Here is a 143,561-nt window from a genome sequence, read left to right as displayed (position 1 = left end):
GTAACCTCCACGAGGGGCCATCTGGCTGGAATTTAAAGCAGCGCTGTGGTGGAGCTAGAGATTTGGTGCGGTGGGGAGCAGAGAAGAGTCAACACTGGAGTTACCCCTCAAGCTGACACTGCAGGGAGGACAGACCTTTCGCCTGGGAGCTCTTTTGGGCAGGGACCAGCATTTTGTGTTGTTTGTACAGCACCGAGCATACTGGGACCCTGGCAGCCCTGGCTGGCCCTAGCATGCTTTGCTTCCCCTGCAGCCTAGCCACAGGCAGACGGGGGGGGAGGGGTCAGCAATACTGACACTGCAGCAGCCAGCTAGCTGTGGTACCCTCGAGCACCAGGCACTGTGCGTGGAACCATGGCTGCTGCCCTACTCACACTGGAAGGTTTGGTGCTGGTCCTTGCTGAGATAGGTGTTGAGATAGACGGGAGGGGATACGCAGGGTGTCTCCTACTGAGACGGCGGTGGGGAGTGGGCAGTGAAAGCTGTGTCTCTGCTTGAGCTCTCTTTCTCCAGCTGCGTGACTCTGAGCTCTCTCCTACGTATCTCCCTGGGGCCCATTCCTGGCTCTGCCACAAACTCCCTGTGTGACCCTAGGCAAGTCACTTAATCTCTCTGGGTCTCAATACCCCATCTGTAGAGGGAGGATTACATCCTCCCTCCCTCCCACCATTTGTCCATCTGTCCACATGGCCTGGAAGCTGTTTGGGGCAGGGACTGTCTCGCTAAGTGTCTGTGATCTGGGGCCTGTCAGTGCTGCTGCAATACAAATAAAGGTTCTGTCCAGCTGGGGACAAGTGCATGATAACTGCCCTGAGTATCTTCTGTGTTCAAACCACTGCCCAGGCATGAGCTAACTCCTCATTCCCTCCTGGGGCACAGGTGGGTGCATCTCACCAGCCCAATTATACATATGGGGAAGGTGAGTCAGAGAGGTGCTGGGACTCACCCAATCGCCCAGCTCTTCTGAGGCTGATTGCTTTGGGTCTTCACTAAAATAACCTTCTACCCCACGTTTTGGGATGTTTTGATATGAGAACATTCACCAGTTATTCTGCTCAGTGCAGAAGCTAATTTCTCCATTCATGCCGCATGAATGTCATCAGAGGCCCTGTAGAACGACCAGCACCTGGAGGGGAATGAACTGCAGGTCTGTAATGGTTTTATCAGGCTGTTATTGATTAGTGATTCCCATGAAGAGTGGATCTGAGTGATGCAAATGTACTGTTCACTGAGAGCACATTAGCAGATGCTTGTAATTTACCACCTATTTCTTTTTTCCGCAAATGAATATTTTTAAAATTCTCAAGCATTTGATATTAATGCTGGAATTCGCTTGTTTTGTTTCCGTTACAATAGTAACCAGCTGATTTTCAGCAAAGGAACAGATGGTTCCTGCTACTCAGCCTCAGTCAGAGTCCCTCATATTGCCTGTTATGACCTCACCAGCATGGTTCGGCACCCCACTAACCACAAGGTCACCTCTCAACAAACATCTTTGTTTCCTGACATGACGAGTTCAGCGCATTTCCTGTGACTCATTAAGTTTTATCCTCAAGGGAGCAGTGACACCAGAATCCTTTCAATGCTGCAGTGAAAGCCACTTGCTGCAATCTCACATCACTGGAATATTCTCTCTGGTCTATGTGTATTGACCTTAGATGGTATAATGATGGGCCGACTGCACAAAGAACCACGCCAGTTCCCTTTGTGGTGGCCATGTGTTGTTCTTCCCCGTTGCCTTTGCTACTGTCTGACACGCCATGTCCTTGCTGTGTTGCCGGGAGGGGTGCAGTAGCGGATACCTGCCCAAAGACCCCTCTCACGCTGCCTCTGGGAGTGCTGCCCTGGCTGAGAGAAAGGTGAGGTCAAGAGAGCTGGTCTCCAGCCCAGCGAGGGCTTTAAAAGTCTGCAGCCAGGCACTTTGGGGGAGCCAGCACAGGGCACAGAGCCTGGGGGGCTGGGTTTGCTTCGCTCTTTGCTGCTGCCCATGTGGTGCATGCTGGGATAACTGCAGCTTCCTTCAGATTTTCAGGCTCAAACGGTTATTGGCTCCATTGGCTTCTAAGCCCAGCTGGACGAATTGCCTTAGCCTCATCTGAGAGATCTGCAACAGTCCCACTTCGCTGGGCTCCCTAGAAAGTCTTTGCATCTCATTCCCCTGGAATTTCAAATACTTAACAATCATCCCTATTCCTGAAGCCTAACTGTGGCATGAGGAAGGACATGATTCATGTGTTAATAGCACCAGGAACCCAATCTATGTGTTTCTTGTGTGCTGTCCCCTATAAATCTCCTTTCCAGAGCACAGCACTGGCTCCCGGAGATGTTTGCTGCTACCTGCTCACTGCACACACTTCCCATCACTGCATGGTCTCCACCCTGCCACCAGGGAAGCTGGGGAGAGCAGCAGCTGCAGTTCCGCAGTGCAGTGATACTTGTAGATGCTGCATGGGAAATTTTCCCTGGAAGACAAGAAATCCCGCTAACATATGGGTCTTAACAGACACTGGGGAAACGTTATGTGCTAACTACTTATGCTAACCAATCTGTCACAGCTTGTATTTAGCTGGGACACTCTGCTCACCTTTCCCAGCCCTGAGGAAGCGTGCTGGGTGGCCCGAAAGCTCGTCTCTCTCCCCAACAGAAGCTAGTCCAGTTAAAGATGTTCCCTCTCCCACTTTGTCAGTTAATAATAGGCTGCCCATGGCATAATATTGCTCCTGGGCTTGCTTTAACGTTCACCAGAAGCTCTTGACACCCCCCGAGCATAAAAGCAGCAGGGGTCTGGGCTGGGGACACTGCCTGAAGGAGGCAGGGAAGTGGCTTCCGCCCGTTTCCAGGGGTTTGGCACCCACTTAAATCATGGAGGGTCTTGGCAAATGCAGAGGATAAATGTGAGTTCGGTAGCAATGGTGTCACAGGGGAGCCACTGTCTCCTCTGTGAGCATGGATCCAAGCCCGGCTAAGGGACACGGAGACCGCTTGTGAGGAGGCTTTCACAAGGCAGCTCAAGGGTTAGGACAGCTCTCCAACATGGAGGGAGCCGGGTTAGACCAGGAAGCAGAAGAGGAGGAACCAAACTGACCTCAGTCTACTCTCCTAGGCTCAGAGGAAAGTCAGTGTTGGTCCAGAAGAGCCCCTGGCAGCACAGTTCCCTCCCCCTGTGCTCCTGAGCATCATGGTTTTGCTCTGTCCTTAGTTGCCCTTGTCTAATCTGGTGTAGGTGGCATTTTGGAGGATGCATGTGAGGATCACAGCACAATCTGTACAGCTGTTTCTAAGGGCCTGAACGCAGAGCATGAGGCTTGAACGCACCTTCACTCTGAATTTTGTTCCTCGCTGACCAGCCTGTTCTGACCCAAACACAGCAGGCTGATCTTCCCTGTCCTTTGCATTTGATGAAACTCACTCTATGAAAGTTGCCCGGCCTATTACAGCCTCTTGCTTCATTTCATCTCCTGCTTTAAATTGAACAGCTCAAAAACTCCCCGCCACAAGGCTATCACTGCACTGAAAGACTGCTGGATAATGTGTTACAATGTGTTGTGCTGAAATATGAAACAGATAACAAGATGGGCTATAATTTCTGTCTCCAGTATTCTCTGTTTTGTTTGCACATCCCAGGCAGCAGCTCCTGGAGACTCAGTTGTCTGAGTCACCAGAGCCTGGAATTAATGGGAAGAAATTTTCTCCCATTTGAGATAAATTCTGAGCCTTTCTGTGCATATAAAGATACTGGGCTGATGAGGAGTTGTGAATACAAGATGGACTGAGGCTCCCAGATGCTCCATGTGGGCCATCTCTGATTGCACCCTGGCACTTTTTTTCTACACTTACTATGTGGTTTGAATGTTCAGCTGTGAAGCAGCATGAAAACATCCTAGCTGGGAGCAGAGACAGGGGCAAGTGTGAGGGGGAAACCCTTTTGAGACCTTCTCCTGAAGCCAGAACATAGGAATCATAGGAATGTCAGACTGGAAGGGATCTCAAGCCTTTAGCAAGTCCAGCTCCCTGTGCTGAGGCAGGACCAAGTAAACCTAGACTGTCCTTGACAAGTGTTTGTCCAAACTGTTCTTCAAAATCTCCAGTGATGGGGATTCCACAGCCTCCCTTGGAAGCCTGTTCCAGAGCTTAACTACCCTTGTGGTTAGAAAGTTTTTCCTAATCTCTAACCAAAATCTCCTTTTCTGCAGATTAAGCCCATTACTTCTTGTCCTGCCTTCAGTGACATGGAGAACAACTGATCACCGTTCTCTTTCTAACAGCCCTTAACATAGCTGAAGACTGTTATCAGGTCTCCCCATAGCCTTCTTTTCTCAAGATAAAACATGCCCAGGTTTTTAACCTTTCTTTATTGGTCAGGTTTTCTAAACCTTTCATCCTCTTTGTTGCTTTCCTCTGGACTCTCTTTGATTTGTCCACATCTTCCTAAAGCATGACACCCAGAACTGGACACAGAACTGCAGCTGCAGCCTCTCCTGTGCCAAGTGGAGTGGGACAATGACCTCCCGTGTCTTACAGACAACAATCCTGTTAATATACCCCGGAATGATATTAGCCTTTCTTACACGTGCATCACCTTGTTGACTCATATTCAATTTGTGATCCACTCTCACCCCCGGATCCTATTCAGCAGTACTAACACCTCGCCAGTTATTCCCTGTTGTCTAGTTGTGCATTTGATTTTTCCTTCCTCAGTGAAGTACTTCACCCTTGTCTTTATCAAAGTTCAGTTTGTTGAATTTAGAATAATTCTACAATTTGTCAAGGTTGTTTTGAAATTTAATCCTGCCCTCCAAAGTGCTTTCAACGCCTCCCAGCTTGATGTCATCTGCAGATTTGATAAGTGTACTCCATTATCCAAGTACTTAATGAAAATATGGAATAGTACTGGACCCAGGACTGACCCCTGCAAGACAGTGAACCATATAACTACTCTGGGAATATAGTCTTTCAACCATTGTGCACCCACCTTGCAGAAATTTAATTTAGACCACATTCCTCTAGTTTGGTTATGAAATGAGATTATCATACCTGGCAAATTATAACATTTTTGCAGATACCTTTCACGGCATATCTGGCATAACTCATTGCAATTTTACAATATTGGTATTCAAAATATCCTAAAGCGTCACACCTTCTCTCCTGGGAGCCAGTTTTCTGCTCTTCTGATTCCCAGATTCCACAGATGCCTGCTCATGAAGAGGGGATGTGGCACATATCTGTCCTGAAAGCTTCCCTGTTGAGGGATGCTACAGGCAGAGAAGGGGGTCTAGCTTCCCACTGATCATCACACCTTTCCCAGCAGGGAGTGGTGGAAAGTGGAACAGGTTTGGAGATGTTCCAGCCTCTGCTGTAGAGGCTGAGGGTCGCCATCTGTCAACAGTGCTGCTAGTCAGCATCCTTCTCTGAGAGGTGCACAGGGCCAGGAATGTCATGACAAGCAACAGCTGTCTGACTTCCTTGAAAAGGAATCCACCCACACAACTGCCGACCTGGTCCTCACCAAGCAGGATCCTCTGGGCTATTCGTCTCCGCAGCAGGGTATATGGGTGAGACGTGAGAGCTGCTGGCACTGGGAAGATGTCCACTTAAACTCAAATGCAAGCCAGCAAGGAGCCTCAGGATCCCAGATCAAAGCACACTGTGCAGAGAAGTCTGCTAACGACATGGGTACGGTTTCACCATTTACATGCAGAAGGAGAAGAAAACCACCTTTTTCTAAGCCATGCAGCACAGTGGCCTAAGGGTCTGTGGTGTGCATACTAATTGCAGCGTGGCTTTCATCTGCAGGAGTAACCATGCCATGCCATGCCATGCCATGCTCTGCGAGCCAGTAGGGTTGTGCCAATTGACAAAGGAGGGAAGTTTGCAACCACAGTTGATCCAGCAGGGACATTAGTTTAGACAGCAACCAGCCATGGCATTAAATGCAGAGCCATGATAGTAAGTGTGTCTGTGTCTCTGTGCATGGAAGATATGACTTGACTGGTGTGTCAGTAGTACCAGGGTTCATGCCTTTGTTTCTGGTAGAATAATCTAAGCTACCTACCTGCTTGCAGTGTGCCCAGCTCTGTCGTTTCCCCTCTGCTACTGCAGCTTTGGCTCAAACAGCCACCTGCCAAACAGGATGGTAACTGCGCATTGCTGGGATTAGCCGTATTACAGCAGATGAAGGGGCCTTGCTCACCGCAGGGGTGCCTCCTCGTGGCCTTGCATGCTGTAATGGCTCCCCCAGCATTGGCTGCCCTTACTGATGGTCGCTCCATCACTGTGGTCTCTCTTCCCATAACTCAGCTCTCCGGCTAGATCGTGATTTAGTCCAGCCCTGTTGGGGTAACAAAAAGTCCAGAATTAAACAGTCCATTGTCCTCACAAGAGGGTCTTTGCCCCCCAATTCTCGGCCCCTGGTTCTCACGCCTTTGCCTCAGGGCTTTCCAATGTCCTTGTCCCCTCCTCCAGACTCATGCCACCTTGCCAGGGGCTGGTGGCCCTCCCACTATACCAGGTTGCAACCCAGGGACCCCGTGGCCAGCAGCCAGGTTAGCCCATTCAGGGCCTTTGTAGTCTACATAGCCCATCCAGTAGCTGTGCTCAGTGCTGTACAAACACCTTGTCAGGCCTTAGGCAGACAAGACAGACAGGGTGGGAGGGAAAAGAGAGGCCCAGAGTGGGGATGTGACAGGCCAAGTTCACCCAGCTGGGAACAGAAGCCAGGCTTGTCCAGTGTCCTGCCTCTCTCAGCTTAATGCATGTGGTGTGCTGAGAGCGAATGGACGTGACAAAGGGCCCCCACCTGGGAGGAGGCACCTGCTCTTTGAAGGAGATGTGCCCTGAGCTGCTGGAGGTAGCTCTGTTCCTCCTACTGTCATTAGCTCTGGCTGGAGAGAATGGTGCTGCTGCAGCTCCTGGAGGAACTTGCATTTACCAAGCTCAAAGTGCAGAAAGTTATTCTGACTGCAACCGCTGCTTCCCTGAGGGTGAGCCAGGTCAAGACAGCAGAGGTGGGTTGGGAGTCAGCAGTGTCTCTTCTCCCAAAGGTCAGGCAGCCAGGCACCTGTTGCCAATGCCCTGTGTGTGACCTGAATAACAGTGGGCAATTTCCCAGTGCAGCTGGGCTCTCCAAATCCCCTTCCCTGCCATGGAGCACAGATGAAAGTGGAAGCTCCAGGCTCCAAATGTCCCCAGCTGCAGGGAACTCTCAGACTCCTCCAGAGCCTGGTGCACCCAGCTGTGCTGGAGCCACAATCCTCCTTGCCCTGCAGTGTTAATTAAGCTGGGAAAGGTCAGGGATTTATAATTCATGACAGACTGCTCAAAGGAATTTCTCCAGCACAACAGTTGGGTCCCCCCAGTTTAAGGGAAGCGTTTTCATGCTCCTGCAGTTCTTGGGGCTGACTTTTTGCAAATAACATTGTTGGGGAAATCAGAGTGATGCAGAACATCAGCAGGGTCCTGGGACCAGGGCCGGCTCTAGCAATTTCGGCGCCCCAAGCACGGTGGCACGCCGCGGGGGGCGATCTGCCGCTCGCCGGTCCTGCTGCTCCAGTGGACCTCCTGCAGGCGTTCTGCGGAGGGTCCGATGGTCCCGCACTTCGGTGGAGCTCTCACAGGTGTGTCTGCGGGAGGTTCACTGGAGCCGTGGGACCAGCGGACCGTTCGCAGAAACGCCTGCGGCAGGTCTACCGAAGCTGCAGGACCAGCGGACCATCCGCAGAAATGCCTGCAGAAGGTCCACCGGAGCCACCTGCCACCCTCCCGGCAACCGGCAGAGCGCCCCCTGCAGCGTGCCGCCCCAAGCACCCACTTGGCGCTCTGTGGCCTGGAGCCAGCCCTGCCTGGGACTCCACTCCAGAAGAGCTGGGGGCCATATGGGGAAGGGAGAATATTTCTCTTCTGTTGCTCTCAGGGCCGGAGCAACCATATAGGCGACCTAGGTAGTCGCCTAGGGCGCTGGGATTTGGGGGGCGCCATTTTCTACGGCAGCGACCGCGGCGGCCGGATCTTCGGCCGCCCCGGTCGCCACCGTCATTTAGGCAGAGGGAGCTGGCGCAGGGGAGTGCTGGGAGGGCCGCCTAAAGCAAGTAAGGGCGGGAGGGCGGCATGCAGGGGAACTCTCCACCCCAGCTCACCCCTGCCTTGCCTCCTCCCCGAGCACACTGTCACTGCTTCACTTCTCCCGCCTCCCAGGCTTGCAGTGCCTAAGCTGATTGGTGCCGCAGGACTGGGAGGCGGGAGAAGTGAAGCAGCGACGGTGTGCTCAGGACGCTCGTGCTCGTGCGTGGAGCAAGGGCGGGGCGGTGCCTCAGGTGGGGGGGTGGGGAGCTGCCGCAAGTGGGTCACCTCAGGGCGGAGGGGGGGAGCTGAAATGGGGGAGGGGGAGAGGGAGAGGCTTCTCAGGGCGGGGGCGTGGGCGGGGGCACGCAAGGTGGAAATTTTCCTAGGGCATGAAACATCCTTGCTCCGGCCCTGGTTGCTCTCGCTACTGCACTGCGAAACGTCTGCTCAGCTGAAGAGCTGCCTGACAACGGGGAGTTGGCCTGGGTGTGGGGGCCAAATGGTCACTGTCTGTGGCATGCTCCCCCTTTGCCTAGCAGGGCTTGTGAATGCCATCTCTGGGGTGTGTTCCTGGGGGCATGAAAGCGATGAGCCAGGCTGGGGGGGAGTCATAGGTCCCAAGCTGGGGTGCAGGAAGAGGAGCTGGCTTTTCTTGAGGTATGATGCAGGTGGGATCCATGTTTCTAGGCTGCTATTTTATGGCTCGGGTGTGCTGTGGGGCATCAAGCACAAGGCCGAAGGCCTTCCATGGCCTAAGGAAAGTCACCGCTGAGTCAGGCGCTGTGCTTCTTCTCCAGGGCACGTGCCAAGGCTGGAGATGGCTGGGCCTCCGGCAGAGCTGGCAGTGACACCAGCCCTCTCTGGCATGGTCTCTCTACAGGGTGAGACATTTAGTTCCTGGGACCAGAAAGGTGGATTGATTGCTGCAGCCACTGCAGAGCCTGGGCATTCCGGTCCTGCTGTGAGACCTTCCTCTTGGATACATGTCCCCTGTTCTACTGGAATGACATTACAACAGATGTTGTCCCCATCTCAGTGCTTCCTAACACTTACCCAAACAGGGCCCTCAGCATCAGGGGAGAGAAGTAGCATAAGGGGCCATGGAGTTGTATAAGGACCTGCTGCACCACTACAGCCTTGCCATTGGCCAGGACGCACGTTCTCACTGTGGTCTGACAGAGCCTGGAGGCAGAGCTTGAAGCAGGTGTCCCTGCTACAGTGCCTTCGGGTTCCCCCTGCTCCCTGTGATCCTGTAGGGCGTGTTGAAATAAAGTGAGTCACTTGAGCAAAGAAATCCTTGAGGAAGAGGCTTAGTGATTCCTCAACCTACTTCCAGAGTACGTGCATCCTGCCTTCAAATCTCTCTCTTGCCCTGTAGTCTCCTTGGGGCATGGTCCTGCTTCGTTCTGTGGCTTGTACAGCCCCATGCATGTTGTTGTGCTTTGCAAACATAACATGAGGAGATTATCATTCAGGCAGAAGCATCTGCAGTCCCCCAGGCTTTCCCATTGTGGCACTGGCTAGTGAGAGCAGAGACCCCAAATGTTTCCAACTGTGGAGTAAATCTGCTTTTTCCTGCGCCCCCGGCATATAATACTGGAATGAGCTGGAAAGTGGCTCTAATTTCACTTTTCCAAAGGACAATAGAACGTAGCTACAGCAAACTTCCTTACCATGCAAAGGGCACTGAACACTTTAAATAGGATTATCCATGAGCTCAAAGTAAATGGGTACCAGGGAGGAGTAAAACCCCATGTCCGTCCTACAGGAGGCTCAACTAACCAAAAAAGCTTTGCACAGCAAGTTGTCGCTCTTCTGGGTTGACTTATGGAGAACTGGCTCTGCAGATTCTCCCTGTCAGTCATATGAGCAGAGCCAGTTGTACATATAAGGGAAATGTGCATGGCAGATAAATATGAACATTGAATATTTCCCCCATGGTTGGTTGATGCTTGTGACGTGATGTTTCCCAGGGAGGACATGGACTGGCCCTGAGTTCTCAGAGATGGGACATGTGACGGGGGTAGATGGCTAGGGATATCTGCTACCTCCAAGAGGCAGGATGTCTCTTCCAGGAAGGGACAAGACTGTGCAGTCCTGGGGAGAACAGGTAACAAGACTCTCTAGGAGGTTTCCGAATCAAGAGCACCAAAGTCTCACGATGGCAGGGAGACGCTGAGGTGAGATGAGATGTCATAAGAACTCTCGTGATGCTGGCAAAGTGCTGCTCTCTGCACTGTGTTCTCCTGGCCTGTCTGCAATGTCTCTTTAGGCTGCAAATTCTGGGGGCCATCCTTGGCTGGACAGTGCCCAGCACAGTGTGGCCCAGTGCTTCCAGTTGCTACCGCAGTTCAAACAATCCTCATCGCCTGAGATGTTGAGTGCTCTCGGATTGTGTCGCCAGCACTGGCACCACCATCACCCTGGAGAGTGGCAAGGTGCTTCCTTAAAAGCTACTAAAACTACTTGTTCCTGAACTGAACAAGGAATCTCGGAGAGTTCCTAAAGCCGCACAAGGGTCTTTTGTTCTGAACTTTTTAGGAGAAGACATTGCACCAGCCGTGAGGTGACAGGTATTGAACTAAAGCTGCAGATTGGGGATAGTGGTTCCCTGGGAAGGTGGGAAGCTGTCAGGGTCTCTCTCTTCTCTCTCTGGCTCTTCCCATCCTCCTCCTGCATTGGCATTTTGGAAAATTGTGCCAAGTTAAGATCTGCTGGTTTTATATTGGACATGGAAGGCAGCTCCAAGACTGCATGCTCTTTAGCTGAGCTGCAGAGCTAGGGTTTCTGGTGCTCTATGCATACTGCCAACTATACGCCCATTTGCTAAAGATTTAAGATCAATTTGTTCCAGAAGATTTATGATCTTTTAAAAAAAAGTTACACTCTAGACTGCAAAGGGCAAACTAGATCAGGGCCAAAGGTCAACAAGATGCAGGGCCAATCCCATGGGGTGTCAAGCGCCCTCAGTTCCTGGGGTGTACATTGTAGAGTTTGGTCTTTTTAAAGCCAGAATCATGTTTTGTTTTGGATCTGTGGCATCATTGGTGCCATAAGCTTCCTAGCTGTCTAGGGAAAGAGATGGAATTTTGTTTTACCAGCAAAACCAAGAGCCTCACTGTCTTATTGTGCCAGATGTTTAAGACAAACCTGTAACATTGACATAGGGCTGGATCTATCGCCTCTACTCAGGCAGGGTTCCTAGTGATGGCCTCTGTGGGAGGTACATCTATCCCTTTATGTGAGCAGCAGAAGATTGACTAAACTAACCTAGGTCAGCTTGTGAAGGGATCTGTCTTTATGCCATAGGAGAAAAAATTAAACTTTTGGACTTCCCTTTATTTTGATATTTTATAGTTAGAAGCTTTGTTCATTCAAGAGTCTTAAACCATCACACAATAAAAGAATGCATGGGCTTAGAAACTTCTTATTTCTCTAAATATCACCGAAGCATTTAACATGTATTGTAGAATATATGTGTCACGGAGTCACCGGGCGATGCTCTGGAACTGCACCCCACCAAGACAGTCAGGACTTTGGGGAACCTCCTCTCCCTTGGAGCAGACTTGTTCAGGGCAAGAAGCTCACACAGCTTCACCTCCTGGGTCTCTCCTTGGAGCATTCAGCATCCTCTGCCCCTCCTGCGCTTCCCACAGCGAGTCCACCCCAGCGGGGTCCTGGGGAAGCCACTGGGTTCTGCACCCCCACTTTGCAATCAGACGTGACTCTCAGCCAGCCAGTAAAACAGAGGTTTATTCGATGACAGGAACAGGGTCTAAAACAGAGCTTGTAGATACAGCAAACTGGACCCCTCGGCTGGGTCCATTCTGGGGGGCAGTGAGCCAGACCCTCAGGTCCTCCACCCTCGACCTCAGCCAGCTCCAGACTAACAACCGCTCCCAGCCCCTCCTCTCTCCTCAGCCCCTTTCCCGGGCCAGGAGGTCACCTGATCCCTTTGTCTCCAACACCTTCAGCTGGCACCTTTGCAGGGGAGGGGCCCAGGCCATCAGTTGCTAGGAGACAGAGTGTCAGGCATTTAGGTGCACTGGCCCTTTGCTCTGCCAGATACTTAAGAACTGCCATGGGGACACTGAGGCACCAATACAGTATTCAGAGAAAACATTAAGAACTTTCCCAGTTCGTCACAATATGAGATATATGGGAACATCAAATTCCTTTTAAATTACAAGTGAAATGGATTGATGGAAATGTATTGCTGCATATGTGAGACATACTGCTTCTGATTTAATAGAGACTACAGCATAAAATTCACTATGTGTCATTTACACCAGCTAAATTAACATAATACTGTCACAAAAACTCTAAGTGCTGGATATGTGCTGTAATGTGCCTGCTAAACCAGGAGATGTGAGCTTGGCCAGTTCTGACTCATTATGCAGAAAAGATTAAAGAAAGAAGGATTGAATCTATTGCTGGGGAAGTGTTAGTTCTGATATTATTGTAGCCATTATTGGTGCTGTGCCTGGAAATGGAGTTCCTGGTTATATGGAAATATTACTGCATGTTTCATTACTTGCAGATTGTTCTGATATGACCTGGAAGAAAAATGATGGGGCAAGTTTGCCATCCTGCTGAAGTGAGGAAAAACACATAATTTTGTCAATGTGGACAAAAACGTTGTTGTTGTGATGTTCTTGGTCCAGATTTCCATTATCAGACAGTGCCAAAGACATGCGTTTGACCCCCAGAACCTTAAGGTACTAGGTGCCTATTGCCTTGCACACTAATAAAATATACTAATTTCAAAGAGACGAGGTATGTGAGGGGAATATCATTTATTGAACTAACTTCTGTTGGTGGAAGGTACAAGCTTTCAAGCTTCACAGAGCTCTTCCTTAGGTCTGGGAAATGAAACTACAGTGCCTTAGCACATACAGGTTGGGCAGATTGTTACGCATAAGGGCAAACACATTGTAGGAGACCACTTAAAATGAGGTGGACAATTGAGAGTTGGATTGGTAAGCAGAAGAGATTTACACATGCTGTAGGACAAGTGGGTAATTAAGAGTTAGCAAGCAGTGGTGTATGTTACAAATTGTTGTAATGAACCATAAAACCAGAGGATCTGTTGTGTTCATGTTTTTTAGTGTCTAGAAGAGTTATGAATTTAAGTTTCCAGGCTTGCTTTTAGTATTACTCAGATTCAGACTTTAAGATTGTGCCAGATTCCTTTTAGGATGAGGACTGAGAGATCAGCTATAGAGTGATCACTTTGTGAAAAATGTTCACCCACAGGTGATAGGGTGTTTTTGTCTTTTTATTATTTTTCTGTGAGAGTTCATTTGAGACTGTGTGGTTTCACCCACAGAGTTGTTTGATGCACTGGATGAGGTGTACCATCTGTTGTGATTGGCATATGTAGGACCCATGGAGCTCTGTGAAGCTTGAAAGCTTGTACCTTCCACCATGTAGGACTTGTGGATCTTGGAAGGTGTGTTATGGGGGTATTGATCACCGTAGCAGTGGAGATATGTCTGCAGCTTTTGGCTCTGTTGTTCAGGCAGGGTCTAGCAGTCTGGATCTGTTCTGGCAGGGTTTGGTGCCGCTTTGAGTTGGTGGGTCTGGTCTGTGAGGAGCTTGCTTCTGGTGATGAGCATGGTGAAGTTGGAGGGCTGTTTGAAGGCCAAAAGAGGGGGTTCAGGAAAGATTTCTTTCAGGATGTGGTCCCCATAGAGAATGGGTTATAATTGTTTCATTATCCCTGTACAATAAGTGTGGGAGGATAAGTTATAACTAGGGGTGTGCAGTCTGTGTTCCCCCCAATCCCCATGTTAAAGCAGGTTCTACCACGGTATTTGGGTGGCCTGTTCTGGGGTCATTTAAATAAACTCAAAGCTATCAGCAGCCTCCTGAATCAACATCCTGCTACAGCAACTGACAATAAAGTCTCATGTTTGGGGAAGAATTAGGCAAAATTCTGCAGTCATTCTCCTGCATGCAGCTCCAGCACCTGCAACGTGGGAGGATAAGACTGGAAAATGACGAGCTGTAATCTAGTTAAAGCCAGCGGCAGCCCTAGCCTGAGACTGGGGCCTGAATAAAGGGCCTGGAGAAGTACATAGCAGGAGGAGCTATTCTGGCTTTTGAAAACAGAATTCACTGCCTGGACTGAGAGTCTGTGCTAAGTGATAAGCAAGATCTTGTGTACATGCTTCTCTCTCCAGATGGGGATTAACCCCCTCTGAGCAGGCCTCAAATGTAGACAATTTCTTCTTTGCTCTCTGTGCTAGTGTGTTTGCAGAGGAAGGAGCCACAGGAGCTGTAAGTTTATAACAGTCACGCAACACAGACAGTACCCATTAAGTGCGCATTGTAAGAATCCAGTCTGTTGCTTTAATGAGTGCTTCAGGGAAATTTACAATTACTTAGAAGAAAATTGATTTGTCGTCCCCAAAGCAGACTTCCCAGGTTCAAGGAGAGGGGGTCTAATGAGACACTGCTGGATTTGCAGTTTTGTCATTTCATCTTTTAAATGAGTAGGTGACTGTTTCCTGCCCTATGCCTGTTTAAAGTTATGATTATTTATTTCCACTAAGCTTCCTCCTTTTCAACCCATATTACTTATCGCTTGCTCTTTACTTGTGCTATCCACGCAAGCTGCAGTGCCACCTTTATCACAGTCACTGCAGACAACTTCCTATTTATGGAGAATTTTAATTTTAATATTCTTTCTTCTTATGCATTCACATAATTATACAGCATTTTTATGTAGCAATACAAAATGTACAAGTCTCTCTCTGGGTAGTTTTATCACCTAGCCTCTTAAATCAGACATTTTTGCTACACTGCATTCCAGGAATTATGAAAATTCAGGAATGAAGATAAAGTATTGTTGTGACACAATCATGTACAGTGAAGTAATACAGTAAAACGATAGGAGCTAGGGCCTGGGCATTCACTGAGCAACAGCCTCGCTGCAGGCCAGCACTCCTTGAACTCTTTTGTGGTGAATGAGCAATGGACGAACTCTGCTCTGATTCCGGAAAGCATTCCCATTCAGGAGCGCATTTGTACTTGAAGTCTGTGGGGATTAAGTTCATGCTTCAGGTTGAGCATGTGCCCAGAACTGGGCACCTCTCTGGTGGGGAGAGGAGCCCCAGGGCATTAGACAAGGATTTGACAGCTTCAGATTCCAGGCCATTGAGATTTAGGGGTCCCAAAATGTCAGGATGTAATGATCCATGATTCCTCTGCAGCTCGGGGTCCCAGGCTGTGGCCCTGCAGCCCCCCAATTAACCCAGACTTGGTTGTTGATGTTCTGGAGGCAGGTTGAGGGGTGTGGCCAGCTGTGGAGGGCAGCAGGAGGTGCTCTGACAGTCCTAGAGGCCAGCCACGAAGTCATAGTGCTGAGCAAGGCCTGAGAAGTTCAGCCAACAAACAAGAGGGAAGCGGTTCCAGACAGGACTCTTGGGCTAAATGCCATGAAATAAGTGGCTTGTGTGCTACCCATGCCCCTCCTGTGAGGACACGGACTGAGACAGTGCGCCGCACCAAGTGTTTTCCAGGCCGAGAAGCAGATTGACAGGAGCCCAGATGAGCGATTGCAGCTGTCTCTCGGCTCTTTTACTGGTGTCTCTAAAAAAGCTCTTTGCAGGTCTGGACTATTTATTTCATATACTAACTTTTTGTCAAGCAAAAGATACAGTGGTGCCTCCTAAATGCAAATGCCTTAGTCTAGTTTGTCTCCAATGACCCCTAATTACCTCCCTTTCCTTCTCTCCTGTGGCACTGAGGGACCCTGAGTCTGATTTCCTTTGCATTTTGCCTCGTGCTTTGATCTTCACAGTTTCCTAGGGAGTACATGTTGCTGCATAGAAGAGCGACATTCCTAGGGGTCTCTGAATGGCCAGTGAGAGCTAGGTACCCTGGCAACTCAAGTAGACAGCAAACTGCGAACATGTGGCAGGTCACAAATCCTCCAAATACCTAACAATTCACTCTGCTTTCCCCCTCTCTAAATGGTCATATATCAGCTGCTAAATGAAGACAGATTGTCTCACAATTTGAGGTTTAATCAACTCAATAAAGCAGGCAAAGTGCAGGTAACTTTGAGAACTGCAATATCTCTATTAGAAACATTCAGAGGAGAATAAATCTTTTTTAGACAACAGCTTGTCCTGTTTAAATGCAGATATGAAATGTAGACCATGCTCCAAACTGGGTAATTTATTTATTTATAATTTTCTTAGAAGAAAAATGATTTGTATGTTTAAAAATATATTGTTATGGCAAGTGGTGGTGGTCCTGTTGCACAGTTTTCCAAGTTCCCTTTCATACTACGTGAGCAAATGCTCTGTCTTAGGAAGACATGCTGTGGTGTTGTTAGTTCTGGGTTTGTCGTGGATCCACAGGGTCTGGTCTATGCTCCAGCCTGTAACTAGTCACGTGAGAGTGACCCCTCTAATGTGCCAGGCCCCCCCAAAAACCCACATATTTCCACAGGAGCAGGCCTGTTGCCTCCTAGACTTGCAAACTGGGCCTTTGGGCACCAGCAATCCAAGCCAGACTCCTACAGAAGCTTGTACTGGGTCCCTTCCAGGCACACTGAGTATTCGCAGCAGCATAAATTAACAATCGACTTGTTTGCGAGGCTGGAATCTCACTGGCTGGCACTTGTGTTGCTAATTACCGCTGGAGAAGGGGCGGGGGGCTCTGCTCCTCAGCCGCGTGGATTTGAGGCTGGAGTTGGTACTGAGATGAGCCGTGAGCTGAAGAGTCTCTGTGACCCCAGCTCTCCCTCCCTCCCCCAGCGCTGGCTGGAAGACACTCTGTCCAGACTGGCTGGTGGCTCTGGGGCTGCGGGTTGTCTGTGGGAACGGGGGATTTGGATCTTCCTGTGCTGCTCACGCAAGGCCAGACGGTCTGTGCAGAGGGCGAGGTGCTGAGCTCATATTCTGGGTTTATGTGTGAGCAACCCATGGGCACTGAACCCCCTGACCCCCAGGTGCTGCGTGTCCCATCCCCCACTCCCGCGCTGCTCTAGCGCTTGGGGTCTCCTGCGCTTGCCTCTCTGGGCTTGAGTCCCAGATGCCCCACTCATGCTCATTCAGCCTGCTGGTGCTCCCCACTCTGCACAAGCTGGGACCCCGTGCGCCGAGCAATCACTGCTCAGGGCAGGGCAGACCCAGAGCCAGCCACTCAGAAGGGGCTTGGGGAAGCTTTATCCTTTCTTTGCTACGGGCCTGGTTTAGGGTTGGGGAGTTGCTCTGAATACAAAGCAGCGCTAGGGGGACTCGTGAGAGAGCATGCACATGTCAGTGCCGGTGCTGGGCCTCTGAGCTAAGAGAGTGGAAGTGAAGCTGCCCAAAGTGAGTGGGGGCAGAACTAGACTCCAGGGAAGGACGAAGCAGAATCTTTGTCCCCTTTATAAAGGTCCTGCCCTGGGGATGCATTCAGCTCCCTTCGCCCCTGGAGCTCCAGTTCCCAGGGCTCTGCATGCCAACGGAGCTCCAGTGCAAACCTGCTGGGGCACAGTCGCACAAGGCTGGAGTGCCACACCATCACTTGAGGGTGACTCCCAGTTCATCCTTCACAGCAGTGCTGCTCCCTGGCACCCCAGCAGCTGGAGGAATTCGGAGGCAGGTGATTTGTGCAGAGCCTGGGAGAGGTGAGGGTGACCATGCTGGAAGGGACAGAAAAATCCCAGCATAGCAGCAACAAACCCAAACACACAGACCTGAAGCCCCCTCAGTAGTGCCCTGGTTGTGTGTCTGTGACCCCTGGGTCTCCTGCCCCCAGAACCTTTCTGCTGGACAGGGACATGCCTGGCCCCCAGGGATGCTGTGGTGTCGACAGTCCCAGCAGCAGCAGCTTGACCTGCCATCTGGGCACTTACATCCCCCATGGGCAAGATGGCACAATTGAGGGGTTGTTTTGGGTTCATCAGTCCCCCTCCAGTCTGTGGTCTAGAGAATGGCACAGCACGTAGCTGGGGCTCAGGAGACCAAGGCTCTATCCCCAGCTCTGTGGCAGGCGTGCTAAGTGAGCTGAGGCAAGTCACGTCACTGCCCCATGACTCAGTTTCCCCATCTGTCCAATGGAGAGAATGCTAATCCCCCTCTTTGTAAAGCACCTGGAGAGCCCCGGCTGCAAAGTGCTTTCAGACAAGTGTGCAGGGCTAGATTTCTGGATCTGGTGCAGCACGGTGCTTGGGCTCTCAGCGGGTATGGGGGCTGGGATGCTGCTGCCTCCTTACGCTCTCTCTGCTGTGCCTGAGATCAGTGTGGGGAGGTTGAAATGCCCCTCAGATATTCAGTGCTGACCTGCACGGTGATCAAGCTCCTTCACATTTGAGCCTGAGTCACCTGCGTGCATTCAGTATGCGTGCTAGGCAGCTGCATTCACTCTGTTTGCTGAAGTTTTGCTGCTTTAATTCTACCCAAATCAGAGATTAAGACTTCAGCGCTGTCATTTGAATGAACATTGGCATTTGAGCAGCCTACCCTTGCAGCGGAGCAGCCAGGGCTCAACACAACCAAGCCACTAGAGAGAGAACAGTCACGTACTGTGATGCTGAGAGCAGCGAGCCCTGAGCATGGGCCTGGGAGACAGGAACCCTCGGGATCTAATGTGTGGCTGACACTGGTTCTTGGATTGGACACATGAGGACCTGCATGCCAGAAGTGCTGAGTACCCACTACTCCAGTTGTGGTCAGAGTCAGACCCTTGCCTCTGCTGCAGATTTCCAGCCGTACAGTGAGAACTGGGTCATCTGTGCCCTACCTCCTGGGAGCCAGGAGAACAAACTAGTTCATGTCTGTGAAACATCTGGAGACAAGAGCTAAGTCATGTTACTGAATCTCTTTTTATTCCCATCCTTTTAGAGTGAGGCTTGAATGTGTTGCTGATTTAGCCCTGGATCTTGGTCCCACCCCTGTGCAGAAAGCGGGTGCATGTTGTTCCTCCACTGATTATTACCCAATATCTTTATTTAGTCTCCTTGGAGGTGATTTTCCAGGGCACAAACGTTCCCCATGTCCCTTGACTTTCAAGCTGTCATGTGCCATGAGTGCCCAGGCCCATGGGAAGCTAATGAGGCACTTAATGGCCCTGGGTGCCTTTTAGAATCTCCCTCTTTTTCCTATCTTCCCAGTCACCTTCCTGTCCAAGGACAGAGTCTAGCTCCATGGGCTCCAGCCTGCTTGGAGCCCTCAGCACTTCTATCACACAGATAATAAATGCTGCTAATCAGCGAGGAAGGCTGGAGTTTTGCCACTATCAGCTCCACGGGGCACCAGCAGAAATTCTGAAATAGAGAAGAAGGGAGATTTCTAGCCTAAATAAATGAATGGTGCTGAATTCCCTTTTGGAAGGACAGCATCCCAGACAGCGAGTGACTGAGTCAATGAGGTCAAGGCATTTCAGTTATTCCTTTGATGGTTAATTGGAGCTCTAGAAGTCCTCTTGGAAGCCTGTGCTTTCGACAGCCATTGCTGAGTATCGCTGATTAATAACCTGGGTGTGGCTCCTTTCTCCTTTGCTGAACACGTGATTCATCAGAATGTGTCCCCAGCACCTTTCCTTGGAAAGTGTTTTCTCCCCCAGATTGGTGCCCTGAGCAGTGGAAAGATTTCTATGTTGACCCAGGATCTGCCAGCCCCATTCTGCATCAAAGGATACAATATTCACCATGCTGCCTGCTGGCCATGGACATGTCAAATTAATTTACTCTTCCGTCCAGTTACAGCCAATCTAATCCTCCTCCAGATACATGCAGAGCTGGCATTCTTTTAATGTCTGAGCAGAGCCTGGATGTGTCAGGCCGCCTTATTTGCTGCTGGCTATTGGAAACTAGGGTCTGTGGAGAAGAATTCAATAATGTTACTGCTGGAGCTGGAGATGTGGTCACTCTGCTCCCCTGCAGTAAGCTATCCCGATCTTGCCTTGCCTGTGTGAGGAACACAGCGACTGGCCTCCCATGGAGGAATATCGCCATGTATCTGTCTGAGACAATGATTCGGCAGCGCCCCATTGTAGGCAGTGGAACAACGTACTTGGATTGACACCTGCTGAAGGTCTACCCCTTGATCGGTTATTGAATGAGCTGCTGCTTCCTTGAGAAATGATCGTCCTGCTCTGTTGAAACCAAACCTATTGTTATGTATTCTCGGAGTTCAGTAAAAGTCATTTTTGCTGCAGTGTGTTTCTGACAGGGACGGGATTGGTGGCGCAGACCTGAGATGGGCAGCATAGTGTTCTCCATGGGGAGGTTACCCGTTGTGGCAGAGCTCTGACCTTGCTCCCATGGGTCCTGCGCTTCTAGGAGGTTTATGCTAGCCTCAGTGGCTCACTGTGACCCTCCACGTAGCCCTTCTCTCTCTAGGACCAGGGTTACAGTCTACTGAGTTCTTTTCATCATAGGCCTGCAAGGAGGTTGGTGAGAGAACTCCCACAGTCTCTGTTCAGCCTCCTGTCCTGACAGGGGCCTGACTTCCCCTCCCAGGAGATATTCTTGTAGTGGTGGGTTGGGGGGAACCCGGGCCCGCCCTCTACTCCGGGTTCCGGCCCAGGGACCCTAATGGTAGCAGTTGTTGGCAGCCAACCTTTCACTGCCAGAGTTGCTACATTTCCCTGGGCCACTTCCCCACAGCTCTCCTGCTTCTCCCTTCTTCACCCTTACCTTAGGGCTCTTTTAATGATGGTCTGAGGGTGTCTTCAGTAACCAGCCCTTCAGCCGCACTTCCTCGCCTCTGGCTCCTCCCTGTCTGACTGAAGTGAGCCCTTTTTATAGTATCAGCAGGGCCTTAATTAGAGTCAGGTGGTCACATTAACTGAATGGCCTCACCTGACTCTTTGCAGGTTAATTAGAGTCAGGTGTTCTCAGCATTGAGAGCTCTGGTCAGTCAGGGAACAGAAAACTGTTAACCTAGTGGCCAGTATATCTGCCTTCTGCTATTCTGCTGTACCCAACTGGCCTGGGTCTATCACACCACATAGTTGGCAGTGCCTGATGAGAATGCCTGTGCAGTGACAGAGACTATCCTCTGGTTGGCTGGGGTGACTGGGCAGAGGATAAGGCATTTCTGTTTGGCCAGTCCCTGAGTCCATCTCCTCAATAACTATGTGCCAGCAATTGCCCCCTCTGCTTCCCTTCTTGCACCAACTTTTCTCTCCTTAATTAAATGGTTTGATATTGGGGCAGTTCCCTGGCACTGAACTGCCGTGGTGATGGGCAGCAGACCAAAACCTTTCCCCCACTCTGCTAGCGGTACCTCCCCCAGCTCAGGTTTAGCCAGGGGTTCTTAAACTGGGGGTCATGATCCCTCAGGGGGTCATGAGGTTATTACAGGGAGGGTTGTGAGCTGTCAGCTTCCCCGCCAACACCACTTTGCATCCAGCATTTATAATAATGTTAAATGTAAAAAAAAATGTTTTTTTTAATTTATAGGTAGGGGTCGCACTCAGGAGCTTGCTTTGTGAAAGGGGCTGCCGGTACAAAAGTTTGAGAACCACTGGGTTAAGCTCATGCCAGGCTGCTGAAGACTCTGTGACATCAAAGGTGCTGAAATGAACACATGACTTTTTCTCAGCTCTTTGGCCCCTGTGATCCATAGGCTGCCTGCTTGAATGCGTCCTTCCAGTGCTCAGCCTGAAGCTGAAGTTAACAGCGGGCCAGCTGCCACTCTCCATGGTGCAGAATGTCAGACTGGCAGAAAGATGGTAAGAAACATTTTTACACAGGGAACTTTTCCAGCACTGGTCCTGGTTTTGGTCAATCCTACACTACAGCCATTTCCATGGAAACAGGAATTTGCATCCCGCAAACCGAGCCTAACAAGGGTTGCAGACAACAAAGGTAGAAATGTGAGCAGCTGTAACTCCTGCATCTGCTCCAAGATTCAGTGGGTGGCTGGACTAGTGGGTGGAAGCTGGCAAATTGCCAGACTGTGCTGTGTCTGTGGGGCCTGCAAGCCATGCCCAGGTGCATGAAATCTCTTTTGCATTTCCTCGTGGTTGGCAGTCGAAAGGCTGCAGTCTGGCAGAATGAAGTGTTGTCATGTGGGGTCTATTCTGGTGCCCAAGCTGCTCTGTGGAACAGACATTCGTGGTGTTTTGTGGATGGATGGAGAGCTCTGCCTACAGACTGGCACCTTCGCATGTACAGATTTTTAGAGAAATTCCTTTTCCATCTTGGCTAAAGTCAGTGAATGAAATACGGCTGCGCTGGATTGTACAACTGACTATAGCTAAGTGATGCATAGCATTAGTGGTGGCTTCAAGTGCCATTCCTTCGCTCAGCTTGATTCTGATCTCACATGACGGGTCTTACACAAACTCCATTGACTTCAGTGTGGCTACTCCTGATTTACACAGTCAGAATCAGGTCTGGCCTCTCTCTCTGTCTTCCCATCATATGTGGACATCCTGGAGAAGTAATAACTCCTAGTCTGGGTGCATCTTTGCTGGTATTGATTAATTTTCACTTGCTTACACTAGGCCCAAAATTTGGCCCACCATTGTGTGCTAGGACTATTCATGGTGTATTTGGTTCTGGTATCACTCGCAGTGGGCTAGGCGCTTTCCAAGCAGAAAGGAAAGTGCAAGACCCTGCCTCAAAGAGTTCACAGTCTAATAGACATACACACAAAGAACGCGGGGAAGGGCGCAACAGGCATGTGACCAAGGTGGCAGTTGCCACATTAGGTGTTTTTTAAAAAAAATTTTTTTCACAGAGATTATGCCCAAGTACACTCAGCCATAGTCATGGGATCATGATAAGGCTGACGGTGTCACAACAATAACGCAGACAGTGGGTCTATTCCGAGTTTTCCCAGCACTTTGCAAGGATAGGACGTATCAGTGTCCCCATCGGAGAGAGGGGAAATGAGGCACAGAGAAGCTGAGTGGCTTGCCCCAGGTCAGCCAGACAGTGGCGGAATCCTCTCTCCCTCTAAAGAAGGCACATACAATGCCACGAGAACATGTACACTATTGCATAGTTAATACAATGGACCCCAAAGGTAGGAACCTCAATTCAGTAACGTTTATCTTAACTCCCTAAAGTCTGGTCAGGCTAGTGCAAACATTGTCAATCCCTCGCCCTGCTTGCCGGGCTCGGGGCATTCTGCTCTGACTGCTTCTGGCCACTGTCAGAGACAGGAGGTTGGGCTAGATGGACTTGGGGGGCAGTCTGGCCTGACAGTTTCTACGTTCCTAACCCTGGGATGGAAATAAACCCCAGACCTGAGCGCGTGGCTGACGGGGTTTGAAATCTTTCCTAGGGCTCACCAGGGCTTGCTGGGACTGGGCAATGGGGACATGCAATACAACTCCGGGCTTCCCAAAGGAATTGTTATGTCTGGAAATTGCTCCCAGCGTGATGCAGTGCTTGGATCAGAGGCTCTGGCTTCATCACTTCTTGCAAATGCAACTCCTGAAAGCTGCTCTGGCAAACTTCCATTAGAGATAGTTTAAAAATGTTCCTATTCCTTTGAAAGTTGGCAGTGAGGCTTCCAAAGAGTTTACTCTGGATGTATGTTCTGGGAGGTGAACAGCCAGGAGTGGAGTTGCTGCCTTCCCAGCTCTTCTAGTCCTGTCAAGTCAAGGAGTTCATGATCTGAATTCAGATCTCTCAATGACAATACTGTTATGTGGCCACCAACCTGCCAGGAATAGAGATGTGCATGCCACTAAATGCTGGTGAATGGTCACCCAAGGAATGTTCTCATCAGTAAACTTTTCATACATACTGAAGCTTGTCTTTTCATCTCCTGCGGGGGCAGGTGAGGGCAGAGGATCTGATGGTAAATCTGTCCTAGGTGCTTCCAAGGAGAAGTCACCTTAAATAAAATGATGCCAGATTTACTTAGGCGTGACCTTTTCTTCAAGGGGAAATGAAGATGACTATTGATTATGTGGTGGAATCTTCTTCCTTAGAGGTTTTTAAGGTCAGGCTTGACAAAGCCCTGGCTGGGATGATTTAGTTGGGGATTGGTCCTGCTTTGAGCAGGGGGTTTGATTAGATGACCTCCTGAGGTCCCTTCCAACTCTGATATTCTATGATTCTCTGTATATTAGTAAAACACAGGCATTTTAACTGAACTGGCACAAAGCCAGAGCCCAGTTCTTTTTGAAGGATATCATGCAACTGAACATGGAGTTTATCGTAAATCCTCTCTTTATGGGAGGGATGGACAGAGGCAGGGTGTGAGCCCAGAAAATGCTTTTTGCTTGGAATCTGACATGTTCCTATCTGCTTGGGTGCTGCTCTCCCCATGGGCTCCCAGGATGGGTGGGAGACCCCACAGGGAACATAGGGCCATAGAGGGAATGGATGCTGGGGTGCGGGGAGCATTAAACACTACGGTGACAGTGAGGTTGCTGTCTTGTGAAGCAGCTGTTTGTGCTGGGATATGCGGGTTAGGTAGGGGAGTAGAATAGAGGTGAGCCTGCATGGAAGCTGGAATTCCCAAGGTACCTGCCTTTCAGGTGAGTTCTCCTGCCTATAGTGACCCCGGTGAGGCGATCACTAAGTGAGATGATTACGTTTGAGTGAGAGAATTATTTTGAATGTTGCTTTGTGCTCATAGGAGAGATCTTCGCACATGGGGCCATGCTAAATGCTAGAGACCAGCTAGCTGGAGATGGATTCTCAATCTCTCACACACCCCCCCCCCCCCCCACACCTGCTGATCTTCTCTGCTGTGCTGAACATTTTGTAGTGTGAGGTCCAAATGCTCCCCTCTGGGGTGCGTTAGCTCCATCCTCCTGTGTGCCCTACCTGGTGCAATTACCCATATCTGCTGGATGAAATATGGGAGGTGCAGATGGACCAGATCTGCCTGGCTACCCAACAATGTGAAGAGACACCTGTGCCTGAGCAAGTGCCCAGGTTTGCTGCGTGGTGCTACGGCTGGTCGTTCAGCACCATGGACAAAGCTCAAGGCAGGAAGGAAAGCTGGGAAGTCTCAAACCCAGCAGAGAGGGGAGAGAACAGTGACAACAAACTACCCATTGGGGCAATACGGTGGAGGGTCAGGCCTCAGTCTGAACACTTTGGCCCTTGTCAGTTTTCTTAGCCGTCTTTGAGGAAAACCCTCTCTAATCTTACTTACAAATAACATAGAGGCACAGGCATTGCCCGGCTAGCCAGGGAGTTATCCAGCTCACCTTCTCTGAAGCAGCTGAAAAACAGGAAGGGGGAAGAATCCTCAGTTAGATAAATGTGGAATAACTTGCCCATGGGCCACCTTTCGGCCTACCTCTGACCATTTGTGGCTCGCATATGCCCTGGAGCAGGGAGGGTTTATAGCCCTTGTACACTTGTATAAGGTCTCACATAACTCTGGATATTTTGATTAGCCATAGAAATGTCTAATCTTTTTCTGAATCCTACTCTCCTCTTGGCTGTAGGTTTATCTAGTGGCAATGTGTTCCATAGGTTATTTGTCCTTTGTGCACAAAAGAATTTCCTTCAATGAGTTTTAAGTTAGCTGCCTTTCACATTCATCCCTAACCCCCTTCTCCTTGTGCTGTGAGAGTGGGCAAGCAGCAGTGCCTGTGTAAACATGCATGACTCACTGCTGTGGCGCCTCCTGCTGGTTGTCTCAGGGAATTAGTTCTTCCAGCCTCCAGAACACCCTCTGCAGGCTGGTGTCTCGCCACCACTGCTGGCCCCCGTGTCCCTCCCAGGATCCCAGTGCCCCTTTAACTGGGTGCTGCCCTCTGGCAGTACCACCACAGTCTGGGTCTAGCCCCTCCCAGGGGAACCCTCACCCACTTTCCCCACTTCACCTCAGTCTTCATCTAGCCCCCATTCACTGGGGCAGACTGCAGTATAAGCCACTCATCACAGGCAAAGAGGATTGGACCTGCTGCTTCTGGCTACCCGTGGGCTGCCCCTGCAATCCAGTACCTAACAGGCCTTACCGGGTATGGAGCTTTCCTAGGCCCAAGCTCCCGGCTTCCTTGGCCTTTCCCCAGCCCTGTTCCACTCCAGATACCTGGTTAACCTCCCTGCAGCCAGGCCCTTCTCTCTCTGAATGCAAAGAGAGACTGTTGAGCTCCTGGCTCCCAGCCTCTTATATAGGGCCAGCTGAGGCCTGATTGGGGCGTGGACCAGCTGCGACTGCTTCCCCAATCAGCCTGGTATCTGCTTTCCCTGCCACAGCCCTCTCCCAGGGCTGTTTTAAGCTCTTCAGGGCAGGAGCGGGGTCACCACCCCGCTACAGCCTGGCTCACCATCTCTCTCCCACTCACTATTTGGTATGCTTTCATCACATGCCATTTTCTCCCCTTCTCACTGATCTATCCTAAAATTTCCCAAATCTTTTCAGTTGATCTTTCTCTGGAAGTTTCTCCAGGCCCATAATCATTTTCATCACCCATCTTTGAATCCCTTCTATTTCTGCTGTATCTTCTTAAAGACAGAACTGAACACAGCATCAGAGGTGAGGGCATCCCATCCACTTAGCTATATTGGCGTTCTAATGCCCATATTATTGTATCCCATTCTTCATGCAGCAAATATTCTCTTTGCTCATGTGACTATTGCTGCATTTTGAGTAGAAGTTTTCACTGAAATGTGGCCTTGAACCAGGTAATGCAGGGCCGAAGCAGAACTGCTGATTACCTCGCCTCACATGTTAGTGGAGCTGTGTGCGGGCGTGAGTTTAATGGTGGAGTTAACACCTGAGACATCAATGGAATCATTGGCTAAAACCTCCTGCTGCTCTGGAAACATTTACTGCCACTGGAGAAAGTCAGAGGACTTGCCACACTCTGCTCCTCCTGACTTATAGTGGCTGAGGGAGACTCACAAACCAAGGTTTACAATTGGTATTTAGTAATAAAGTAATAATCTATCTTCCATGTTCTGACAGCCATGTTTTATTGGCTGTAGAGAAAAGTGGTACCTTGGTAAAACAAATTATGCTGCAATACTGGTAATGGCTGCTGGCTGCGAGAGAGGCAGATGAAATGAGACCATAAAAGAAGTAGCTTGGCAATATGTGTTCAGAACAAGGGAACTATTAGTGTGTTGCATTAATATTTATGTAAAGCTGGCTTGGTCCTTCTGAGGGCCGCACATCAACCTTTGGGCCTTTTACAGCCTCATGGAAGCAGGGTGTAGACCCAGAAGAGGCCCAGGCTGATTTGATTAGTTCAATTAAAGAATTTAAATTGCTCGGAACTAACCCACTTTCCCTGTTCTCCAGGAAGCAGACCTGGGACTGGGTAACTGACCTGCTGCCACAGTCTGCCAAAACTCTCATTCCCAAATGACTCTGGCCAGTCGATCCTTCAAGTGTCCCTCTGCCTCTGGAATGTCGTGGGGGGAGCCAAAGTACCTTTTGGGTAATACTTTTTTCAGGGCACAGACCTGAATTGTGTGTGCACTCATTGAGCCAAAGCACTAAGGGCTGAATAGCCTTCTCTCCCCATACTAGGGAGTGGATCTGGGCAGAGGGGCCTCCCTCACCGCTCTGGCCTTTCCAGCTGCAGCAGTTCCGCGCCTGCTGTGCAGAGGAAATAAATGAGATATTTATCTGCAAACAGCACATCTAACCAGTTGCTCACAGCACAATCCAGATGCTGTCACTTTGGGCTACAGCTGTTAGGAGTATATTAAGCATCTTTTTTCCCCTGTCGGTTTTTACGTTGCCACAAGCCACAGTGTCCAAGCAGAGGAGACGCTGGAATAGAAAGAGAACAGCTCTCACTGAAATCAATATGGAGAGGGCAGACAGTGGGTGACCAGGCGAGAACATTCCCCAGCATGGCGGTTGGGGGCATGTCATTTCCTTTGTGTGTTTAGCATTGTTTTGTGTAGTAAGTGGAGCCTTCATAAGGCCTTCGTAAGCTGCCAGCACAAGGGACCCAGCTCCCTGTGATCCTTCCTTCTGTAAAAGGCTCCTGCACAGACAGGTCTTGGACTTTTCCACCTGTGGTCAGTGGGAAAAGATTAGCCCCTTGTGTATGTACCCAGCGAAGAGGGTGAATCCTGGCTTGAAGTGCAAAACTCAACCATGAGCAGTGCTTCCATGACAAGAGGTGTTTAATTCCATTCCATTGTTCCCAGGGAATAGCACCAGAGACTTACACTCCATTCTGGCCTGCTGTGCCTTGGGAATCAGAGAAACATCACTCTCTGTCTGCTCTCCACCGCAACCCCAGCCCGGAGCAGAGAACAGGGATGCTGATTTAGACACTCTGTTTTACCATGTTAGCTTGGACTCCAACTTCCACTGCATCTACTGGATCGAGACTCTTTCCTGGCTTCAAGCTCTGGGGCTAGTGTGACAAATGCAATAATTTCCTCCCCCTTGCTGAGTGCTGGAATTAAGTGAGGATGTTGGTTTCACCTCTGTTTTGAGTCAGATAGGGGTGATCCCAGCACATCTGCATAGCCAAGTGATATCTGTTGGTGCACAGAAATACATGTTCCGTTTATACCCAGATGGCACATTGATGTTGCCAAAGGACCCAGATCAGAGTAGTTTTTCACTGTCAGAAGCTATGAATCATTTTGGAGCCATTTCCAATTATCATATAAATGGAGAGAATAAACAATATTACAACACTAGTGAGAACTGGCATAAGCAAATCCTGCTATACCCTCTCCAGACTCCGTTAGTTTAGAAATTCAATTTCAAAAAAATCATAATTCAAAGGCAAACAAAATGTGATGTTTTTCTGAAGAAGCTAAGTGCCAAGGTGGACAAGCGTACATCATGAATGGCTTCCCACGTAGGACACAATTCTTTTCCCACATTGGTGACCAGACCCCTTACACATAAAGTGTACTGACTCATACCGAACACAGCTCGCACCATTGTGTCCTGTGAACAACATAGCATGGCATTAGATCAATTGGAAGTGTATTGTATGGTGATGGGACTCATAAGAGTGAAATACACACAGGAAAGAAACTCCCTGCCATTCCCCATGTTTGTACTCTCTGGAACCTGGAGAACTGTGACTCTGTGGCACTTGGAATGGGCAGTGGTGCCCGTGTGGTGTCTAGAGCATCTCAGAGAAGGACGTTGCTTACCCTTTTGCTAAGGTTATCTCTGACTCATTGGTGTGCCCCAGGCGTCTTTTCCCAGTCTCCCTAGCCCTTTGGGTCTTTGCTCTGATGCATGAGTCATGCTTTGTCCTGCCACTTTGTACTCCGGACCTGTTTGGTCAAAGGCCTGTTACATATAATCAAGCATAGCAGGGGAGCTCAGAGCCTCAAGAGACAGTACTGGGGGCTGAGTCAGTGGTGGTGCCATATGCAGCTTTCTGGGTAAGAGGAGATGATCCCCAGTCAACTGAGAGTGCCAGCTGCCAGCAGCATGCTCGTTAAAATTGCTCATTCATTAATATTCAAAACATAAAGACTCACTGGTTGGGGTGAGGGAGAACAACTGTGCCAATTGTTTCTGATGGATTTTGTATCTAGTGCTCTATTTTTCCTCAATTGTTTATAGAGATGTAGATTGCAAGATATAGATGTCAATGAACTCAAGGTACAAGAACTGGCTTTGACTGCCACAATGTACGATCTCTGATTCTCTGTTGCCCATATACTCTTTCAAACGTTCATTATAATGATTTGTGCTTTGGTTTTCATGTATTACTTTAAGGAAGAAAAACTCCAGTCCTTCTGTGAGCCTGTTCTCTCTGACAGCATTATGAATATGGCTGTCTTTAATCTTGGTTGCTGGGGATTGTGCGCAGCCCTATATCCAATGCAAATTACATCCAGAGCTTTCTGTTCATTAGTTCACCTTTCGGTCCTGTCTGAAGGGATTATTTACAAACGATCTGAAGATCTGCATTGTTGCATACAAAGCATTTCTCTAGGTTACCCAGGTCTACTAGGCAGTTTTCACCTTATGTTTTAGAGACTTGTTAAATCCTCAAGTCTGAGCTCAGCTGGACTAGCTGGAGATGCAGTGTGAGCGTGGACACTTCTGTTTAGTGATCCCTAAACATAACATTGAGCCACTTGGCAATAAAGGGGTGAGAAAGAGGTGCTGTGCTCCCCCAAATGCTGTGAGGACATCTGCGTGGAGATGCTTGCCAGAGCTGGGAGCGCTGCAGGGCAAGGGCAGACATCTGCTGGGCATATAGGTCGGATCAGGGAGGGAGTCTGAGATCGCGCCGTGGTTCCTGCCTGGGGGAGATGGAGGCACCAGGCACCTTCACTGGTCACTTCGAGGAATGGAAGTTTGGCCGTGGAGAGCCCGTCTGGATTCTGCTCTAGTGACAATAAAGGCCTGCAGGAGTTTGTGGGCATAGACAGCATCTCTAGATGCTCTTCCTTGGGGGGGAGGGATAGCTCAGTGGTTTGAGCATTGGCCTGCTAAACCCAGGGTTGTGAGTTCAATCCTTGAGAGGGCCATTTAGGGAACTGGGGTAAAAATCTGTGTGGGGATTGGTCCTGCTTTGAGCAGGGAGTTGGACTAGATGATCTCCTGAGGTCCCTTCCAACTCTGATAGTCTATGATTCCTGGTCTCAAAGGAAAGTCTGGATGTCTCTTTCAGAGAGGAGTTTTGGTGTTCTTGCTGCCTTCAGCCCTTGCACACAGCCAGAGACAGACTGGATCCTGGAGGCAGCAGAGAAAGAGTTGGGATAGATGCAGAGGTGAGCTAGGGATGCAGAGGTTTGGAAGAAGAAGACAGGATCTTCCAGTGTTTTCACCAAGCAGCTGATTCTCACTTGCTCACATGGACACAACCTCTCCTTTCCCAGAAACAAACTGAGAAAAGGACGACTGTGACCCTCATGCCTTTCAGTAAGAAGGGCCCCAATTGGCTTGGGCTGCTTTTCGCTCTTCACAAGAGGAGATTATATATACCTGATTGTTTGGACAGAGTCTGCCACTCTGTGTGCATTTCCCAGACCTTTGACTAAGGCATAGTCTGCCTCTCTTCCCTGCTCCTCAACTGCACAGGAGTTCATGAATTGCAGAAGACGTAACTTAAGGCTGGATCCTGCAGCTCTTGTTTAAAATGTCTTAAACCCTCCATCTGCAGAGCAGAATCTAGCCCTAGGCCTAAAACCCTAGATCTGGATCATTGCTGACAAGGCCAACAGTTGCACATGTTCCATCTCTGCCCTGCCGAGCAGCTCCAGGATATTACGTGTTTAGATCTAATCAGCCTGGAGAGTGTGTTGTTCTCCTGGAAGCCCAGGAGGATGTTCCCCAACCCTTGACCTAATTACTTGTCTGCATGATGCTCCCGATTCTGGAGTTGCTAGCACTAATAACTGACGCAAAGGCCACAGACCCTGGAGCACTGAGAGTAGAAGGTGCCAGCCCACTAATGGAAAGAGGTCAAATGTATAGAAGAAGCTGTTGACTCAGAAGAGAGAGACAAGAGGCGCTCATGGAAAGGGATCAAGTACTGAGTGCAGTTTGGTTATAACCAGTATATACCGTCTCTTGTTTCCTTCTTTTACAGCCAGCTCTGTGGTCACACATCTACACTCTGTCCACTGCAGCCCAGCTGATGGCACAGCCAGTAAAGAAAACCAAGCTTGTGTTTTTGAAAACCTGGAGGGCTGAGTCTGGCATGCCCTGGGGGCATAGCTGTGCATTGAGGGGAGACAGCTCTGAGCCACAGACTTGCATTCATCCCCCTGCGATGTGCGTGTGTGTCTTGTGGAGGCTTTAAAGGCCAGCAAGCCCCTGGCTGTTTGCAATGGAGAACCTCCTTCCAAGCTCCGGTCGCACCCTGCATTTTTCTCAATCACAGACCAGGAGAACAGAAAGCAGGTTGCAGTTGTTCTGAACCTTTCCTGACACAGTGTATTTAGTTTCACTTTCTTGACCCTCTTCACTTACACCAGTGTAAACACAGGAATATGCCTTCTCCTATGGGAGGCAGCAATACTCCCCCCCCTGCCCCCTCTCCCATGCAGCATTGAGAGCATCTCGTGCCGAGTGGGCAGCCCTGCTGGGAGAGAACTTTATTATTAATGTCCTGGCATTGTGGGGAGCCTAAAGCCCCTAATCAGGGTCAGGCCCCCTGTGCTTTGGGCTGTACAACTCGCCTAACAAAACGAGAGGTCCTGCCCTAAAGATCGTCTAGTCTAACTAATGCCGGGATGCAAACAATGGGGAGGGGCACTTGGGCAGCAGGCGCAGGCGGTGGCTTGGTTACATGGACAAGCTCTGTGGATAATTTGCAGTTTTCAACATGCAGATAAAGACGGGGTTTAGTGAGGCTGTTATGTAAACTTTAATGCAAATTACACGAGTCTTATGCTCCTGGCAAATTGCCAGTGTGGCTTCCAGTGTTGCAAAGTTTGGGCTCCCTGCCTGGTTTGCAGAGTCCTGTGCGCTCTATACGAGACTCTAGCAGGTTGCTGGTGCTGATAATGTTTTATCTTACCCTTATGCATGGCAAACTATTCCTGAAATGTCTCTGATCCTGGGCATATTCCTGGCTCTGCCGGCCAGGGTGGGGGAACTCATTAGAAGAGTCTGTGTGTGGCTAGCCACAGGACACTGCCTTTCAATAAACAGATTCAATCATGTTGTCATAGCAACTGGAATTTTGACCTAAGAAGTGCTTGGTGTCTTGCTCCATGCGGTTCACTAGCTGCTGAGCTCCATACCGCACAGTCATGGGAGCCTGCGCACAGGCAGGATGGTTGGAACACTGTATCACGTTGCCATGGTGAAACGGTAACTCTCGCACGGTTAGAATTGTACACACAGTGTCGCCTGTTTTAGATGTGTCGCAAGGAACAATGCGCCTGTGACAATCCTGAGCACAGAATGTGAACCTCAGAGCCAGTGTCACTGACAGCACTCGACTGGCACATGCACCTCAGTCTGGGGCAGTTGTCACTCACTGCCGTTACAGAACCAGCACAGCATGTCTTGGAGGGAGTCGTTAACCTGCCGTTCTAGGGATTTATTGTGCATTTTAATGCACTTGGTTATGCTCTGTGGCTGTCTGACTGATTTGTATGTGTCCTTTCACTCTGGGTATCTCGTTAACTCCCTGATGGCATTTCTGATGTATGAAATAGTTGGGCATCTCTCCCAAAAGTGGCTCTTGAATTGGGAAGTAATAGGTTGTTTTTATACATAACTAAATATTTGGAACCTCTTCCAGGGGTTTGCAGATATACCTCTACTCTGCTATAACGCGACCCGATATAACACGGGTTCGCGTATAGTGTGGTAGCAGCGGGACTCTGGCAGCGATTTAAAGGGTCCGGGGATCCGGCTGCTGCGGGGAGCCCTGGGCCCTTTAAATCATCGCTGGAGCCCTGCTGCCACTACCCCGATATAACGAGGTTTCAGTTAGAACGGAGTAGGGATTTTTGGCTCCCCACGACCGCGTTATAGCGGGGTAGAGGTGTACCACCTTTTCTGTGACAAGCAAGGATTTTTCTAGGCCTGGGAAGGCACAGTCCACAGCGCTGGACTCTTCCTGCCCTTTTTTTATGGGGTCCCACAGCAAATAGCTCTGGTAGCAGTTGTCTCTGAACTCACTGTCCATGTCCCTGAGACAGAAGGTGAGAGAAGTTAGAGAAAGAAATGGCCACATCCAGTGTTCTATTCAGCCCAGTGAAAAAATACAATAAATATTCCAAGTGACAGAGCTTCCCTCAGAGTAGGGGCGCCCCTCAACCTGGGGTCATGACCTCCAGCAGCATCACAAAGAAGGCAGGGGATTGTGACCACCCTGCTCTCCCTTCACTGCTGGGTGGGGATGTGATGCAGTAGGGACTCTCTGTGTGGGGAGTGGGAGAGCAGGGGAGGACTTTAGGGGATGGAAGATGCCAGGGCCTGTAACCTGAGCTAGGTAAGGGAGGGGAAAGGTCAACACCTGTCACGGAGTGTGGGGGAGTCCGGCCCTGCACCCCTCTTCCTGGGACCCACAGTGACTCTTAGCCAGCCAGTAAAACAGAAGGTTTATTGGACAACAGGAACACAGGTTACAGCAGGGCTTGCAGGCACAGTCAGGACCCCTCCACCGAGTCCTTCTGGGCTTTCAGGGTGCTTGGATCCTAGCTAGGGTACCCTGAATTCCACCCACACAGCCCCAAGCCCAAACACAAACTGCTTCCCTCCTGCCACTCCCTTCCTTTGTCCTCCTTCCCGGGCAAAGGTGTTGACCTTTCCCCTCCCTTACCTAGCTCAGGTTACAGGCTCTGGCATCGTCCATCCCCTAAAGTCCTCCCCTGCTCTCCCATTCCCCACACAGACAGTACCTACTGCATCACACCTTTGCCCAGGAAGGAGGACAAAGGAAGGGAGTGGCAGGAGGGAAGCAGTTTGTGTTTGGGCTTGGGGCTGTGTGGGTGGAATTCAGGGTATCCTAGCGAGGATCCAAGCACCCTGAAAGCCCAGAAGGACTCGGTGGAGGGGTCCAGACTGTGCCTGCAAGCTCTGCTGTAACCTGTGTTCCTGTTGTCCAATAAACCTTCTGTTTACTGGCTGGCTGAGAGTCACTGTGGGTCCCAGGAAGAGGGGTGCAGGGCCGGACTCCCCCACACTCCGTGACAACTGGTGGCAGCGGTGGGATATACTGCACCCCGTGGACGGTGCTTCCTGCAGTAAGTGACTGGGGAGCAGTAAAACGAAGGGGCGATTAACCCCTGGGAATGTGTGCCCAATGAGAAGGACTTTGCAGTAACAGGGTCCCCCGGGGGATTGCAGCGAGTGGTCCCAGGGGCGAAGGAGTCTACAGCTTGACCCTGGCAGAGAGGTGGTGACCTCACGAAGGGCTGGTGCACTAGGGGTCCCCCTGGAAACTGTGGGGAGCGGCGAGCACCCCGGCCTGTGAGTGGTCAGCAGGAAGATATATGCCAAGCGGCGCAAGTGCGACCTGCTGGAGCTATGCAAGCAGAGGGGGTTGCGCCCAGGGAGGCTCAGGAAGGACCAGCTGATTGCCCAGCTGGAGCAGGGAGACCGCATGAATGAACGGAGCCCTGTCTCTGAGGGAAGCAGCTGGGCAGATGCAGCGCAGGCACCAGTGTCTGTCCCCGCTGGGAGTGGTCAGCCGGCGGACGAGGGCTTCCCGAAACCACCCCCTTCCTAGGCGTAGGAGAAGGGCGGGGAGGAACCCAGTGTATACCGAGGGCACCGTGACACCCCCGGCCAGCAGGGGAGCCTCCCGGCGAAGCTCACCCCCCAGCAGGGGATCCTCCCGGCAACGCTCAGCATCCGTGGAGCGGAGGCGGCTGGAATATGAAAGGGAGCTGAGACGGGAAGAGCTCGAGTTAAAGAGGCAAGAGCTGGAGGAGAAGGCGAAACAGCGTAAACATAAGGAAAACCAGCGCCAGCGTGAGTGGGAGGAGAAGGAGAAACAGCGTAAACATGAGCTGGACCTGGCCCGGCTGAGGAGCAGTGAGGCTCCGGCTGCGGTGAGTGAGGGGGGACCCAAGCCTACAAAGAGCTTTGATAAGCACTTGCTGCCCCAGCGTAAGGAGGGGGAGGACATAGATACCTTCCTGACGGCCTTTGAGAATGCCTGCGAGCTGCACAGGGTTGACCCTGCAGACAGGATCGCAGTTCTCACCCCCTTACTGGACTCCACAGCCGTGGAGGTGTACAGCCGACTGTAAGGGGCGGAGGCAGGGGACTACGAACTGTTCAAACAGGCCCTGCTCCGCAAGTTTGGGCTGACTCCTGAGATGTACCGGAAAAAGTTCCGGAGCCAGCGTAAAACCCGTGAGGTCACATACCTACAACTGGTCAACCGGGCGCAGAGGTATGCCCGCAAGTGGACAGCTGGGGCCCAAACTAAAGAGGACCTGCTTGACCTATTCATACTGGAGCACCTGTACGAGCAGTGCCCGTCCGACCTGAGGCTGTGGTTGATGGACCAGAAGCCGGAGAACCCGGAGCATGCAGGCCAGCTGGCCGACCAATTTGTGGACAGTCGGGCAGGGGATGGCAGGGAGGAGTCTCGAAGGAGCAGGCCTGCCTCAGCGCAGAGAGAGAGTCATCATGGGACCTCCCAAAGGGGGCCTATGGAGAACCCTCCCCAAAAGGGGAACATCCAGCGGCAGGTCCCTCCGACCCACTCAAGGGGACCCACGAGATATGGGCTGCTATCGCTGTGGCCAACGAGGTCACATACGGGCCCAGTGCCCCAAGCTCAGGGACAGACCAAGCAGATCCAACCCGCAGAGGATGGACTGGGTAAAAACCCACTCGGAGAAGGGGCTACCTTCCCAGGAAAGGGGGGCTGGCAACATACCACCTGTGGATGCTCCAGGCTCCGGGTTTTTGGTTTACCGGGTGGGCACGGGGCTGCCCCTCCGGAAAGAGTGCATTGTTTCCCTGGAAGTGGATGGGAGGAAGGTCACTGGGTACTGGGACACGGGCGCAGAGGTGACGCTGGCCTGGCCCGAGGTGGTGGCCTCAGATCGGATGGTGCCCGACACCTACCTGACCCTGATGGGCGTGGGCGGGACCATATTCAAGGTACCCGTGGCAAGAGTACACCTGAAATGGGGGGCCAAGGAGGGCCCCAAGGATGTGGGGGTACACCAATATTTGCCCACTGACGTGTTAATGGGAGGGGACCTTGAGGACTGGCCTAGTAACACCCAGAGTGCCCTGATCGTGACTCGTAGTCAGAGTCGGCAAATGGCACTGCTCCCGACAACGGGGAAGGTACTCGACCTGAGGTGCAGGACCCTAACTCAGGGAGCGGGGAACGCCCAGGGGCACGGTGCAGAGAGGCTGCGGCTTCAGACCCAGCCCGCAAGAGAGAGCCGGTCCCCATCCCTGTCCCAGCTGCTGAGTTCCAGGCTGAGTTGCAGAAAGATCCCTCCTTGCGGAAGCACAGGGACCGGGCTGACCTTAGTGCGGTACAGACCATGAGGAGAGGTTGCAAGGAGAGGTTCCTGTGGGAGAAAGGGTTCCTGTACTGAGAATGGGCTCCCCCAGGGGAAGTAGAGTCATGGGGGATCAGGAGGCAGCTGGTGGTTCCCCAGAAGTTCCATCACAAGCTGTTGTACCTGGCCCATGACATCCCTCTCGCAGGGCACCAGGGAATCTGGCGCACCAGGCAGAGGCTGCTACAGAACTTTTACTGGCCTGGGGTCTTTACCCATGTCTAACAGTACTGCCAATCCTGTGACCCCTGCCAGAGAGTGGGGAAGGCCCAGGACAAGGGGAAAGCGGCTTTGAGGCCTTTACCCATCATAGAAGAACCTTTCCAGAAGGTGGCCATGGACATAGTGGGACCCCTCAGCAAGACGACCCGGTCAGGGAAGAAATACATCCTGGTGGTGGTGGATTTTGCCACTCGCTACCCCGAGGCGGTGGCCTTGTCCTCTATCGAAGCAGACACAGTGGCAGATGCGCTGCTGACAATTTTCAGCCGGGTGGGGTTCCCCAAGGAGGTCTTAATGGACCAGGGGTCCAACTTCATGTCGGCCCTGCTCCGGTCCTTATGGCAGAAATGTGGGGTCCAGCACAACTGGGCCTCAGCGTATCACTCCCAGTCCAACGGGCTGGTAGAAAGGTTCAACGGGACGCTGAAGATGATGTTAAAAACATTTATGAACCAGCACCCGCAAGATTGGGACAAGTACTTACCTCACCTGCTGTTTGCGTACAGGGAGGTACCCCAGGAATCTACCGGGTTTTCACCTTTCGAACTGTTGTATGGAAGGCGGGTGAGGGGGCCCCTAGACCTGATAAGGGACGAATGGGAGGGGAAGGCCGCTCCCGAGGGAGAGTCAGTGGTGGAGTATGTCCTGACCTTCCGGGAAAGACTGGCCGAGCTCATGGGCCTGGCCAGGGAGAATCTGGCCCGAGCCCAGAGGAGGCAGAAGGTCTGGTATGACCGCACGGCACGAGCCCGTGCCTTCGCCACCGGGGATCAGGTGATGGTTCTCATCCCCGTGAGGAGAAACAAACTCCAGGCCGCCTGGGAAGGGCCCTTCAAGGTTATCAAGCAACTGAATGAGGTAAACTATGTGGTGGAGCTGTCAAACCGGGCACATCACCGTCGGGTGTACCATGTGAACATGATGAAACCATACTATGACAGGGGGAATGTGGTGTTGGCCGTGTGTGGACATTGGGAGGGGCAGGGAGATGACCCCTTAGTAGATCTTTTCCCTGGGACAAAAGCTGGTTCCCCCATGGAGGCGATTCCCCTCTCTGATCAACTGACCCCGGGCCAGCACGCTGAGATCAGAGGGGTGCTGCATCTGTACCGACAGCTGTTTTCCAACCAGCCTGGACGCACTAATTTGACTGTCCACCGGGTGGAGACCGGGTCACATCCCCCTATAAGATGCTCCCCTTTTTGGGTCACTGGTAAAACTGCCCAGGATCTTGAAAGAGAGGTCAGGGACATGCTGGCTTTGGGGGTGATCCAGCCGTCTTCCAGCCCTTGGGCCTCGCCAGTGGTGCTAGTTCCCAAGAAGGATGGGTCAATCCGGTTCTGTGTGGACTATCGAAAGCTCAGTGCCATCACCGTATCTGATGCCTACCCTATACCCAGGCCTGATGAGCTCCTAGACAAGCTGGGAGGTGCTCGGTACCTCACCACTATGGATCTTACCAAAGGCTACTGGCAAGTGCCGCTGGACGCAGATGCCAGGCTGAAATCGGCCTTTATCTCCCCTCTGGGGCTCTATGAGTTTCTGACCCTGCCCTTCGGCCTCAAGGGAGCGCCGGCCACCTTCCAGCGCCTGGTAGATCAGCTACTGCGGGGGATGGAGAATTTTGCCGTGGCCTATATTGACGACATCTGCATCTTCAGCCAGACCTGGGAGGACCACATGTCCCAGGTTAAACAAGTCCTAGACCGACTCCGAAAGGCTGGGTTAACAGTAAAGGCTGAGAAGTGCAAGGTGGGGATGGCTGAAGTATCTTACCTGGGCCATCGGGTGGGGAGCGGCTGCCTGAAGCCGGAACCAGCCAAGGTGGAGGTGATCAGAGACTGGCCTGCTCCCCAAACCAAAAAGCAGGCCCAGGCCTTTATTGGGATGGCGGGGTACTATCGAAGGTTCGTGCCCCACTTTAGTGCCATAGCCGGCCCCATCACTGAACTGTGCAAAAAGGGGAAGCCAGACAAGGTGATCTGGACTGAGCAGTGCCAGGAGGCTTTCCGGGCGCTGAAGGAGGCTCTGGTTAGTGGCCCAGTTCTGGCAAACCCAGATTTTGACAAACCCTTTATGGTGTTCACTGATGCCTCAGACATGGGACTGGGGGCAGTGTTAATGCAGGAGGATGAAAAGGGGGAGAGACACCCCATCATGTACCTGAGTAAGAAGCTGCTACCCCGGGAACAAAGCTACGCGGCCATCGCGAAGGAATGCCTGGCCATGGTGTGGGCCCTTAAAAAGCTAGAGCCATATCTCTTTGGGCGACACTTCACCGTGTACAACGACCACTCTCCCCTGACCTGGCTGCACCAGATGAAAGGAGCCAACGCCAAGCTCCTGAGGTGGAGCCTGCTCCTGCAGGACTATGACATGGACGTGGTTCATGTGAAGGGAAGTGCCAACCTGACAGCGGATGCGTTGTCCCGGAGAGGGGGCCCTGAACTTCCCCAGGTCACTGGGCAGAGTGACCCCGCTCAGTTCAGTCTCGAAGGGGGGAGAGATGTGATGCAGTAGGGACTGTCTGTGTGGGGAGTGGGAGAGCAGGGGAGGACTTTAGGGGATGGACGATGCCAGGGCCTGTAACCTGAGCTACATAAGGGAGGGGAAAGGTCAACACCTTTGCCCGGGAAGGAGGACAAAGGAAGGGAGTGGCAGGAGGGAAGCAGTTTGAGTTTGGGCTTGGGGCCGTGTGGGTGGAATTCAGGGTATCCTAGCTAGGATCCAAGCACCCTGAAAGCCCAGAAGGACTCGGTGGAGGGGTCCTGACTGTGCCTGCAAGCTCTGCTGTAACCTGTGTTCCTGTTGTCCAATAAACCTTCTGTTTTACTGGCTGGCTGAGAGTCACTGTGGGTCCCAGGAAGAGGGGTGCAGGGCTGGACTCCCCACACTCCGTGAGAGGGGACTTCTGGCTAGATGCAGGGGGGTGGTTCCCAGGTTACAGTATGGAAAAGAGTGAGAACTACTGACTGACCACTCTACAGTCTAGATCTCACCATCAGGGGAGTCTAACCTCCTGGTCAGTGTCACTGTTATTGATCAGGGAGATGAGAGCATGAAGGCCAGTTTAAAGTATTATTATCTAGGGCTGTTGCATGTGTTACAGGATCTTGAGGCCTTGGCTAAACAACAAGCTGCATTGTTTTAACTAATGGTGTGATTTTTAACTGATTTTAGTTAATCTGAAGCAAACCAATGTGGACACTCTTATTTCAGATTAAATCAGGTATATTTCAGTTTAAGTATTTAAGAATTATTCCACCCTAGCTATGCTAGGCAACCCATGTTGGTCCATCTGCAGTGCCATTTGGCAAAACAGTGACAGTTTGTCCTGTGCCCCCAGGAGTGGGCGTTGAAGGCCCGGATAGTTGGCTACAACGTGTCTTTTAGTTTGCTCTGTGTGAGGAAACACAGCTGCAAAGGTGCTTGACGCTTTGTGTGGGCATTTGCGGAGCCCTGAGCTGAAGCTTACGTTGTGGTGTTGCTCGGAGAGCTGCAGCAAGTGATTATTGGACAGGACAAGAACAGTGGCATGGATCCCCACACACTTCCTATTCCGCTGTGAGATGGACGCTTAGCACAGCAGCCAGCTTAACTCTGCTTTTCTCTCCAGCACCTTCATTTATATTTGCACTAGCTGCTCCTCTCCAGAAGCAGCAAGAAATGATTCCACTGAGGATAATTGTAATTACCCCATTATGTGATCTGCTTCTTTGCTCATGCCTTACAAATGTGTTTTCTATTAAACAGAGTAGCTCTGTCATGCTGCATGACCTATCTGTTAAACTGCAATAGGCATCCAAAAGTGACACCATCATACATTAAAAAAATAATCTAATTACACAACATAACAACGGCTGCACTCCCTATCACTGTCCATAGCCTGGTACATTAGCACTGGCACAAGCCAGTAAATAAAACCTGTTTCTTTCTGAGTATTGCTCTCTGCAATTGGAAGCAGTGTGTAGCACACTCCCTGCTTTCCGCTATTTTTGGTGACAAGCTGTTCCTGGCTGGAGGATTCCAACGCTCATTTTTCTGCACAGAAGCTCTTAGGCTTGGATTTGAGCTATGCACCTGGGCAGGGGAAATGTCTCCTCACATGCTGAGAAAGAAAGTGCAGCAAGTAAGAGGTTAAAAAAATGCTCTGGGCTGCAGCTTTAAAATGTAACATGGAAGGCATCAAACTGAATTTGGTAGGAGGTTCCTTGTCTGGCACGCGCCTTGGCAGCACAGAGCTATCTGATCTCAGAGGCAATCAGACAATCAGGCACTGGCTGGATTGCAGGAAGCTGCCCTCCGGCAGTCAAGTCCTAACTCTGAGAGGGACTCAGATCCCTGACATCTCAGGGACAGTGAGCAGCCAGGCACAGCACAGGAGCACCAGGGGGCAGAGTGGGTGGTGGTGTGTTTCTGGAGATAAATACATTCTTTCCCTAGTTTGGTTTTCCTAGACAGTCAGCTAGGGGGAGTGAAGGATGCAGTTTGGGAGATGAGTGCCGCCAAGGAGGACAGCCGGTGTCAGAAGGCAGTTCGGATTGTCACCGACCTGTGCCGGAAGAAAAGCCTGCCCAGCCTGGATTTGGACACCTGCAGGGGGTTCCTCCTCCTGCCTTCAGACCAGAGCCTGAGTATCTCGGAGCCAGGTACAGTAATCCCTGCCCTGCAGGGCAGAGCTCTTCCCGTAGGTAAGAGAGCTACTGAACACCAAGAGCCAAGGCAGACTGGCATAGGAGGTGACTTCTCCAAAGGAACTGGAGTTGGCACAGACGAGTAGCTAGCAGCACTGATAATCCCCTTGCCAGGAGCTGAGGGGCTGGGTCTCTGTCCAGAATTTATCTCCATCTCTGTGTATATGTTGCCATTGACCCCCATCCCATAGTTCTGCTGTCATGTTTTGTCTGGAAATTCCAAGTAACCTGTTGCAAGTTGGAAGTTCTGGAGCTAGCAGCTGCAAGGACAGCTAGAGTGGGACTTGAGAGGGAGGGGATGTTACGAATGCAAATAACAGTGGGACAATCCTGCTGCAGAGAAGTCTTGTCTGTTAAAGTTTCTGTGAAAGTCCCATGTTGTACTGACAGGTTAGATACCTGTAGTAAACACAGCAGTGGTTTCAATGACCAGAGTAGCCTGAAGTGTTTGTCCATATCTCCATTTAAGGACAGAAAGGGCTTGAATCAATTTGTTTAACTAATAAGGCGTTTAATAGACTTTTCTGTATCTGTTTGCTAGCAAAAGCAAATCAGTTGTAGTTTCACATCTGTCCCCAGTTCTTCCTTGCCAGCCGGCTAACACTAGAGGGACACACGGGCATTTCAGAGACTAACTGAGTTTGGGTGCTGCAGCAGCAAAGGGGTATTTCACTCTTTAAGAGAGGTAAATTTCCTGCATCTCTCTGCCTATCAGCTGGTTATTCCAGGGGCTTCTAGATTAAATGAATCCTTGCACCCTACCTCCGCAGATGGGGCAGATCAACCAGGCAATCTCTTTTAAGGTTATAATGCCATATTTTAGCACTGTCCTTTTTTGGAATGCGGCAGGTTGCCCACAAAGTGCAGAATCTGTATTCAGCAATATCTGTCAGCTGCTGAGAGTCTTTTAACATCTTTAAAGATAACGTTCTGCCATCACCAGTACTCAGCCTGCGCAGATTGTGTTAGGCAGTTCTCACAGACCTCTTAGGCCAGATTCATTCAGTCCAGTGGCTGATCCCTGGGAGGGGTAAGTATTTTGCTACATTGTTTCTTGTTCTTTTAAACAATTCATCTTATTTAAAAGCATCACTATTGTTATTATTTAACAGTTACATGGTGGTGGTGCCTGGGTCCCCATTGCATCCCAGAGCATCTCAAATCCTGCCAGCCTTGCAGGCTGGTCCTGGTGCTGTGCTCAGAACAGGCTGGCAGGGCAGTCATTGTAGCCTTTGTAACGGAGCCTTTTGTGTTCAACACAACCCGTGCAAGGCACCAGCGTACATGGCAGTGGAGAGTCGCGTGCTATCGCCTGTCTCCCGCTTTGCGTGGGTTCACGGTGCATGCCATGTGCAATAGCTCTGCCAGATATCATATCTGTCTACATCTTTCTGCTGCCCACAGCACTACACTGTTAGCATGCCAGTTGGAACTGATGTCTCTATTTCACTACTCCTTATTGGAGTTTCTGTGTATTTGTAGAGCATAGTATTAGGGATTGTTGGCTTAAAACAAGCCCAAGGCTAAACCTGCACTGAAGGGGTGAAGTGAGTCTGTTAGGAGGTGGACAGGGTAACATTTCCCTAGTTTTGGCCAAAGTGGAATTCCTGGAGTCTCACCCAGCCCGTGACACTTGTGGTGTCTCCAAGCAGAGCGGCACTGGGAAGTCCTAGAGAATGCTATTCCCACAAGCATTTCCACACCCAGGAGCCCTGGTTCAGAGACTGTTAGCGTGTGGACAGTTCTCTAACTCCACTTGGCACTTGGGATCCTTTGAGATTAGCCCAGCATTAATTTTCTCAATTTGAGCTGCAGAGTCTGAGGACTGATACTGGTCTCTGCCAAGAGAGGGCCTGTATCTCCCTGCTGGAGCAGGGCAGCATAGAGCTAATGGATCCTTCTGCCCCAGGCAAGGTAACACATCTGTGTCCACAGGGCAGTGCAATGAGTGGGCTTAGGGCTCTCGGAATTGGCTCTCAACAGTAGGAGATGCTGGGGTGGGTGTGTACAGAAGAAGGGAACCCTGCAGAGGCTGCAGGAGGATGGTGCCACCACCTTCCACTCAGCTGCTCCTCCTCCACTTCCTACTGCAGTCAGCACCCTCCCCATGTGCATAGGAGCAGAGTTTGTGCTGGCTCTGTGCCCTGCACTGGGCTGATCCTATCTGCGCATCTTAAGCAAGGCAGCCGTGCTGCATTGGAGTCTCTATCCATTAAGTGTGTGTCTATCTGTCGGTCGACCTACTGTTGTTTTGGGCTACGTACCTGTATGTTAATTCTAGTCACTAATGTTACAGTGGCACATAGCTACCTAGTGTTTATCCATCAGCCATTTAAAACCCTATTGGTCCACACACACACAGGGAGAACTGCAGGCAGTTTTTCCTTGCTGTGGCCTGTCCCATTTTAACCATTCGCAGCATTATACCCTTTGAGGGTTCAGAACTCTGTCGGATAATCACTGCAGTGTTCCTAGCTCAGAGTGGAGCTACATCCTGTATGTGAACCTGGCTATGGGAGAGGATCATGCTGAGCAGATTGAAACATAAGCAGAGGGCATGTCAATAGCTGATTCCACTGCTCTGCTTGCTGGTCCCTGTGTGGGGCAAGCCAGGGCCATGTGTATGCCTACACAGCACTCAGCACACTGATCAGTGCCCAGCTCAGCTGGTAGTGCTAATTCTAGAATGTCTGACTGCAGAACTTCTCTAGCCCAGTAAACGAGCATATTTGCATATTGAACTGAGTACAAGCAGCTGCAATCTGTCTGGGGCCTTCACTTTGATAAGAAACTTCTCCCAACTACTATTATTTATTATTTGTGGTATGCCTCAGTGCCTCTCTGAACTGTCATAGTTGCCTGCTACGCATTTTGCGTTAGAGACGTTTGCTAAGCAAATGTGTTGGCAGCCACCTGGAATATTGGCTCAGATCTGGTCACATCTCCTGCATGAGGATGGAGCACAAGGCAAAAGGGTCCAGAGGTGGGCAATGAAAATGCTGTGTGCAGGGACAGTGCTGTATGAGGAGATGCTGAAAGAAGAGATTGTGCAGGTCAGAAGGAAGATGAATGGGGGGCCATTAGTGAGGTGTTTACACCAAGGAATGGTGTAGAGGAGGTAAACTGGGCCCTTCTGTTTACTCTCTCTCATTATGCAAGGACAAGGAACACTCAGTGAAAAGATAACATTTGCTGGAATGACGTATGTTTTTACACAATATTTAACATTCTCCTGTGGAACTCCCCACTGCAAGGTGTCACTGAAGCCAAGGGTTTGGGAAGATTAAAAATGGATTAGACATTTATATGGGTAATGAGAAAATCCAGTTCCATTAGAGAGGATCAAATGTTTATAGGGGATATTAACCTTCCTGATTCGAGGCACTAACTGACGAGGGGTTAGGGACATGCTGCCGCATAATAGGCTATTCCATTAGGGGTGCTGGCTGCTGTTGGAGGGAGGATACTGAGCTAACTGGATGCCTGGTTGGACTTTTGGGTTCTAGATGCTCTTGTTTACGTGTTGCACTTGGAACACACAGCCCCTCTCCAGTGTACGCCCCATGAACTTAGATATTTAGCCCATCACTGACTTGGGGAATGGTAGTTCTGCTTATTCTGCACCACATAGGGTGACCAGATGACAAAGGTGAAATATCAGAATGTGGGGGGAGCGCAAAAAAAAAATAGCTGCCAGAAGGCCCCCCCCTCCGCACCAGCTCACCTTGTCTCCACCTCCCCCTGTAGGGGAAGGTGCCCAGCTGGTGCAATCCCGCCCACTCAGACAGCAGCATTTCAGGAAGGCGGCAGCTATGCCCTGCAGCACAGAGCACCTGGGATTAGGAAGTGAGCGGCTGGGGCATGCTCACCCTGCAGCCACTGTGACCCCACCGAGTTGCCCTGCGCGTGGGACGAGTCTGTCCCCAGGTACAAGAACGGCCTGTAGCGCCAACCCACCCGTGGCCCGTCCCTGCGCTGCGGCCCCGGGGGGTTCAGGGCAGGGCACATGGTACGCGCAACAGCTGGGCAAAGGGGCCGGGGGACACGGGAGCCCTCAAGGAACGGGGGCTGCCAGCCACCCTAGAGGAGGGGGCCGGTGGGCGGCAGCTCTGCCCCTCAGGTGTGGGGTCTGGACGCGGCACTGGCGGCTGTGACGAACTGGGAATGTTCCTAATGTTTGCTCTGAATACTGTGTTGGTGCCTCAGTGTCCCCATGGCAGTTCTTAAGTATCTGGCAGAGCAAAGGGCCAGTGCACCTAAATGCCTGACACTCTGTCTCCTAGCAACTGATGGCCTGGGCCCCTCCCCTGCAAAGGTGCCAGCTGAAGGTGTTGGAGACAAAGGGATCAGGTGACCTCCTGGCCCGGGAAAGGGGCTGAGGAGAGAGGAGGGGCTGGGAGGGGTTGTTAGTCTGGAGCTGGCTGGGGTTAAGGGTGGAGGGCAGACCTGGGGGTTTGGCTCACTGCCCCCCCAGAATGGACCCAGCCGAGGGGTCCGGTTCGCTGTATCTACAAGCTCTGTTTTAGACCCTGTTCCTGTCATCGAATAAACCTCTGTTTTACCGGCTGGCTAAGAGTCACGTCTGACTGCAAAGTGGGGGTGCAGGACCCGGTGGCTTCCCCAGGACCCCGCTGGGGTGGACTCGCTGTGGGAAGCGCACGGAGGGGCAGAGGATGCTGAATGCTCCAAGGAGAGACCCAGGAGGTGAAGCTGTGTGAGCTTCTTGCCCTGAACAAGTCTGCTCCAAGGGAGAGGAGGCTCCCCAAAGTCCTGACTGGCTTGGTGGGGAGCAGTTCCAGAGCATCGCCCGGTGACTCCGTGACAGCGGCCCTGCCAGGAGCCCCATGGCCTCTCCCACCTTCACGCGGCTCAGGACACTGGACGAACAAGCAATTTTGTCCTCCCCAAATCCCCTCCCACCCCCTCTCTCCAGCGCTTGCACTGCCATACAGCTGATCAGCGCAAGCCTGGGAGGGAGGAGGAATGCGGTGTGCTTGGGGAAGAGGTGGGGCCAGGACGGGGATTTGGGGAGGGGTCCAATGGGGCAGTGAGGGGGTGAGGATGGGGCGGGGCCAGGGCAGGGATTTGGGGAGAGATTCAAAGGGAGAAGGAGGGGGCAGAGTAGGGGCATGGGGGGGTGGGACGCGAGGCCCTCTGGGCTCCACCTGTGCACCGGAGCGAGGGCAAAATTGCTTGTTTGTCCAGTGTCCTGACCGAACATCGGTCGGGACGCGGGACAAACAAGCAAATATCGGGACAGTCCCGATAAAATCAGGATGTCTGGTCACCCTAGCACTACATAGGGTCATCCAGCACCAAACAGACTGAGCCAGACAATCTTGTGTGAAGAGTCAGATCCAAGCCCCAAGCAAAAACCTGCAGTTTGTATGGTAAAGACGATAAAGCCTTGAGTATAATTATAACGGTTGATGCAGTAAAGGAAAGGCAGCAGCTGTAGGACTTTTCTTTTGCATTACCTGTTGCCACCGAGGCAAGACTGACTCTTTCTCTAATCACAACGTCTCTGGAGCCATTTCTCTATCAGAGTGTGATAGTTTGGGTCAATCTGTTAACCAGGGAATAAATCAAGCAGTGTGTGCAGTTTATGGATCTGTTTATCTATCAGACTTTGATTTGCTGAGTGCCCATCACCGATGTTTAACTGCAGTCTGCACCTTTTGCGTAGACTCGAGAAAGAAAACTAAACTAACGCTAGAAGGCTAGGAGGCATGGCTGTTCTGCATAGTTGCTCCTGTTTGTCACCAGACCTGTAGGAAACAGTGGATTTTGGGATGGGCTTTCATAAGCCAATGGAGAGCAGTGTGTGCTGGACAAAACTGCAGTTACACAGCAAATGGCCAGCCTATACTAACCCTGTTCAACGGCCGCTGGTTGCCCTGGTCAGTGTCTAAAACTGTGAAGGCATAAACCTTTGCCAAACAGCTCATGAGCTGGAATAAAATCGAGGATAAGCTGAGCAGGTTTTTATGCAGGTATCCTTTGCTAAAGTGCTTTGGGGGGTGTGCAAAAGGTGCTACAGTATATAAAAGCAGACGTTGTTCCATTGTATGCACTTAGGGTTATATATCAGCTATTTCTCCCCTAGCCAAAGTGCACAGGTAAATGCTGCTGCAGCGTGTTCCCAGTCTATTCTGCAGTGTTGTTTACACAGCAAAGACGTGCTGCAGGCTCAGGCTGGTTAATACTGCAAACAGATCATGAAGTCAGCTAGAAAAATCAGGGAACTGAATGGGAATTTAGCAGGGGAGAGCATCACTTTGCTTTGCCTGCCTCAAATCCCCCCTGCAGCTCCATCTGGAAATCCTGCTTCCCTTCAAGTCTGAAGCTGTTGTGCAGTGGTGCTGTGAGCTGTTAAACAGCTTATTTTGCTCCACCCCAGGGGTAGCTGCATTTAATGCTGGCAGAAGTGAACTCTGAAATATCAGTTCATCTTTATCATGACACTTGGATACTGCAGTAATAGGCACCTTAGCTGATGGATAGATGGGTTACCTATCTCACTGTGGCAGTGTGAGGCTCAAAGTTAGCAGAGCACTTTTTGATACTGGGGAACAGGCCCCAGAGAAGTGCAGAATATCGATTGTTGTTTGTTTGTGTGGCTCTGGAGTCAGGATTGATGCCCGTTGTGCTGAGTGCTGGACAGGCGTGCAGTGAGAGAGAGTCCCCATACTGAAAAGCGTCCTGAGAATTGTGCCCTCTCCACAAGACTGGAAGTGACAATGTTTAATAGAAACAGAAGAGCAAATGCAGTGTGGCGGGGTTTTACTTCTGCCCATCGTCACACTGGCTGAGCTGGGGATCTGGGAAGCCATAATAGGTCTGTCAGCTAAGACATCAACTCTCCAGGTTCTGCCATACTGATGCCTGAAGTGCCCTTTATTATTATTGTTTGTTTGTATTAGTCGTGTCTAGGAGTCGTGCTTCTCCAGAGCTGGCTGGAAGTTCCCTGCCAGTAAGAAGGCAGGAGAGCTAAGCCCGGGGTGCATTTCTCATCAGGTGAGTGGCTGTAGGCTAAAGCTTCCTCATACCTGCCTTGGAGTGCAGCTTTCCATGGGGAAGGGTGTCTCATTCCTAGCCCGCTTCTTCTGTGCCGCAGCGAAATGGACTGTCCAGCTGAGAGAAAGGGAGGTTCTAGGGGCTCTTTGCTGCAGGCGGGGGTGCCTTATATTGTAGAAGCACAATGCCCCGCCTTCCTTTGGGCTGGTGTCTCGCAGTGTCGTGAGCTCTGACCAATCAGCACTCACTCCCACTGTGACATTGCTCCCTGAAGTGCCCTCCTGCAGGGGGCCATGCGCACAAGCAGGATGGCCCTGGGGTGAGGCGGATTTGGAGGCTGTTCTGTGGGCACCTGTGTCAATACAGTATCTCACACTCAGGCTGTTCCCATCAGCGGCTCCAACGTGCTTCTAGTCAGATTCCCCGTGACATGGCTGGTGTGAAGTGTGACATGCCGCTCACCACACATGCAAAGCCCATCACAGGAGAGCAGATGTGCCATGCAGCAGGCAGGCCACGTAGCTCTCCACAAAGCCTGTCAATGGCCAGCTGAACTGCAGCCAGACATGAGCGTGTGAGACTGGGGGTACATTTCACCCAGGGGGGCACTTGCCTTCCCCCCCCCAAGCCTCCTCCGGGAACTGCTCTGCCAGGGTTTGTCTGCAGAGGACATGCACCCTTGGTTTGCTTGGCCTTTAGGTGCCCTCTCATGCTTTGTGTGACAGAGCCCAGGGGCCGGCTAGCCTCTCTACGCTGTCCCTCCAGCTTTATGCTGCTTTCATGCCATTCACCCCAGGGAGTGACAGAGCTCTGCTGGCATTAGACTGGAGAAATGCAGCTGGGACTGGGCCCCAGGTTTTTTACCTAGAGGGCATGCTGTGAGCCCCCTGGGGTCCCACTACTGGGGACGGGGGTATGCGTGGGGGCGCATGTAGTTCGTGATGCTGTGGCTCCATTGTGTAGCCTGATCCCATGACATGTTTGAGGTGTGTTGGCTTGTGTCAAGAGCAGGCAGTGTTGGGTGCTGTTACATTAAATTGAAATCCCCCTCTGTAAGCTACACCCTCTGTTTGCCTTTCACAGTGTCACAACCAGAGCTGAAAAGACCTGCCTGTGCCACACCAGTGCCACCCACCCCAGACATCTAGGATCGCTCAGTCGCCTGCTTTCTTGCCAGTAAAAGCAGCTGTGCGCTGGTGTCTGATGCATTTGGTGCAGCAGCTCCCACAGCAACCTGGGGACACTGGTTGGTTAGAATACCAGCTGCTGAATGTAGATTGCGTACCTGCCCCGAGGCAGCTAACGAGCCCCTCCTGGGGGGTTAGTGTGTGCAGAAATGGCCCTGCCACAATGCAGTCTGAGCAGTGCTCCAGAATTGGTCTGTGGGAAATCAGGGTTCCTTGCCCTCTCATTGCTCTCAGCAGCTGAGCAAGCTGCTCTTGGACTGAAAGGTAGATTCTGTGCTGACAATAAGTTTTTATTGATTTATGGTTTATTACTACATCTCTTTTTGCAACCTAGACGCATCGCATGATGCTGTAATTGCGACAATGAACTGCATTGTCGCAACTACAGCATAGTGGGCCTGATCCTGTGTGGTGCTGCACACCTGCAGTTTAGCATCTTTCAGGAGCTCTGCAGTGCCCTGAGGTGCTGCGCCTTAGTGGCACAGACTCAGGTTGTAAAACCCCAGTTGTTATATCTGTCTGTCTCTTAGTCACTGTGGACAATACCACCATCCTGCCTGGTGTTCAGGCCTGTAACCTGGGCAGCATCTTCCACTCAGATCTCTCTGGATCCTCACCTCCAGGTTATGTCTAAATCTTGCTGATTCTTCCTGCATAGACACAGCCTTTCCTATCCACCCTCCTAGCCAGAAGTCTTGTCATCATCTTGAGTACTACAACATCCTCTTCTCTGGCCTTGACAAATGTGCCCTGACACCTTTCCTAACCATCAGAATGCTGCTGCAAAGGCCATTTTCCTAGCCTGTCACTTTGGCCACATCACCCTTCTCTTGTTATCCGTCCACTGGCTCCTCCTTCTCTGTCACATCGCTGCTGTCTTCCCTTGCGAGGCTTTTCACTGCCTATTCCCACCCTACTGATCTCTCCAGACCTGGGCTGCCACCTCCTACCATGTTGGCAGCCTCCGTCACCCACCTGTTCAATAACATTCAAGTAAGCACCTTTGTGCTTTCTCTCATGCTGTCCCCCACCGGCTCCCATAAACACCAGCAAAACTAAGGAATTCCTTCAAAGCACCCCTTAAAACTCTCTTTGGAGTGAAGCATTGATACCACTGCCTGTCATGCTGACTAATACTGTGTCCCTGATCCGTTGTGCTCCCCCATCAGGCTGTGGCTTGTTTGATACTTAGATTGTTTTGTTCAGTGTTTGTATAGCACTGAGCACAACTGGGGCCTGCTCCATAGCTGGGCTCCAGGACACCACAGTAACACAAATAATAACAACAACTCTACTTCTCTGTCAGCATTTCTCAAGGGCCAGGGCTCTGGTACTCAGAGGGGAGAATCACAGTGAGCTCTCTCCAAAAGAAACCCCAACTCCTTCCTTTAGTGTATCTCTCCTGTCCGGTGCCTGGAGGCAGCAGGTCTGACCTGAGGGAAGAGCAGAATTCAGCTAGTAGTCTGACCAATGTGTTTGAAATTTCCCAGTCTGTGAAGTTGGTGGGTGCTGACTTGGGTCTTTTTGCTTGGTGGCTGACACTCTGGAGGTTCCACTGGCTTTATTGCCTGAAGACAAAAAATTCCTTCTGTAAAATGAGCAGAAGCCCTTGGGGGAGAAGAGCACAGGAATCAGTATAGAGTCAAAAGTGCAAAGTGAAATCCAGTGATTGATCACACAGACACCCCCAGCAGTGGCCAAAGACAAATGCCCTGGAGTTGTGGGGTAGATCCAAGTGCCCAGGTTCTGGGCCACTGCTTAGAGATACTGCAGCATTGTGTGACATCTGAGAGACTGGGCAAAAGCCAGTGTGTGAGAAAGTGTGTGTGTGGGGGGGGGGGGGGAGTCAGTAGGGTCTTGGGAAGCAGGAATCTGCAGTGGCAGGTTCCCAGTTCATTTAACTGAACCATCCATCAGAAGGAAAAGACCTAGTTAGGTCACAGCCATCCTACCCGTCCCAGGGGCCAGTGGAGAATTCAGAGTCCTCATTGTCAGCTGTACAACATGTTATTTTTTTGTAGCATGAAAACGAGCTCCTCTGGCTGGCCGCAGACAACGAGTTTCCTTCAGAGTCTGACAGAAATCAGCTGGTCTGCAGAATTAGGCTGCCCCTCGGGGCTGAATTAAGTTACTGACTCACTCCTAATGTCCTGGGGGAGCAAGGCCCAGAGGCCTGGGGCATTCTGGCAGCAGGGCCATCCACTGGAAGGCAGGGTAATCAATTAGTCATGGGCAGACAATCTGAATGGATGTGGTGGGTCAGAAGGGGTGTGAGAGACAAGCGAGGTATTGAGAGCGTCAGTCCAAGGCAGGATGAGAATTATAAAATGGATCCAATACTGGACAGAGACTCAGTGGAATAAAATGGGAAATAGGTACTATGCTAGTGACTTAGAGGCTGGCAGGAGGGTGTTCCTGTGGGAAAAACATTGTCTGGTGGTTAGAGAGCTGAGACTCCTGGGTTCTGTGTCAGGCTGTGAGAGGGAATCTGGTGTAATAGTTAGAGAAGCTGGCTGGGAACCAGGACTCTGGGCTGTGGTCCCAGCTGTGGCACTGAGGCAGGGTGTGACCCTGTGTAAACCAATTAGCTGCTCTTTTGCCTCAGTTTACACATATGTTAAATGCATCCCTCCTCTTGGGGCAGCACTGCAGCTTAAGGACTGAATGATTGCAAGGTGCTGTTGAGATGTTCCCAGTTAAGTCCCCACCACAAGTGCTGGGTGCTAGTCTCAGTAAAGCACACAGAACTTGCCTCAAAACTCACTTCTTCCATGCACCCACTCCCGCTGACTCACTGCCGTTAAAATGCTTCCCCACTCCCTGGGATACCAGTGTGGAGAGAGGAGGAAGGAAATGGCAGGCTGGGCAAACTGTAAAAACAAGGAAAACAGAAGGCCCTAGGCTAAGCTCCCAGTTCCTGGCACATGTCATCTGTCCATGTAGGCCTGGTTCTGTTTACCTGTAGCCCTGTGTGTAGTCCTCGGGGGTGCCCCGTGCAAGCTCCATGGCAGGCAGCAGGCCTTGGACAGTGGGGAACACCCTGTTGGCACTTAACAGACGCTCATAAACAGTAACTATTATAAACACTCGCACGTGAATGTCTCTGCTCTGTGGCTGGTCCCTGCATATAGACGTGCGAGTGCGTCTTCATGCACTACAGCTCTCCGCATTGCATAGATTTTGCTGGGCACAGACGTTGCTTGGCTTTTTCCATGGAAAATTTGCCTTTGAAATTTGTTGGGAAAAAAATTCCGCTTGAGATGGTTCACGTGGCAGGGAGACCTGATGGGAAAGCTGCATAGAATTGTGACGTCACTCCTTGCTGACGTTGTGCAGCTACAAGCAGCAGCTCTGAATGTGCAGATGTGTGAATTAAATTAGTGCGCTGGGCATAATGGATTCATTCGAATCATCGTTAAAAATGTATTTTAAACAAAGACATTAATACAGTAGCATGCCATGCCATGCCATGCGAGTCCTAATCCTCCGAAGCAAAGATATTCCTTGCTTACACTTCCACCGCCAGTGGCCACGCAGGTGAGGAGGAGCGTGCAGGGGCAAAGAACAGACAGGGGAGACACAGGGACAGACACCTACTTTAGCTACACATTGTGTAACACGCTTGTAAGAACGTATGTTGCATTCCCCTTTAGTGGCTGGTCCACATATAGAATAAGAGCCTACTGCTAGCTGATGGAGTTATTCCTTTAGTTCAAATAATAGAGGACTCTCTTTTGATGTTGAAGGTTCCAGGTTCAAATGTAGGGTGTATAACATTTGCAGGTTACATCTTTAATCAAACGATATTAAAAGAATATTAAACCTACAAAACCAGAGACATGCAGATAGAGACAATAATTGAATCATCTATTCACACGTGAATGTTTGTATTTGTATGTGTACCTATATATGTAGCTATATTTGTGTAGTGTGTTTGCACATGTAAATAACATGCACACACAGAGCCTTGTGGCGTGCGTGTGTTGGTAACATCCCTCGGCACAGATGTGGGTTTAGGTTTAGTTGATTGTTGTTGGTTGAATCACTCCTGAAGCTGTACAGTGAGACTGATCATTTTTGTAGACTTTTTTGTGTACCTCGGAGCCTATTCCAGTACAGCTGCAGTAGCCTCATACATAGTCAGGAATCAGAATCTAAAACTCCATAGAAACAGCCAGCCAGATCTCTGCCACTGTTAATTGTATGTGTGGAGTGGGCTGCGGAAGGTGGCGAGGAACTGGGCTCAGGAACAGAAGCCTGGTTGGTAAGTCCATACTTCCAAAGTTGCTTTCTTAATTTTGGTTGCCTTTCTAAATGTAATGCTAACCCTTCCTCTGCATTAGCACAGTTTGCCTCAGCGATTTTGTTTCTGAAACATTTTCTTTTGCTTTCAGATGTTTTGCCTAGATTGTGTTGAGACCAAGCATGTGCTTTTAACTACTTCAAATCAGAGCAAATCCTTTCTATCCTCTTCTCCATTGTTGGGCAAAATGAAACCGGGAAGCTAGTGATTTTCTGTTGCAGATGTTTGTTTGTGCTTGACATCTTTTGCTTGTTAAACTAGTCTCAGTGTAGTATGCTGCACTTTCATGCTGGCTCTGCACACATTCCAACATGTGTGTATGTATCAGTGAGAGATACATAAACATCAACAAAACCAGGGGTAGATTTCATTGCCTGCCACAATTCTTCATTTAACTTTATAGCTTAACCCCTACTTGCTTTTTTAGCCTTGCTCATTTTCTCACTGTTCACATATTTGGTGGAACTGAATCTTTTCCCTGAGAAACCCTTGTTTTCTTCTTACATTTGTTGGCAGCTTTCCTTGTCCAGTTTGATATTTTCCCTCTTCCTTCTTGTCAGAGGCAATGACTGGTGCTCTTTCTACCTGGGAATTGTGTAAACACAAGACTTGCCTGCAATAGATGTCATCATTTCACTTTGATGAACTCACTAATCTAATAGTCACTACTAATGAATATCAGTTGTTCAGGAGGAGATATGAATCCGCTCGGCACCATGCAGTGTCTTTAATTAGACTTACACTTTGCAAAATGGCATCAGAGTGGGGCTGAGGAGGGGGGAGATTTGGAGCTGTTGTGAATGAAATTGTAGACAGGGGATGCAAAGAGGAAGTTACTCTCTGAGGAGTGCTAAGCATTTGGAAGCTGTGGATGCTAATTAGGGCCACCTTGAAATTTAGTTCAATTTGTTATAGTACAGTATGCTAGTGTTTGACAACATATGAGGAAACTGTGCAGCGAAGACTACAGGCAGGTTGCCAGGAACTCAGTTCTTTACATACCCACCGGAAACATCATTAGGACAGAAAATCTAGGTCCTGTCTGAGTAGTAATTGCATAGAAATTCCAGTGTCCTGATGCCTTCTGTACTGTAAATCATCGTTCTGATTTTCCATCCATGTTTGCAGCTGATGCAAGGAAATGTATTTACTATTGAAACACAGTCTTAGGTCAACACCTCCAAATCCCACTTGAATGCACCTTTCTATGTGCAGTGTAGTTTGTCTGTCGGCTGTGGGCAAGCATCTGCCCGAGAATCATCTGGCCGAAGTGCTCAATCTGGTCTCTGGTTAAAAGGTTTATTTTGCTGGGATGTTACAGTGCATGGCACAGAGCCACACAGCTAATTAGAAAATGCAAAGGAAGCTTAGCATCTGCCTATAAATCTCCAGGATCAGACGGTCCTGCCTGCATGAGCTGCTGCTGTGTAGTACATTCTAGGGGTTAAAGAGCTCCGCCTTTGCTACAAGCTAATAAAAACAACAGCAGCATCTAACAACAGGAGCCAGCTGTGCAGAGCAGGAGTGGAGAGTTCCCGATCCCTCAGCTGAGCCTGAAGTCAGCTCCTGAGCCTCTCTACCAAAGAGAGATGGTTTCCATAATTGCTGCTGGGTGATGCTGGGTGTCCAGAGCAGGGAGCTGGGGTCAGGAGAAGCCCTGGCCCTTGCACAGAGTTCGGCTGGGGTATCCTTCCCTGCAGCCTGCAAAGAGGCTTTGTCAGTCACATGCTGGGGTGAGTCTTAGCGTAATCCACACAGCTCCTGGGCGGGGTGTTCTGTCCCATCTAGTGACACCACGACCACTTAGAGAGAGACAAAATGAGTCTGCTCTATAGCCTTAGCTAAGAGCCGGTTGGCTTTTAGCTCATGCAGTCGAGGCTCATACACTAAGCTCCAGAGGTCCCTGGTTCAATCCCGCCTGCTGATGACTGGGGTCTGTTGGCGTTACATTAGCACACAGCCACAGCTAGTGCCGTTAGGGAGTCAGGTCTGATAATCAAGAGTGGGACTTCAGTGGTGACCTAAATCCACCTGGAGCCAAACTGCCCCACGCCAGGGGAGGCACTGAGAGCAGAAACAGCCACTTGTACTTTGGAGCTTTGCCAAGAGAGGGCACTCTTAGCACGTACTTCCAGCTTTGCCCGTCTCAGAGGGGAGGCTTGAGCAGGCTGCCTCTCGGCTCAGCAGCAGGGCAGAACAGTTCAGGTGACATGTATTGCCCTCCCAATGTGCTGTTCTGTCCAAGCCAGAGCATTTAGCAGAGTGGCAGTGGTTTTGAACTACCTTTCAATGGGAAGATTTCTAAGGTCCTGGGCTCTGGTCACTTCTGGGGGGAGAGAGAGAAAAACTCTGCTTCCCACAAACTTGTGAGGTTTTGAAATCTTTCCATTCCAATGTGGAACAAAAGCAAAATCTTTTGAGCATTTTTACAGAACAGGCACTTTTGGATCCACACGGTCAGATCTATCTATCTATCTATCTATCTATCTATCTACCGAGACCGTGTGGATCGGATCCAAAAGTGCTCATCCTGCAAAAATGCTCGAAAGGTTTTGTTTTTGTTCCACATTGGAATGCAAAGAGATTTCAAAACCTCACAAGTTTGTGTGAAGCAGAATTGTTCTCTGGCACCTCTACTCAGGTCCCAGCGGCCTGGGCAAAGGGACATGGTGTGCACGGATTATTTAGCCTTCACTCAGGGGACACCACTGTGTCTGTCTCCTCTTTATCCCAGCAGAGTTCACAGTCCAAAGGGCCTCTGGCCTTCCCAAGGGAGTGAGCCTGCTAACAGACATGGGGCATTTTGTGGGAGGAAGGTTGTGAGGTTCAGTTGCAGCTAATTAACATGAGCCAGGGACAGAGCAGCAGTCCTGTGTATTCAGTATTACTGAATCATTTACAGACGTTGCTACAGCACATTATGATAAAATGCCAAGGGGTTAGCACACAGCCCCCTACTATAATTATACTCTGCATGGCTTGTTATAGCTTATTAGATTGGCACCTGTTAGGCATAAAGCACTGACAACTGTTACTACTACATTTATAACCCTCTGGAGAGCAGCTGATTAAGACAAAACAGCCTAAATCACTGAGGAATTGTGTTCTCCCTGGATGCGGGAAGAAGAGTTTTTTACCTTCCATTTTTTATATTGGAAAATATATTTTGGAGCTTCACTTAACTAGAGTTGCTTCTACCACACTCCTCACTGTAGTAGCTGAGCACCTCCCAGGAGTGAATTACACAACATCCCTCACACCTGTCACGTGTGGTTTGTCTCTTCATCCTCTCCTCAGGGGAGAAGTGTGTGCTCGGAGTGGCTTGGTTTGGTAGGGTGTGCTTTCCGGGGCAGGGTTTGGTTGGTTCTTGTTTGGGTTTGTGGGGGCTTTGGGGGCACGGGAAGATTTTGTTTTGTTATTTCATCTTGTAGCTGAAAACTATCCTTCTGCTTGCCCACCTCGGCCAAACGGCAAGCCGCGCACATGCAGGGACCGGGTGCCAGGATTCCAGAGGCAGGGTTCTTACCGGGGCAATAACCTTGTGTTTCTTGCATTGAACCGTGACTCCTTGATTCTCACATGCCTTGTATCATCTGTGTAGGGGCCTTGCCTTTTTGTGAACGTGGCTGCCCATTGAAATGGCTGCTTGGTTCTCTAGGTACTTGTCTGAGCCCCACTCCAGTAGTATCTGCTGCCTCACAATGATTCAGGGATTTATCCTTGCGACACCGCTGTGTGACAGGGAAGGTCTCATCCCCACTTCACAGATGGGGAACTGAAGCACAGGGCAGATTAAGGCTATGGCTAAGTTACGAGCGGGGAGCGAGTTCCAGCTCATGTAGACACACTTGCACTAGCTCTCATCCGAGCTAGGGGCCAAACATAGTGGGCCAGCTGTGAGCAGAGCATGGGCCCGCTGCCTCAGGTACAATTCCACCTGCCCTCCCCCCGGTGCAGTCTGGGATGTCACGCAGGGTGGAAAGAGGAATTTGCAGAGATCTGCTACACTTGGGGCCCTTATGCTAAGAACAGCTCCGGATTGTAAAAGAATTTCATTGTACAGCAAGTGTGACCGTTTGCTTATTACTTGGCTTGTGACTTTTCTATAGCCCTTGCTGCCAAATTAAGAAATGACACATTTCACTCCTTCTTCAGTCTTGAACCTTCCATTTTCTTCTTGGTGGGCTGAAGCTTCCCACTAGAACAGATTGCAGATTTCTTTCTATTGCTAATCTTTGGCTTGTCAGCCATGATCTGATTCAGGCCATATAAACACATCAGGGTTATGTAACCTTTCAGCTCTTCAGTGTGCATCTACTGGAGACGAGAGGAAGGGAACTTGTTGCTTTATGACAGACAGACAGTCTGCCTAAGCTGGAAGCCAATTCCCCATGTCTTTGGGAGACAGGTGGGCCTGGCTCCAGATACCCCAGAATATTGGGGAAGTTTGAAATTAGAGCTAAGCTCTGCATCTTGGGCCTGTCTGTCTCAAAAGCTGTAAATTGTACTTTGTGTGTGTGTATAACTCTAAAGGGAAGCTATGATCAGTGGTGATGCACAGCAATGAGTCAGGGATGGCTGCAGAGTTTCTGAGGGGCAGAGCCCAGAGCCACCCCATATGGACAAAAATACAAAGCATTTACCTGCTGTGGCCTGTGTATTCCAATCACACCAGACACAGGTAGAATCCTGCAAATTAAAGATGTCTAAAGGCAGACTGATTTTATCCCTTTGATTCCATTTCCCCATCCTGGTAGGTGAGGCACTGTACTTGCAACAATCCAGAGGAGCAAAAACTAACTATATCTCCTCTTGAACATTCACTGTCCCCCCCACAGAAGCTCTGTTGCTTATGTGTGGTATTACTGCTTAGCAGAGATGTCTCAGAGAGAGCCAGGATTCATTAGCTGCACTTTGCCTGGCTGGAGCCTGGTAAGACAGAGGTAAGACATGGAGCAGGCACACAGAATCCTTGTGCTCATCAGTCATTTAGGATCATTTGCTCTTTGCTGGGCAATTAAATCCTTCTCTGCCTCACTCCACTGGGCGGGGCCCAAGAGCCAGACTGGAGACTTGAGTCAGTTCCCAATTATAAATTAAGCTGCCTCTGCATTTGAACCCCCCTGAGTATTTCCCTGGGAATTACTGCCTCTGGGGTTTGGTCTGGTTTTTAAAGCCACAGCACAGGGAGCCAGCTGGCCAGCCCCTATGAGCTGGTTCGCTAGCTGTACCTGAAGAGCACTTGTCAGGGAGATTAGTGGGCTCACTGCCCTGTTCTAAAAGCATCAAGCCACATGCTGAAAGGCACTGGGTACTGGGGGGACGTCAGCCTTTCCCCCAGTTCTGGGGTTAATTTGTTTCCCTAAAACACACCATTAAAAGGCAAAGGCTATGGCTACACTACTTGGAGGCTTTTAGCAACCTGACTGTGCTGCTACAGCCGTGCTGCTAAAAGCTGTGCCATGTAGCTGCTGTTTGTCGGCAGGAGAGAGCTCTCCTTCCACCCCCCACGAACGACTCTGGCTTTGTCGGCAGGAGAGTGCTTCTGTTCACACGGGCGCTTTTCGTCGGTAAAAATTTTGTCGTTCAGGGGAGGGAGGTGCCGACAAAGTGCCAGTGTAGACAAACCCAAAGAACGCAGGCTCCAGCTGACAGACCTGAGACTGGGAAGCAGAAGAGGCAATTTCGAGGCCAGGTGTCACGTGGTAGCTACTCTGTGCTAGAGAAGAAGTGAGCGTATAATAGCCAGCTAAGATGGCAAAGGGACCTTCAGTCCCTTCCCAGTCATAGCTTCTGGTACAATTTGCTCTGAACCAGGAGCTCAGCACCAAGCGAGGCCTCGAGCTGCAGCCTGAAGGCGGAGATGAAAACCCCTGATCTCAACAGCATCCAAAGATGGTGAGCTGTGGCTGCTGGTCCAGGATCTGGGCCTTCTTTCCACAGCAGAGTCGGGGGTGAGACAGGCAAGAGGGAAGCGATGGCATGTGCAGGAGACAGAGCATGATGTGTACAGGTCCATTGCTGAGCAGCTCAGGAAGTGTCCCTTGTTTGAGCATCCAGGCTGGTAAGCTTTGCTGGTGCAAAGGGGTGTATTTACAACTAGGTTAATCCTTTCACCCAAGGGTCTTCTCAGAGGCCTTTTAGAATGCCACTCGCTCACATTCTCTGAGCATCCCTGCTCCCAGCACGTTATAAATGACAGCAAAGCAAGCAAAGGGCCAGCCAACCCAAAATAAACATCACTCCTGGAAGCAGGCAGCCAGGTCTCTCCTCTCCTGTGGCAGAGTCTGGCACTTTCATTTCCAGTCAGAACTGAGAGGGGGCATTGTCTGAGCAGCAGCTCCCGAGGTGTTCTGGTGGCTCTGATGATGCCTCGCTCCATAACCCTGTACTTTGGCTTTACTGCCTTAAGCTAAGCCATTCCCCCATGCTAGAATTGAGCTCTGAAGGTAGAGTAACAGACTCAGGGAAAAGTTCACCTTTTGTCCCACTGACGGTTGTGTTCACAGAACAGATCTTTGGCAGGAATGAGAGAATTCATAGTACTGGGGTGGTTATGGCCGTGCAAGTGTGGAGATGTCGTGAGCAATTCATCAAGATTTAAATCCTGGCACCTGGGCCCCAGCTCCATCCCACCTGGGGCTAATCCTGCCAGGCTAGTGGTGGGGCCCCCTCTTCTGTCGGGCTTCTGAAGAGAATGCCACGCGGAATCTTTCCTTACATTTCTGTGCCTGCCTATGTTCCTCTGTGTCACCATGACTCCAGCTGGAAACAGCTTGTCCCCCTTGCACCTGCTTCATTCGTCTTTCTCTCCTCCAGCATCCCCTCATTAACATGCAGGAGCAATGCTTTGATCCCCAGACAGCATTCTGGCCCAGCCTGAATGGGACACAAGGGATCAAATAGCACTGAGTGGGGTTTGTTCCCATGTGGGCAAAGGGCTCGAATGCCTAGGTTGGGTGTTGATCTCTGAAACCTGATTCTCTGGCCCGTCAGACCTTTGATCCGGCTCTAGGGTCGCTGCCTAGGTGGGAGAGCTGTTGCCAGCCAGAGCAGTGCTATCCAGAGGAGTCCACAGCAAGAACCTGCCATTGGGTCTGTTGGTCCCCAAGCCCCGTAACTGGAATTCCCTTTCCACAGGCGAGGGAGAGCAGCTCTGGCTGGGGGAAGAACCCAGAGGAACAGCTTATTTTCCAAAAATCCCACATGAGCTCACGGCAATAGAAAGCACGTGAGATAAAACGGGGGTGACTCCGCCGGACAGCCAGGCTACGGTACTGCTAAAAGCCTTCAGCACTTGAGAAATCACTTTAGTGCATCTCCCCCTATAGACTCAGTTACAATAAAATGGCAATATACAGTTTCAGACACATAGCAAAGCTGCAGCTGTCACCAGCCTCCTTTTCCGCAGAGCCTGAGGACATGGGGGTCATGTCACCGTCCAGTGGCATAGGAAGAGAAACCTCTTTCAGCTGGTTGGGTTGCATTCAGTTTAGTTTCTTTGCCATTTGCTGGGAAGAGCTGCCAGTGCCGAGGTGCTCCAGGAGGTGGCCTGCAGTCCAGCCAGGTGGACGGTGTTCTCATTGAGATAGGTGGGGACTGATGCTGACATAGTCACTGTGATAGTCTCCATATGGCTGGGCTGTAAGTGTCCTCCAAACGTTTGCTCATTTCCCCAGTGCACAGTAGCTCCACAGCTATCCAGACTTTCCTGCTGTTCCAGGATGGAATTTGTTGGAAGTCTCTGCTGCTGCTGGTCTGTTCCAGCTGCTTATGAAGCGCCCATGTTCTTCACTGTTACATGTGCTTGGAAGCAGAGGCTCTTTGGCTTCCATGCGAATTCCCTTCTGTAGCGCTGGGCATTGGCAGAACGTGGCCAGGGCCTGTCGCTTTTGTCCTTTGAAAAGCTCCAAACTTATGTCCTTGCTCTGATTGGCAAAAAATATTTAATTCTTTCTTGGCCCAGCCCTCAGACTAAGTTCAGAACAAAGTCTTGCTTAGAGTTAATAATCTCTGCAAATCCAGGCTTGTCCAGAAAATGTGGCCAATACGACCTCAATCGTGTCTCCGCCCTGGAAAGTGCAGGAAATAGGGCACCCTGCTGTTAGCATTCAGGCAGCTGAGACAAACTGAGATGCAGCCAAGCAAGTTCAGGATGGTATGTCCATCTCAGACAGCAGCTTGTCACCTTGACGTGATAACAGGTGTTTTTGCTGAAGGAAACCTCAGTTGGGACCCATGGGAAAACCTCATGTCTCTAATGTACTTGTAATGGGATAGCATCCCTGGCAGAGCTGGAGGCAAGGGCCAGCCAACCCTAGTTACTAAGGAGGCCCACCTGAGCAGAGATCAACTGATTCCCCTATAAGAGCAGCAGGAAGGTCCCGAGAAGGGGAGATGCTCAGGGAGGGATGAGCAGAGGCCTGCCAAGGCAGGGAGTGATGAGATTCCAGCAGGGAACAGTGAGTGTCACGTGGGGATAGAGAGACTCCAGAGACTGTGGGGCAAATAGGCTCCAGCAGAGAATACTGAGGTGTCAGGGAAAAGGCTCCAAGCAGGGGAGGCCTGACAGACTCCCAGCAGGAAAAGTGGGAGTCTGAACTTGGTGGGAATCTAAGAATTTCCTGTGGGAATGATTTTGTTATTTTACTAAATCCAGCCCCACGGAGGGGAACCAGAGAAGAGTTTGTTTGGGAATTTGTTCGAGAAAGCCCTGAAAGAGGGGAAACTGAGACAGGTGCCACAGAGCCACCCTGAGCCACAAGGGGCTGTTACAGAACTGCCCAGGAGTGGCGTGCCTGTGATGCTCCCCTTTCTTTGTCCACTGCTCTGAAAAGTCACAGGAGGAACACCCATGGTACAGGCACTGCCCATAAGCAGCAGAGGAGTGGCACAGCAAAGCAGCCAGCACTGTGTGTGTCAGCAAGGCAAGCAGTATGGGGCCCGTCAGCACAGGTTCCCCTGCCATAACTGTAGTAAATGTTTGCTCCTAGTGAATTTCGTCTCAGCAAGTGGCGCTATGCATTTCACCTCCAAAGAAAGACACCAAGCAAAGTACCAGGCTAACGAGCACTCCGGGCTCCCAGGCTGTGCTGAAGGACAGTTTTGTTTATTGCTAATATTGTCCTCTATTGATGAACATTAGAGGAGCTGCTTTCTCTGCTCTGCCATGCACTCCTCTTCAGACTCCTTAGGAGAGGAGATAGTCACACACACAGACTCCCAGTCCATTGATGTGTGTAACTCCCCATTACCTTATCCTTGCAGCAATGGGTGCACAGTGCATTGTCACTGTCTTAAACCTCGATATCAGTAAAAGCAGGGAGCATTCTCCATTACAGGTAAGTTCAAACCAGTGGGCTTACCTTGGTAGTGACAGTTCAGCGTCCCCGCTGATGGGGAACCCCAGAGGCAAGAGACCAGGGCCTGAATGGAGTTTATGCAACCTCCATCCTTTGTCTTCTGTGACTGTGGGAACTAATGCATTTCATAGCGCCTAAATACCACAGAGACAGGCTCACCAAGGCCCCCATCCAGCAACATACCAATGTAACAATGGCCAGACTGGTCAGACCAATGGTCCATCTAGCCCTGTTTCCTGTCTTCCAACAGTGGCTGGTACCAGGTGCTCCAGAGGGAATGAACAAAACAGGGCAATTATCAAGTGAGAGTAAAGCACTTAAACTCATGCATAACTTTAAGCACATCAGTAATCCCATTGAATCTATGCACATACTTAAGTGCTTTGCTGGACTGGGGCCTATAACATGTATAGACAGCTGGAGGCCTTCCGAAGCTCAGCTTTCTCCCATTTTCTGACTATGCTAGTGTTAGCCTTCCTCTTCAAAATGAACCTCCAGCTCCATATTGGAATACAGTACATAGAACCCTGCTAATAATGCACTCTGTGTATATACTGTCTGTACTGTGTTTATCATAGCCTTTCATCTGGGGATCTCAGCACCCTTGGCAAGGTTGAGTTAAGTCTCAGCATGCTCCTGTGAGGTTGGCATTATCTCAAGCTTGCAGACAGAGAAACTGAAGCAGAAAGAAGTTAACTTGCTCGGTGTCAGGAAGTGAATCAGTGTCAGTTGGGAACAGGATCTTGAGCCTGGACGACTAACCCACTGGTCTGCCCAGCCAAACACATGGCCTCTCTTCCTAAATAAAGGCACTGCCCACTCTGAACAGCTGCCACCAACAGCTAGACATAGTAGCTTTCCTTTTCTTTTTGCTTGCAAAGATCCAGTCTTCTCATGGAAAGACCTTCACCTACTTGGCATTAATGATATGGGAGAACTTCCTTGGAGCTACATGGTTAGAGTATCTGTGTATTCAATCTGCTTTGATATGAAGAAGAAGGTACTTGAGTTTTGATATCCTATAGCTGTTACCAGATTTGGATCTTTCTGGCATGGTGGATGATGTTGATACACTTTGTTGCTATATGTAAATACACTGCAGGAAGTGAACCTGTTTTGCATTAGCCCCTTGTCATAAGCAGATAGCTAAGGGTTAATGTCTCTTTCACCTGGAAAGGAGTAACCTGAAACACCTGACCAGAGGACCAATCAGGAAACAAGAATTTTTCAAATCTGGGTGGAGGGAAGTTTGTGTGTGAGTTCTTTGTCTTGTGTCTGTCCCTCTCGGCTATGAGAAGTGATTTTTTCTGTCTCCTGGCTTTCTAATCTTCTGTTTCCAATTGTGAGTACAAAGAAATAAGACAGTGGTTTATACTGGCTTTTTTTCTTTTGTATTTACATGTGTGTAGTTGCTGGAGTGCTTTGAATTGTATTCTTTTTGAATAAGGCTGTTTATTCATAATTCTTTTAAGCAATTGACCCTGTATTTGTCACCTTAATAGAGAGAGACCATTTTTATGTATTTTTCTTTCTTTTTATATAAAGCTTTCTTTTTAAGACCTGTTGGAGTTTTTCTTTAGTGGGGACTCCAGGGAATTGAGTCTGCAACTCACCAGGGAATTGGTGGAAGGAAGAAGTCAGGGGGGGAAATCTCTTTGTGTTAGATTTATTAACCTGACTTTGCATACCCTCTGGGTGAGGGAGGAAGAGGAGAAATTAGCTCTCTCTCGGTACTTGTGTTTTCCAGGACTGGAAATAGGGAGGGTGGAGTCCTTCTGTTTAGATTCACGGAGCTTGCTTCTGTATATCTCTCCAGGAACCCAGGGAGGGAACACCTGGAGGGGGGAAGGGAAATGGTTTATTCCCCTTTGTTGTGAGACTCAAGGAATTTGGGTCTTGGGGTCCCCAGGGAAGGTTGTTGGGGGGACCAGAGTGCCCCAAAACACTCTAATTTTTTTGGTGGTGGCAGATTTACCAGGTCCAAGCTGGTAACTAAGCTTGGAGGTTTTCATGCTAACACCCATATTTTGGACGCTAAGGTCCAAATCTGGGAATATGTTATGACACCCCTTAATTGTACAAATATGTGTTTTGGTTCCTGCTTTGTAATTAAAAATAAATAATGCACTGGTTTAGTGCCTCTGTGGGCTTGGGGAATAGCACCATATGGTCGAGCAGAATTGTAGTACTTGCTTAATTTTCTGCTAATGGCCAGTGGGGTTGAGTCACAAACGTGAGCAAAAAGGGTTGGCAGCTCACCAAAGAGATGGAAACCACATTTAAATATTCTAAGCAAAGGAGGGGATCGAGGTCAAGTTGATCACGTTCACATGTTGCATTAAAATCTGGTGCAGAGGTGGGGGGGATCCACTGAGGACTTTGGACAGCTCTGCCTATCTGTTTTTCTGTTCTACCTCGGGTGTAAGCATTTTTCCGTGTTTGCTTTTTAGTGGCCCATGTCCTGTTTTGAAATTTCTACCCAGGTCACTAGTTAAACAGCTCTATGGATTTCTATCAAAGCAGCAGCTTCAGTTTCAGCTGCTAGGTCTCCAGCATATCTCCATTTATCTTCCTAGTGTTGCTTTTCACAGCTTTTGTCTGCTTTCTTATATGCCTCCTTTGCCTTTTCCAGTAGTTCTTTGGTCTTAGCATTCTGGAGTTTTCTGCTCAGTACTTCCTTTTCTCTATGAGAGGCCAGATTTCTTGGTTTATCCACTTCTTCCTTTGTCTATTTTGATATCCAGTTGTGACAGCTGCAGCTTCAATCACACTGTCTCTGAGCACTGCCCATTCTCCCTCAGAACCAAGCTGTATCTTACCTTCCTCTGCCTCTGGCAGTGTCTCCGATCTGCCCCTTAGTTCCCGTTGGGATTTCTTACAGTACTCCTTTGTTTTCAGTTTTATACTCTTAACGTTCTCTACCACCTTCTGTTTAAAGCTGATCGTCTCGATTTTAATTTCAGTTTAGCAGTGGAAAGGTTGTGGTCACTGCAGAATATCTACAGTGTGATAGAACCTCATTCTGGGACAGGTGACCTGATGCTCAAGCTAATGCAGATGTGCTCAATCTGAGTGTTCATTTTGCCAGCTAGTGAATTCCATGGTTCTTTGTGTGGGAACAGGTTACTTGCAGGAATGAGGTCAGAACCAAGTGCAGCTCACTGAGTCTTTCCCCATTTTGGTTGATGGTCCCCAGCTGATGCATCCCCGTTGCTCTTTCCATGTCTTGGTTGTTGTGATGGAGTAGGGGCTGTCTGTGTGGGGAATGGGAGAGCAGGGGAGGACTTTAGGGGATGGACGATACCGGAGCCTGTAACCTGAGCTAGGTAAGGGAGGAGAAAGGTCAACACCTTTGCCCGGGAAGGAGGACGAAGGAAGGGAGTGGCAGGAGGGAAGCAATTTGAGTTTGGGGCTGAGTTGGGGCTGTGTGGGCGGAATTCAGGGTATCCTAGCTAGGATCCAAGCACCCTGAAAGCCCAGAAGGACTCGATGGAGGGGTCCTGACTGTGCCTGCAAGCTCTGCTGTAACCTGTGTTCCTGTTGTCCAAGAAACCTTCTGTTTTACTGGCTGGCTAAGAGTCACTATGGGTCGTAGGAACAGGGGTGCAGGACTGGACTCCCCACACTCCGTGACAGTTGTCACAGCCTACTTTAGCATTACAGTTGCCCGTCACCACGCTGATGTGGCTAAGTCCCAAATCTGGAATCCAGGGCATCAGTGAGATTAGACTGATAGGTGTGGATGAGAAGTGCTGCAAGCAAGAGAAGAAATATCTCATTTACTCAGGTCATAGTGACAGCAAACCCTCGGCAGTAATACGCTCATTGTGGAAAAATCACTCATTAATTGGGACCCTATTAACCAATGCATCATATACACCTGACTCCAAACCGGAGTCCAAGAGATGTCAATTGTACAGCGCTGTGCTCCAACCGAGGAACAGAGCGATGGGGAAGAGATAAGTTCTGCAATTGTATCCAAAGTTTGATTGACAGAATATCTAAACTATCATTGTCTGCTAATAACCAGTCACAAACCACATAAAATTATCTAGGCACATGGTATGATGTCTGTTTGCTGAATGAAACTTCTGAAGCAAAATAGTTACAAATAATGAATTGTGCAATTGGATTAATCATAATTCAAGTTGAAATTAATTAAACTTAATAAACCAGTGTCCAGACTAATGAAGAAGGAATAATCTCACCCTCTGAGTAACCAATATAGAACTCAGAACACTTTTCACAAAGTTCTTAATGAGCCACTTTTCCAGTTATTCTACCAGCTCTAGAACTCATGGAAAGGACCTCAAAACCACATCCCTGAGTCAGTGGCATTCAGGCACTGGAGTCAATAAAAACACCCCAAGAAAGAATTACAGAGGGTGGGAAAAACTGCAGCTGCCTATGGAACAAGGGTGGTTTGAACTGAAAATGTGAGGTTGCCTCATATGCTCTGGGCAGCCAAACATAATTGGTTAGATCCAGCCACTAGCTCCCTCCAAGCTCTCTGTAGAAAGCAGGTTGTCTCCACACTTAACCTGCAATAATTAGGTGGTTTTGATGTTTATAATCTTATATAATTACTCTCAAAATATCCTCTGATTCATCCCAGTCTTTGAAGTCAGCGCTTTGCATTCCAATAAGCTCTCTCATTGAAGGAGCATCTTGTAGTGGTAAATTAAACTTTCCAGAAGTCATTTCTATGTAATTGAAACTTTGGTGTAGCTGACTCCAGGGCCTGGTGTCTCCATAGCATGTGGAACACTCTTTAGTAGGGACAAAGGGTGCTCTCTCTGTATGTGGAGTTCTGCATTCCTGTGCCAATGCCCTTCCACTGGGGCCCTGCATGGCTGGAGCCACTCTTCGTGGTACTGCAGAGTCCCTGGATTTCCAAGCAAGAATCTGGGTGGGAGTTAGAATCAGCCACAGGGAGCCAGGCTTCCAGGAAGGAGGGGTGGGGTCCATGCACAGTGATTCATGGCTCCAGGCTGAAGGAAGGTTCCTTGCCACATGGATCTCAGATCTGTAGTGCTTGGAAGGGGCCCTTGAGCCTCTCCGAGCAGGATATCAATGAAGTTTTCCTTGTTTACCCCACCTCTTGGGAAGGGAGGGCCAGCTATTGGAAGATATGCACACAGCTAAACCTTGCAAGAATGCTTCATATAAAGCTATCCGGATCAAATTCTGCTCTCATTTACACTGGTATCAACCCAGATGAACTGCATTGACTCCTATGGAGATACTCAGGATTGACCGCAAGCGTAACTGAGAACGGGATTCGGCCCACATTCTATGATGGGGAGCTGCTGAAACCAAGACTCCCCTTCAGGCTGGGACAGTTTGAAAATGTGCCCTGCTCCTTTGAGACCATGCATGGTGCATCTGAAGCAGCCCCCCTGGGTTCCTGGGCTGCTGTCCCCAACAAGCCGAGCATTCATTCCTGGTACCTTTTGGTATCTCTGTGGCTACTGCTAACGCTGCCCTGCGCTGGGCAGTGAAGTATCTGATACATTCCTGGGCAAAGAACTCAGTAACTGGGGGGTCCCAGCTGCCTTTTACTAAGGTCTGCCCTGTTGTCCATTCTGGGAATGGAAACACTTGCTCTTCGGCAAGTCTCTCAGATGGCTGGGCTGCGAAGTACCTCCCCTTGCCTGGAGTTATAAACCTGTGTTAGTGCCAGTTGCTACCGTGGGAAAGATACAATGTCTGGTGACATTTGCATTCAAGTTACTGGTGTGAACAGAAGCTATTCTGAAAACCAAGTGCACCCAGCTCACCTGGTGACCTCTAGGCATGTATCTCAGTTTGCATTGAATGCCCTTTGCTGGCTGAGTGGCTGCTACATGGAGGTTCCTTTCAGAGAGATGCTGCTTTGCATTCCTTATTACAGCACAAAAGATGAGAGAATGTCTGAAGGAGGATAAAACTCTGTCCGGTCCCTAATTGTTTTCTAACCTGTTTTGCTGTCAAGAACTTAATGAAATATCTCCCCATCGCTTGTGACTCTCGCCTCTATTTGATGGGGGCTTGGTTCTCCAGGAGCACAGTTTTGGTGCTTAACAACACATTCACATCAGGCATCCAGCCTGTTCGATAGCTTGTGAAAAGCAAATCAGCTGCAGTTAGACTTGGAAGCAAATGACCTTTCTAGTTCAAGAATGTTTCAGGAGATATTTCCTTAGCTTACAGACACCAAGAGAACATGGCCAGTTAATTAGAATTAGAAGCTTTATTGAAGCATAGGACACCACCTAATGGAAACAAGTAGCCCAAGGACACAGTCACAACTATCAGCTGGCTGACTGACACCTGACTCCAGTGCCAACAAGCAGCTGCCATTAAAGAGCAGGTGAGGGATGCTTCTCACCCTGATTGGCCCCTATGCGGGCCTGAAGCTGGAACTCCGCATTCATAACGGGGGCAAAGGTGACCAGATTTTCTTCTGAAATGCCCTGGTAAAAAAACTCTTCATTTTCCAGTGCTTTCATTCCCCCCCTCCCTTCCCCTCCCCTCTCCGAGCCTTCCAGAGTTTAGTCCAAGCTGGGTTCCTGCTTCCGAAGGGCCCACTCCCTATTTCCCAGGTGTTCTGGGATTGCTGTTCCTTGGGGTGCTCTTCTGTCCCTCTTGTTAAAATTATGCTTCTGTCCCATATTTTCCCTGCTTCCTTGGGTGTCTCTGCACAGGTCACAAGGTAGAGCTCCGATGGCCAATGTTTGTGTATAGCTGAGATTTAATGGAAGATGCTAGTGTTTCACTTCCCAGATAAATGCAAGCTGAGCTCTTCTCTTCCATTAGCCCATCTGTGCCTGAGATCCCCAGCAGTTCCTTGTGCGCAGATTACAAAGTCCAGGTTTTCAGATGTGTAGTGCTGGTGCTTCTTGGTGGAAAAAGGATTAAATCGCCTGTCGGTGTATGTCCCACGTGGGCTGCTATAGGAGCAGAGTGTCTTTGCCTCTCCCCTAGCCATATACTCTTATAGTAATCTGACAAAAACCCACAGTCTGACTGCCAAAAGCTCTGGCTAGAGTGACCCAGAGATGCTACAATGCTGTGTGAGCTACCAAATTTATTTTCTTTTCTCTCTCAGGGAGGGGTGGGTGAAAAGCTAAATTATAGCTGATGATATAGTCAGGAGAACTCTTCACATCAGACTAAGAATCATCTATGAATCTTAATGATGGTGAAAGCTACTTCAAAGTAATAAATGTCAGTGTTGCCATAATTAGCCCAGCGTTGTCTTGCGGTGAATAGACTGGTGTAACTGGGGCTTTGTCCAGAGCGTTAATTCGTTTTCTGTTTGGACTCTGCTAATTATCTCCATTGGTAACTCAAGCCTGGGGAGCATAAAATCACTAGGGACATAAAAACTGCATTTTAATCACACCATTTTCTCCTAATGTGTTTCCATCCAAGGTGAAACAAAACGGAGCATTTCATTGAAGCTTTCAGGAGCTTCAGAAGGTATTGGGCTGGGAGCGGGGGGATGGGAGAAGGCAGGGAAGGGTTTTGACAAACCCAACAAAGGCCCTGCCTTTGCCTCTGCAAACAGCAGACTTGCTTTTTGATTGAAGGTGGAAATCTCCAAACTGTCCTATCTGCCCGCAGGGTTCATCCCATCTCCTGGGCACCCCTCCTGAAAAAGACCCACAAGATGGAATAGAGAATGGAAACCTTCCCATAGGTTGGTTGGTTGGTTTTCTTTCTTTTGAGTAAATCCTGTCGGGTTTACTAGAGAAATTAGTTGCAGGAATGTAATTCTCTAGGATGACTACAGATAACTAGAGAAGAGAGATCATTCTTGTTTCAGTTTGAACGATTCTAGCACCATTTCTCTAGAACCCTGTTACATTTCTCTAGGGCTCTATTGGTTTAAACTCATTAAATTCTATAGCCTGTTTCCATGACAAACGGATTTCTTTATAGGACATTTCAGTGTTTGAGTCTCCAACCAAACATTATCCCAGTGTCACTGAGGCTGGAGGTTGCGGTTGGGGGTAGTCTGCTCTCTGATCCACAGCTTCTAAGCCAGGTTCCTGCTCCCTGTGGGGTGATCCCATGACATGGCTCTTGCGTGGCTCTCCCAGTCACCCCTGCTTCTGACGGTGCCATGTTGTTGTGCAGGGCGTGCTGAGGCAGCAGCTGATCATGTGCTCCATTTCTCAGGAAGGAGATAATGCTCTGGGGCTCTGGACTTGCTGTTGTTTCCTTGGCTTTTGGAGGTCATCTCAGCCTCCTCGCTTTTTATTGGCATCAGCCACCAGAATGGCTAAGCTCTGTCTCTGCCAAGGTCTCCAAACCAGCGTTCCCATTCCAGGACTGCATGCCACAACCAAAGTCAGGCCTGGCCTCAGTGGCAGCCTTTGGCCGGGGAGTGGCATGTGGATGTGACGCCTTCTCAGCAGCCATGAGCAGCCCTGGATCAGGAGCCAGGGACATTGCTTGTAAGGGAGGCCAGCCTGCCATATGTACTTCCCAGAGCTGCACATGGGAGCAGATAGGTGACATGACAGGCCACCTGGCAAGGCATTGAAGGAGCAGTTTGCACTTACTTTTGTATCAGGGCACTGGCCCACTGACACTGTGGGGCAATCCTGTGAGCTGCTTCACTTGGGCTACCTCCTCGGCAGCAGACCCTGGGGATCTACGCCAGTTTCTGCAAAGAGCAACGCCTGGTTCATGATGCTGGTGTGGTTTGGGTCTGGCTGGGAAGTGACTTAGGGGAGATGGACCTTGCCCTCTGAGATCAGTCGCTAGTGCAGGCAGCCCCTGGGGGCATCTGGTAGCTTGATGGTGGCGGTCTGCAGCACAGCTAGAACTTCTTAGCACCTGTACAGAAACTGGGCAGAAAGAGGGGCCAGCTCCTGCAGCGACCCTGCCTCCAAGAAGCTTACAGGGAGCTATGTGCACCAGTCCCAGCAGGGTTCTGAGTGTGCTGTGTCCATTGGACAGAGGGAGCAAAAGGGACCCAGAGCTTCCTAGGGTGGCTCCAGTTGCCCTCACACGACATGCACCACTCCTGAGCTGCACCCCTCTGGCTGCTCTCTCACACACTGCTCAGTTAAAGTGATAGCTATTTCTGCAGGAAAACAAGAGTGCACAGTGGTGTTTCAGTGGTGAGCTGATCCAGACAGCTCTTCGTTGGCTCAGAGGGCTCGTCTGATTCATTGTTTTCCGTAGTGTCAGGATGCAGGTGTGGGAGATCAGAAACAAAATTGACTCAATTTCTTTGATGTTTTAACTGTTCCTCCTACTGCATAAACAGTGATAAAAACTCATTTAGCAGCAGCTTCCTCAGCACCACCTGCCCTCCTCCAGCCAGTGAACATCCCCTCACCCCCTTCTCAAAACCAAAGCACCTGGTGCAGAGCGAGTGTGAGTGAGACTTTCCTTGTGCTCCCAGCAAACACCTGAGGCAAACAACACTTCCAGTTAGCCAATTTTCACTCCTCTTGTGCCATTTAACATGGAGGGCTTTGTGCTATGTAATCTTCAGCACCAGGATCTTACTATCATGGTGCCAAGCTGCTGCCAGCTGCCCCAGTGCACAGTGTGCTAGAACCCCATCTAGTGGCTTATCCTAAAGCCCTACTCTGGGGTTACTGCTTTAGCTCAGGTGGTAACAGCCTGTGCTCAGAGCTGAAAGTCCAGGGTTCTCTTCTAGTGCTCAGTCATCACAGCTCCAGCAATGCCACTGTAGACACTCACCTTTGGGTCCCCACTGTAGGACACAGCAGCAGTTTATTTATATAGGGGTGGAGCCAACCCCAGAAATCTCCTAAGGGTCAAGGTGTAAGCACAAGGAGAGGGAAGCCAGAATATCTGGTAACCTGGCCAACAGCGACTGCTGCCGATCCTGAGGGGGATGTGTCCAGGAAGAACCGCTCCCCCTGAAATGGGAGCTGGGGAGGGGGGAGACCCAACCAATACTGAGGCCCCAGCTGAATTTTAGGAACTCTCTGCAGGGTTCCTAAACAGTAAGGAAATGTGACCCTAAAGAGCCTGCACTACCTCCAAGAGAGCTCTCCGTGTTCCCATGGGGTAAGGCCCTGCGAACAAGAGGCCTTCTGCTTCGGGGTGATCCAGTCCGTCTCTCTTGTGCACTTTTCCCCATCAATATCTGTTGTGATTGGTTACTGGGACATTGTATACATATGTAGGCCTGATTATGACAACCGTCCCACCACAGGGTCACAAGAGCCTCGTGATACATTGTTGAAGCAATTCTGGAATTGTACATCCTGCTTCCCCAGTAATGAAGTGTCAATACAGCAGATAAATAGTTTGCCTTAGTTAATAGCTAAGGGGGAGGGATAGCTCAGTGGTTTGAGCATGGGCCTGCTAAACCCAGGGTTGTGAGCTCAGTCCTTGAGGGGGCCACTTAGGGAACTCAGGCAAAATCAGTACATAGTCCTGCTAGTGAAGGCAGGGGGCTGGGCTTGATGATCTTTTCGGGTCCCTTCCACTTCTATGAGATAAGTATATCTCCATATATTTAATAATTCACTGTCATTTTTAAGGGGAGAAGGTGAATTTCTCTTAGTAGCAGATTTCTCAGAAAGCTGTGAACTGCCTCTCTCCCCCATGCATGCTTGGCAGTCAAGCAAATGCTGTAAGAGAGGGAAGACTCCAGGGAACATCCATGTGTGGCTGGAGAAGTGTTTAAGCCAAAGCAAATTGCTGGACTATTTATGCTGTGCTTTGAGTCACAAGGAATCTGGCTTCGTTACTGTCAGATCTGCCAGCCCAAAGGCAGCCCTGAATTGCTGCGCATGGCAGGGCGATATGAACACAGAGGCTGATCATTTCCCCAAGCTAGAATTTCCTCTTGTCCGAAGTGCCTCTCAGGAGCATTCTTCATGCAGTTCCCATCTACTCTGATGGCAGGAATATCCTAGAAACCTCTGTCCGCAGGGTCCTGACCAGAAGTTTCTGTTAGCCAAGGAATTTCTGATTTTTCATTGTAAATGAAAGGGCATCAAAAATGTACTTTGTTGAACACTAAATATCTTTTAAGTAACTTGCAGTGTTGTTGTAGCCATGCTGATCTCAGGCTATTAGAGAGACATGGTGGGGGAGATAATACCTTTTACTGGAACAACTTCTGTTACTGAGAGAGACAAGCTTTTGAGCTTACTCAGAGCTCTTCTTCATCTAGTGCTCCTCCTGCTTCAGATGATTGGAAGATGTGCTCTGGGTAGGCTCAGAAGCTTGTCTCTTTCACCAGCAGAAGTTGGTCCAATAACATTTTTAGAGTACCTGATCTTTTCCCAGCCTCAGTTTTAAGACTCATGGACTCAGTTATGGTCCAACTCCATCAAATTATATTTGTTTGATAAATCTATTCTCAGTTAATCCGATGTCATCTTCAAACAAGCCAGTGTTTTTCTGAGGCTGGCTCTTTTTTTAACACCATCTGTAAACTCCTGGTTCCATCCTCCTTTGTTCTAAGTGAGCTGCTAGAGGAAGGATTTTGGAGCTCATGCATAAAAGCATCCCTAAATCCTGTCAATATCTTTTGAATGCCAGCTCAGCAAGGAGACGCGTGGAGCCCTCTCAAATAGGCAACAAGTTTTTAGAGTTGATGATTCATTATTTCTGAAGCTTTTCATTAACAGCTGTGGTGTGTTAGCAGATTTGTGAGTCCTACATAATTCCATGGCATGAAAGAAATGTCTTAGGAGAAGTTTCCTGCAACACAGCCATTTCCCTTATTCCCTTATAACATCCTGTTCTGTAGGTAGTTTAAATAATCAAAAGGAGGAATGCACGTTAAGGGGAGGAATTATGATGATTATTTTGGGTTTGCTGATGGTAAACCCAAAAAGTAGCTTGGTCCTGAATTCAGCCAGGCTGAGCTGTTGGATTTTGTAACTCTCTTTTACTTTTTAAACTTCTTGTCACTAAATTCACAAATCAAGTCTGACAGCTAAGTTGTCTGAGGATTTGCTCTCTCGTTTCTGCTGTCCCCTTGCAGGGTGATATGGATACTCCTGATTCAGCCCCAGGGGCTTAGCTCAGGGCCAGCAACAAATGTCTTGTATTATTTATCCTTCAAACCTTATTTTTGTTGCTAATCATAGGAATAATAGTAAGAATAAAGATGCTTTCGGGAGATGCACTACATGGTAACTCCTTGTCACTCATGCTAATATGCCGTGTGTTCATATTTGTATCTCCAGGCTTAGGGCTAGAGACTGCTGACAAGGACTTAAACAAACTGTAATGGAAAACATTTCTTCATTTCAAAAAAATATTTGCAAAGGAAAGTGACAGAAAAGGAGCAACAGAGACACATTTTCAAACAACCCAACTCCTTATGTTTTCGCACAGAACTGTGTTTGACACTGAGAACCCTGAGAAGAATTCTAGGACTTAGCTCAAAATACAGTAGATCGGTGTCTCGGAACCCTGCAATGTTGAGAATACGATTAGCCAAGTCTCCTAGGAGCTCCGCCATCTGTCTTGCAATTCTATTTATTATTAAATGAGACTAAACCGATTCATTCACCAGCCCGTGACATGCCCCTTCTCTCAAGGCTCTGGTTGCAATGGCTTGAATAAGATAAACTGTACAGTCTGACTCAGACATGACCTGTTCATGAGGCTGCCGAAGGAGAGCAGCTGAGCGCAGGAGGTTTCCAGTATTCAGAGGTATGAGGTGGGTGCTTATTCTCTCCAGGCCCTGCTCCTTCACTCACTGGCAGCTTTTACATGCCTCCTTCAAGGCAATTAACTTGTGGGCAGCTAAGAAGCTTTCCCCTGCCAACCTAGATAGTTAATACTACTGGGCTGCAGCTCCTAAATGTTAATACAGGGGTCGGCAACCTTTCAGAAGTGCTGTGCCGAGTCTTCATTTATTCACTCCAATTTAAGGTTTCGCGTGCCGGTAACATTTTATGGTTTTTAGAAGGTCTCTCTCTACAAGTCTATATATAATATAACAAACTAGTGTTGTATTGTAAAATAAACAAGGCTTTCAAAATGTTTAAGAAGCTTCATTTAAAATTAAACTAAAATGTTGATCTTACACCACCAGCCCACTCACTCTACTGCTGGTCTGGGGTTCTGTTCACCTAGGCCGGCAGTGGGCTGAGTGGGGCCTGCGGCTGGAACCCCCAGCTGGGAAGGGTCTGGCAACCAGAACCCCAGACCAGCAGTGGGCTGAGTGGGGCCTGCGGCTGGAACCCCCAGCTGGGAAGGGTCTGGCAACCAGAACCCCAGACCAGCAGTGGGCTGAGTGGGGCCTGCGGCTGGAACCCCCAGCTGGGAAGGGTCTGGCAACCAGAACCCCAGACAGGCAGCAGGCTGTGTGGGGCCGGCAGCAGGGACCCCAGACCGGTTATGGGCTGAGCGGCTAAGCCCATTGCCGCTCAGGGGTTCCATCCTCCGGCTCCTGCCAGTCGGGATCCTGGCTGCCGGACCCACTCAGCCTGCTGCCGGTCTGGGGTCCCGGCCCTGCCCACATACAGTGGCTACCTACCTTCTCCCTGGTTCTGGCCCATTCTCTGCCTCCCTTTGCACTGAGCTGAGAATGGGAGTGCATTGAGCACAGGGCTGGGGGTGAAGGGTCTGCCCAGGAGCTAGAATGAAGGCGGGGGCTCAGGGTTGGGGCAGGAGGTTTGGGTGTGGGGGCACTTACCTGGGCAGCTCCCATTTGATGTGAGGGGTGCAGGTGGGAATGTGACTCCCATTTGGTGCTCAGGGTGGGGGTGGGGATGTGTGGGGTGCATGGGATATGGGGGGGCTGGAGATGTGGAGAGTGCAAGAGCCAGGGCTGGGGGCATGTGAGGGGGTGCAGGTTTCAAGGTAGGAGGGCTGGGTGTGTGTGGGGGTGCCAGAGTCAGGGCTGGGGTCATGGGAGGGGGTGAAGGAGTCAACAGGGGGCTGGGTGGGTACAGGGCTCAGGGCAGGGACCTGGGGGTGTGGGGGTGGTGCAGGGTTCAGGGCAGAGGACTGGGTGTGTGTGTGTGAGGGGGGTCAGGGCTCAGGGCAGAGGGCTGGGTGACTGCCCCCCCCCCAGAACCCTCAACTCCCCACCGCTTCTTGTCCCGATTACCCCCTCCTGGGACCCCACCCCCTGCCCCTTGTCTCCTGACTGACCCCCTAGAACCCTATCCCCTACCTGTCCCCTGACTGCCCCAAACCTTATCCACACCCCCGCGCCCAGACAGACCCCCTGGACTCCCATGCCTATCTAACCACTCCCCGCCCCCTGACAGGACCCTCAGAACTCTAGACCTATCCAGTCCTCCCCTGCTCCCTGCCTGCCCCAACCCCTCTCCACAACCCTGCCTCCTGACAGCCCCCAGAACTCCTGACTCATCCAACCCCCCCAGCTCCTTGTCTCCTGACCACTCCCTCCAGAGGACCCCCCCACCCTAACTGCTCCCCCAGGACCCTCCTTGCTGCCTGTCCCCTGACCCCTATCCATCCCCCAAACAGACCCTGGGACTCCCATGCCCTATCCAATCTCCCCCCCCCCCGCTCCCTGACTGCCTCCTCCAGAGACCCCCGCCCCTAACCACCCCCCAGGGATCCCACCCTTCCATCCAACTCACTCTGCTCCCTGTCCCTTGACTGCCCCCACCCCTTACCTAACTCCCCCCCAGACTCCCAGACTCCCTTGCCATGACGCTCCCATCTCATCTGGAGCCCTGCCCTGCCCCTCAGAGCGATGTGCACGCAACAGCAGGGCTCTGGATGAGCGGGGAGCGTCTTTACCTCTCCACGGAGCCAAACGCTGCCCCACGGGAATGCGCAGCCCCAGCCCCCAAAGCGCTATGCGTGCAGCGGCAGGGCTTTGGGGGAAGGTGGGAGAGGGACCGGCGGCTTTCTGCGCTCAGCCAGACACTCCAGCCGTAGGGCGCAGACCCTGCAGCTTGCCGCGTCGGCAGGATTTTTAGTGGCACTTGGAGTCCCAGCAGGAAGTCGCGTGCCATAAAAAAATGGCTCGCCTGCCATCGGTTGCCGACCCCTGTGTTAATACAATTAAGATACATGGAACACTGGGAACAACAAAAACCTGTGTCTCCTGAAAAGGCTTCTTTATCTCAGTGACACTCGCTTATTGATATCCAGACATCATGTTGTGTATATATGACACTTGTTTGAGAGTTGTTTGTTTATTTCAATTGATGTTAAAAAATCCTATAGCTCCAATAGCAGTTGTGTTCCCAAACAGCAAGCCAGCGACAGCTAACAATATGAACAGGTTCCCTCATTACGCCAACAAAGTGATTTTCTTTTCTTTCATTTGTAGATTCAGGTGTTTTGTCAAGATGAAAATTTAAATCCTCTTCATGTTTTATAGGGTTTTTTCCAGGCTTTAACATCAAAGATCTAATTATGGCTAGATCTAAAGTAAAACATAGAATCAAAGGAATAGAACTCATGAAAAGACCTTGTATTTTATGGTGAGACATATTTCAAGGCTTATTTCTGTAACAGCTGCAATGAAGAAAAGATGCGAGCGGCTTGGATTGTCTGATTAAAGGCTCAGCTGCCTAATAACAGATTTTGAGTGATTTATTTTTAAACTTCAGTTTTGGGGTGAATTAAGAACCTTTTAGAGCTCATGAAAGTGAGAAGTGGTTGGCATTCCCTAGATTCAGGCATAGTGCAAACAGGTATTGTAAACTCATACACATTTCTGCCGATTGTAAAAAATAGCAAATAAATACATTTCTGCCAATGCACTTCAATCTCAACCAGTGATAAACAGGCTTCTTTATCAAAGGTACCATTTTTCTATATGCTTCCTTCAGCACAGAGACCATCTGTTTCTTTACATGTCTTAATCCTGTGATTCAAGCAGTCAAAAAGTCCAGAGTGAGGGCAGAAGGCAAAGAGTTGTGCATTCTCCTTCACATGGGCCTGATCCAAACTTCCACTGAGCTCTATGGAAAGGCTTCCATTATCTTCGAGGGGAGTGAATCAGGCTGTGAGTGTGGGTCCTAATTCCAGTTGCTATTAATGGGATTTACACACACTAGTGACCGTCAGCCTCGGCAGCTTGCTGCGGAGATCCCCAAGGACCGCAGAGCGAGGAGCCAGCTCTGACACCTTGCTTCTGGCTCCAGTGCAGATTTGCATTGCTGTGACCTGTGCCTGTTGGCTGTGGAGCCCAGTCATGCGCCTAGTCTGCCTCCTATGCCAGGGTCTTCAGCAGGGCATAGCAGCCTATTGAGCAGCTGGGGACTCCTATCTGCTTTCTGGCCACTGTGCAGAACCCCAGCATAGAAGGCAGGGAGACACCTAAACCCAAGCTGAACGGTAAATCAATGGGATGTCAGCATGGACCTAAAAGCAAGCACGTACTTCAGTGCTGTCCTGAATGGGGCCCAAGATTTGTTCCACAAATCCATTGTCCCTTTATCACCACTCAGCAGGGTGCCCCTTGTTAGCAGTGCATTCTCTGATTTCAGGGAGATGTGGTGGGCCTGGTGGGATTAGCTCTTTGAATTGCAAAGGCTGGTTTGAAAACAGCACACTCTCTGGATTCTCCATTGTGTGTGACAAGCCCAGCAGTAGCAGAAAATAACACCCCAAACTGGGGCTACAGGCAGGGTTCTGATCAGCCCTAGCTCTCCCCTCCAGCTGTTCTCTGTGCCCTGTCCTCACGTCTCTTAATTCTGTGCCACTCTCCTGTTTATTGTCGCAACCTTTGTATACTCTGCTCCTTCCCTGAGCAGCTATACCCACCCTCCCACCTCCTAGACATCTCTTTGCCTGTCTTGTCATTGCCCGTCCCCCTCCGTCTCTCCCTCATTCCTGCTCTTCCCTCAACACCTGGCCTGGGAGAGCAGGAGAGTCTTGCCCAGGGATGGCCAGTTACAATTGCTCTCTCAAGGGCTGTTCTGACCAGTGAAAGCCCCTGTCTCTTTGCCTCCTGGAGCTGGTTGAGCTGCATTGTGCTGGCCTCTTTGGCAGAGCACAGCCCTGGTGCTCCTCACACAGGTATGGTTTGAGGGAACTGGGCAAGGAGCTCAGAGTCTGCCCTGCAGTGCAGTATGGGGAAGGTAGGCAGGTACCCAGTGGATCTGGTTAGTCCCACTTCACACCAGGTGGTTTGAACTTCCAGCAGAGGCTTCTGGTATATTCCTTCGAGTATCTCAATGGCTTGATTGGGCTTGTGGTATTCAGCGAGCATTAATTTTAGCTCTGTAAATACCTTAACAATACTGTGGTAGCCCAGGTTCTTGAGAGCTTTGGGTACTGTCAGCGTGAGCTTTATTTTCTGCATGTCAACCCATAGCCCGAGTGTCTGCATGGACACAGGACAACAGGGGGCATGTTTTACTTTAGACTACATTTTGGAACGTTGAGATTTTTCCCTTTTTGCCTGTTTTCCTGTTACCCATTTTGCACCCGAGAGTCTTAGCTAGATCCTGGAATATAGTTTTAATAGTCACTAATACAAGCTGCACATCTAGGCAGGGGAACAAATTTGCAGTTGCGTACTCGTATCCAAAACTACCAAAACTGTTATTTGCAACTCCGTGCACAGACCTACCTCAGCTCCCAAAGTCCCAGGGCACATGTCAATGCTGAGTGGGCCATCTCTTCTTCGTATATGCCACAGTGCCAGAATCTAGGCTATGGGGAGGAATCTTCCTACAATGTTATATCAGTGATTTGTCCATTAATATGCTGCAAAAAGTGATGTAAAAAAAAACTGTCCTATCCCATTCTGAGATATTGTAGATCATATTAAACCCCATGTCATGTGCATGCTCTTTATTTATTCCATGATTCTTGCACCATTGCTATAAACCCTCTTCCCTCTCCAGAGAAGAGATTTAAAACTTGAAACCTATAACATATAAGGGAAAGTGACCAAACACCCAGAGGACAGTGTCAGCTATCACTCTGAGTTTGTTGATTTATTTAATGTAGCGGAGAACATGTAATGCCTGCTATAAAACCTCCCTCTCTATTTGATTTCACTGTGTCAGCAGCCCGTGGTTTTGTATTCTCCATGAGCACAATTGGACGGAAGGTGCACTTTAATAGGCCAATAACCAGCCTGCCTTTCAGAGTTATGGCAGTGGGGTTTTAACAGCACATCGGAAAGCCCGTGTTTTGCAGTGGAAGGCACGTTCTGCCATACCAGCAGAAAGGTGCATCTCCAGGGCGGTTTATTAATGCTCAGTCCCACGGCAGTTCTGCAGTCAGGCTTGCGGCTAAGCGGCCTGCTAGGGACACAAACCCAAGTGCGACCTCAATATCTGACCATGCCAATTAGCCCCACTGCCACCCCTTTCTGGTCCCTGCCTTTGCTGCTGAGGCACTTTGTTTGAGTCCAGCGGTCGGCAGGGGAATTGTGTGTGTTCACCCGTCACTCGCAGAACTGCAGGGGCCCGGGGTAGAGACAAGCCAGCTTGCACCATCTTTTCATTTTACCTTACAGCTTTCTCACAACCATCTTTTCTTTTCTTTTCTCTTCTCCCTTCCTGTCCCTCCTGCTCCCTGTGTGTCCCTGTCCCATCTCCTGCCCTTAGAGCTCTCCATCAGCCTCCTTGCAGTGATAGTTATTGTGTGTGGCCTCGCCTTGGTGGCAGTTTTTCTCTTTCTCTTTTGGAAGCTGTGCTGGGTGCCCTGGAGGAACAAGGCCATTTCTTCTAACGTCTCCCAGAGCGAGGCGGCTTGCAACCAGGAGACCATGGCAGGCAAGCTAAAGGACACAGGCACGCTTGGCTTCCTGGAGGCAGCTGTGAAGATCAGCCACACCTCACCGGATATCCCAGCTGAGGTCCAGATGTCCATGAAAGACCATATCACGCGGCACGTACGGCTACAGAGGCAAACGACGGAGCCGGCATCGTCCACCAGGTGAGTGCTGTGCTGTGCTCTGTGCAGTATGGAGACAGCATGGGTCTGTGCAGATTGGCACCATGCACGTGGCTGAAATGGCTTTTCCATTTAAATTCTGAGATCCTTCCATTTAAGAAGCTGCGCAGTGCTTGGGCTGATCTGCAGGCCTTCCCAGATGCCCCATACCTTGGAGACTGCTGGCACTTAAAGCAAGAGGCTTAAGTTCAGGCTTGGGTTGGATTCTTACTAGCATGAGCCCGCAAGAAGGGACAGTTTTGCCCCACACATAGAAGAGCTGTAGGTCTTCTTGTTAATACGGCATCTCCTGGTGGCTGGAGGTGGACCTGTGTTGTTGGCCATTGGTCAAAGGCTGTTTGCCCAGTAAGTGGTCAAGGATGGAGTTAGCAGCTGTTGGGAGGATGTTGGGTTTCTCAGGGAGAAGTCGGGTAAGTGCCCATTCTGTGATGTCATGCCCTGAATTTACAGAAGGTACAGTAATCCTGAGCACAGGCTGGAGAACAGTGGAGCCTGGCCAGCAAACCAGGAGAGGATTAGAGATGCTGTAGGTATCCACTGACATGGTCTGTGGGCAGAGGCTATTAGATTATCTATCCCTCATGTACGTCCCAGCCCATGTTCCCTCAAGACCAGTCCCATTGCACTACTCCTTGGGAATGGCTTCAACTACATTTACCAGATGGCACCTTTCCGTAGGGGAGAAACACTGTCTCTGGAAGTTCAGCACTGAGCTGCCAGCAAAAGCGAACCATTGTTTGTAGCGTCTGCTGGCTCTAGAGAGAAGTCCTAAAAACAGCAAGCTAAGTACAGCCTGCAGCTTCTTGGCTCCTGTGCCTAAACCGGGGGGCTCCATGGGTCCCTGAAAGAATCCCCATGCTGTGTAAGGGGGGCGTTCTCTATGTTCAAGATTAGCCTGGATGATTAATTCCATCTGATCCGTCCTGGAGCTCAGCAATGGGAAGTCAGACTTTCCAAAATGGCTATTTACTAACTCACAAGGAATCAGATATTATATCACTGTACACTAACGACCCTAGATATGTGTATGTTTCTAACTTACACCCAACAGGCTCAATACTGTTTGATTATCGAGAATGTGTGATAACACGTATCTCTAGTCTCCAGCAACTGGCTTGCCTTGGGTGTGTTCTTAATAATTATTTGTTGTTCGATATGTAAGAACTATGTCATTGAGCCTGAGGGGAGATGGACCCAGTGGGGCTGAAGAAAACACACCCATCTCCATGCTGGAGAGTTTGCCAAAGATTTGCTTCGTTTTGACCCAGCTGATGTATTAAGTCAAACTTAAGGTGGGCCCTTGATTAAAAGTAAAGGATTCAAACCGTGTTACTGTAACTTGGCCTTATTGTGTCAAGCTGTCAGTATGCTTGTGGCCACTTTAATTTTGTGACAGCACAACAGGGCGAGGGAAGGATTGGTGACATGGTATATTGTCAGATAGAATTAGACCTCTTTGCTCTCTTCTTGCTTCTCTGGCTCACAGCAGGACTTGTTAGATAAACGGAATTGACGTGTCACTCACTGGCCAGGCATAGGAGTAGCTGCATGCCAGTGCCCCGATCAATGCCTCATTCCTGCCCCAGCCGCAGCCTACAGGCCTGTGCATGAGTCATTAACATTAGAGGTGAGATGCAAGGGCCTTGGAGGACTAGTCTGGGGGAGAATCCAGAGTCTGTGAAACTAGGGCAGGAAGCTGAGTCCTTGCTTTCCGGCTGCAGTGCTGGCCACAGCCCCAGTGAGGTGGGCAGCACCGCTGCGCAGGCAGCTGTTGCTCAGAACGCTGCTTGCATCAGCACCCAACATACGAGACACACACCTCAGTCTCCCGTTTGAAGGGGAACTAAAACTCATCCTATGACTGCTGGAATTATGCCAGGCATTGTTTGTGACTGAATTGCATTGCTTTTCGGGCCGCTCAGTCACATGGACACATGACACACATGCAGCATGTGCGCACAATCACACACAAACACTGCACACACGCCCAGAACCCCTGCTCTGTGCACACACAAACACATGCATGTTCTGCTTCTCCAGAAACCGTTCATGCACAGAGAGGGTAAAAGCTCAGTCAGGCTGATCATGTGTGGGGACAGCTTGCCAGGGCCTGCCCACGGTATGCCAGCCCTGCTCGTTTTTTCATTGTCACTTGCATCATTAAATCACCTCCCAAGATGTAACAGAGAAAAAAATTAAACAGGAATTTGTGTCAGACTCCACTGGCACACGTCTCGCTGCACCCTGAGTAACAGAGGGGTGTTTGGGATAATGGTGCCGATGTGTTACTGTCACTCATCTCCCTCTTGCATCTTCCTCAGATGTATGGAGGTACAAAACTACATGGAAAAAATCATGTACAAACCTCCAAGAAAGAAGGCAGCATGTTGGCCATTCTGGTAACACACTCAAAACTCACCCGGGCTCCAAGGTTTGCGTAGTGGAGAAGGCCCCCTGCGGTAGCAGCCGTTGTTTCTTTTGTGCATCCTGTCACATCATTTCTGGCCCCTGAGTGCCACATCAAAACCAGAGATCGAGCTGCTAACCCTGCCCTACTTTGTTTGATTCGCTGCCCTGCGGCTGCCTCCTGTACTGAGTATTGCATAGCTGGGTATCTTCTTGAATCCCTAATAAATGCATGTGAATGAGTGTGAATGATCAAATCAGGTACATCAGCCGTCTCTGTAGCAGGTCAAGCTGCTGTGGTGCTGAGGCTGCAGGTAGGGTAGAGACAAGTGCTGGAGCAGGGATTGTTCTTGGATTTATTTCCAAATCGCTCCTTCCTGTGCCAGGCACACACCTTTTCATTCTGTGCCCTCCTGGGGCCTGGTGGGATCTCCATCCAGCTCCACACAACCACGACATGCTCACTGCTGAGTCAAAACTCCCCCTAGCAACCTGAAGGGCCCTGCTGAGTCCAGTCCCCTGCTGTCACAGGCAGCCCTGCCACATAACCCTATTCATAAATGTATCACTAAGAGCTATCATAAAGCTGGTTAGCCCCAGTGCTCCTATTTGGAGGCTGTTCCAGAGCCTCTCTCCTTTGATGGTTAGGAACCATCTTCTCATTTCCAGTCTAAATCTATTCATGGCCAGTTCATTGCCATTGGTTCTTGTGCCCACACTGTCCTTCACTTAAACAGCTCTTCTCCCTTCCTGGCGTTTATCCCAATGTGCTTACAGGCAGCAGTCACATCCCTATCAGCGTTGTGTTGCTAACCTAAACCCCCCAAGCTCTCCGTTCTCCTTGCCATCTTAGCAGCCCTTCCAATTTGAGTTCATCTTCCTCAGAGCCTGCTATATTAATGAAAAGTAATTCCAAAGCCAAGCTACATGACCCCCAGTGTCGGCCTTCTACCCTGTCTTGGCTGCTCCACAGTCTTCAGTTCCTAGAGTCCTCTACCAGAAGGGGTGCTGCACCATCCCTTTGTATTCGGGGAATGTCTAATGAGCCGTACCTGCTCCAGTGCTTTGACAGTATCTAGCCTGCTGCCCCAGAGCATCCTGCCATGCTGTCACACGGCCTCTCACACCACACTGGGCAACTGGCAGGCTCAGTGCTCTATGGTGCAGGCCCAGCTTTGGGAGTGAGGCAGGTTATGGGTGATCAGGCAGGGAGCTGGGGCTCCTTGAGTTCTCAGTTTTTAGCTACAGAGCAAAAGGAAGAGCTGAGGGGCATCACCCAGCTCACGCAGGGGCAGTTTCTGCCACTCTGCAGAGACAATTAAAGTGAATAACAACAGCAGGATCCCACTAGAGCCCGGAGAACCTGTACTGGGAAATCAGCAGGGCCTCTCTGAGCCCCTTCCCTTCAGAGTGAAACATGAAAAATGCATCTGAAGAAACATGGAGCTGCTTCCATGGGAGATGGGGACACAGCCTGCCAGGTCTGCATGTTCCATTGCCTGGCTGGCATCTGTTGGGGGAGGTCTGAGTACAGCAGGGCCCGGAGGCAGACATCTTAGCTAGTCCTGCCTCTGCTTGCCTGGCTTTCACAGTCCTGTGAATTCTGAGGGGAAGGAAGTTTAGTGCCATGGTCTGGCAATGGAAAAGTGCAAGAGAACTGGAGAGTCTCCCGGGCCTGTGAGCTGTGGCTTGGACACAGTGTATTTGCTCTCATTTATGTCACAGGGGCATGGAAGGGGAACAAATGAGAACTGGAAGGCCCCTGGGCTTCTGCTTGTTATCTGGGCTCCTCAGTTCAGGCACGTCTCTGTGTGTGAGGGGGGAGGCGGCACCTCTGCAAGCTAGGCTGGGATGTTTCCATTGCAGATCCAGAAAGAGAGCCTAATGCCCCAAACTCATAACCAGCTCAGAGGTTCCCCACAGACAGCACAAGCACTCGTTCCCCTCCTTCTCTCATCCCCAGCTCTGCTTGGGTTAATCTAGGGAGGGAGCAGTGGGAATGTGCCAGGCAGAGTGTACAACTGTCCTCTCCCCTTGCAGGCACATTTCCTTCAAGAGGCACCTGCCTCGGCAGATGCACGTGTCCAGCATGGACTATGGCACGACCCCGCCCCTTGGGCCCTGAGGCAGCCAACGAGCATCGGAAGGATTTAAACCAGAGCTTATAAGCAAAAGTCTGTGGACTGGCTGAGGACCCGAAAAGGAGGCGGCAAAACCTGTGGAAAATAAACTTCACCCTCAAATATGACTATGAGAACGAGACGCTGATTTGTGCGGATCCTCAAGGCCTTGACTGCCGGCCAAGGATTTCTGCGGCAGCTCAGATCCCTACGTCAAGATCTACCTCTGCCGGACAGGAAGCGCAAGTTCCAGACACGAGTCCACAGGAAGACTCTGACCCCACCTTGATGAGTCCTTCCACTTCCTGTGCCTATGAGGAGCTGACTAGCAGGAAACTCCACCTGAGTGTCTTCGACTTCGACAGGTTCTCCAGGCATGACATGATAGGGGAGGTTACTTGGAGAACCTGTTTGAGGCCTCGGACATTTCCCGGGAAACCCTCCATCTGGAAGGACATTCAGTACGCGACCAACTGTGAGTATCTGCTGCAGAGGAGCCACGTTGGCTTTCAGATGGGTTGAGATTTATGCAGATATTGTGCATCAATGTTATATGCACTGCCTGTGCACATTAAACTGGATAGTGTGTCTAGCCATCCACACCAGGAGAGCATGTGTCTTTGTCCTCTCCTCCCCCGGCTGCTCCACACCAGTAATAAGAGTCTATTAGATTAGCTAGTTAACAGAGTTTCTCCCATTAGCACAAGTGAGAGGATCTCATACTTTTAGCACTGAAGATCCACGGTTTAAACTCCACCGATGATGACCCAAGCATAGTGGAGAGGGAGGCTGTTGTGTGCACAGCTGTCAGCTCTACCAGGGTCCTCATTTATTGCAGACCCCGTTCTAGCTCCACCTGCCCCATCTTGCTGTTATCTACCTGTTCAGTACTGTTTGTGTGCGACTTGTGCCCCACATGTGGTGAGTCACGTACTCAGTCTATGGTAGCTGAAAGCTCTCAATGTCTACCATGTGCATAGGATGGACATTAATAAATTACTCTGGAGGAACATCCTGGTCCATCAGATCACTTACCTCCATTTTGAGAAGTTACACTGTCTTTATTTACTGGGTGACCTGTTTCCACAGTATCAGAAAACATCATTTTGGAAACATGTAGGAATTGCTAAGTTTCCTGGAGCTTTTCTTTTTACCTTTTTGAAAAGTAACATTTCAAGTCCTCTAAACAAAACAAATAGCAAACAACTCCAGCCTCCAAGCTGATCCTGCATGGAAAATTCAAGCAGAGACGCTCAAGCCATTATTATTGTTCAGTATTAATCTGGCTCTCTCAGAAGCCCCTCAGAAATCTACACCCAGAGGGATCAGCTGAAAGCATAACTTTTGTTTGCTTTTCGTGTATAAGTTTACATCATCATTTCACCTCTTTTAAAGTTCAACCAGAAGTTGTGGAATTAATCACTAAGTAAAATTCTATTCCGTAAGTTGTGCAGGACAGGCTAGAGCATCATAATGATCCCTTGTAGCTGTAAAATCTGTGAATCTGGAGATAAAATGTACAAATAGTGGCAGCTTCATCATTCAGATGCTGTCCTTAGCCCTGAGTGCACAGTTGGGGTCTTGTTGGGCTATGATTGTCTGACAGGGTAGTACACTGCCTATCAGCGCTGCCTGGCAGTGTCACTCTTCACTGCCCCCTGGCTATTGGTGGAGCTCAGCTGGCCACATGAGCTCTGGGAGTATGGGTGATGCTAACTAATGACTCATGCAGTGCTACCCTCATCCGCTCTTTGGCAGTGGAACAGTTGCAGTAGCTCCCTCTCTTGTGCTGCACGGGGGAGAATACCTGCAATAACGGTGATGGTGAGACAGGGCAACACATTATGAACAATGGCCTGTAAGAGGCTGCAGTGTTAGCCCCACACCCTGTCAGCAGGTGATGATCCTGCTGGGAAATAAAGCCTATTGTGCTGTCTCACTGAAAAGGACGCTTATTACCCCTCGGGGATGAGAGACATAGAGGTGGTTCTCTGCAGAGAAGATCTAGTGTGTGAGCTGAGCAGCCCGGAGGGAGGATCCTTAGGAGCAGCAGAGGCTGGAGACTGGAGTTTTAGTGGGTGTTTTGAATTTCTTTAGTGAATGAAGGGGGTGGTTCTGATCCATTGTGACTGGTCAGACTGTGGTTATGGCCAGCGGGGGGCGCCACCTGTCCACACTGGCTGCTCAGTTCAGTAGCGTGCACATTAACCCCCACATAAATCGCTGTTTTTCTACTCTTCCCATATCACCTCCAGGAGTGCCTGTTTGGAAATAGTGCTGAGGGCTAACAACAAACCAATCTGCTCTGTAGGTCTGGAAGCAACTTGCTCTTTTTCTGTCTCATGTCACAGCCTTATTTCTGAGGCTGCAGAATATGCGATTTCCATAGCCCTGTGGCCCAAAGCAAAGGCCTTGCCATCCCTGCTTGGTGATGAGCATATCCACCTGTCTGGCAAACGGAGTGAATGCTTTGTGTAATCCCACAGGGTTATTGGTCTCTGAGCTCTCTTGCTTTCTGCGGGGACTGAGCTCTGCATAGCCATAGCTATTCCACAGGGGCCAGCAATATTAAAGGACACCTGTTGGCACTGCTCCACGACCTCTAGCAGTACTGCTCTCACTCGCTGGCCACATCCCCATCTTGCCACTCAATTTCTACCAACAATATCACTCCGTCATTGCACTGAGCTCTGACCTTTCCTTGCATTCCCCTCAAGCTAGGGGTCTCCTTAACCTACAAGTGCCACCCATCTGCTGGCCACAGATACCAAGGGCTGTTGAGACCTCCCCGAGCTGTGCCCTGCCCGGGGAGGTGCAGTGCTGAGGGAAGGGAGAGAGCTGCACGTTGCTAATGCAATTGCCGGACAGCCCAGCATGTGTCCAGAGCTGGAGTTTGGCTGTTCTGTGCAGGAAAGGATGGAGTGAGCTGAACTGAGCAGTCAGTCCCTTGAAGTGTTTCTGAGGCCAGGGATAGATGAAACGTTCAGTTCCTGTTTGACTCTGGACTCCATCCATCACACTGCCGGTTCTGACCCTGACACGCTGGCAGCAGAGACTTGTTGTCTGGATTCCCAAAGACAGAGCCCTTGGGAGCCAGGGCTGCCCATAGCCGTACCAAACCAGTGTGTGGCTGCGGGTCCCAGGTACTGACGCAGCATCTGGTAACCTGTAGTGCATTTATCTTCACACCAGCCCATGTGTGGGGATGGGGTGGGGGGGAGGGAGCTAAGGAACAGAGTGGCTGAGTGACTTGCCCAAAGTCACACGGGGAGTCTATGGTAGAGCAGGGACTCCAGATCTCCAAGTCCTACACTAGTGCCTCCCCACTGGGAGATCCTCATGCTCTAGCTGCCTCTAGCAACATTGTATGGAGATAGGGTGTATTTGCACCCAGGTGGCCCCTGCACTTGCTGTTTGCAGCTGGGACACTCACTAGGCAGAGCTCTGCAGGATCCTCTTTTTCTCACTTCCTCTTGGATTTCAGTTCAGCCTGTTTCAGAGAAATCCAGGACCTATGATTAGGTCCTTCCGCACTGCCTTGCTGGTGCTAATCCTGAACGGTCCCGCAGCCTGGTCTTCACCTAAAACTGAGGTCAGCCTCGCTATGTCACTCAGGGCTGTGCAGAATGTACCGTCTGGACGGCCATAGTTAGGTCAACCTAATCCAAGGTGGGGATGTGGCTAGGTGGGCAGAAGGATTTTTCTGTCAACCTAGCTCCAGCCTCTCGGAGAGGTGGATACCTACGTCGACGGAGGCATCTACACAACATCACAACATCTGCGCCGCTGCAGCACCATGACTGTGCCGCTTGTGGCAGCTGTAGTGCAGACATACCCTCAGGGTGGACTTGGAACCTGGTGTGTGTGCGCATGTTGTGCGTGGAGTCCATGTGTGCGCATTGCAGTGCACTGATTCTGTTCACTGTTCAGGGGCGATGTGGTTGCTCATAACTGACAGCTGTCAATGGGCTGCCTGCTACTCGGTTCCGAACAGGGGCGTTTTCAGAACAATGCCTATGGTGGCTGTTTCTCTGACAAGAATATTTTGTTGAGCAGTTGAGGATCTGATCCTATGAACAACAGGCACCAGTCGAGCCAGACGCTCCCCAGCCCACCCAAAACACCAGCCCTTTTTTTGTTTATCTTCATCCATTGTCCTTCGATTTTGGCACTTATTCAGCACTCCCGCCCCCGGCACTTGGAGTACTGCCCTATAACCCCCTTCTCAGTGCTACTCCAGTCACTTGCTCCAGAGTTTGTTCAGTTTGTGAGTCTTCTGGCTCAGGCCTATACAGTTTTGTGTAGATTCTGTGATGAATTTCCTGGTCCCAGGGTGTGCAGTCTAAACCTGCCTTGCACATCAGTTATTTGACATGGCTAGTGTGTTGGAGACTTAAGACACAGAAGTGTTCTTTTGCTGATTTAATGTTTCTAACTTCAAATTACTTCTAGGGAATAGTCACTGCTTTGAAATCCTAATACCAGCTTTGCACTCCAGACATTGCTATGAATTGCTTGCTTTTCCCACTGTGAGAACATGCTTCGATTTCTCTGTGGCCACAGCTGGAGTTCTCTAGCTAATCTTTACCTACCGGTCGAAAAGCGTTGATTAGGTCATTTCGTAGCCAGAGTCTGCCCTTACTCCCCACAGGCTGAGCAAGATGGCTTGAGGCTGGATTGAATTTAATTTTCCAATGGCTTTGAAAGGCTCTTCCTTATGAAATGTTCCTTATAAGAGGGAGTTTAAACAAAACCACTGAAATACATAGTTAAGAAATTTGCCAGATTAACTGTCTTGTTTGAGATGGAAGTCCTTTGTGTACTGGGCTGCTTTGGAAGGGTGTCTGTTATCTTTAAGGATCATCGCATGCAGGCTTTATCTTTCATCCTTGAAATCCTTCCTATTGTACTTGCACTGGATAAGACCATAGCAGTTCCTACAGCCCTGGAGCAAAGACTCATTATTTCTGTGTGAAACTCCACATTTATCATTATAATGGTAGAGCTGTCGTGCATGTTGCAAACATCTCCATAATGCTGTAGTTATTGCTAAAAATCCACAGCTCACATTACTAATTTACTGAGGCTGGCTTATTGTAAGGAATAGTAGCCATAACAGGATAACAAATATGCACCAGGTCTCAGGCAGCAGTAGCCCCGGGAATGCTAGCATTTGGCCTAAATGAAGTTCTTAATATTCTCATTTTGTGATGTAAACAACAGGGCCAGGCTTAGCTTCTGTTAATATGGCACCCATGTTTAAGCCATTCCTGACACCTAGAAGAGACAGGTAATTTGTATAGACTGCTTGAGAGAGCTTTTCCCAAAAGCATATTCAGTGGCTGTCGCGCTGGGCTGCTGTTGCTCACAGACACTTCTGTACCATAGATCACTTGCAGTTCTAAGTGCAAGTTATTTAACAGAGCTCTGCTGTGACTACCAGAGGCAGGTGGCTCCTTACCCGACTTGGACATAATGGACTAGGGAGTGGCTCCCTGGAGTGAGAGGATATAGAGTGTGGACTGAGCAATTCTGGGGTAGGAAGCTGAGGAGCAGCCGAATTGAGGAGGAAGGCTTAAACCTAACTCTGTTGTTCATTTCTATGGTAATAAAGCCAGCCCCAGTTGGGACAAGCATCCACTAGCACACTGGTCAGCGCTTCAGAGCTGAGGCAGATGATACGGTTTTTTATAGTGCCTTCCAGCGTGAAATCTGAAAAATACAATACAGTTAAAGAACATCAAAGCCCAGAGAGAAAGATATTTTCTTTCCTTTTCTCCAGAAGGAAGAAAAACAAGTTTCCTCTTATTGTAAAAGTGTCAGAGGGGAATGAAAGGACGGGATCGTCAGTGAAGAGGGTCTGTAACAATGCCAAGTATGTAGTTTGTATTTGACTGTGGAGCAGAGTTCAAGGTTGGGTGTGTAGGAAGTGGTAAGGGCTTTCTCAGGGGAGAGAGAATGGGGTTAGCTAATGGCACGTACTGAACAAGCAGAGAATTCCTAACAGAGGGATTATTAAAAGACAGGCTGTGAAGGGGTCATATTGGCTGTGAGGTGAGCAGAGCAGGCTGTGTACAGCCAGTAGCATCTAGCAAGCCTCACAGAACACCCCCAGGACAGTATGGGACAATTGCTTGGCTCTGTCCTGCCATCCTCTCCCTATCACATACATGGTTCCATTCATTTCCATGGGAGTGCTGCAGGCACTGGTCTGCCACAGCCAGTTGTAACTACCCAGGTACACTTCTGTTTTAGCAGAAAGTGGGAAGATAAATGTGGTTCTCATCCTACAGTACCAGCAAAGGCTTGAGCAGCGAAGAACGTGTTAATTCATGTAGGTGAAAAAGCAGAATGTGCCCAAAGGAGGATGTACAGCCATTCAGACAGTGCCTCTGCTGAGCAGCTATTGAATGAATGAATTGTAGCTTATGAACCTGTGAGCCATTCTGGTCTCGATGTTTGCAAAGCTTATCGATCCAGACTTTCCGCTAACTGCTGAGCTGCTGACGTGAGTTAGGAAATGGCCCAGTGACTCAAATGTGCAGGTAACTCATCCATCCAAATAGGGCCCTTCTCACTGGTCTCATTTGTGGTAACAGAGTAAAACCCTCCGAACCATGCTTACTGTCAGTGCTGGTAGGGCCAGGTCCGTGCCCTGTGCAGCTTCTCACAGAGCAAGGAGAGGAGGAGAAGGTGCCTTTTGGATGCTCTCTCAGTCTAAAGGAGATCTCTTCTAGCATCTGTGTCCATGGCCTCCTGCTAGGGCTGCTCCCAAGTGAGCCCTCTGACTAATGCATGGAATGAATCAAGGCCAGCACTGTGCCCTGCCCAAATGAGCAGTCACTGGTATGCTGCACAGCCCAGTCAGGCGCACAGAACCAGAACCAAGCACAGACGCTTTCCCACTTATTATTTGTCTACTTGGGCATGATAACAAACAGTCCGCGCCAGAATGGCTGTTCCCCAGAATTTGTGTGTAAACTCTTTGCTAACCCCTGCCACCTCCTGCTGGGGTCGGGTGTGCGCTGCGTGGGTGGAGCTCCAGTGGCTGACGCAGTCAGTGCTTGAGAGGCTGTTCCAGGGACGTGGTGCAGAGCACTTCCCTGCAGTAAGGCTTTTTCTGAGCTCTTTGGCATCTGTAAGAGACAGGACGAGATAATTTCCTGAATCTCAGTTTTTAGCAGCTCAGTTTGAGACATCTTCAGGGAACATGATTTTCACCTGCCCCAGGGTCTCACACTGCCTCCTCCAAAGCTAAGGAATTATAATTACCAGTCACAGGTGACAATCTTGCTCAGTGACCACTTAGACAGATCTTACAAGGAACCCTGGGGAAGCTTTGTTAGTATTAATTAGTTATAGGGCGCCATAAAGCATATGGACTGGGCTGATTCCCAGCCACACACGGGAAGGACTGGGCTGGGCTTTGAGTAACATTCCTCTCTATCTTCACAGAACTCTTGCCCAGATTTTATTCTGAAAACTCCTTGGACTCGGCAGGCAAGATGGGGCTAAACCAGAGCCAGAGCATGCTCCCCTCTCCCTCTCCCAGAGCACAGCCTGACATTTGGCATAGCTTGGGATCACAGCTGGATCCAGACTCTGCAGCTGGAGTAATACACAGTGTTATCCTTTTACAGGAATCAATTTGGCAATTTCCCTTTCAAGAGCTCCATTTGCCCAGAAAGCAGGCCCTGCTAAGTCTTGTAATGCCTGGATGCGTCAGTGGGGTTCTATGGTCTCTGATAGGTGCCTTCAGCTGCAGTCTGTAAGAACCTTCACTTCCAGCTACTGGCTCTCAGAAGGGTGTGAAATTCTACCTTGGAAAACAACAACAGAAAAACTCATCCCCATTGAATTCTTCCAGCCAAATGTCTAATCTGTATAGACAAGAGCAAATGCCTTGACACCTATGCAGAAAGAGGGCTTGGGAGCTAACTGGAGCCACAGAGCCAGAGGATCAGTACAAGCCACGATCGCTTAGCTCTATGTAGGGAGCCAGGCCCCAGTGAGGGGTTTCTGAGGGATGTAAGTGATGTATCGAATGGGTGCTGCTGTCATAGACCCGTTCCTCAGCACAATTAGGGGGTGCTGCTGCAGATCGGGTATTACCGAGCTGCCCTTTCCATGTTCTCTTCTACAGGTGTGTAGCAGGGTGGATCCCTGTTCCTGCCCTGAAGGGATTAAAAGCAGCCTTTAGGCTGGGCTGATTGGGGAAGTGACAGCAGCTGGGGCCAGGCCCCAAACTGAGCAACAGGCCCTTATATAAGGGCAGAGAAGCCAGGCACTCAGACAGTCTCTTTCTGTATTCAGAGAGAGAAGGGCCTGGCTGCAGAGAACCAAATAAAGTACCTAGGGTGAAGCAGGGCTGGGGAAAGGCAGAGGAGCTGGGGAGCTCCTGCCTGGAAAGCCCCAGGCTGCAGCCTAGCAGAAGGCTAAGAGGTACTGGGCATTGCAGGGTGCAACCCAGGGGTAGGCTAAGGCAGCAGGTCCAACCCTCTTTGCTGATGATGAGAGGCTAATGCTGCAGTCTGCCCCAGGGCGTGGGGCTAGCCAATGACTGGGCAGTTGCCAAGACACTGAGGCAAAGTGGGGATAGAGGGTGGGGGGTTCCCAGGGAGGGGAAACCCCTAAGAAAGAGGAAGGCGTTACTACCAGGGGGCAGAACCCCACATAAAAGGGGCACTGGGGTCCAGGGAGGGACTTGGGGCCAGTAGCTGAAAGGCAGATCACTGGCCTGCAGAGGGCGCTCCGAGCTGGAATTTGAGCTAATTCCTGAAGCAACCAGCAGGAGGTGCCTGGGGGTGAGTTGCGCCCAGGTTACAAGGTACATTTATCAATTACAATCCACATTTATCCTGGCAATCCCGAGATGCGTGGGGGCTGCTTTGTGCAGCTGGGGGTTCCTGGCACCACATCTGGTGCAGGAATATACTATCTGATCTGACACTTCTGATGGCAGCGCACTATCCAGTCAGTCAGCTCCACCAGCTCCCTTGGGGTAAAATCGATGGCAGTGACACCAGGCTGTGATGTAGAGCCGAGCTTGGCTCTCTGAGGAGGAGTTCAGCACTTTCAGGAGCAGAGCTGGTGTGGTGCATTAAAATTCACAAGCTCTAAAGCCTGTCCGTACAACCTGGGAGGAGGAAGGTTTAAAGCCTTGCTCGCATTTTCTCCTGTATTTGCTGGGTTGGCTTCTAGCTATTTCCCCCAACCCCTCATCTCAGCTGCATGGTGGGTCAGAGCCTGAGTGGGTGCCTCTTTAAAGTGTGGCTAGCTCTTTGCTGTCAGCGAGGAGCAGCTGGGCCTCTGCCCACCAGTGCTCAGGAAGAACGGGTCTGCATAGCTGTCCAACTCCTAGCGGTGCCGTGTGTCAAGGTAGACATTCTCCAATCCACGCTCCTTATTCTCATTACACCAAGCTCCATGGGCGCAGATTGAAATAAAGCGGTAGAGATGAGACAGGCCCAGCTAGCCTGAAACAGCCCCTGCCTGGCCAGCCAGGTGCATGAGTGCCTTTGTCTGTCCGAATGTTGCCACATGCCCTCCCCACATTGGGGGGGCGGGCATCTCTGCTTTCACTTGGCAATTGCGTGGGGCTAGGGGTTGAGCTCTGTGGAACACTCCCTTGAACCATAAACCAGCAGCCGTGGAGCTGCATGGGGCCCCCTGAGCTCTCGCCTGGGGCTGGGTACACAGAAGCCACAGGGCAAAGCCCGAGAGCAGAGCAGGCACAACTCTCCCGCTAGCACCCACTGTGTGGTGGGAAGCTGCTGGGGCGTTCCACTGTCCCGGAAGGGAGGGGTGGGGAAGCTGCCATTAAATGACTTCTTAGCACAATATTCTAACTGAAGCACCAAGTTATCCTGCTGCATTACGAGAATTAATGACAAGGGGAAGCTCTGGGCCCAGAGATAGAAAATCCTGTGACAAAATCCCCAGTGGGCCATGTCCCACTCCCCGTCCCCCCACCATGCAGGGGCCAATGGTTCCATTGCAGCACATGCTGGGTCTCTCTCATGGCCTCTTGCCCTCTGTCCCTCACAACCTGGGGCAGCTCCAGCTCCTTACAGGTGCCCAGGCGCTTCCCTGTGCAAGGCTGGTTCCTTCTAGCAGGGGCCACCCCAGAGGGTTCAGACACCCCATGGCCATGTTGTCTGTCCCCAGCCTGTAGCACCTCAGCTGCAATGCGTTAATCATGAGGAGGTGGTGGGATGTGCCCCTGGTGGTATTGGAGCAGCAGGGTTTATGGGTGCCCAGCTGTGTATTATTCTCTGAGTCCACTGGCTTCTGGTCTAGGGACCAGATGTTTAATAAAAATGCCATTGAATGAAGGCAAAGTCTTTTGCCTGTGGCATGGCTTGTGCTGGGTGGAGGGGCAGGCAGAAACCCTTATACTTGCCCAGTCTGACCACTGTTTGCACAATACTGGAGCTAACATGAATGAAACATTACCCCTGGGCAGAGGGTCAGCACATCTGGGTGCTTAAGGGTCTTGTCCTGACGCTCTGCACAGGGGAGGGTTTCACTTTACAAGATGAAGAATAAAGTAATGGTATTGATGAGTGTCCTTCTCCTGTGCCTTTCTCTTTGCAAGTGTTCATCAGCACATGCTCTGTTATATTCATACAGTGGCCAAAGTCTGTGCAATGAGCTTTGCAGTCATATAAACCCTACACCCTGTAGAGCTTACCCTACAGCTGGGGGTGGGATGCAGCAGGTGAAGCAAACAGACCGTGCAAGGTGAGAGGGGAAATAAATTACACTGCCTGGTTTAAATGGGGAAAACAGAATAACATTCTTAATAGAACATCCCTCAGGGAGCACAGGATCAGTGACTGCCAAGGAGCAGGCAGAGCGGTGGAGGTAGTTTGCTGGGCACTCTTGTTACAGGTTAGAAAGTATCTTAGCCTCAGAGACTATAATTAAAATCAGAGTTCCATTCTCTTCAGTGGGAGGTTTGCTGAGTATCAAAGAATCACATAACTCCGCTGGGGTTCCTCAACAGAAATACTTAATTTTTATTAAACCGAGGAAAGTTTTCCACAAGTGAAAGCAGACTTAGGTAGTTCTCCCTCTTAATCATACAGTCCTAAGAACTCAGTGGATGTGTGGACTAGGAAATACTGACACTTTAACCAGAATCCTGTTCCAAACATCCCATCTGAGGGTACGCTGAAAAGCTATATAGTTTGCAGGAGCCAGGGATTTTCAGTGCAGAAGGCGATGTGAAGCACAGTATGCAGACTGCGGATGGGCAGGCATGTATATCTGAACCTGAATACACAGCCCTGATACTGCTCTCATTCCTGTCAAGTTGGAGATGCAATACAGACATGCTCTACATTAGCTTAGAATGCCATGTTTTATGTTTGTAGATTACCTTGACTGCATTCTGTAATATAACAGAGACACACTGTTGTCCTTTCTTCTCCTCTTTCTGGAAGTGTCCCTCCCCCTCAAACCCACTTGCGGGAATTTGCTCTAAATCACACAGCTGAGCAACTCCTCAAGACATTCATTTTAATCCCACCGCACTTGAATACGTCATTTCATAGCCTCTCTGTGGAAAAAAATAAAAAAACTCCTCCCCATAGATTTACTATTGTGATGAAGAGCCACAGAGCATATGGTGTAGCACCCTGTGTCTCCTCACCTCGTTAAAAAAGAAACAAAAAAGGAGTAGATTATCAGATGTAACTCTTAGTGAGCTTGGGAACATTAAAGCAGAGAATGACTCTTCCCAAGAACTAATGACTAATACAACTGTAACAATAATTAGCGTAGCTAATGGAATTAAGAGCCAAGCTATTACATTGCAAAGAGAGAGAGTAAAGCTGCTAGCAGGACAGCCTAAGTCTTCACTGAATGCGGATGATATCGCACAGGATAACGGGAATAGAAACTAGCAACATTTCTGCAACTGTCTAAGCACTTAGGCAGCATTGTTCATTCGTATTCTCTCTCTGAGCTCAGCGCCCTCACTTCAGAAGCAGCTATTATTTTCAAGCTATCTGCCTGCCTCATCTCTCTGGCTGGGAGTAGTTGGACTTCAGTCAAGACCCTGAAGCCACAGAGATTCTAAAAGCTGCAGATGATATGCAGGGAACTCTGATGCTTTAATGAGGCCCCTGGTTAATATTCTGGGAAGCTAGAAATTCAACTCCCAATGGATTTGTCAGTAGGTGCTAAGGACAGGGCAATATAATAGGTGAAAACACAGTTACCGAGTTGTATCTCATTGACAGTGAGATTGGGACTACGATGTTTTTGTTGTGCCATTAGACTAAGCTGTTTGTCATTTTGAAGGGAATGGTCTTTAGGAGAGTTGGTATTTTAAGAGAGAGAGATCCTGGAGGGAGCTCTGACTGGACTGGTATATCAAACATTTTACAAGCAACTTGCATCTTTTGTGACAATATGTCTTTAGATTCTTACAAGTCTAGTCATACATCCCCTCTATCCAGAAAGCATTTAGCTGTCACTGCTTCTTTCATACTCTTCGTGTTTGAAAAGATTTGGGATTTATTTGCTAGTCAAGAGAAGTCTAGTGTCAAGAACCAATACTTTACTACATCACTCATTAATATTCTGCACCTCTAAGTGGAATAAATATCGAATCTTTTGCCAGAGAAAGAGTGGGAAATCATTTGGCATAAATCACATGCATCAACAAGACCTAGTCCTCTAACACATGGGCATTTTACCTTTCCTCAATGCAGATACTTCTCTTGCAAGTTCTGTCACTTGAATACTAACAGCTGCAATTTCAAGAGATAATTTTATCACAGTGGAAGGAACCAAATGCCCCTTCTGCAATGATAAATGGATTGTATGCCCTATGCATGAAATAAGCAAACTTGTAACCATGCTCTGTATATGTTTGGGAATATTTCTGCTTAGTTCAGAGTATAATGTTTTTCCACAGCCTGAGCGATACCAATCTGTTTACAAACTCAGTTTGGCTTCACTTTTTTTTAAATTCCCATGAGCAAGACAGCGTTACACATCAGACTATGCTATTAGAAGGTGTCACTGGGTGGGCTGGGCCTGCAAAGGGTGTTAAGAGCTGTGTATAAAGAGCTGCACACACGAATCCATTTGCTATGCACAACAACATGTATTATTGGTCCTAGAAACCCCAGGAGTTATGCTATGTGTTCCTGAGCACCAGCTACCGGCACCATATGGTTAACTAGCTATTTACATGTATAGCCATCATAGAGTGACCAGACAGCCCAATATTAGGGGCTTTGTTTTATATAGAATGCTATTATTCCCCCACTCCCAATTTTTCACACTTGCAATCTGGTCATCCTAAGCGCTCCACTCATTTATAGAGCACTCACAACAAGGGCTTAAAACCCCAGTGCAGCCTGCAGCTAGATGAGGTGACTGGGTCATGTGACAGCAGCCTGGAGGCAGAGCCACTATAAAAGGCAGCCTTTTCCACAGCAGCAGAGATTTGGAGGGTGGTTCTCTGGCAGTGAGGACTGTGTTTGGCTTAGGGAGAGCCAAGCAGTGTCAGGACTGGGGAAAGGAGCCTGTGACTGCAACCTCAGTGCAGTAAAGTGGATTATTTGTGCTGGGAAAGGAAGAGTTTGCACCTGGCATGGCTGCACAAACTGATTACATTAGTCTTGTATTATGTCCTAATTAAGAGGGGGAGGAAATGTGAGTAGGCTGCATGCAGGTCAGTGGAGAGTCAGGGGAAAAGTGGAGGCCTGGCTGCCAGATGCTGGGATGGAGCAGACTGGCCCTCTGATGGTAGGTTGCTGCTACAGCCTTCAGCTTTCCATCTACCCCATTCCTGAGTCTCACTTACTCCACTCTGGCAGTGTAACAGGGCTGTGGTAATACATGCTGGGCCTGATTCTCAGTTCACTTAGATTTTCTGACCTTCTCTTGACTATGCGTTATGGAGCTGTAACATTCCTGTTCATGATAATGCTTTGGGTTATGCCTCCTGAACCCTTTCTCCTTTGCTAACCTGTCTCTGGCCCATTTTAGTCTTGTCCAGTGACTGTGAAATGCCAACAACTGCAATGGCAGTCATTGCAAACCACCATCTGGGATGTGTCTTCTTTACCTGCTCTTTCCAGAGCACTTGGTCACCATGCATGCCTCTTCTGTTGGCTTGAGTGCCCTGTTTCTAGAACTCTTCTTATATAGAAGGTAGCGTAGGCAATAAGGCTGGAGAGGGGATTATGGGCTAGCCCCAGAGACACCTGAGCATTTGGCTTTACAGTTACAACCCCTGCTGATCTGGCAGGACAGGAGGATGCACAATGTGTGTTTCTTGGGTACCCTGGAATGTTGGTGTAGAATACTAGGGAAGGAAGTAGCAAGATGACACAATAATTAGTTGTGATTCTTCTCTCTGTTTATCAAGTACCAAGGGACCAGTGAGACATTAATCCACTCCTGACCGAGCTGAAGCAGATAACAGATTACTGGTCTCTTGGCTACACTTGAGAGTTACAGCGCTGGTGGTGGCTTTATAGCACTGTAACTCACTCCCCATCCACACTGGCAAGGCACATACAGCGCTGTATCTCCCTGGCTACAGCGCTGCTTGTACTCCACCTCCATGAGAGGAGTAAAGAGTAGCGCTGGGGTGCCAGTGTAAACAGGGAATAATCTTAGTACACTGTAACTGACCTCCGGAAGCTTCCCATAATCCTTTTAAGTAAAGATTACTCTTTGTTTTGTTGTGATGCCTCTATTTTGTTGTCAACTCCGGGCTCCCGGAGCTGCTTATCTAAAAAACCAAACACAGCTACTGTTTGCTGTGACTGAGCAGAGGCAGGCAGGGGGGCTGCCTTTGGAATGCCTACGGCTAGTGTTTGCTTGAGAAGAGAAGCAGCGCGGCGGGCGGGAGGTTCCGTTTTGAAGCGGCTGCTTATCTGGTCTGTGAGGAAAAAAAGCTGTTTGCTTTCAGTGAGTGAGAGGGAGTCGGAGAGGGGGTTGGAACGTGCAAGGCAGCTGCTGACACAGTGTCAGCTCCAAAAATCTACACTCTCTCTCCCCCATGCTCCCTGTCACATTCCACCCACCCCTTTTGAAAAGCACGTTGCAGCCACTTGAATGCTGGGATAGCTGCCCATAATGCACTGCTCCCAATGCTGCTGCAGATGCTGCAAATGTGGCCACGACAGTGCGCTGGTAGCTGTCAGTGGACAGACTGCAGCACTTTCCCTGCTCAGCTGTATGAAGACAGGTTTAACTCCCAGCGCTGTACAGCTGCAAGTGTAGCCATACCCTGGGTGGCAGAGGAAACCAGAGGGAGAGAGGCTGTAATTTATCAAAACAGTGACCACTTCCTCCAGGAACTAGCTGTTTGGCTCCCTTGGAACTGGGGTGGCAGAGGAACTCCAGAGCTTGCTTCAGCCCTTAAGTAGCTTTCACTAATGGTTTGATGCAGAAATGTAGCTACTAATTGCACAGTTAACTACTGGTCCCACTACAGCTAGTTACTTTCTTCTCCTGTGCCTACATTTACTCTAGCCCTATTTACTCTAGTGTGTGCATCGGGTCAGTGTACAGGGTCATACAAGTTCCGGTTCTGTGACTAGTTCAGCAATCTCATGCTGTGTAATTGTGCTCATGCTACTAGCAGTTTCTATACTTAAGAATTCTGCCACATATGGGTCTGGTCTGAGACAACCTGAGTTGCTAACGAATCTGTGCTCCCTGGGCTTATAAAAGTAGGGGCTGGGCAAAGGCAACTCACATCATAAAGATCCAGAGGGAGAGAAGTTCCCTGGCTTGGGGCTTTTGCATGCAGCAGGACAGCACGTAATCCCTTTGCGTATGTACTGACTTCCTGAAGCAAAAGGCAAAGCTGAGAATGCTCCAGGACACAGCCAGTATGCTTTTGTTGATGGGATAAAACTGTGTGGAAATGGGAAATAAGCATGAATAACTGTCCCCGATGTCATATGGACAAGCTCATATCTATGACTTGCAGCACATTGCTATAAGAACTCTTTTTTTGTTATATTTGCAACTGCACAGTTTGGTCCCCTCCTAGCTAGCATACACAGAAAATTGAAAATAATGCAGCATGCTTCCAAAGTGATTCTTGTTTTGCATGTGTCTTGTACTGTTCTATTAAACTGCTGCTCTGTGCCGCCCCAGAAGTGGCTGCATTTTGTAGTGGTTGATATATCCCCTGCCTATCTCTCAAAGATTGTGTGAGGCTCAGTTAATATTTATGTAGCACTTTATTTTTGCTGAGGATAAAAAGCGGAGTGTGGAATATTAGATGAAGGGCAGGGCTTTTCCATTCAGACATGCACAAGATGTGTAGGGGGAAGTGCCTTTGAGAGTTTGCCTGGAGCACTGGGGATGGGCTAGGGAACAGATGCAGACCTCTAGGATTACATTTGATTCTGGTCTAGGGGGCCTCATTCCAGATTTTACTAAGCATCACAAACCCACAAGCAGAGCTGGCACTAATGGCCTCCTTACTGGCGGCCTCAGAGGAGAGACTAAAATTTCAGTGTACTATGGCAACTTAAGTCTCCTTTCTATCACCGCTTCATGGAAACTTCCCCTGTATTCCCCCCCCCATGGCTCACTATAAGAGTTCCCAGGCAATCTCAGACCTCCAACCATCATCTGCCTGGGCACTGGGCAGAGACACCTGCCCCTCTCTCTTCTGACTGAGGGGTTGTAAGGCTGCACAGCTTCCTGCCTTACACTATGATAGCCCCAGCAAGCCAGTCTGCGTAAAGGCCAGCACCTGATCTCTGCTTTATGTCCATAGGCTGCAAACTGTGTGTTGCCAGCAGTTACAAGTCCCCACACGGCTCCTTCTAACAAGCACATTTTTTTCCCTTAAGAGAAAAGCATTACAGCAAACACAGAATAGAACCTAGGTCTCCTGAATCCCAGTTCTGTGCTTTATCCACTAGGTCACACAGCCTCCCAAGTGTAAAGTGGGAGTGATTTGCTCATGGTGACACAACAGGCCAAGGGCAGCGTGAGGACTAGAACCTAGAGCTCCTGACTGCCAGTCCTGTGGCCGCCCCATTGGCCCACACTGCCTTCAACAGGGCACTCAGCCCACAGCCTGAATAGTCACTGTAACAAGTTCAGTACAAAGTCAACACCAAGCGGCTTGTACATGGCTGCCAAGAGGATTCAGGGGGCATGGGGCAAAGCAATTTCAGGGACCCCTTCCATAAAAAACAGTTGTAATACTCATAGACTCTAAGACTGGAAGGGACCTGGCGAGGTCGTCGAGTCCAGTCCCCTGCCCTCATGGCAGGACCAAATACTGTCTAGACCATCCCTAAAAGACATTTATCTAACCTACTCTTAAATATCTCCAGAGATAGAGATTCCACAACTTCCCTAGGCAATCTATTCCAGTGTTTAACTACCCTGACAGTTAGGAACTTTTTCCTAATGTCCAACCTAAATCTCCCTTGCTGCAGTTTAAGCCCATTGTTTCTTGTTCTATCATTGGAGGCTAAGGTGAACAAGTTTTCTCCCTCCTCCTGATGACACCCTTTTAGATACCTGAAAACTGCTATCATGTCCCCTCTCAGTCTTCTCTTTTCCAAACTAAACAAACCCAATTCCTTCAGCCTTCCTTCACAGGTCATGTTCTCAAGACCTTTAATCATTCTTGTTGCTCTTCTCTGGACCCTCTCCAATTTCTCCACATCTTTCTTGAAATGCGGTGCCCAGAACTGGACACAATACTCCAGTTGAGGCCTAACCAGCGCAGAGTAAAGCGGAAGAATGACTTCTCGTGTCTTGTTTATAACACACCTGTTAACGCATCCCAGAATCACATTTGCTTTTTTTGCAACAGTATCACACTGTTGACTCATATTAAGCTTGTGGTCCACTATGACCCCTAGATCTCTTTCTGCCATACTCCTTCCTAGACAGTCTCTTCCCATTCTGTATGTGTGAAACTGATTGTTCCTTCCTAAGTGGAGCACTTTGCATATATCTTTATTGAACTTCATCCTGTTTACCTCAGACCATTTCTCCAATTTGTCCAGATCATTTTGAATTTTGACCCTGTCCTCCAAAGCAGTTGCAATCCCTCCCAGTTTGGTATCATCCGCAAACTTAATAAGCGTACTTTCTATGCCAACATCTAAATTGTTGATGAAGATATTGAACAGAGCCGGTCCCAAAACAGACCCCTGCGGAACCCCACTTGTTATACCTTTTCAGCAGGATTGGGAGCCATTAATAACTACTCTCTGAGTATGGTTATCCAGCCAGTTATGCACCCACCTTATAGTAGCCCCATCAAATTGTTCTTTCCTAGTTTATCTATAAGAATATCAAGCGAGACTGTATCAAATGCCTTACTAAAGTTTAGGTATATCACATCCACCGCTTCTCCCTTATCCACAAGGCTCGTTATCCTATCAAAGAATGCTATCAGATTAGTTTGACACGATTTGTTCTTTACAAATCCATGCTGGCTATTCCCTATCACCTTACCACCTTCCAAGTGTTTGCAGATGATTTCTTTAATTACTTGCTCCATTATCTTCCCTGGCACAGAAGTTAAACTAACTGGTCTGTAGTTTCCTGGGTTGTTTTTATTTCCCTTTTTATAGACGGGCACTATATTTGCCCTTTTCCAGTCTTCTGGAATCTCCCCCGTCTCCCATGATTTCCCAAAGATAATAGCTAGAGGCCCAGATACCTCCTCTATTAACTCCTTGAGTATTCTAGGATGCATTTCATCAGGCCCTGGTGACTTGCAGGCATCTAACTTTTCTAAGTGATTTTTTACTTGCTCTTTTTTTATTTTATCTTCTAAACCTACCCTCTTCCCGTAAGCATTCACTATATTAGACATTCCTTCAGACTTTTCAGTGAAGACTGAAACAAAGAAGTCATTAAGCATCTCTGCCATTTCCAAGCCTCCCGTTACTGTTTCCCCCTCCTCACTGAGCAGTGGGCCTACCCTGTCCTTGGTCTTCCTCTTGCTTCTAATGTATTGATAAAAAGTCTTCTTGTTTCCCTTTATTCCCATAGCTAGTTTGAGCTCATTTTGTGCCTTTGCCTTTCTAATACTATATTCTTGTATTAGTACACTATACAAGAATATAGAATACTATATTCTTGCAGGGCCCCCTACGGGGCCCGGGGCAAATTGCTCGTGTCTGGCCTATGCAGAAGTCGAGCTGGAAGCATGTAATGGTCCCAGAACTCCATAGCAACGCTACTGTCCTGCTGCCCCTCAAAGGCAGGCCCTCCTGCAGGCCCTGTCAAGCTCAGCATAGCTACAGCCTCTCTGAGCAGCAGCACAAGGCCAAGGCTGTCATGTTCGTCTAGCAGCTGAGCCAATTATGCCACATGAAGGTTTCTGTCATTCCCTCCCCTCCCCACTCAACTGTATTAAGAACTTAAAAGTTTACTGGCTTGTGTGCTGTAACCTGAGGGGAATCTGGGTCCTTAATATTCTTAGATAAACAAAACCTTTGGTTTCTATTAAAAGCTTTGCCTATTGACTTTGTCACTTGTCTACAATGGTTTTCTTCTCTGGGCTCTAAGCATCCCTATGCAGAGCAGAAGCATTTGCCCTGACCAATGGAGGAATAGAACATGGCGCAAATGGCCTGTGTATTAGAGGGTATTTCTACACTACGGGATTATTCCGATTTTACATAAACCGGTTTTGTAAAACAGATTGTATAAAGTCGAGTGCACGCGGCCACACTAAGCACATTAATTCGGCATTGTGTGTCCATGTACCGAGGATAGCGTCGATTTCCGGAGCGTTGCACTGTGGGTAGCTATCCCGTAGCTATCCCATAGTTTTCGCAGTCTCCTCCACCCATTGGAATTCTGGGTTGAGATCCCAATGCAAAAACAGTGTCGAGGGGGATGCTGAGTAAATGTCGTCACTCAATCCTTCCTCCGTGAAAGCAACGGCAGACAATCATTACGCACCCTTTTTCCCTGGATTGCCCTGGCAGACGCCATAGCATGGCAACCATGGAGCCCGTTTTGCCTTGTCACTGTCACCGTATGTGTACTGGATGCTGCTGACAGAGGTGGTACTGCAGTGCTACACAGCAGCATTCATTTGCCTTTGCAAGGTAGCAGAGACGGTTACCATCCCTATTGCACCGTCTGCCATTGTAAATTGGCGATGAGATGACGGTTATCAGTCGTTTTGTACCGTTTGCTGCTGTCATGAGCGCTCCTGGCTGGCCTCGCTGAGGTCGGCCGGAGGCTCATGGACAAAAATGAGAATGACTCCCCAGGTCATTCCCTTCTTTATGTTTTGTCTAAAAATAGAGTCAGTCCTGCCTAGAATATGGGACAAGTGTACTAAAGAACCAGAGAGTACAGCCGCTCCGTGTCAGAGCCCCAGAGATCCCACAGAAATGATGAGCTGCATGCCATTCTAGGGGGTGCCCCTGCAACAACCCCACCCATTGCTTCCCTCCTCCCCCAACCCTCCTGGGCTACTGTGGCAGTGTCCCCCCATTTGTGTGATGAAGTAATAAAGAATGCAAGAATAAGAAACACTGACTTTTTAGTGAGATAAAATGAGGGGGAGGAAGCCTCCAGCTGCTATGATAGTCCAGGCAGGACATTAAAGGGTGGGGTGGGGGAGGAGCGCAGCCTCCCGCTGCTATGATAGTCCAGGCAGTACAGAATCTTTTCTTTAGACATGAAAGGGGGGGGCTGATAGAGCTCAGCCTCCAGTTGCTATGATGAGGACGGTTACCAGCCGTTCTGTACCATCTGCCAGGAATGACCGGGAGTCATTCCCATTTTTACCCAGGCGCCCCCGGCCGACTTCACCGAGGCCAGCCAGGAGCACTCACGGGCTGATGATGACGATGGATAGCAGTCATATTATACCGTCTGCCACCGGGAAGGGGATGCTGGTATTCAGCGCTGCAGCACCCCATCTACCAGCAGCATGCAGTAGACATAGGGTGACATTGAAAAAAGGCAAGAAACTTTTTTTTCCCTTTTCTTTCGGGGGTGGGGGGAAGGGTGTAAATTGACGACATATACCCTGAAACACTCGGGAAAATGTTTTTGACCCTTCAGGCATTGGGAGCTCAGCCAAGAATGCAAATGCTTTTCGGAGACTGCGGGGACTGTGGAATAGCTGAAGTCCTCAGTACCCCCTCCCTCCCTCCATAAGCGTCCATTTGATTCTTTGGCTTTCTGTTATGCTTGTCACACAGCACTGTGCTGTGGACTCTGTATCATAGCCTGGAGATTTTTTCAAATGCTTTGGCATTTCGCCTTCTGTAACGGAGCTCTGATAGAACAGATTTGTCTCCCCATACAGCGATCAGATCCAGTATCTCCCGTATGGTCCATGCTGGAGCTCTTTTTGGATTTGGGACTGCATCGCCACCCGTGCTGATCAGAGCTCCACGCTGGGCAAACAGGAAATGAAATTCAAAAGTTCGCGGGGCTTTTCCTGTCTATCTGGCCAGTGCATCTGAGTTCAGATTGCTTTCCAGAGTGGTTACAATGGTGCACTGTGGGATACTATCCAGAGGCCAATACCGTTGATTTGCAGCCACAGTAACCCTAATTTGACATGGCAATACCGATTTCAGGGCTACTCCCCTCATCGGGGAGGAGTACAGAAATCGGTTTAAAGAGCCCTTTATATCGATATAAAGGGCTTCATTGTGTGGACGGGTGCAGGGTTAAATCGGTTTAACGCTGCTAAATTTGGTTTAAATGCGTAGTGTAGACCAGGCCAGAGACATTTTAATATGGTTTGTATGATACGTTTGTCGTGCCTTGGTAACAGCTGTCATTCCTTCACCTTTATATTCAGGATGAATGTTCGCTTCGATTAGACAAAATAACAAGATTGTTCTGTGCATTCCAAATAGTTGCCAGTTGTAGCTGGACATATTCCTGGAGGTTTCATCACATGACACAATCTTTAATTAATTCCAGAGGACTACAGGACAACCCTGGAGGGTTGGCAACCCTAATTCCAAATCTTTCAGTTAGTTTGGCTGTTTTAAATACTTAGGAGCTGTTTTTAGACTTTGCTCTTTGTCTCCTCCCAAGGAAGAAGCATTTTATGGGAAGGGGAAGTCCTTCCTGCAGGCACGGTACATTGCATTGAGTATTATTGTTTGTCTGGCATCTGTAGGTGAGACCAAAGAAAACCAATTGGAAGGCTAATATTCGGGTAGGTCCAAAGAAAGCTGGATTAAAGTTTCTGGGGTTTTAGGTTAGATTTCAATTCCACAGCATAAGAAGGACTGAGTGGTTTATTGAATGTCTGCCACCATGCACGATGGCAACCCAAGAGCTTGACAGTCTCAGCGTTTTGAAACACGAGCGTTTGTTTCCTTCCCAGCTGGCCTGAAATCAGGAATCTTTGTGACATTAAAGAGCCAAAACACAGTATAACAATGTGGGTTGAGCCAAAGTCAATCTGTATTTCCTAGGAGTGAAAGACGCTGGGAATGAATTACTACCCCAATCACCTTGATGCAGTGGCGGATTAACAAATCTGTCATCCCTAGACCCTCAAAAAATTACCACTCCCCCGCGTGCCAGCTCACCTCCACTCCCTCGCGGCAAGCCTGGGAGGGAGGGGGAGAGGAGTTGTGGCGCGCTTGGGGGATGACGGAGGTGGAGTGGAGGTGAGCTGGGGCAGGGAGCGGTTCCCTGCCCCCCACCCCCAAGAGTTACTCCCCGTGCCTGCCGACCCCAGCTCACCTCTGCTATCCCCAGAGTGCGCTGCTACTCGCTTCTGCTCCCTCCCTCCCAGCGCTTTCACGCAGCAAGCCTAGGAAAGAAGTGGAAGGAGGGAAGTGCGGCGTGCCTGGGGGAGGAGGCGGGCTGGGGATTTGGGGAAGGGGCAGAGTTGGGGAGGGAGAGGGCGAGCAAATTTGCCATCCTAGGCCTAGGCCTAGGCCTTGTTGGTCTAGGCGATAATACGCTGCTGCCTTGATGTCTCTCTTTCTGTCGCATCAGAGGTGCATTGTCCTGTGCAGGCAAATGACAGACTATGGCATGGGACCTAGTCCAGCACCGATCAGGCCTACAAGATCTCACACCTCACCAGTGCCTATAGCATAATAGAGGGCAGTCGATAGGTATGGTACATGCAGGTGAGCCACAGCATCCAGGGTGACTGTACTGAAAGCAGAGGAGGAAAATCCAGAGTGGAGAAGCCCAGACTAATGAGGTGAAAATCGGTAACAAAAAACTCCTAACACGTTTTCTGCCACAGTCTTTTGGCAATTTTTTTTGTTTTTGGTTTTTTTGCGGGGGGGCCTTGCCATAACAGTACCTAGCTCTTAGAGCATTTTTCTTCAGTAGATCTTAAAACAATCATCATCACTAACGTATTTATCCTCACAAAACCCCTGCCATAAATGTGACCCACTAAGAAACCCTCCAGCAAGGTTGTGCGGTTAGTTGAGTATTTGGTTTGGGTGGAGTCTGAAACACTGGGGGGAAAAACTTGTTTCAAAGTGGACATGTTTCAAAGTGTTCAATGAACAGAAATGTTGGAAAAAAGTTTTGTCGTATTGATGGGAATGTTTTGGTTGAGCCCAAAATGAAATTTTTCATTTAGATTTCAAGCTTTTTATAATGTGTTAAAATGTTTTTTAAATAAAATTGAGGAAATTTTAAAATAAAACATCTGTCCAAAATGAAAATTCAACAAGTTTTTTGGTTTGGAAATGCCAAAATGAACCTTTTTTGACATTCTCGTTTTTTTTTTAATTTACTTCCAAAACTGTTTCCTGAAATAGACCCAAATTCACAAATTGTTTTGGTCGACCTGAATCTGTGTTTTCTGATTGAAAGTTTTGCCCAGCTGCACCCTCCAAAGTCATCTCTTGCTTGAGGGCAGGCTGAGTTTTGCTCTGACTACTAGGATGACCAGATGTCCTGATTTTATAGGGACAGTCCTGATTTTTGGGTCTTTTTCTTATATAGGCTTCTATTACCCCCACCCCTGTCCCAATTTTTTACACTTGCTGTCTGATCACCCTACTGGCTACGCCAATGGAGTGAAACAATTAGGTAGGAGCTCTGCCTTGGTTATCACATTAGACAGCCACAAATCCAAACTTTTGGGATGCAGTCAGCTCCCTAAGTTGAAGTGCCCACATTCTGTATTGTCTTTTCCTGTCTCTGCTCTGTATTCCTGGAGCAGAGGAAACAAATGTCACATGCTTGGCAAGGGAAGATATAGTAGTAGCTGGCGTAGCTTGACTGTACAGCATATAATTTTCCTAATGGTCTTCATTGGGCATTACATGTCACTTCATTTCTGTATAAGCAGCAACAAAGGAAAAGACAAGTGCATTGGTTGTAACGAAGAGAAGTAAGTGTTGCACTGTGAAGGGACTTGCGTATTGCTTGGGAGGCAGAGAGGGGTTCACCTAAGCTGTGGCTCGGAGCTGTAGGATAGGAGTCAGGCTACTTTTTATGTCTGTTCAAAATATTCAGAATTAGAAAGGGGAAATACATGGCAGGGGCACATTGATACACATTCCATTATGCCAGGCATCATAATATAGTGCCATTTCACTGCAAAATTATAGAAGGGGGGGAGAGAGAATAATAGGCTAGCTTAGTGAAACTCCTGGGTGTATCAGTTTTATCATTCATTCAACCAAATTCTGTCAGGTTAATGATCAACTACTTTCTCCTTCAATGTTATCTTTTCTTCCAGAATAAAACATTTAACATACACCAATTAGAGCTGTGTCCCTCACTTCAGACCTTGATCCTGGAACAAAAATATTTGAGTTTAGAAATTAGCTTTTATTACAAAAAAGGTTTGTTTTTGTTCCAGGCAAATGGCTGGCTGGATGCAGATTGTTAGAATGCCAGGCTGTCAGGTTGCAAGATTTGTCTGACTCGTACACATACTGCAGACTCTTCAGTACTTTCTAAACCAAGGCAAAATTCTTTGCTTGGAGCCTTTGCCTGGAGTTCTGCCACCCCCATCACTGTACCAAAACCAAATTGTTTTGAAAGAGCCTTCCAGGGCAATGTCCATTCTGAATTCAGCTCTTCATCCTGTTAATGAATTAATTCACATTCAACAACAAGTGGCTTCTGAATGCTCTGGGCCCATGTCACAGATCAGCGTTTCCCCCACGCTGCAGTGGGCTTGCATTGGAGTGAACCCTGCCCATCACACTGTTAGGGGGGGATTGTGTGCCTTCTCTTCGTTCGACTGGGTTCAAGTTTGTTGCCTCGGCCTACATCGCTTCCACCCCCGAAGCGCATCCCCTCGTAGGTGGGAATGAGGAGTCGGACTCGGAAGTTTAGGTTTTCGGCCAAACTATTTCGGCCAGGGCACGGGGGCATGTTAAGATAAGTTCCTGTCTGCATCCTAAAAGACTTGCCCATACCGGTATTGCCCTGGCCTCTTCCTTTGTCAGTCAGTGTTAAAGGCATTCTGAACTATATGCATTTCCTCACCTTTTGCGGGCGAAGCCAGACTTTCAGGCACCTGCTCCCCTACTTGGTGTAAACTTTGCTTGTACCAATCAGAAACGAACACACACAGTTTTTGGGCCCCGTCCCCTATGACACTTCTATGATGTCATAGTGGGTATTTTAGGCTGCTCTGCCATGTGCAGGCAGAAGAGGAGAAAGAAAAACGAATCCTGTGTACCTTGTACACACCCGTAACCGAGCCTGATCACCTCGAAGCCTCTCTCAGCTCACGTGTTTTAAGCAGAGTTTCTACGTTTGCCGGTCGTTATGAGTTGGTTTGTATTCGTAAATATTGGTTATTACTAAATGCTGCATCCGTGTTTATAAATATTGTTTACTGCATCTTTGTTTATAAATATTGTTTAATAGTAAATACTTTAGCCATTGTATGTTTTAAGTTCCATTAACCCTATTAGCTAATCATACGCTGCTCCCCTACACCTTGTAACTATCCCCAATAAAACTTTTAATTAATTAATTTTAGTTGTGTGCATGCCTGCAGTTTGCATCGTGACCCAGACCCTCCTTGCATCCCTTACCTATACAGTCTATTGCCACGTGCAGCCTGGTAAATAACAGGTCTGCATTTTTCTTTCGCCCCTAAAAGTACGTGGCAATCTACACCCTCACTCAAAGTGGCGAATGTGATACCGAGTGTGTCCACTTGTATTACACAGGCCAGAGGACTCCCTGATGGGAACAGATCTGTTAGAAAACCATCTCATCTTGGTATATAGACTTCCAGTGATAGTGAATCCACCACAACCCTTGGTACATTGTTCCGATGGTTAATTACTCTCACTGGTAAACATTTGCACCATATTTCCAGTCTGAATTTGTTTAGCTTCAATCTCCATCCACTGGATCTTGTGATACCTTCATCTACTACATTAAGGAACCCTCTATTCTCAAATGTCTGCTATCCATGTAGATACCTGTAGACAGTGTTCCAGTCACCCTTAACCTGGTGAGCTCCTTTCACTATCAGGCATGCTTTCCAACCCTACTGTAGTCTTGTAGGCTCTCTTGAACTCTGCAATTTTTCAACATCTGTCTTGAATTGTGGCTATCACAGCTGAACACAGCATTCCAGTAATGATCACGCCAGTGCCAAATACAGAGAGAATATAGCCTCCCTGTTCCTACTCAGTATTCCGCTATTTATACATCCAAGAATCATCTTAGATCTTTCAGCCACAGTACTGCACTGGAAGCTCATGTTCAGCTGATTATCCACCATGAGCCTTAGTCTCTTTGAGTCCCTGCTTCCCAGGATAGTCATCCATCCTGTAAGTATGGTCTGCATTCTTTGTTCTGTGAGGTATGGCTTTACATTCGGCAGTATTGAAATGCATATAATTTGCTTTTGGTCAGTTTCCCAAGCAATGCGGATCATTCTGTATCAGTGATTTCACCTTTTTGTTATTTTCAACATCCTCAGTCTTTGCCATCTGCAAACTTTCAAAGAGTGTCTGTGTTTTCTTCCAGGTCATTGTTATCAATGTTAAATAGTATAGGGCCGAGATCCAGTCCCTGAGGGATCCTGCTAAAACACACCCATGTAATAATGTATTTATATGTCTGTTCAGTTTTTAATCCATTTAATGTGTGCCACGTTGATTTTTGTATTTTAGTTTTACTCAAAATGTCTTGTACCAATGCAAGTCTAGGTATGTTCCATCAATTCTCTTACCTGGAGTGGCATCTGAACCTATTTCTTCTCTTTTGTTAGACTGACTCAAGCCCCATTCCAGTAGCTAGCTCTGCCTTCTAGGAAGGTCTGGTACAGTGTTATATAAGGTTGATTCCTGGTGATGTACAATATGGTGCAACATAAAGGCAAGGAGCCTAGAGCCTACACGAGGAAAATTACCAGAGTTATCAGTCTGGCTTATGGCCTTGAAATCCATAAAACTGAAAACTAAGGGCTGAAGTGCTTCATGTTTGAGCTCCTGTTTGCCAGGTTACCCCACGACCACTCTTTAAATACCCTCCCACACATATATATGGGGGGGTCTGGGGAAGAGATGAGGCTCTTGTCTCTGCATTCCCTGCCTTTGGGAATTAAAGAAGCTCCTTCACCCTGTTAGCATTTATTTTTTAAATAATAAACCAAGTCCCCCAGAGCAGCATCTTCTCTAAGGCAGCTCCAGCTGGACCTGCTTAGGCTCCTGTGATGCAGTAGGGACTGTCTGTGTGGGGAGTGGGAGAGCAGGGGAGGACTTTAGGGGATGGACGATGCCAGGGCTTGTAACGTGAGCTAGGTAAGGGAGGGGAAAGGTCAACACCTTTGCCCGGGAAGGGGACAAAAGGAAGGGAGCGGCAGGAGGGAAGCAGTTTGAGTTTGGGATTGGGGCTGTGTGGGCGGAATTCAGGGTATCCTAGCTAGGATCCAAGCACCCTGAAAGCCCAGAAGGACTCGGTGGAGGGGTCCTGACTGTGCCTGCAAGCTCTGCTGTAACCTGTGTTCCTGTTGTCCAATAAACCTTCTGTTTTACTGGCTGGCCAAGAGTCACTGTGGGTCCCAGGAAGAGGGGTGCAGGGCTGGACTCCCCCACACTCCGTGACAGCTCCTTACAGCGCAACAACCTACTGGAAACTTGATGGCCCATTATGATCATCGGGGGCATAATTAAAATGACAATGGATAAAAATGGGCCAAAGGACAGCCACTTGGAGGGTGAATGAAGTTCTGTTGTTGCCTGGTAACATCCACTCACGTTCTTCATCCCAAGTGATTGAGCACGGGGAATGCCCTTTCCATCCCCCACCTGGACCTGTTTGCCGTGTGGAGAAACAGAAAGTGCCAGGTGTTCTGCTCTTTTCAGAACCACAGCCACGGCTCCATAGCGGACACCTTTCACGTCCTGAGGATCGGTCACCTGTTCTAGGCATTCCGCCCTTCCCTCTCCTACACAAGGTCCTCCTCAAGGTCCAGCAGGACAGGGCTTCAGTGACCCTCAGAGCTCGCAGGCCCACGGTGGTGCACTGGTTCACCACATTGCTGAACATACAGTATCAGTAGACAAGCTGGTAGCCCTTCCTGTGCTCCCAGACCTCATCACGCCAGACCACGATCAATTACAGCACCCCAGCCTGGAGTCCCTCAACTTCCTGGCATAGAAACTTCCTAGCTGAACTCATTTGAACTGCAGTGTTCAGACTCTGTTAGGGAAGTTCTGTTGGGGAGCAAGAAGCCCTCCACTCGCACAATGTACTGGTAAAGTGGAAGTGTTCCTTCATTTGGTCCCTACAGAAAGGTACCTCCCTGCAGCAAGCCCCTATTCCCCTTGTGCCAGACTACCTTCTGTACCTGAAACAACAGGGGTTGGCGAAATCATCTGTTAAGGTGCACCAGGCTGCCATCTCAGCCTTCCATCCAAGCATGGTAGTTAGTTTGGTCTTTGGACATCCCATTTTTGATCGGTTTCTCAAGGGCTTGGATAGGCTTTATCTGCAGTTGCGGCAGCCCATTCCCCAGTGGGATCTCAACCTGTTCTCTTTAGACTTATGGGGGGCCCCCTTTGAGCCTATGGCGACCTGCCCTCTATCCTATCTGTCCTGGAAGGTGTTTTTTCTCGTGGCCATGACCTCGGTCAGAAGGGTCTCTGAACTCAGAGCACTGACATCCGAGCCCCCCTACATGTTTTTTTATAAACACAAGGTGCAGCTACACCCTCACCCAGCGTTCCTACCCAAGGTAGTCTCACACTTTCATGTAAACCAGGACATATTTCTACCGGTATTCTTTCCTAAACCTCTTGCCGGCAACAGAGAGTAAGTGATCCATTCTCTAGAGTTCAGGTGCGCCCTAGCCTTCTATACTGAACCCACAAAGCCATTTCGTAAGTCACCACAACTCTTCATTGCAATCGCCGAAAGGATGAAAGGGCTTCCCATACTGTCCCAGTGCATCTCATCATGGATCACGTCCTGCATCAGAACATGCTAAGATTCCAGCCCCAGCATTGATGGCACACTCCACAAGAGTGCAGGCTTCTTCTGCCGCATTCCTTGCACAAGTCTCTATTCAAGACATAAGCAAGGCAGCAATGTGGTCTTCCATCCACACCTTCACATCGCGCTATACCATCACCCAACAAGCGAGGAATGATGCAGTCTTTGGCAGGGCAGTCCTGCAATCAGCACCTCAGTGAACTCCGACCCCTCCTCCGTGGAAACTGCTTGGGAGTCACCTATTGGAATAGACATGAGCAAACACTCAAAGAAAAAATGGTTACTTACCATCTCGTAACTGTTGCTGTTTGAGATGTGTTGCTCATATCCATTCCAAATCCTGCCCATCTCCCTCTGTCAGAGTATTCCAGCAAGAAGGAACTGAGCAGGCGGCGGGTCAGCAGTGTCCTATACACACTGCCATGAAGTCATCTATGTGGCCTCACTCCTGTCATGCCCCCATTCCAACCCCTCCCCAAATCCCCGGCCCCACCTCTTCCCCACCTCCTCCCCTGCTCCCAGCATGCCACCAAACAGCTGTTTGCTGGTGATCTGGGGGAAGCACTGGGAGGTAGGTGGAGGAGTGGAGATGCAGTGTGCTCGGGGGGGGGAGGAGGAGGTGGGGTGAGGCGAACTTGGTTGCCACCCACTAATTTTTCTCTGGGGGTGCTCCAGCCCCGGACCACCCATGGAGTTGGCCCCTATGCCACTAGGGTAAAACCTTCTGATGATTATGCATGTGGTGTGCGCACACCTATTGGAATAGACATGAGCAACACATCTCGAAGAATAACAGTTACAAGATGGTAAGTAACCATAGTTTTCTTATAGGGAAAGTGAGAGGCAGGGATGGGCCTTGCTACAACAAAGGAGATGATTTTCAGCGTCCTAAGGAAAGTATGTCTGTCTGTATGTATGGAAACAGAAATAATTCCTCTTTAGTTTCATTTTGCTTCTTCAGCAATAAGATCATCAGACCCGATAATTCTTTCCAAGCCTGCTCCCTCCCCCCCAGGGTGACAGGTCTCACTGAGCAGGTATCGATAGGGACAGTGAGCCATCAAGGCCAGCATCCTAGCACCGAATTCCGAGTGAATGAGAAACTGATGCTTTCACAATTTGCAATTCAATGTGACGCTATCAATTTGTCTCATTTAGACTCTTACCACAAACAGTGCCAGCTTTTCCAGTGATATGAAAGGTGTTAATGTGAAGGCGCACATTAATGTGTCTGATTTTTGTCTGAAAAACCACAGTATTAAGTCAGCTTTAATTGCAACTTGCTGTTAGCACACTGAATTAGGAAAGTTAAAGTGAGTTGCTCTGGTTAATGTGAGCTATCCAAGTGAGGCTGTGTAAATGCTATCCTTCCAACAACTCATTCTACATGATTGAGAAGAGAAGTTGCAGGTTACCTTCTATCCAGATGCAGAAAATCTCGTCTCTTCCTTATGAAGATCCAAATCAGGACATGGAGAAAGATGGTGTTATAAAAACTGTGCAAGAAGAAGAGAAGCTGGTTGTGCAGGGCACTTTCTCCAGGGTGAAATGTATGCTGGCATTGAGGGACAGCCAAATGCTGACTAACCACCTAAGAAGCAGTGCAGAATCCTGGTTTTGGCCCTCAGCACAGGGTGAATTTTGCCCTCTGTGAGGATCGGGGGGTTGGTGCAATCTCAAATGCTAAATCAAAGTGACTCTTCCAAGGAAGGCCTCCGGGTGTTCAGAAAAACATTCCTCTCATTCTGTTCATTCTTTGCATGCTGTTCTGGGCCTGCAGTCAACCCCCTCTCCCCCCCTGGAAGAAGGAAATGGGCTTTTTGGGGAGTCTTAACAGATGCCCTATATTGGACAGTTTGTGTTCTCTGAAGCAAACCCTGTAAACTAGGAATTCATGAGCCAACAAAGGCCAAAAATAAAGGGCCTTTCATTTTCACATCTCTTCCAGAAAATATCCTGTCTTGCATCAGGTGTTTCCACAAGTACTGCAAAGAAACTATGTAACGGAGGCAGTAAATTCACATTCTGTAGGCATTTATTAACCCTAAACATTCACATACAGTGGTAAAATCCTGTTGCTCACAGGATGTAGTGTGAGCTGTGCAGTGTGCAGTGCTGTTGAGAAAGGACATCGGCAGTAATTTATAGACTGTTTTTAGAATCCGAGCATGGAGTGGCCAACATCCCTTGGCTTTGACATCATTTCTAATAATCCCTTCCTGTGACTGTTGCCCACAAATACACTTTTCTGTGTCTCACAGCAAGCTCCTCCAAACTGCTCAACTGAGAGGCTGAAGGTTGCAAATATTCTCAAAATAAAGTAATATGTTTTCCTGAATGGACTGAAAGGTGTTTGCCTGTGTCCTGTGCTCTCTTCACAGCTAAGGGCTGCTCACGATATCCAGGGCTGAAGGTACCCCTAAAATCAATAATGCATCTTGTGGAGTCAGGGGCTACACAGTATGAGTGAAGGTGCCAGAATCTAGTCCTGCATGTACTTAAAGGGAACAGGAAAGCTGCACAGAATCTCAGAAATCTCTACCTGCATCAACTCCATCAAACTGAAGTGAAAGCATCACTTTGGCTGGGTCTGTTCACTCCCTTTGGATCTGGAGAAGTCATCGCCCTGTCTTGGGCATCAAAGTCAGTTTATTATAGTCTCACATAAGACACCTCTATGCCCATGCTTGCTGTTCTCTCATGACATACCACTGCTCTTCAGAGTGAAAAACAAACTTCTTCAGCTCAGATACATACAATGGAAGGACACCACAAACACAGCAACCCCGAGAAGAAAGCAACCACCCCAGAGTGTGTAGCATCCCACCATGCTTTGGAAACCCAGAGGTATTTGTGCAGAGTTCCCTCTGCACCCTGCTAGTCCAGGTGGGCTTGGAGCCTCTCATCAGGAGACACCCATTAAATAGGATCACTGCATTTCAGAACAAACCCCAGTTCTGCACTGGAACAGCTGGAGTTGGCATTCCCATCAGAGCTTCCCTGTCCACACTAAGAATTTGAGTCGTGGTCTTTTCCACAGAAATATCCTCAGATGTTCTCCAGCTGGCTGCTGCTTGTATTCAGACCCACAAGTTTCTCCATCACTCGAACAAATATCAGTCACTGATTTTTAGAAGCAATGGACACTCACATCACTTCTCCTGCTGTCTGCATTCAGAAGAGGAAAAACTCAGGCTGTGGCTTTCCCTTGTATGTGGTCTTTAGGGACAACAGGATTTTAAGTTAGTGATGTCTTAGGATGCATCCATCCAAAGGAAGAGGAATAGACGCAGTTTCTGGAAGCCAAACTTCAAAGTTTGGCAAAATCAGTCCTTGGAGACTCTTGTCAGTCTGTACCTTGGGGATATGCCAGCTATTTGGGGCCCTGCTTTATTGCTCAGGGATGTACCTCCTAGGTGCTAGACACTTTCCAAACACTCCAGACATGGTCCCTGCTTCAAGGAGCTCACAGTGTAGGGGAAGGTCAGTCCGAGGAAAAGCTTTCCAGGTTCGTTGGCCCAGAGCAGCATTCCAAAAGCCAATGGAAACGCTCAGAACAGCGATTTTCTTTTTAGCGCACCCTTCACATCATGGTTTCTCAGCACTTTGCAGACAATAACTTTATTAAGCCTCACAGCATCCCTGGGAGATGGGTCCCTATTGTACTAACGGGGAAGCAGATGTGCTCACTGTCTCAACTACATCTAGGAACTACCAATATGTGAGGCTGGCTGTTGGGTCCACACCCGCTTTTAAACTAGCCTCTGCAGATTTGGTGATTTACTTATACTATACTGTTTTATGGTTTGGATGTGGACTTGCAGCCTCTGCCTCCTCTGAATGCCAGGCTCCAAGTCTTGGGGATACTGGTGTCATAGGAGGCAATGGCTCTGGTACATGTTCTTCTGCCTTGTTTAGCTCTGCTGGCTCAAGTCTCTTCTCGAAAGAAGCATTGGTTAGGTGAGGTTACAAATGAGTCTGAGTGTCTGATGAACGCATCCCAGTAGCTCTGTTTGTAGCCAGCTTCCCCACTTGTGACACTTAGCTTGATACATAGGGGCAGATGGCCCACCAGCAAACCCCTGCAATGCTAAGGAAAGAATGCATGCTTTTGGCAGAGCAAGCTGTGCTGGAAAGAATAATGTTTGGAGGTCTGCATCAGCTCCCTGGGTCTCTTAATTTGCAAAGCATCTCCTCAGTTGTGAGTTATTTAGTATGCTCCAGTTTCACACATTACTGTACAATAAGGATGTAGTGGATCCAGAAATGTCTCTAATTCTCTATAGGACCCAACACATGTCATTGTTGCAACTCTGTTTTTCAACCACCAGAATCCTCTTCATATCATATTGCCTTCCTCCCCTGGCATGGATTGTCAGCAGGGCTGGAAACCAGGAACTTCAGAGCTGCACCAGACTTCTCACTGCTTCAGCTAGAGAAGCAGCTTCATTCAGAGTCCAAGGCCAGCATGGACCATTGACCTTCTGTCTCACTCCTCCATATCGCACAGGCCAGAGACCTGCCCCATAATCCTTCTGAGATTTTAAAATTGCCTGTGATGGAGAATTCACCACAACCCTTGGTAAATTGTTCCATGCATAATTACTTGCACTTTGGGAAACACATGCCTTACTTCCAGTCTGAATCGGTCTGCGAGATTGAAGAGCCCATTATTAAATATTTGTTCCCCATGTAGATACTTATAGATCATAATCAAGGCAGCCATTAACCTCCTCTTTATTATGGTAAATAGATTGAGCTCCGAGAGTCTAACCCTGTAAGGCGTGTTTAAGTGGTAGCAGTAGTAAACTGTTGCCCTCTAGTGGCCCGGCCACTAGAGGGGAGATGTTGCCATTCTGCCAGTTCTATACTGCTCCTCCCAAGATAACTGAGCTCTTTTGAACTCTACCAACAAATCAGTGCTGCTCCTGAAAGGAGCCAAGACAGCAGGCTTCCTTCTGCCTCTATTCTGAGCCAGCTCCCCCACCATCATTACTAAGGAGCAAGAGCCTTTGAAAAGCTAATTACAATCTGGAAGTCCCAAACACAATGCTCTTCAGAAATTAAATTAGAAGCATTAGGCTGTTGATCAAGTGCATGCTCCTCTTCATGCCCAACATATGGACATCTTTCTCTCTCTCTCTCTCCCCAAATCTTCTTCAGAAGTACACTTTGCCATGCTGTCTGGAGTTGCCAGGGCGACTACTCTCCAATCACATAAAGCCTCTCTAGTTGGGATAAAAAAGAGGCCAAAACTTATGGTGCCCCTTTACAAAAGAGCAGATAGACAAGGGGAGCCAACAGGCAGATTTACTGTCTGGCAATTTCCTCAGCAGAGGAAGGTTAGGTTGGAATTTAAAGGCAAAGTGGAAAAAAGCTAAATACTCAGAGATGAGAGCTTGTCAGGCTCTTTGCTCAGTTCTGAGTCCCCATTCTTTGTATTTGCTGAGAAATCTCATTTACCCCATCCATACCTATAGCAACTAATGAACTCTCTATCTGTGCAGGTAAGGGTTAGCTGGATGTAGCCAGTGGACATGTTCACATCCTGTTTCATGAGCATAGAGGTAGCAAGATTTGGGTGTCTTGGTGTTTAGACGTAGGGAATGAGCAGAGTCCAGTAAATGGAAGAGAAGCCAGGGAAGATCTGTGATTGAATGATGATTGTCACATTGGCAGCCCTTCCCTGAGGTCCTTTAGAAGCACTGTCTGCAAATGGATAGTCTTTCCACTAGCAGCCATGAATAATGCAGCATGATTGCAAGAGTTGATTAGAATGAACTATTCTGGTAAAACCCTCTGCTGGGAATTGGGTTCCGTTGTAGAAATACTGTGCATTAGGCAGCCTAATACGCTCATTCAGATCAAACCCAAGCTAAGTGTAATGCTGTGATGTGCACCTGATGGCACCTTGCTGAGCAAGGAGGAGTGGTGGTGTTCTGTAGGAACCACCACCACACTGATACGGGGGCAGTTCCGTGGCTGTGTGAGGAACAATGTCCCAGCTAATAGCAAGTTTGCTCATGACACCCCAACGAAGTTCTCCAAATGATACAGCACTAGGGCAAGATGATATTCCAGGCCAGTGAAACCGAATCAGGAAGGCAAATGAAAATCACCTTGCATCACATCCAGAGGGTGGTATGTGAAGGATGTTCATAATGGCCTGTAGTCTGTGCTTTTTTCCAGGCTGTCCACGGTGCAGCTTCACGTCAGTTAATGAGATTGACAAACAGCATAATGTGCAGCAGTCCTGCCCAGGATAAGCAGTGTGAAGGGTCACTGTCACGGTGACGGGCATCTCCCCATCTGTGTGGTGAGGGTACTGGATGAGGTATAAGAAGACCTGGGTTTTATTCTCAGCTTTGCCACCGAGCTGCTGGGTGACCTTGGGCAAATCACTTCCTCTCCCATTCTGTGTTCATCTTGTTTGTTTAGACTGAAAACTTGTGGGGAAAGTGCTGTTCTGACTAGATTCATGGGCAGCACAATGGGGCCCTAATCTTGGCTGGGCCCTCCAGGTGGTGCTGCAATGCAGCGTATGGATAGAGTCTGAGGCTGCGGCCTAGGGTCCTAGGCAGCATCTCATCTCAGTTAGAATACAGGTTGGCCTGGCCTGAGATTTTTAATGGCTGTATAATGGCTGCCTCTTCATGTCGGGTGCTTAGCGTGGGGTTTTGTACAGCAGCTGGAGTCAGAAAAGATATAGCACCTGTTTAAAATGAGATTTCGGAGTTGCTGACTTAAATACAATCCAATTTGCAAGGATTCATGAAGAACAGTGAGGCTGAACTGATAGTGTTACCTTTGCGCATCCACCGTCCCTCCTAAATGTGGGGGTCCTGGCTCATTACACTCCATAAATGATTTAATTAAGTTGGCAGGGCAGATGTGTAAAGATGTGTCCGAAGAAAGGGAGGGGTTCCATCGCCACCTAGAGGAAGTCTAGTGAACCTCGTTCAAATGGCTGTGGAAAAGCAACGTCCGGGCAGGTATTTACCACAATAAGTTGAGTTGACTCATTGTTGAGAAACTAAAAATAAAACCAGTGTATGGGTCTGAGCAGTGGTGGTAGGGGGGTGGGGGGAATCTTGACCCTTTTGTATCAGTTAGTAAAACAGAATGAGAGAGGCAAGCTGGTTCAGTTGAAGAAAGTCTGAATCCTGGGCAAAGGCTCAACTTCCTAAGTCTCTGCCCACTAGCCAAAGAGGTCTGTATACTGAAGCATTGTTGGAATCGTGGTATCTGCCTTGCCCCTTACATATTGATATGAGAGAGAAACTTGGGATATGTTGCAGTTTGAGCAGGAAGCTGACTGGTTTCTTTTTCATAAGAAACCTCAATTGATCAAAGAATATTTGCAAAACTAGGATTTTTAAACAGGGCTGACTTCCCCAACAGATATTAACGCAGGAAAACAGGAGGCTTTCTAGACCATGGTATCTAATTCAGGGGCACCACTAGCATTCAAAATGCATTCCCCAGAAGTGGGTTTCTGGGGTGAGAGAGAAGTGAAGCAGTTCTGCAGAGTGAAAAAGGAAAGAAAGATAAGAGTCAGAAAATGCAAAGGACAGACCTTGGTGCTTTGCTAGTTCTTACATACATCTAATGCTCTGTCTTCTCTTTTATTAAAGGAAAGCGTGGACCTGGGAGAGATCATGTTTTCCCTTTGTTATTTGCCAACTGCAGGTCGCCTCACCTTAACAGTCATTAAATGCAGGAATCTTAAAGCTATGGATATTACTGGCTACTCAGGTACGTGTGCATTTGCTTAAAGAGTTAGTGTCGTTCCCTTTACTTCCCCCACCTGGCAGCTTGCTGGCTTTGATGCTGTGCTAGTTTGTGATGTTGCTGAGGTGCCCTGACAAAGGATGTGGGGTGTTTGTGTGCGCACAGATATATGGAGCTGTACTCACAAAGCTTTAGACAATGAAATTAACTTGGAAAGCCAGCCCCAGGAGAGCGACAGGGGTGCACGACCCTCTCCGGAGCCACGCTCCACTTGGCCCAGGGAAGTGAGGAGGCAGTTACGGTTCCTAATTCTCTGCTGGGTGTGCCACGCTGCATCACCAGTTACAACAATGCAGTACTGGCGGATTGGAGCTCGGACACGTCCCTCCAGCTTCTCTCTGCACTCCTGGGACACTGGGAGCTGGGGAATGATGCAGGCACTGGCTCCAGCCGCTTTATGCCAGCAAGGGCATTCCCCTCCACGGAGGGAAATTTCTGCTAGCCACTTGCTGCCAGAATCTAGCCGTTTTGCCTGAATAATCTGACCTGTGTGAGCACAGGCATGTGACTGGGAATTCCACTACACGCACTGCCCTAGTGCTCCAGTGTGAGAGAGTTTAATCCCTTAGCAAGGTTTCTGTGCGTTTCTATTCCAAAAACCAAAATCTTGCCTGGGAATTCATCATGCACAAACACTAGTGTTTAACATGAAAGCCAGCCAAGTTTCTTACCTAGAGGTCTAGGGAAGAACCTGAATTATTCTGACAAACCTTTTAATAAACAGTAATGCTAACTGAAGAGATCTCTGACCAAACTCAGGTCTGCTCAAATGGAACTTGCAGCAGTGTGAAATGTCTGAGAATCCCAGTTTCAGATGGAAGGTGGCTTTGTAGCTCTGCAATAACATGCTGTTTGTTCACTGGAACTTCAAAATGCATTGAGATTTCCCCAGCAGTCTACATCGCCATCAAGCTGTGCTCATAACTTAGAGGCACTCTGCCAAAACCAGCCACTGGTGGAGCAAGTGAGGTATAGCTGCCCTACCTCCTCTTTCCCTCCTGACATTTCGCACCGAGAAAAAGGGCTTTTAAATGCAGCTTCTTGCTATCAGGCCCCTGATGTGATGGCCAGTTATTTCCTCAACATGCAAACATGTCACTTAGACAATAAACTTGTATGTGCAAGTTAGGAAACTTTCCTAGAGGATGGTCCTAGAAATAGGACATTTTTGGCTAAGATACAAAGGCATTTTGCGTTATCTAATTACTGTATGCTGAATACGGGTGTCTCTCTGTCTCTGTCTCTCTCACGCATCCACTCCCCCCTCATATTGGCACTCATAGCTATGGCAGCAAAAGATCTCTGTAAGTTAAGTTCCACTCCATAGTTTGCTCTTCAGGGTGGCTGTGTTACATTTTTACTCTGTTCTACAAGTGCTGAAGCTGTCGTTTTGCTTCAGGAAATGTTTTGAGGTTGCTGTATTGTCAGATGCATTTGCAGATGCAGATCAGCTCCATTGTGCTAGGAGCTGTACAAACTCATAAGAAGACCAGGCTGTTTCACCAAAGAGCTGACAATGTAAAATGACAAAAAAGTAAACAGGGATTGAAAGCAGTGGGATGAAGGTGACAACATTCCCTCTACTTTGAAATACAGCGAGGAGTCTATGGTAGGCACATGGCACCTTCCTGAGGTAACTTGGACTCTGATGTATCAAGGATGAAACTTAATGGGGAAAAAGTACAAGGAAAGATTCTGCTACCTGAAAAATTTTCCTTAAGAGACAGAGACAGAGTTATTCTGAACTGATACAGATGGCAGTTGAACTGTCTTATTGTTGCAGAGAAATGAGTCATGGCTGCTACATATCATATGTAACTCATTGGCAAAATGTATGTTGGGTCCCATTCTATTAGTTGGTCCACTACAGGATAATAGTCTACTACTTCTACCAGCTTTATGGAGTTACTCCTTTAGTTAAAGGGGTAGAAGGCTTTACTTTGGTGCTGAAGATCCTGGTTTCAAACCCTGCTGATGACCCATGTGAGCTGAGTTATTACACATTCATTTCCCAGTGGTGAATTGGTGAAAAGAGTAGTTCTTTTGGGGCCCCTCATCCCCTTGGTCACCATGGGTAGATTTCTGTCAGGTCAAATGTCTAATAATTATTGCTATAAGGGAAATTCGAGTGGGGTTCTTGTTCATGCCATTCCTGCATTGTACAGAACATGGGTTTAAATACATTTTCTTTTTGCAGCAAAAAATGACCTGCCTTGTTTAATCTTAGCTTGCTGCTCATTCATGTTACTGAGCCCTGAGCTAGTCCTGTGGGACAGGAATTGGAATATTTGCAGGTAGAAGGAAAGGGTGGAGTTTTTTAAAATAAATTAGCTGCATGGAATGGCCTCTTATAAACATCCCACAGAGGTGGTGTTATGCATTGTATTTACCTCCTATAGGACAAAATGATCCTCCATAAGCAGTAGGTTTTTCCCTTCCACTCTTCCTCAGATCCGTATGTCAAGGTGTCTCTGCTTTGCGATGGGCGGAGGCTGAAAAAGAAGAAAACCACCATTAAGAAAAACACTCTTAATCCTACCTACAATGAGGCGATAATCTTCGACATTCCCCCAGAGAACATGGATCAAGTTAGCCTTCTTATCTCCGTCATGGATTATGATAGGTAGGTGGGAGTTTCTGGAGAGCAGAAAGAAGGGAAAATCCCATTTGGCCTGGTTTTCCTGCTCCATTCCAAATTGCCTTGGTATTGCTGCCTGGATTACACAACTGGTTTGTGTCAACATGCGTCCCATAACCATGCATTGCAAACTGTCATGTATATTTAATGCTCTGGATAATTATGTTGCTAAAAACATGAGTACAATAAACCTGATCCTTAGCTTTTAAGTCATTTTCTTCTTGAATTAGTACAATATGCCCCGTAGCTGTAGAGTGTTGAGTGCATTTCATCTGAGCCATCATCCCTGTTAGAAGGCAAACCACTTCCCCCAAAGTGGAGTGGTCAGTGTCTGAGGGATCCGTTTATTAGTGAGCGCCAAGCACCTATTCTCATGCCTCAGTTATCAGAACACGTGTCCATTGGAATCCTGTCTATTGACCTAGTCTGGAGGTCAGCCCACATACAGAATCCCAAAGGGCCTGTGCTTGGATAAAAACATCAGCATGACTGTTATTTATATTTTGGTAGCTCCCAGAGGCCCAGCTGCAGTCAGGGTCCCATTGTGCTGGGAGCCGCACACATGTTGCGAGACAATAAGATATTGTCTTGGCAGTCCATAGGAAATTTCCAGTACTTGTAGGCGGTGTGGCTGTATAGGCAATTTGCACAAGCCCTTTCTAGTCAAGATAATGATGCCACTTTCCCATTGCCTTTCAGAGTTGGTCATAATGAGATCATTGGAGGTTGCCGTGTGGGGATCAATGCTGAGGGACTGGGCCGAGACCACTGGAACGAGATGTTGGCATACCCTCGCAAACCGATCGCACACTGGCACCCATTAATGGAGGTGAAGAAATCCTTCAAAGAGGTGAGTGAAGTCACTTACTTCCTTTGACTGCGTGTGCCATGCATGGCTGAGCTGGTGCAAGGGTTGCAAAAAGCTTGTACTCTCACTTGGGGAGTTTCTGAGATGGGCTGAGTGGAACTTTTCATTGGAGGTGGACCCCAGAGAACTAGCATCTCTGCTCTAGCTTGAAATAGTTCCTTGGGCTGGCAAGCAGAAGTGGAAAGAGATGGAATTTACAGATCAGCTTGGTTTTCTTTTATGGTTTTCTTTTTATATCTGAGAGAGAACAGACAGGAAAAGGGAACACTGCTGGGATCCAGAATAAATAGCCCAGGCATACCACATTTCTACTCTTAATTTGTGCCCCTAAAAGATTTTTGTTGACTCATCCTCAAGACTTTCCAAGAGTAAACAGAGCAAGTGTAACTGCTCCAAACATCTTCAGAGAGCATTTCACTGCATCTTTGTATCACTCAATATGATAGACTGGACTTTAAAAGGTTGGACAACTTCCTGACCATCCACAAGATTTCTCTTTCCGTTGTTCTCCATTTCCTCCCCTTCCTCATGCAGCCTCCTGTTCTCCTTTGCTATATGTTTAATTTGGATGGTAAATCCCTGAGGGCAGAGGTGCAGTTGCCCACCTGCACAGTGCCAGGCACATCAATGGCACTTTAGTGATGATAGACAAAGCCACCATCCATAGCTATGCCATCTAAAACAATAAAGACGATAATATCCCCGGCTGGGCCAGGACAGCATTCCCCTCTTATGCAGCATTGCCCAATGGCTAGGTGTGATATAAGGAGTATTTTGCTGTCCTCTGAAGTGTCAGAGATTGAGCTCTGCTGGAGGCCAGATGCTGGGCCCCATAAATCACAGCAGTGGCCTGAACTAGGGTGTGTCCATTGAAACCTGGTCTGCTATCACCAAGATGCTTTAGAATCCTGTAAATCAAGAGTGACCTCTATGAGGTCAGTAGTGTAAAACTGGTGCAAGTCAGACTAGAATCATACCCAGAGTCATCTCTGATATGGAATTTTTTTGACAATAGCAGTGACTTTGGGTGGTGAGCTGTGCTGTGAAATATACCACTCAGACTAAAACTGCAGTATGTCTCACAGCCCCTCTGCCAGGAACATAGGAGTTATTCCTTTCTGCTGGCCTGGGATTTAGTGGCACCTAAGTTTCAGGATAAATATGCAGTATTCAGTGATCCATTAGCCAGGAAGCTTAACCTCTGCAGTCTCAGTAGCAGTCGCACAGCACCTGGTTCCAGCTGTCATGTCTGATGCAGGAGGATAGAATCATTTCTCCATTTGGTAGTTTGCATGATTTTATTCCATTATATTTAAGACTCGGCCAGGTTGCAGTTTCAAGGCTCAGTTCCTATAACATTTCTGGTAACAAACAAGGAAAATTGAAACCCACTTAAAATGGAAATCAAAATCCACTGCTGGGCCACCCAAATGTTGAAAACAAAAATCAAATACATCATTTCACCCTAACGCTGGGCAGATCAAGGGGACAATTACAAAAGCCCAGCATCACTGAGTCCTGTATTCGTGCCACATCCCGTGGCGATTTCCTTCTAGAACTTTAAAATAAACAGATTACTACAACACATGCACCTTTACATATGCCACTAAGTATATAACTAACAGACCTCTACATTTTAAGAACACTTTTTAACTACTAGATTCTGGGAAACTCTCACGGGAGAGTGCATCAGCTACTTTGTTAGAAGCTCCTGTGATGTGCTGAATTTCAAAATCAAAATCTTGGAGAGCTAAACTCCAACGAAGAAGTTTCTTGTTGTTCCCCTTGGCAGTATGAAGCCACTTTAGTGCAGCATGGTCAGTTTGTAGTTGGAACCGCCGTCCCCAAACATGTGGGCGTAGCTTTTCCAGGGCGTACACAATGGCATAGCATTCCTTTTCACTGACTGACCAGTGACTTTCCCTCTCAGACAGTTTTTTTGCTGAGAAACACGACAGGATGGAAGTTGTGATCTGTTGCTTCCTGCATGAGCACTGCTCCTATACCATGCTCAGATGCATCCGTGGTTACCAGGAATGGCTTGTCAAAATCCGGGGCCCTGAGCACAGGGTCAGACATGAGCGTTGCCTTAAGTTGGGTAAAGGCCTTTTGACACTCATCAGTCCACTTAACTGCATTTGGCTGGGTCTTTTTGGTCAGGTCGGTCAGTGGGGCAGCGATTTGGCTGTAGTGTGGTACAAATCGCCTGTAGTACCCGGCCAAGCCTAAGAAGGATTGGACCTGTTTCTTTGACCTTGGGACAGGCCACTTTTGGATAGCATCCACCTTGGCCTGTAGGGGGTTTATGGTTCCTCGACCCACCTGGTGCCCCAGGTAAGTCACTCTGTTTTGGCCTATTTGACACTTTTTGGCCTTAACAGTTAGTCCAGCCTGCCTGATGCGCTCAAAGACCTTTTCCAGGTGTAGTAGGTGTTCGGGCCAGGAGTCTGAAAAAATGGCCACGTCATCGAGGTAGGCAACTGCATATTTTCCCAGTCCTGCTAGTAGACCATCTACCAGCCTCTGGAAGGTGGCGGGTGCATTTCGAAGGCCGAAAGGAAGGACATTGAATTCATACACCCCCGCATGGGTGACGAATGCTGACCTTTCCTTGGCAGGTTCATCTAGCGGTACTTGCCAGTACCCCTTGATTAAGTCTATTGTAAAGATGAACTGGGCACGTCCCAACTTCTCCAATAGCTCATCGGTGCGTGGCATTGGATAGTTGTCTGGACGAGTTACCACATTTAGCTTACGGTAGTCCACGCAAAAGTGTATTTCCCCATCTGGTTTGGGTACCAGAACCACTGGAGATGCCCATGCACTGGTAGATGAGCAGATTATACCCATCTGTAGCATGTTCTGGATCTCCCGTTCTATAGCAGCTTGGCCATGAGGAGACACCCGGTAGGGTGGGGTTCTAATGGGGTGAGCATTACCTGTGTCAATGGAGTGGTATGCCCGTTCAGTCCGTCCTGGGGTGGCTGAGAACAATGGGGCGAAGCTAGTGCACAGCTCCTCGATTTGTCGCCGCTGCAGACGTTCCAGGGTGGTTGAGAGGTTCACCTCTTCCACGCCACCGTCTTTTTTCCCTTCGTAGTAGACACCGTCAGGCCACTCAGCAGCATCTCTCTGGACTGTAAACTGACAAACCTGTAGCTCTCTGGAATAGAAAGGCTTGAGAGAATTAACATGGTAAACTCTAGGTTTTTGTGAGGAATTGGGAAATGCTATGAGGTAGTTTACAGTTCCCAGGCGCTCTTGGACCGTGAATGGCCCTTCCCATGATGCTTCCATCTTATGGGCCTGTTGCGCCTTCAAGATCATAACCTGGTCTCCTACCTTGAAGGAACGTTCTCTGGCATGTCTGTCATACCAGGCCTTTTGCTCTTCTTGAGCGTCCTTTAGGTTCTCTTTAGCAAGGGCTAAGGAGTGTCGGAGGGTGCTTTGTAGGTTGCTTACAAAGTCCAGAATGTTAGTTCCTGGAGAAGGCGTAAACCCCTCCCATTGCTGCTTCACCAACTGTAATGACCCCTTAACCTCGTGACCATACACAAGTTCAAATGGTGAAAACCCTAAACTGGGATGTGGTACAGCCCTGTAGGCAAACAGCAACTGCTGCAACACTAGGTCCCAATTATTGGAGTATTTGTTGACGAATTTACGTATCATGGGCCCCAAAGTTCCATTAAACCTTTCCACGAGGCCATTGGTTTGATGGTGGTACGGGGTGGCAACCAAGTGATTCACCCCATGAGTTTCCCACAGTTTTTCCATGGTCCCTGCCAGGAAATTAGACCCTGAATCTGTAAGGATGTCGGAGGGCCAACCTACCCTGGCAAAGATGTCTGTTAGGGCCAGGCACACAGTGTTAGCCTTGGTGTTGCCTAGAGCTACAGCTTCCAGCCATCGGGTAGCAAAGTCCACGAAAGTCAGTACGTACTGCTTTCCTCTGGGTGTCTTTTTTGGAAAAGGACCCAGAATATCCACAGCTACTCGCTGAAATGGGACCTCAATTATGGGGAGTGGCTGGAGAGGGGCCTTGACCTGGTCTTGGGGTTTTCCCACTCTTTGGCATACCTCACAAGCCCGGACATACTTGGCAATGTCCTTGCCCATCCCCTCCCAGTGGAAGGACTTCCCCAGCCGGTCCTTGGTTCTGTTCACCCCAGTATGGCCACTGGGATGATCATTGGCTAAGCTTAAGAGCTTCTCCCGGTACTTAGTTGGAACCACCAACTGTTTTTGCGGCTGCCATTCTTCCTGGTGTCCACCAGAAAGAATCTCCTTGTATAAAAGTCCTTGGTCTATAACAAACCAGGATCGATTAGAAGAGCTGAGAGGCGGTGGGGTGCTCCGTGCTGCCGCCCAAGCTTTCTGAAGGCTGTCATCTGCTTCCTGCTCAGTCTGGAACTGTTCCCTTGAGGCTGGGGTCACCAGTTCTTCCTCAGACTGTGGACTTGGGCTTGGTCCCTCTGGAAGCGATGTAGGTGATGGGGTTGTTTCCGTTGCTGGTGAACCGCTCTCCGCTGGTGCACCTGAGGTTATTCCAGGCTCTGGCTGAGCCTTTTGGGTATGGCTGTCTGTTGCTTCTGCCAGTTCTGGCTTGCTGGCGCCCTCTGGCGTTGAGTTTGAAGATGTGGTTGCAATTGCTGGTGCGGGTTGCTGTTCCAGTTCCGGGCCTGGGACTGGAGGTGCTGTGGCTGTTTCAGTGGTAGGCATGGAATCCGGGTCCACTTCCTCTGTCTGGGTATCTGGTAACACAGACGGGGCGTCTGTGGATGGCTCAGGAAAAGGAATGGGTCTGGAAGCTTGCCTGGTTTGACTATGTGTAACCATTCCCACTCGCTTGGCCCGCTTCACCTGGTTGGCCAAGTCTTCCCCCAGTAGCATGGGGATAGGATAATTGTCATAGACTGCAAAAGTCCACATTCCTGACCAGCCTTTGTACTGGACAGGCAGTTCAGCTGTAGGCAAGTCTACAGCTTGTGACATGAAGGGGTAAATTGTCACTTGGGCCTTTGGGTTGATGAATTTGGGGTCTACGAAGGATTGGTGGATAGCTGACACTTGTGCCCCATGTCTCTCCACGCAGTAACCTTCTTTCCGCCCACTCTCAAATTTTCCCTTCGCTCCAAGGGTATTTGAGAGGCATCCAGGCCTGGGGATCTTTGGGGTGATGGTGGTGTAATGAATTGCACTCGCATAGCGTTCTTTGGACAGTTGGCCTTGATATGTCCCAGTTCATTACACTTAAAGCATCTTCCATCTGATGGGTCACTGGGCCAAGGTGAGTTACTGGAGACTGGTGAGGTGGAAGAATAGGGCGTCTGTGGCTTTACTTGGGTTGTATGTGGGGTCTTTGGCTGTCCTCAGTTGTAGGGTTTATGGTCGGTGTGCCCCCTGGGGTATTCGTTCCCCTTGACCGTAGCTTTCTTGCTTTCTGCCACTTCCATCCATCTGGCTCCAATCTCCCCCTGCCTCAGCGAGATTTTTGGGTTTTCCATCTTGTATGTACCGTGTTATGTCCTCAGGAACACCATCCAAAAACTGCTCCATTTGTATGAGGAGGTGCAGTTCTTCCAAGATTTTAACATTGTGTCCTGATATCCAGGCCTCATAATTTTTCCCAACGTAGTCGGCGTGTTTGGGAAATGACACCTCTGGTTTCCACTTTTGGGTTCTGAAACGCCGACGGGCATGATCCGGGGTGATCCCCATTCTGTATCTGGCCTTGGTTTGAAAAAGTTTATAGTCGTTCATGTTCTCCTTAAGCATTTCAGCCGCCACCTCTGCTAAAGGTCCACTGAGCTGTGGCCTCAATTCTACCATGTACTGGTCTTCAGAGATGCTGTACCCAAGACAGGCTCTTTCAAAATTTTCCAAGAAGGCCTCGGGGTCATCACCTGCCTTGTAGGTGGGAAATTTTCTGTGATGTGGAACCATAATTGGCGAAGGGTTGTTAGGATTGGCTGGTGCATGCAGACCAGCTTGCGCTAAGTCCAGTTCATGTTTTCTCTGTTTTTCCTTCTCTTCATTTTCTTTTTGTTGTTTTTCCATGTCTCGGCAGTGGGCCGCCTCTTCTTCTTCTAGTTTTCTTTTGTGTGCTGCCTCTTTGGCTGCCTGTTCTCTTTTGTAGGCTGCCAGTTTGATGCTTTCCTCCTTTTCTTTCAGCTCCACCTCTTTTTGTCTTTTTTCCAGTTGTCGCCTGTGTTCAGCTTCTTTGATTTGTTCTTCGGCCTCCATTTTGGTATTGGAAGGCATGGTTCCTGTTTTCTTGTGTTGGGGTGCCCTCCGGTGTTTATCTTCTGAACTGCAGGCTCTGTTGCCTCCTGGGGTCTGCCTAGCAACAGTGCCTTTTTCCCTGTCTTCCTAGGTAATTTTTTCAATGTAAAGTAAACCAGAAAAACCACTTTATTTGCATGAGTATAGTGCTGGTAATGACTCTCAATGGGAGTGCTATTGTCACAAAAGACCTGTTTGTCACAGCTTAATGGTTCCTTGCTTAATATGCAAGCCAAAAACTGCCAGAGAGAGCAGAAAAAAAAATTCTCTCTGGTTCCTTTGAAAACCACAAACCCTCTCTGCTAAAAAGCCCCTAGCAGAGAAAAGAAAAATAAAATATTTCTACTGGCTTCTGGATTCTATCTTTCCCATAAACGCTGCCACCATGTCATAACCTGGTCCCAGATCTGGACCTTAGCGTCCAAAATATGGGGGTTAGCATGAAAACCTCCAAGCTTAGTTACCAGCTTGGACCTGGTACTGCTGCCACCACCCAAAAAATTAGAGTGTTTTGGGGCACTCTGGTCCCCACAAAACCTTCCCCGGGGACCCCAAGACCCAAATCCCTTGAGTCTCACAACAAAGGGAAATAAATCTTTTTCCTTCTCCCCCTCCAGGTGCTCCTGGAGAGATACACAGACACAAGCTCTGTGAATCTAAACAGAGGGACTCCACCCTCCCCGTTCCCAGTCCTGGAGAACAGAATTACCTCCCTCTTCACCCAGAGGGAATGCAAAATCAAGCTAGTAAATCCAACACACACAGATCTCCCCCCCCCCCGACTTCTTCCTCCCACCAATTCCCTGGTGAGCTGCAGACTCAATTCCCTGAAGTTCCCACTAAAGAAAAACTCCAACAGGTCTTAAAAAGAAAGCTTTATATAAAAAGAAAGAAAAATACATACAAATGGTCTCTCTGTATTAAGGTGACAAATACAGGGTCAATTGCTTAAAAGAATATTGAATAAACAGCCTTATTCAAACAGAATACAATTTAAAGCACTCCAGCAACTATAGACATGTAAATACAAAAAAAAACATATAAATCCTATCTGATCTTTTTGTACTTACAACTGGGAAACAGAAGATTAGAAAGCAGGAAATAGAAATCACTCCTCATCCGAGAGAGCATACAGGCAGAAGACCAAGAACTCAGACACACTTTCCTCCACCCAGAGTTGAAAAAATCCGGTTTCCTGATTGGTTCTCTGGTCAGGTGTTTCAGGTTACTTTTTTTCCAGGTGAAAGAGACATTAACCCTTAGCTATCTGTTTATGACACCACTGCACACAGCCAGCAAGCAAATGGTCCCTTTTATTGGTCTATTTTTTAGCTCGCCTGTGTGCAGCTCTTTTATACAGGAGCACATCTAAAAACCAAGTAACAAAACACAACAAAAAACCTATCAGAGTCCCAAGCCGCAATTACTGGGGAAATGGTTTTTCTATTACAGTAAATATAGACAGTCTTGTAAGAGAGTTTAGGGTCAAGGTGTCTTTGATTTAATCTCCCTCTGAGCATAAAAATAGCTCTGGTGCCCCCCTGCTGGATCCACCAATCACTTTCCTACTGGGGATTCTCAGGAGGTCAGGACACAATCCTTGTGTAAAATACAGGAGTAAAGATGTTAAACTCTAGAAAATGCCTTGATGAATTTTGGTGGGAAGTTGTTATCCTTAACTGCTTCATCCTTGCACATCCCCCTCCTCCCACTCCTTAATGGGCTGTTGTGTGGTGTTGGGCATCACCCACTGTCATGTTCGGATACGTCAATTCACAGAAAACGAGGTGGGTGGCAAATGAAAGGTTTTTCCTACAACTGGCGGGTACCCTGTTCCCAGAGCTTGCCAGCAAGTGTGCCTTTTCAGATCTTGTGTGAGCAGCTGAGCTTTCCAACAAGGGAGCTGATTGGCTCGGTTCTCATAATGTACAGTCTTAGCAAAGCTGATGACTCAGATCTCTGGTTACACTTCTCAAGATGGAGGCACTTGTCTGAGATGTCACTATGCAGTGTACTTGATACGTGTCACCTGTGTCATAAGATCCTTTGGTGAAAACATCTAGGCAGTGTAAATTGTCACAATAAAGCAGCTGCTGTCTTCCCCCTCCTGCCCTCATTGGATGAGCTTACTTTGCATTATTGTGGGGAATAGTAATGACCAGGCTATTTGGGGAAATGTCACTATTGGGAAGCTTCCATTAGAATATGCAAGTTCTGGATTCTCTTCTCTCCGTCCCCCAGGTGTGTTCCCTCTAATGATGAGGAATATCAACAACTTTAGAAAGAAATGGAACAATCTGTCATGTGACGGTTCCTTTCTAAATTCAGACCTGGATTTTAAGTCAAAAGCAAGGAAACCAATTTGAATTCTTTTTTTAAAGTGATCTGAATTGCAAAACAGAAAATTGTGTCAACCGGGGTGAATTTGAAGTTATTTATACCATTCCGTTCTGTATGTCTTTCCTTTCCTCCTCTCAGATAAATCTCCTGCCCGTCTCATCTTCCTTTCCCAATTTGACTGCACATGTGCAAACTGAAGAGGTCACTTTCTTCTGGGCAATGTAGAATTCCTTGCTAATTGTTATACATTCTCTAATCTGCACTCAACTAGTGCCCTATTTTAGGGGAGGGGCAGAAATCTGTCTAAAAGGTGCTCCTGTCACACTTTGGACTTAGAATAAGATCACAGGCCTCAAATAAATAATCAGAAACAGAGACTTTCCTTGCCAGGAAGGACTCTTTTTTAATGAAATGAATTAGTCCCTCCCCCAGGTTTCCTCTACTCCAAGGCTGCTGCTGCCCATCCCTGTACAGTTCCAGCTGCTGGTGTCTGTTCCAGACACAAAACTGCTCTATGGCTTCTCAGGGAAACTCTTCCAGGGTAATGTAAATCCTGGAGTCCTCTTCCAGGGACCTCCAGCCTTTCTGTTGGTATTTTCTGACTATTCAACAAGAGGAATCTGTGTGCCGTATGGCCTGGTTCCCCCAGCCGTTGCATCAGTCTTACACAGATGGCTCCCTTCAGGAATTGCACTGGAGTCGTAGAATGGTGAATCAGGCCTGAGTGTGCATGAGCCAAGATCTTGCTCTCCCTTTCCCTCTTTCATGGAGATGATCTGCAATGAACCATTGTCAATAGCCACAGCTCTGTTCACTCTTGTTTTGCTGCCAGTAAGTGAGAAGCTTGCACGTCTCTGGTGACATTCATTGAAGGATCTCAAGGCTCTTTCAAGTCATTAATTACAGGCCCCTATTGGGTAAGGAAGTGTTATACCCCTTTCTCTGGATGAGCACAAACTGATTAAGGGTCTTGTCCACATTCACACTTCAACTTCAACAGAGCTGGTCATGGAACCCAGGAATCCTGCTTTCCAGTGCCTTGCACTAATCAGTACCTAACACACGCTTCCTACAATCATCAGCACATGGCTAAAGAACCAACACACTGATCCATTTCTGCCAGGACAGTTCAGCATCTGATGAGTTTCCCCTTGCAATAGTAGGTGTGCTTCAGCCATTCCAATTCCTTTCTCATGCCTTGCTGTCTCCCTCAAAATACTTCCTGACATCTGTCAGGATCTTTAGGTGCCATATTTACAGGAAGAGATTTTTAAAAATCAGAGTATTTTTATGAACATTAAAGGAAACAGTGAAAAGTGGAGATTTGTCTCTGTTACAGAGGAAAGAAGAAAGCTCTATCTTGTCTCCAGTTCATCTCCAATGTTACAAGGCAGTTTTGACATTCAGCACTTGGGCATTTATTTGTTTTAAAACTTTTTTTTTCTGGAGAAATAATTTAACTTCACCGGGAGCAGGATCAAGTCCATAATGAAGGACAACTGCTCATCTTTAAAGATATGCAAAGCCAATCTCCTCTAGTCCTTTGAGTCTATCTGGGCTTCCAAGAACTGACACTTCCCTGGCTGCTGTTACAGAAAGAATGACTCACTTCGCTAATTAAGAGAAGGGAAAATATCCTGAGATTTCTCAAGACGCATAGGTCACTTGACCCTGGTCTCACTAGAGCTTCCTTCACTGTTAAGAATAGATAACATTATCATTGTAAAAGCAGGAGAAATGCTGCAATGGCACATCCTAAACTCTACCAAGAGCTTATTTCTGGAGTAATTTCTAATGGCCTATCTTTTTTGGAGGCAATTCTACCATTGAGATTACATCCGCGTCATGTGTTCCTCTGGTGCTTTAGGTTGTAGTGAACAGCCTGTCAGCGGCACTGCAGAATGACTTTACCTGAAGGTACCCTATGTCTGAGACACAATTCTTGGTTCTTAACGTCGTGCTTTCTGCTGACTTTTAATTAAATACCCACTGTGCTGTATAGTGGGTTGCTTTGGAAATGAAAAATGTCTGGTCTCTTTGAGGAGAAGGAGTAAATGCTAACCCTTAACCCCCCCAATTCTGCCCCTGCCTCCCCAGAATGAGTATTTGTACAGATAAGTCATGAAAGCAGGTCGTCTGCTGCTGGCATAATGCTAGCTTTACATTAATCTGAGTGTTGAGTGTACACTGAAAAGGCAGAGCTGAGAACAAGATGAGCAACGACCAGCACACCTTCCCCTGTGACTTGCTCACTACTGACTGGAGACCTCACAATCTAGCCTGGCATAGCTGTGTGTTAGCACATCCGATCCACTCGGCAGTTGGACTATGCCCATTGCAGCGCACATGGGGAGTCCTGAGAAAATCCCCCCCATGCAGCCCTCTGGTTTTTAGTGTTAATGACCCTTACATGGAAGCAGGATTTTTAAGCATTTCTCTCTCTGATTAGTCACTGTCATGTTCCCACCACCATGCCCTTTCCCCATGACTGATTCATTCTTCTCACTGATGGGCCTGGGCCAAATCAAGCATTTATTTTCTGAAGAGAAAAACAGGGAAAGAATGAATGAACTCTTGCAGGCTAGTGAGTGTGTTCAGATGGCATCTTAAACAGGATCTTTGGAGCCAGCCATCCTACACAAAGGGATTCCATAGCTCTGATCTGCCATCCTGAGCTGGTGGCATAGCAGAGTACGGGAGAGAACTGCACATGGAAGGGACAGTGTCTCCAGGGTAGCAATTGATGGGTGCAAGGCCTGATTGGCCATGGCTCTGCACCTCGGAGCACCATTTATACCTGTGCAAAGTGGGTGTTCAATGAAATTGAATCCGAATTCTCCACCCATACACACTTCTCATGGCATTTCCCACACACTTTGCAAGGAATGAATTGCTAGCTAATCAGGGGCCAAAGTTGCAATGACATCATATGGACATGAGATCCACAGCCAGGTATTGAACCACATTTGTTTCTCTGTGACAGTAAACCCAGCCACTTGCAAGGTTTATACTGGGTCAAGGGAGCAATTCCTCTGGAACTTATCACAATTATTCTGAGAGCTGAAGTGAGTAACTGCACCTCTCAGATCCTACAGGGCAGGTTGATTCCTCAGGGTCCTGTCTTGTGCATGCTTTCCATGGCACAGGGTGATTCACGTGCATGGGTGATAGTCAAGAGCATTGGTCCTCCCAAACAGTGTAACATTCTTGTTGCTTGTTTGGACTGGAACAGAGAAACCCTGTGGCAAAGCCAGTCAGTGGTGTGACTTTTGCCTGGATTTATTCATTTGCAGTGATTTGGTGCAAATCAACTGGTGAGTTTTGTCTGTTATGTGAACTTCATGCACTTTGAGCACTAATACTTACATGCAAAGATTTTTGCTGGCTCAGGAGAGGAGAGAATTGGTTTGGGGTGGACAGCGCTGCAACAGGAGCCAGGAGCAGGTGCAATGTGAAATACTTTGTTCCCTGCAGTCTTTGGGAGATGCATGTAGTTTGTCATTTGCATTCAATAAAATGAGAGAGAAAGAGACTGGCAAGACCTCAAAAACATGAGTGATACTGGTTTTAAAATACACTAATAGCTCCAAGACAAATTGCTAATAATTTATGGTCTGAAGTCCCTAACAATGAAGTGTTTACGACATACTAACCTATCCATCCATCCCCAGTCTGATCTGATTTTCAATTTGAAAAATGGCTCTGGCACTGGGTCCTGTGGAGTCTCATCATCTCTCTTTACTGCAATGATTTAATTAACTTTGCTATTGTTCAATATAAAAAAAAAAGTTGCATGCTAAAATGGGAAACAATGAGAGGGCAAATTTTCTCCAGCTAAGGTGCATGAACATGATTTATCTGATGCTCAGTCTCGGCACCGGGGTTCAGGATTACAAAAGTAATAAAATGCACTGGCAACCCCCCATAGTTGGTGTCAGGCAGGCATGGCTGCCACCAATGAGGTGTTAATGATCAAATGATGGAAGTAGACAATCATAAGCTAAACCCAATTCTGCAGCAGATGAGACTGTGGGAAGTAAGCCAATGGTTTTGACAAGGGAATGTGGGGAGAATAACATGCTGCTTTTCTCCTCCATCAGTGGCAAGGCCGAGCGGCAAGCTTCGACAGCCAAGGCTCGTGTCCATCTCCTAAGCCACTTCCCACACCATGAGCCACCGAAGCAGTGGACTAGAATGGGACTAAACAAAGTTCTTTTGCACTTGTCCTACACAGTCTGAACAACTTATTGGTGAGTGGCACCAGCGAGGCACTCCAGGCCTAGTTGTTCCAATGTAGGTAAAGGCAGAAGAAACGCTTTGTGGTCAAATTTGTCTTGGTTTGTTACGTCTCCCAAGGTGATGTTTGTGGCTTTCATTTTATGGATCTGCTGTCAGAGGAAGAAGATGGAACAAAACATGAGCTGGAAGGTTGATCTGTAAAATAACCTGTAAAATGCTGGACCAGTAGCAGAGACCTTCTCAGCCTCTCTGAACACCGATGATATGCCCCAGGGAAGAGGCATGGGGATAAGCATGCGGCTGCATTTTCTGCCTCTGATTGGAACTATATAAATAGAAGCCTTGATTAGACTTCATGTGACCAGTTCTTTATTATTGTGATCAATCTGAATTCAGCCACATGTTTACAGGTTTCTTATTCATGTAGAAATGTTCATGAGCCTTTCAAAGTTCGTGCTGTGTGTACCCCAAACTTCCTTCTGTGACGTATTAAAGATTTGTTGATTCCTCAGGGAAAATGATCCATTTTCTGTATATGTATTCTCCCTAGGGCTATTTGCATGAACAGTTACGATCCTGTCTGCACCTGCTGCTCATTCCTCTGTGACATCACTTGTCTGATGTGGAGTGAAGAGGACTGTATTGACACAAGCAGGGTTTTGATGTGAGGTCGGAAATAGGTTATAGGAGCAGGTGAAAGTCTTGCATGAACACTGGAGCTTTATTTTATAAATAGTCCTAGTAGTACAGCGTGAGAGAATACAGGGGAGCACAAAACATATAAACAAGTGGGGGGGGGGTTAATTTTTTTTTAAGCTTTTAAACTAGGGCTGTCAAACAATTTTAAAAAAATCACAATTCATCATGAGTTTTAAAAAAAAGTTGTGAATAATTGAAATTTTAATTGCACTGTTAAACAATACTAGAATATCAATTGAAATTCAGCATGGAAGCATGTCCTCTGGAATGGTGATGAAGCACAAACAGGTATACAAACGTATAGCACATCGGGCACGTAAATATCTTGCAATGTTAGCTACAACAGTGCCATGCGAATCCCTGTTCTCACTTGCTGGTGACAATGCTGCTTGCTTCTTATTTACAATATCTCCTGTAAATGTAAATGAGCTTGTTTGTTTTAGCGATTGGCTGAACAAGAAGTAGGACTGGGTGGACTTGTAGACTCAGAAGTTATACATTGTTTTATTTTTGAGAGCAGTTATGTAAAATAAATTTCTATATTTGTAAGTTGCACTTTCACAAAAGATTACACTACAGTACTTGTATGGGGTGAACTGAAAAATACTATTGTTTCATTTTACATGGCAAATATTAGTAATGTAATATAAAATGAGCACTGTACACTTTGTATTCTATATTGTAATTGATATCAATATATTTGAAAATGTAGAAAAAATCCAAAATATTTATAATAAATTTAAACAATAGATACCAATTTAACAGTGTGATTAAAACTGCGATTAATTACAATTTTTTTAATGTAGTTAATTTGTTTTGCGTTAATCTCTTGATTTAACTGACTAATTGACAGCCCTACTTTAAATTTTCTGTCAGTTGTAAGCAGCTATTTATTAAGAAAAGTGTCTAAAATCTCAGACTTTTACCTGGGTTTATGTTGTGAATAATGAATGGTTGCTAATGCCATTGGCTGCAAGATCTAGAAAATGTTACCACATCTCAGTACCATATTTTTGACTGGTATTTATTAGCAATTAGACTTTCTGAGACTTTTCATCTTGGACGTCTGTTCTCTAAATTGCTAAATACATTAGTGTTTGTTTCACTGATATTAAACAATTTTGGGCAGCCATCCTCTTCCTCTCCAATCACCAATGTACGTGGATGGTGACTCAGGTTAGCAAGCACCTGAGCGAGCAATCACAATTTCCAGCTCAACCTCATTTTCCTAAATGTTAGACCATACATTAGTCTATACTGTGCATTATGATTGACTGATCTGAACGTTCTAGACTTTTGTGTGTGTGTCTTTGCTGGGTGAGAGGGAGCCATTGTTCAGTGAAGCACAAATACCTAACTTCTCACCAGACTTTGGATCTTAATTCTCTGTGTGCCACATGCTAATAGAGCAGAAACTCAATAAAAGATTTGATTTGTAATGCCTGTTTTACTGGCCCAAATGCTTGTTTCTCTTGGGAAAGCAGTGACGGTGTCTATCCATTGTCAGATGTTCAGCCAATTAGAGCACACCCAAAAAGACCCCCTGTGTGAATTAAACTCGAGTGGAGACAGCCTGCTGAAAATGAGACAATCCAATGATATTGGCAGTGGTGGTGTAGCCATGTTGGTCCCAGGATGTGAGAGAGACAAGGGGGGTGAGGTCAGATCTTTTATTAGCCCAACATCTAATGGTGAAAGAAGAGCTTGAAAACTTGTCTCTTTCACCAACAGACCTTGGCCCAATAAAACATACTACTTTGCTGGCCACTGCTATTTACAATTTGTTTTAAAAAGAGAAGCAGTGAAACTGCAGTAATGGTGTAGAATTACGTGTGGTGGTTGGTGCTGTAGACTATACAGCCCAGGTGGTATCCTGCAAACATCTTCCAGGCAGTAGTCCTTTCCGATTGTGTCCTGTGTCTTCTAGGAGGAAAAAGCTTTAATAATTCAAATATTGACTCACAAGCAGGGCAAGCGGAACCTGTACCAAACAGCACTAAGACTCACCTAGCCCTTAGTCTAGAAAAGAGACATTTAAGGGGGGAGTATAATAGAGGGTGGAGAATGGGAACAGGGGAGTGTTGTTTACCATGTCACATAATACAGGGCTTCTCAAAGGGGGGGTCGGGACCCCTCAGGGGGTCACAAAGTTATTACATGAGGGTCACGAGCTGTCAGCCTCCAACCCAAACCCTGCTTTGCCTCCAACATTTATAATGGTGTTAAATATATAAAAAACT

At 48.6% G+C, this 143,561-nt stretch overlaps 1 protein-coding gene across 1 annotated transcript; it reads left to right on the top strand.

Annotated features, from left to right (window-relative positions):
• The first annotated feature begins 41,146 nt into the window (after window positions 1-41,146).
• Window positions 41,147-124,160, top strand: SYT6 (synaptotagmin 6). Its single transcript, XM_030561773.1, has 5 exons — window positions 41,147-41,231; window positions 41,560-41,751; window positions 82,169-82,499; window positions 86,964-87,518; window positions 124,096-124,160. The coding sequence occupies exons 1-4, from the start codon at window positions 41,177-41,179 to the stop codon at window positions 87,046-87,048; spliced, it is 663 nt and encodes a 220-aa protein (XP_030417633.1). The 5' UTR covers window positions 41,147-41,176; the 3' UTR covers window positions 87,049-87,518; window positions 124,096-124,160.
• Window positions 124,161-143,561: the final 19,401 nt, after the last annotated feature.

Source organism: Gopherus evgoodei, chromosome 4, assembly GCF_007399415.2.
Source record: "Gopherus evgoodei ecotype Sinaloan lineage chromosome 4, rGopEvg1_v1.p, whole genome shotgun sequence".
NCBI lineage: Eukaryota > Metazoa > Chordata > Testudines > Testudinidae > Gopherus > Gopherus evgoodei.
This window is presented reverse-complemented; position numbering and strand designations above follow the sequence as displayed.

Excerpts from the sequence above, each read along its gene's own strand:
- SYT6 (XM_030561773.1), top strand. The coding sequence starts at position 41,177 with ATGCACCTGGGCAGGGGAAATGTCTCCTCACATGCTGAGAAAGAAAGT. Across the intron at positions 41,752-82,168 it reads CCTGAGTATCTCGGAGCCAG|AGCTCTCCATCAGCCTCCTT; the intron begins GTACAGTAATCC and ends TCCTGCCCTTAG. Across the intron at positions 82,500-86,963 it reads GAGCCGGCATCGTCCACCAG|GCACATTTCCTTCAAGAGGC; the intron begins GTGAGTGCTGTG and ends CTCCCCTTGCAG.